Source organism: Corvus cornix, chromosome Z (assembly GCF_000738735.6).
Source record: "Corvus cornix cornix isolate S_Up_H32 chromosome Z, ASM73873v5, whole genome shotgun sequence".
Lineage (NCBI taxonomy): Eukaryota > Metazoa > Chordata > Aves > Passeriformes > Corvidae > Corvus > Corvus cornix.
The window spans coordinates 46,658,123-46,785,273 of NC_046357.1; the positions used below are offsets into that span (position 1 = coordinate 46,658,123).

At 39.6% G+C, this 127,151-nt stretch overlaps 1 protein-coding gene across 1 annotated transcript; it reads left to right on the forward strand.

Annotated features, from left to right (window-relative positions):
- Positions 1-23,938: 23,938 nt before the first annotated feature.
- On the forward strand, positions 23,939-105,195 carry ZNF608 (zinc finger protein 608). Its single transcript, XM_010401297.3, has 9 exons — positions 23,939-24,638; positions 25,738-26,781; positions 60,674-60,929; positions 96,895-96,982; positions 97,448-99,899; positions 101,658-102,075; positions 102,620-102,792; positions 103,719-103,872; positions 105,110-105,195. The coding sequence occupies exons 2-9, from the start codon at positions 25,897-25,899 to the stop codon at positions 105,193-105,195; spliced, it is 4,512 nt and encodes a 1,503-aa protein (XP_010399599.1). The 5' UTR covers positions 23,939-24,638; positions 25,738-25,896.
- Positions 105,196-127,151: the final 21,956 nt, after the last annotated feature.

Consider the following 127,151-nt stretch of genomic DNA (forward strand, 5'->3'; position numbering starts at 1 on the left):
AAGCAAGACTTTGTCTTGGTCCAAAAATGAAAACTGAATAATAGTAAAATTGAAAAGATACAAGCAATTTTCCAGTGTGTGCATGTGTGCGTTTTGATGTAGAGTCTATTTGGAATTATCTTTAAAATTTGGGAGGTTTTTCCTCTTTATTTCTATTGCATTTTTTCTTATCCAGATGACACTTTCTACACTTAAAGCTCAAGAGAAGGAGTGTTAGTGAACCTCATAAAGATGACCAGAGTGAAATCCCTGATAAACACATAAAAATGTTGGTTCTTTTCCTATCCGTCAAACCCTGCAAGGTGCTGGAGTTTTACTGTTGCCATTGAACTGACCTGGGAGAGATGATAAACCCCTGGAAAAATCATGCATTCCTGAGGCCTGAGTGTGTCTATGGGTTCAACAATTAGGCCTGATGCAAACGTGCAATCTAATGCTTGCTCTTTGCTTTATTTTAAAGGTTGAAATGTGGCATTTAAATAACATAATGTCAGATAAGTAATAAGTGTGAATGTTAAGTGTTTACTGAATATCAGATTTCATCCAAGGAGATGAGAGAGACATAATTTCTGCAGTATTTGCTAGATTATGGCTTTTAGTTTCGTAGGAAGGGTGGCTGGCAGCTCCTTGTCAGCAGATGGGTAGGAGTACAAGAAGCTTCCTTGTGTTCAATATCAGCAACTCCTGTTTAATTTGCATTTGCAGGAGTTTTTTCCATAGCGTATTCATTTGCCAGTGAGTTAATATGTCCCTGCATAATCAGATAAGAGTGGAATAGAATTACTAATGGTAAGAGGAGGTGGAATAAGGGCATGCCAGTAGAACAGCCTTTCCTTCACCCACTTAATCTGAGTAGGTCATAATTCAACTATCTCAAGTTTAGGTTGGTCTTATTTCTTTTCCAAAGGTAGGAAGGTTTGTTGTTTGTTGTTTGATGGGTTTTTTTTGTTTTTTCCTCCCTCAAAGCTGAGTTTAGAAAATTAAATGCTCCGGATTGGCTATGACAACTACTTCTTCATTCTCTGAAGCTGAAGAATACAGAACTTATGCTCGCAGCTAGAAAAATACGTCATCTACCTCCTAAACCAAATCAAAGAGCAAACTAATTAAAGCAGAGTAAAAAATATTCTCTGTGAAGCAAGAAGCAAAAATAAAAAAAATTTAAAAACCCATGAAAAATGTTGGTCCCAGTGCAACTAATGTATGCAAGCCAACAGCCATACTTGCATAAGAGTAAATGCAAATGTCATAAGCCTTTAGGGTTGTAATGTGCCATTCATGGGGCAGCCTGCACAGCGAAGGAGGGAGGGCTTCCAAACAGCTTTGTCAGCTGCTATTGTGCCCCTGGGGCTCAGCAACTATGCTGTGAGCAGCAGTGCGTGAGCTGCCCTGCCAGACTCGTTGGTGTTCAAGAGGTGGTGCCTTGACCTCAGCAGGGAGGTCACGGCTGCACTGCAGGGATTTGTGTTGCAGCCAAGGACAATCCTCCAGGCTGCTTAGCAATGCACTTGTGGGCCCTTCTGTAGCCTTTGGAAAGGGGCACATTGACCAGCAAAAGGCTGCAACACGAAGCTGCAGCATGTTAAAACACCCCACAAAACCCCATGAATTTACCACTAGTAAATTCATCTCTTCTAGTGTCTCTTGGACAAAGCAGCAGTACAAACACCCTGGAGTTTTATGTTGCATTATTACTTCTAAGCTTCTGTAACTCAACATAGATTATCCCTTTTAGCTGAAATACTTTGTAATGTAGATGAAGTTACTTTTGAATCAAAGAGACAGGTGTCAATGGCCAAGATGCAGGAGGCCCAATTTTAAACTCGTGTATGATGTAATTTCATTTGGATTAACTCAACTCCTAATTTGGTTTTGTCTGTGCAAATTCTCAGTGAACTCAGTGAGCTACACCATTTAAACACAATAGTTAATGCAGAAAGTGGATACTTCATTCATTTATTAATTCTGCTTTACAAATTTCTTTGTGATTTTAGCATAGAACTGTGAGTATATAAGCCATGATATATTAAAAGTCTTATGAATATCCATAGCAGTATATATGCAGTTTGAAAGAAAAGGAGGGGGGAAGAAGGGGGAGAACAAAGAAAATGGAAAAAAAAAAAAAAAAAAAAAAAAAAAGAAGAGAACTGCAGGGGTCGGGGAAGGGAATGGAAGGGAAAGCAAAGAAAGGCAAAGGAAACAGTCTCTAAACATGTATTATGTGCCAAACCAGTTTCTTTAGCCTAAACAGTTTCTTCAGCCTAAAGCATTCCTGTGGATTTTGCTTGGGGCCCTTAAAAATCTTCTTACACATTTCCTATTTGAATATCATCTGCTCAGCAGGACAGATATGCCAACTATAAACTATTCTGCCTAAGTGACATAAACTACATGACCTTGCACTGGCCTTTGCAAATTATTTGGACCAATGATGTGTTTAATTGGGAATTTAATGAGCAAAATAGATGTTCCTTGTGCTTTTCCAATTCACAATTATGTTCTTCTGCTTTTACTTCCAGATAACTCTACTGACTTTGAGGAAGTTACAGTTAGAACACAATTTAAAAAAAAAAAATTCAGAGCAACAGGCCCATGAGAATTTTGCTACTGAAAACAAGCAGGATTTACACCACCATGGAGCAAGCAAATCTAGATGTAAAACATGGCAAGTAACTATGCTGAAAGAGCCTCTCAAAAACGAACACCCGATCACTGAGAAATGTTTCAGCCACTGTCACTAAAACTAAACTTTGTGATTGCAAAGCCTGTTGAGCATTGAAGAATGCTTGATAATGTCATTGAAATCACAACCATCTCCCTCAAGCAATACATCCCAAGAATCACCTTACAGATTACAATACTATAGTCCTTTCTGAAGAAAGCTTACACTTGAAGCTATCAAGTTCAGCGTTTCTAGTTACTGTTCTTCTAAACTCTTTTTTTTTAGTAGCATAATTGAGAAAAATTTATAGTTATCTCAGCTGAATGGGTTTTTTACACTTTGTCCATCACTGTAGTGCTTGAACATTCAGCACTGTCTTGAGAAATACAGCATACAGAATTATGGGGTTACTAATTCATAAAGAAATCACACTCAGAATTCAGATTATATAAAAAAATTCTAGCTTTGATTACCTTCAAAGTCACCTTATCATTAGCAAACTACAGAGAAGATGCAATATGCAACAGGTGAAGATCTGAGATCCAACATAGAATACAGAGCAAAAGGGCTCATCTTAGACATTATTTAATGAATTAATAATTATATTTAATTATTTAGTTCCAAGCTAAGGACATCTAGCACCTAAGGTAGATACTCATACAGGATGAACAATCCAAGCATGATGCTTATTCTAAAGTCTAAAAAGGGAGATTCAAGGTATGGACAATGTGTTCAGATCACAGGGACATCAGGAGGAAAAAGTTCTACTTCAAGTACAGCCTGCTGTGCAGTTTTTACTTTTCCACTGGCTTCTGCTGGTGCCATTGAACTTCATTGTTAAAAAAAAAGCATGTTCTGGCTGTACCCACACTAGTATGACAATGATTAATTGCTAATTCTTCATTCCCTCATGGAGTTTATTTATGGTAGGCAACTGATAAAGTGACAAGAACTACATGCCTCTGATTTTTAAATATCATTTTGTTCCCTTTGTATTGAAAATTCTTTTCAAGCACAGTACATCATTCAGTGAATGAGTAAACTTACAAGAACCTCGGGTCCACACAAAATTTTCCAAGAACAGGTGCAACTAACTTTTGTACTTCAATCTTCCCTCAATTTTCCCTAAGGGACTGGTGTTGCCCTTCAGGTACCCAGACAATGTCTGGGAATGTCTGTGATCTTTAGAATATAAAATTCCAGCTCCACTGTATTTGTATAAAAGCCAATTCTGCATTTTTCCCTAAGCCATAGAAAATGTCAAAAGTTGTAAGGCATAATGACAAAGTTAGAGTCCCTGCTGCATTATTTATACACATTAAGACGTGTCACAGCAATTGTCCTACATAAAGAAGCCCAAAAAGCTTGTATTTTTAAAGGTCTTCAAGTGGATATTTACATGACAATGCTTGTGAAGACCCAGTAGGTGTGTTCTGCTAGGAAAACCTCTGTGAGTCACTTGTTTCTGCAACTGGCAAGAGGTTATTACAAAATGTTGTAGGAATGTCTACAAAGTTGTTGTCAGGTAGCCAGAAAAAAAACCCAAAACACTACAAGGATTTAAGAAGGATTTATTCATTCACATAACTAGACTTTAAAGCTGTAAGTGGCTCTGCCATGCTGTATGCTTCCATTGCTCCCAAAGCTGCTGCACGTACTTATTGAAGTGGCCTGTTACAGTTTTTAGTGCTGGTCAGACCTGTCTGGCTTTTTAGTGAAAAGAGGAACAGTTAGTTTTGTTTACACAAATCACTAAGCTAGGGTCCCAAGTTCATGCAAGAACAGATCTCTGTTCAGGATCTATATTATCGAGTCTCTTCCCTAAACTCCGTCAACAACATAAAGGCAATGAGACACACAGTCTTCAAGAAAGTTATGCCAAAGGCTCTGAACCACAACGATTTTGATTCAGCAAAGAAGATGAACATTCATTCCTGTCTATTTGTAACCTACCAGAAGGTCTCTAAAACAGTGAACTTGTTTAGAGAAAAGCCACAGACTAAGAGACTGGATCCTCTGTGGAAACAGGATAATCTCAAATAATTGAAAGGCATGGGCTGTGGTTTCTGTGACTGCACAGTAAGGTGGAAGGATCAGACTTCCAGTACGTGGGCAATCCTCTGTTGCTTTGTATCTGATTGTTGTTGCTCAGGCAGCTTCAGGGACCTGCAGGGCTGCTGAGCAGCTCTGTAGAGATTGTACAATATGTCCAACAGTCCTGGGGTTGAGCTTCATGCGCTGTCTATTGGAGCCTCTGAGAATGGAGACCTGCAACTCCATGCTCTCAGGTGGTCATGCATCGGAGCAGTAAGAGTGAGAAGCAGTCAGAAACAAGATTCATTACCCTTTTGTTTTGGTCAATTCTTACTGAGTTGAGAAAAACAGAAGAAGTGATCGCCTTTATGCTTTTGAATTGTATGTGGTGATGAAAGACGTAAATAAATTCTGCCGACAAAGTTAATTTCCCTTTTTCTGCTTGAATGTGTCATGGTGACCCATAAAAACATCCAATGCGCAACAGGGAAAACACTGTGAAAAAGAGGAGATGGTGTTAGCAATCAGGTGTTCAAATATTTGTTCTTTTTTTCTTCAGGTTTTTGTCAAACAACTTCAAATCAGAATTGAATTATTTGATTGGAAAGTCTTGTGTATCATTCTGTACTGCTGGTCCTATTGTATTCCTCCAGCAGAGCACAACACACATCAGTTACTATTTGCAGGTGTGGAGATGTATATATTTATTATATCGTTCCTGAAAGGCTTGAAAATAAAAGCATTTTCATTTAGCTTATTAACATTATGCAAATGACAAAATAACTAGTCTTGATTTGCTGCCACTACCTTGGAAATATTTAAATATTATTATTACTGAGCTCAAGCTTTCAGTTTTATCTCTGAAATTGATGCTTTTAGGCTCAATATATGCTTGTCAACAAATAATGATCATAGATGTGAGCTGGTTCATAATCCAGAGGTACTAGGTTACAATGTGTTGCCATGGAAACTGTGTTTTATTGCATTTTCTCTACTTGATTTAAGACATTTGACAATCACAGCAACTGTTTGCCTGTCTTCCCATATCATAAAATATTCAAAAACACAAACAACCAATAGGAGACATTCACACAGTTCTCAGACCTCACTATAAAAATAAAAAAAAAAGAAATTACAAGCTTATGTTTAATAGGGACCTTTTGTGAATAGTTTATCTCACAGAATGTCAAAGAGTGTTGGAAAATTCAATCAGAGGTTAGTCATCGAATGGACCTGTCTTGCCTGTGGTTCATTTTGTTTATTGCATCATATATCTTTTATGATCACTGGGACTTTAGCCTGAAACAGCATTTTCTTTAACAAGAGCCATGTTTCCTCTAACGTTGTTTATTGCATCTGAAACATTACTCTTTGAAACCACAGTACATTTTCAATTGAGCAAAGGTCTGTAACAGAATACAGCATGTCTGTGTTTATTCAGGATCGTGAGTAAAAAATATCCCAGTTCATGTAACATTAATCACTTTGCCAGTGTTCAGCTGAGGTCATTGCCACATTCCTAGCAGTATTAAGCCAAGTCAAGATTAATCACGTACATTAAACCCTGCAAGGAAAGCACGTGCAGCGGGTCTGAAATTAGACATTTGGTGAAGGACTAAGAGAGCACTGTAACAAAATATGTTAGCAGTGCTGTAGCAAGCTTTCAGAACAATTTGAGATTTTTACCTCCTATGTTCTTGTCAGCTCATCTATATTTAAGGCTTTGTTGCTGTCTCCTTCATTTAGCCCATTTTTAAGATATTCTAAATAAAACCACTAAAATCCTTTCTACATTGTAGGAATTATTTCCCTCCTTTTTTACTCATTCATATATTTTAAAAATGCATTAATGTATTCTTATGTGACTCAAATTTGGCTTCTGAGATTTTAAAAAAACAAGTAGTAGAATTCTAAGATATTTTCAGATAGAGAAGTTAATAATCAAATAGTATTTTATATCAATTATCCTTTCATACTTTCATCTCTTTTTGTATGTGCACATACATTAGTGCCATAAAGCTTCACATTTTGTGCTGATGTTGCTGGAAGTGTAAAAGATGCATTTTACACCATGTCTTTATGTTCTACATGGCAGACAGTTAGAATTCCTTTGTCCATTCTTGTAAACTTCCATTAAACATTTGCTTGGTTTTTTATGGCACACAATCAAAAAAGGATAATTGAAGGACAAATAATTTCCACTGAAAACCCCAAGGAGAAAACCTTGTTGTGACATGAAGTTTACAGCCAGTTATTTCTGTCTTGAGAATATATTGACATGTCAAAAAGACTAGATTCATGTTTTTAAAAAAATTAGGAAACTCGGCAATTCAGCAACATAAATGGGAACTAAACTGCTGAACTATAAAATTAAAGGAAGTAGATTAACATTATTTTGCCATTCTGCAGTGGCTTAGTGATGGCCTTCAATACCAAATGCTTCTTTTTTTCCAAAGATAACAGAAAGTTTTTTCATACAGCAAACATCCAAAATCTGGGCTTGCCATAACTGTAACTATGTACGGTCATGTCCTTATACAGCTGTACAGGGTCACAGAAGTATATAAAACATGATCTCACACCACCAACTCATCCAAACACACAAAATGCTCCTAGCTGGGGATGGATGGACTGCTCACTGAAGGCAATCCTTCTCTGCTTGGGAAGTTCTCTGCTGCCTGCCCGACTTTTGTGACGAGCAGGAGGGATATCCCCACCTCAGGTTCCTCAAGAGAAAGGCTGTGTTCTACAGGAAAGGTAAGTGGCCTCTCATCTTGTGAAAGACTCTCATCTGGAAAAAGACACTTAGCACCAGTTTCTGCAAGGGTTCAGACACTATAGCATTTTTTTATCTCCTTCTTTATGAACTTTCACTCAGCAAGAGTGGGCTTTTTATAGTAGACCAGCACAGAAAACAGTGAGAAAGTTTAATGCTTCCCTGCACTTAGAGAACAACATTCTTCTTGTGGATCATCAGAGGCATCTCCAGCTTAAGGTAGAAGACGCAATGACATTTATGAGATGTTAGTAGCAATGACATTTATGAGACATCTGTGTCATGTGTGTTTGCCACAACTTTATGCTAAACTATGTCTGGAAACAATCCTTATTCAGATCCAATTGGCACGTATTCTTGATTTGCTTCTATAGAATTAATCTTTTTCCAGTGGTTGTGTGCGAGATTCCTCTCTGCTGCAGAGGCTTACAACACTGGATGAAAAGTCTGCTGCCCTCCTGAGACATACTATAGCTGTGTTTTTTTCATGTTTGGCTATAGATCTCACATTTGCTGTAAGACTTGGGAATTATTTCTGTGGCCTATGATATTTCAGTAATATGTAGAATATATTCTGCGAACCTTCTAAAATACTTACTGCAAGGTTTTCTGCAATGGCAGGGATTTGGATTTCTTACGCAGTGTCCTCTCCAAACCCATACTCTTGGGATTCAGTGATTCTGGCTGTTCTGCCAAAGATGTAATGCATGACATTCGAACTTGTTCTTGTCCAAATTACCTGTCTATCCAGCAGTTTGTCTACTAGCTGTCTCCATAATGTTTTGGCTACTGCTTCATATTCTAAAGGAGTATTTATGAGAAATAAACACACCTTCTTGAGGTTTTTTTGAACTCTTTGTGGAAAATAAGAAAATTTTTTCAAAAACCCAAAAGACAACAAAAAAAGAAGTGCTGGTCCTCTCTTTTTTATCTTTTGCTCCCCAAAACTTTATTACTGCAAGTTAAAAGTCAACCAAAAGGATCTTGCATGTCTACAGTTTATAAAACTGCATATGCAACATTTTCCCTGGAAATCAGTTTACCACTGGCTTTATCCAAGACCAAATTCATAGACTCACTGAATACGCTGAGTCGGAAGGAAGCCATGAGGATCACTGAATTCAGCTCCTGGTCTTATGCAAGACACCCCAAGAGTCACACCATGTGCCTGAGAACGTTGTCCAAATGCTTCTTGAACTTGTCAGGCTGCTGCTGTCATCACTGCCCTGGGCAGCCTGTTCCAATGCCCAGCCGTCCTCTTGGTGAAGAATTTTCCTGATATCCAATCTAAACCTCCCCTGACACAACTTCAGGCCATTCCCTTGGGTCCTGTCACTGGTCACCACAGAGGAGAGATCAGTGCCTGCCCCTCCTCTTCCCCTCACAAGGAAGTTGTAACTGCAGTGAGGTCTCCCCTCAGTCTCCTCTTCTCCAGGCTGAACAGACCAAGTGACCTCAGCCACTCCTCACACGCCTTCCCCTCAAGGCCCTTCACCATCCTCGTGCCCTCCTTTGGACACTCTCTAACAGCTCAGTGGCTTTTCTGTGTTGTGGCACCCAGACCTGCCCCCAGCACTCGAGGTGAGGCTGCCCCAGTGCAGAGCAGAGCGGGACAATCCCCTCCCTTGCCTGGCTGGTGATGCTGTGCCTGATGCACCCCAGGACACGGGTGGCTCTCCTGGCTGCCAGGGCACTGCTCACTCATGTTCAACTCACCATCGACCAGGACACCCATTTGCACCAGTACCTGTGCCATTGGCTTTAGGTGATGCCATAGTATTAGGCTGAGGTAAAAGTATTAACACAGCTGAAGTTTCATCACCGTGACAACCTGAAAATATTTTTCTGAGTCTTTTTTCTTTGTTTTGTTTCCTGTTTTTGGGTCTGGTTTTTTTTTTTTTTTTTTGGTCACTATTTTGTGAGAGGGAGGTTGTTTGGCTTTTTTGTTGTTGTTTTTGGCTTGTTTTTGTTGCTGCTGCTGTTGTTTTTGTTGTTGGTTTTTTTTGTGGTTTGGTTGGTTGGTCTTGTTTGTTTGTTTGTTGATTGATTGATTGATTGATTGAAGTACTGATACCCCATTAAAAATTTTGAATGAATAGTAAATCTATGCCAGTCCTGAAAATAGGAATACCTCTTAGAGATATTTGTCCACGCCCGACTTTAGAGCTGAAAAGACAAAATGAATGTGTCAACAATGTCAGTAAATCCTTCTGGGTTTGTTGAATTCATCACAGCAAAAATAAGACTGTTGAAATCTTCTGCAAAAAAAATATGAATCTGTGCCTTCATGTGTATTCAGTGAATGCCAAGGGAGATACCACACAAAATAATCCTCATGATGGAGTCTAATCAACAGATAAATAGCCTGTCCAAAAAAGCCAGTGGGTATAACAAAGCAAGAAATCAGGTCACTTTGTACTGAGCCCATGTATCTGAAAGAAGTCACACAAATCATACAAAGATTTACTTTGGATTTCTAAGATTTCTTACAAATTTGGAAGATCATTTTGTAGTCAATAGCCTGAATATTCTCTGTGACTTTTCCAAATAATTTGTCTGCCAAACCATTTATTGCCTTCAGCTCAGGTCATCTATTGCATATGTTGATCTCACAGCCAAACCGCCTTAGTCTGTTATGAAAGGAGGTTTATTTCTCCCCTTCATTTGCTTGGGATTTCCCAAGATCTCCATTAGCTCCACCTTGATTTCTTTGATATATTCTTTTCACTGAGAAAGTTACTGCAAAGTGTACTGTTGTGAATTTATAGCACAGTCATTCTCCTGCACTTAATCCCTCACAGTGCTGATGCTCTAAGGACAGAGGCAGATAATTTCTTTTTACTCCAGCTGTGCCTAAGGAAGGGGTTTCTATCCCCAGGTACCAAAAGTTTTTAGCTGTTCCTCTGAATGAGGTGCTTTCATGAGTATGTCTTAGCCTGCTCTTGGAAAAACGAATGGGAGTGGGTTATGTCTAAAATGTGGTTGTTTTGGGGGCTTTTTTTTGGAATTCAACCCACAGATCTGGTGATGGTAGGTCTCTGTCCTTATGGTACAATTGTATTAAATGGTATAACCCAATTTCATGGTTTACTGCAATTAAAAGGGGTCATCTTGCACTGTTCAGGTCTCAATTTCCTCTCCCTCACTCCCACCTAAACTTTATGCTACCACTGACCCCCTTAAGAGAAGAGGTGACACATCTGGTCCTCTGACTGTGGAGTGCACTCATTCAGTTCACTGAGCCAGCAGCACAACCCCACAAAACAGTCAACAGTTTTTGTTGGCTTAACAAACTCCACCGACTCACTTAGGGGTCAAATGAGTGCCAGATCTGTGCAATGGAGAGGATGAGACCACACAACTTGAAGGGCTGGAGAAAAAGTGGGAAAACGGGGCCTTAGAGAAACGGACTTCCTCTTTTGGCAGCAGCGAGCTGTTAGAGCAGCTGAACTGTCTGTCTGAACGGCACCCTCACCGTGCACAAAGGATGCCCATACGAGAAAGAATGCAGTAGTGTGCTGTAAAAGTCACACCCCTGTATACTTTGCAGTAACTTCACTTGAGCCATAACTCTTTTGTTCTGTATTTGTTCTCCAAATTCCCTCCCTGCAGGCAGGTAAGGGAAGTAGCTTCAGCTAATCCCCTTAGCATACCTATTGTCTGTCTAAAATACAGTCATTATGTTCAACAAGCCTCCATTGTAACGAGTCTGGAAGAGAGAAGACACAACCCGTGTGAGTTGGATACCCATTTGCCAGGGCATTCAGAAATACAGCAAACCTGCAAGCTCACTGCACCAACCAGAAATCCTAAATCTTACCCATTCACCCCATCGCTGCATTATGTCAGAGTTCAAATTACTAGACATTGATTAGGTGGGAGAAAGGTTTGCCAGAAAACTTTTCTGGCTGAATGCACATACATTGCACAGCAGAACATGTCTGGCCCTTTATCTAATTAATTCTGTAATTAACAGACATTGCCCTGTTTTGGAGAGATCAGCCTTTTTGTGAGCACAAGTAATGCCAGTGACTGGGACAGAAAATGTGGGTTTGAATTAAATTTTCAGTGACCAGTTTTGACCTATTCCCTTCAGTAATTAGCAAGAATATTCTACTAGAATCAATGGCTTAACAACAATAGAGGCAGCTCCAGGATATGACTATTGGGCTGTAAACAACCATTGCAGATGAAATGGAGTTATTTTCTAAGTCTGCTGCAACTTGTTTATCTCTGCACTCCCATGTCTCTTCCCAGAAGTAACTAAATACCATCTCTTCCAGGAAGATCCCCCATCTAAATCACTTCTGCCTAAATTGATTCAACTACTTAAGCAGTGAGGAAAACAGTTTTGCTAATTTGCCTCATTTTTGTTGAAATGATCTAGAGAGTGCTCAGGTGGAGGGAATATGATGTACTGTCCCTAGGCAGATGATGAGTTCTACCTCTTCAGTGGCACAGCTATTTGCAGAGTACATTGTTTACCTCTACTGCTGCAGTCTCCCAGGAAGACAAACCAGGGATATCTTCAGCATAAGAAACTTTTAAGGTGCAATTAGATATATACTGGGTAAGCCATTAAAACATTATTTCATTTTAATGATTTGTACCAGCAAGAGGACATAAATTAGTAATGGCTTATCAAACTTTACAGTTAAAGTTACTTAAAAAGACTTCTGAATAGTAGGTGATAGCAAAATATATGTATACATGTATGTATATATGTATATTCATATACTTATATAACTACAGAAAGAGCTAAAATCACTATTTTTTTGTCTCTCACAAAAGAAATGGTTCACACATGCTGTCCAGCTTGAAAGTTTCCAAGAGAGCTGATTGCCAGCAATTATTTTATGTTTTATGATGCATTCTTTCACTCTATATTTGGTTTTGTTCATATGGAGTGCACAGTGCAATACAAAGGTTTGTAGGGGTTTGGAATTCCTAGATTTCTTCTGAAAGCTTGCTGCTATTAACAGAGGCTGCTTAAAAAAACTTTTCCATGGCTGCTGGCTGCTCCTGAAATGCATAACAAGATTTCAAGGGAAAAAACCCCAACCTGTAAAGAAAAAAAAAAATGAGGACACTAATTTCCCTCACTCTGAGTAGGAGGTATAATGTCTTTATAAAGTAATAATTAAAAAAGTACAAAACAATGACTGGTGCCTTATCTGGACTTTGCAGGTGTACTTCCCTCTTTTGCATTAGCAGTGTGTGTTCTAAGGTTATGAAAAACCATGAAAATTGCATCTTAAGAGGAGTTTTATTCTTTTTCCTAGCATTTGATTGAAACAGACAGCTACATTTTGTGTATATATAATTAGGCAGTAAAATAGGCTTTGAAGGCAGATTTCTGTTTAGTATGTGAGTCACATGCACAACAGTCTTTCATTCACCAACGAAAGACTGATCTTTTTAATGCCTCAACTCGCTCAACATGTTTTCTGAATGCTACATCTTGCAGGAAAGAAAAAAAAAAGGAGAGAAGGGAAAAAAAAAAAAAGACGACACAAGCAGCTTTAAAGCCATATTTCTCTCTTTCTTTCTGGTTTTTTTCCTTGTTTCCCCAAACGAAACACAATCTGAAAAGCCAATCTAGCTAGTCTGTAGTGATTTAACCTTATGACAAACTGATTTTTATCGTCTTTCTTTCCAGATGGTTGTCCAGGGCAGCACTGAATGCTGCACCAGCTCTAGGCGTATCTAATCCCTCTCATAAAAGGCCATTGTGGTAGTAAAACTGAGACCAATGGCTTTTTCATTCTCCACATCTCAGCTCTCCAAAGTAATAGCAATGGGGTCTCCTCTTCATGTTTTTCTTTTCAGATGCATAATTTCTCCTTTTAATAAGGCTAAAATAGAGAGAAATAAAAGGAACACAATCACATTTTCCTCAAAGCTCTTTCTATAAATACCGTCTGGATAACTGAGCTTAGGAACAATTATCTGCATTCTGAGTTGTTGTGACACTGTGAATATAGCAAAGCATTCATGGAAGTTTCTGATCATTATGAAGTATGTGAACATATTCAAATTTTGGGCAGATATCACTTAGGGCTTCATATTTTCTGCTTAAGGTCACACTGGCATTCTTCTTCATCCTAAAGCCTAAGGTTGCAATAAGGGTAGCGCTCAACACCGGGACAGTTCTCATACTTATTCCTTGCAAAGTAATAATGTAAAAGCAATTATCCACTTATTTTGTGCATTTGCAATGCATTATTGCCAACAACATTTTCCTTAAATCATAATCCATATATTTTTACAAAGAACAACTAAGAAGGTCAGACAGCAAATATTCTCTGGGAAAAAAAAAGTGCATTTTCCCTTTTTTTTTTCTCCCCCAAAAAGCCTTGACCTCGGTGCTAAATGTTTTTATTAACAATATGTTAACAGATTATATTTCAGAACGAGTTCACCATTTTGAACAGCAGTACGAGAGAGTTGGCCTGCATTTAATTACAACTTTTTATTTGACCTCAGAGGAATGCTTTTAACCAGCAAAATACAAAGTGCTAGATAAAAAGATTTACAGCCAGAAACAGTTCATATAAACTCATTTCTCCAAATAAAAAACCACTGCATTTTAATACACCTGGTTAATATTGATGTACTTACAGATATCTTTTTATATTACCATTAAAATTAAAACCCAGCAACACTACTTAAACTTTGATTTGGGCAAAATATTAATACAAATTTTTTAGTTCTGAGAGAATTACATTAGTGCCCTTACAATTATAGAAGTGTAAAATGAAAAAGCAAATTTTATAATAAGAAATATACAATTTATTTCTAAATTTCAAATGTGGAGTCAAAAGGAACGAGAGGTATTTACTCTGAAAAATAAAATTCCATAGCATGGAATAATTCGTAAGTATCCTTGTCTTTTAAATACAAGAAATCTTCTGGGCATTCTTGATGAATATGAGCTAAAATACGTTCTGTAGAAGCAGTGATCCTCACAAGATTTCTTCCAGGTTCTTTTATAGTACATCTGTGGGAAGATGGTTGAAGCAGCACTTCTGGCTCCAGGACAGCACAGACAACCTCCAGCCAGAACAATTCCTAAACATCTCTCTTTCAGGAGAATTACAAAAAGTGCACCAGATTTTCTTTTTTTACACATCCCCAGGCCGTTCAGGGAACAAGACAAAAAGTCTGCTTCCATCCTGGCTTAAAAGGTTTGAAAGGACAGAGCATCTTTACATAAGGCAGATAAAACTGAGACCCCTGTGTGACTCTTGGAACTTGTCATTCTTTTCTCTAGTCCCAAAGAAGAGAGCAGTTGCAGTCACTCGAAGGTCTGCTTTAATAGCAGCTATTTGCAATACACGTCTAAATCTAATGCAGATGTTCTTAATTACATTACACTTGATCTCAATATGCTTAACAAACACAGTCCTCAGGGCACCCTGTAAGGTAAGTAATCACTGTTACACAAAATTACAAGTGAGGAAGCAGAAGCTTTGTGATGAGAAGACCTGCAGGTTTCAAAGCCCAGACTGTGCAGAGGCTCACCAGCTAAACAGACCACCTCTGCCTTGTTGTCTGACATGAACAGTGCTATGCTTGAGCACACACCACTGCTTTAAAACAGACAGATGTGAGGTGCTCTGTTTAGCTACAATCACAACTTACTTCCATTAATAAGAAGAATGATCAAGCAGACATGATGATGTTACTTTCTTGTACCACAGCTGCGGCGTGTAACACCAGCTATGTTTCATGGCCCCTGCTGTGGTACAACTCCTCAGTGTTGACCATAACAAGGTGCCTAACAAGACTATTGGAGTATTATAAACATACCACATATTAACAGTAGGAAGTCACTGAAATAATTTTGCATGTTGTATAAAATACTCTAGATTCCCAGGTGTTTTGTTGCCTTTAGCGGGAAATTCTCACTGCAAGTTTTTGGGTTTTTTTACTTGATGTTCCTTACTTCTGGAATGTACTTCTCAGTGCATTCCTTGGAGTTTTTTGATTTTGGTTTGTTGTTGGTTTATTCTTTGGGGTTGTTTTTGGTTTTTTGCATTTTCTCTTTTATTTACCAGGCTTCTTTTTAAATTAAACTTTTGCAATCATACCTCTGCAGAAAATATCTAAAAACTTGATGGGTCTTCTCCTCAACCTTCAGGAATGCAGTTCTGCAATGTTTCAGGTAGCTCCATGGAGAATGTAAACTTTGAAATGAGCAATGTCTCACCTGATCCCATTTCATCATCCACTAAAAAACACAGCTGAGCTACTTTTGGCTAAAGGAATCAATGATATTTTTACATCCACTTATTGCTTTACTTACTATTTCAAGGCAAGATGGCCAAATCACAGCTGTCACAAAATGATTGTGAGACAGCTGAGAACAAACTGCCCCAATTCCCCATCTTCTGTACCAACCTTCCCTTTTTGTGATTACAGTGTCCTCTTTACTGTCTCCCTCTCTTGGTCTCAACCTCCCCCCCCTTTCTCTCCTACTGTCTTGCTCCCTGTTTCCTCATGCTGTTTTTAGAGCAAGTCCGTTCTTGTGTAGTTGAGGGTACAAAGCTCTCTTTGTGTTTCTCTCCAGCCCCAATACAGCAAAGGAAACAACAAAAGAGCAACAAGGACAATCAGGAAAGCAAGAGGGCACAGTTGCCTGCTCTGGTACACATAAAGAAGTTCTTAGGGTTACTCTCTTCACTTGCAGCTCCAGTGGCCAACATATTTAGTTTGTTTAAATGCTTCTCATCCAGATTATCAAAATTTTAGGTATTTGTCTTGCCCCAGAGCATAGGTTTTCTCCTTCCTCTGCAGTTTTTAAACCTACTGGGCTTAAACCTACACCCAAATAGACTCTGATACTTCTCTGGTGGATTTTCAAGGGTCATTCCTCTTTGAGCTCATTTCTGTCAGAAATGTAGCAGCATGTTTTCCTCATTCTTCCCCCAAGGATGATATACCTAACCTTGGTTCTGAAAACTTTCAGTCATTCCTCACTTTACAGACAGTATGCATTCTGACTGTTAGTCACCTTTATCTTATTCCTAGTATATGCTGATTTCATATATGGCCTATTCCTTCTGCTTGTCCAACATCATGCTTCTTGTTCTCCTTTCACATTGGGAAAGCCCCTTGCAACCTGCTTCTGCTGCAGACTCCTTATGCCTAGCTGGCTACTCCTCTGCAAATTCCATTTCAAGACTCATCTTCCCTCTCCCTGGCCTATGACTCCTAGCCTTTCATCTAATAAAGCAATCCAATCCTATTCACTAAGCCTCAGTTTCATTTCCCCATGCTCATTTGTTCTCTCTGAAAATCTGAAGTATGGTACCCAGCCACTGGCCTTTTGTGCATTTTTCACCTTAGCATGATTATAACGTGGACACACTGTCCTACTAAAATACTGAAACTGCATCCATCATTTCTATTACAAATTATAATGGACTGTGAAACATTAAGCTAAGGCTATGACAAGACCATAACAGATTTTAGCATGTATTGCCTGTTTCTCAGAGCACACTCTCTATTATGAAAGAAATAAATGTTTTTAATGTTATCTGAATGTTTACACAAAGCACTACATAAATAAATATGCTGTTTAAATTACTTGAGAAATTTACTACCTATACTGAAGTCTATACTCATGTCTAGGCAAAGGGTTTGCAATACAAATTCTACACTTGAACTTCAGAGAGCTGTTAATTTACAAAACAGAAAAGACTTACTAGGTCATTCAGTCCACTCTGGTGCCGAAATGGAGTAATTCCCCATAGCATTTATTTTCAGTGCTTTTTCCAGCCTAATTTTCAAGTCCTATGCCATGGGACTTAGGAACTTCCTTCTTACTTATTCCTTCCATATTTATTTCACTGATTAGCACATTTCACTGTTAGGATTTTTATGTATTTATTTTCAACTGCTGCTGTTCTCTTTTCCTCTTTCCTTTTTTATTTTCTCCATTTTCTTTTCCTTGTTTTATTTTCTTTTGTTTTCTTATTTTTTATTTTCTCTACTTCCCCTGTGCTCTCAGAAGGATAGTTTCTATCCTCTTTACATTTTACACTCACTCTGTACCCCCAAATAAATACAAATACAGACACAGAGGCTCTTTCATAAATCATTCCCTCTAGTTGTCAGGTCATCTTTGTTGCTCTTCAACAAACAACATAGCAGCACTTTGTTTCCATATAGAACCTATATTTGTGTGCTGAAACATCAGAGACACTGACCTCTAGATTAGGTATCAAACTGAGACTCCTTGTGAATATGCAGATAAATGTAAAAGAGTCTACGGACTGTTCTAAAGAAGAAGGAAACATTGTCAGTATTGCCTCCGAAAAAAAAAAGTATCTAGCAGGAGTATCTGCCAAGTGTATAATGACTCCTCTGTAGTTTGTATCATCAGTTCCCACACTCTGATCTATGGATCACTGGCAGTCAGCAATGCTATAATAAATTACCCACAACTAATCTGCAGACCAGTAGTTTGTGCACATCAATTGAAAGTTCGTCCATAATACTGTGGGATACTCCGAGGGTTCTAAGGACGCGCTAATCCAAAGTTCTTGGGTCAATACAATTTCCAATGTACTGCTTTCAAATCTTGCTACGAGAAAACTTTTATGTGTAAAACCTTGTACAGGAGAGAAACGCCACTCATGGTTTACATAATTAGTCTGACAAATAAGTCCTGATGAGAAATGGATTTTTGTCCTCTCTTTGGTGCGAAGTTGAAGACAAAGAAAACGATGGTTCACTCTTTGCAGACATGCTGTCTATAACAGCGAGATTGGAGGCGCGGACGCGTACCCGTGCTCCTGCAACATGGAACGAGGGAACAAAGGGTGCAGTAGAGAGAGGCTGAATGAGGGGAAGCAATTAAGGCTCTGCTGTAAATGACGGTAGGACTACGTGGCATTACTGCAATTTACCCCATCAAGTTTAACCCCAGTGATGTCAGCAGTCCTCCCTGCTGGCTGTGCGGGCCGGGTCGCGCAGCGGCTCCCTCAGGCCCGGTGCCGCCGCTCCCCAGAGAGCTCGCCCGGGGCCCGCGCGCGGGGGCACTGCGGGCGCGCGGCCGCCGTCCCGCCCCGCCCCGCGCGCCGCCGGCCAATGGCGGGCCGCGAAAGCGATTTCTGGCGCGCTGATTGGGCGCCGCCCGCTCAGCGCCCGGGGGAGCGGGCAGCGCGCGGGGTCCGCGGCCGCGGGAGGGCGGGAAGGAGCCTCTCCTCACGGCACACGCGGGCTGCAGCCGGCCCGGGGGCAGGGATCCCCGCCTCGCGTCCCTCCACTAAACAAAGAGACCTTTGCCGGTGATTTTCCTTAGCGTATGCAATGCGTATGTCTGGAAAGGTTAAAAAAAAAAACCAAAAAACCCAAAACAAACTCCCCAGCAAAACACAAAAACGGGACGGGGGGCAGGGAGGGTGAGTGGTGATCTCTTGGTATTATTAGCGGTCTGCAGCTGCATCAATTAAACCCGGATTTCCTATTGTAGATAAACATCATTAACTTATTTGCCTGTCGTCTGTCGTCTTGTAAAATGCACAGAAATACAAAGTTGTAATTTAATTTGGCAAGCAGGTAGAAATTAAGGCGGAAAAACCCCTAAATCACACAGCGGGCCCTGGCTGCTGACGTTCTGAACCTGACAAGACAATGTGAATTAAGCGGTCCTTTTGCAGCCACTCATGGGAATCGGCTGGTGCAGATGCACCCACGGGCCTGCGAGCAGTCTTGCTGTAATTTCTGCCACAGAAGTGGATAAATAAAACCCTGCTTCGGTAACCATGTGGTACGCTGGGCAGGCTCCTTCCCTGTAGAGTCATGCACAATAGCCAGGAGGGAAAGGGGCGAGAGAGGAGACTCCCCTTCGAATTTTGTGATCTAAGGAGGTTTTTAAGGATGCTTTACCCATCAGGTGGCCTCTGTGGTTGGAGAAATGGCTCTTCCACTGACCGTTGCTTTCAAAAACTAAAATGATGGTGTAAGGCAGATAAAGCAGAGGCATTTTTGCAATCTCTCCCAGTGACTGTTCCTTGGCTAGTTAACAGACCATCTATTCAGAAGCAATTTTCTTTGGGCTGAAATTATGTGCTGACCGTAGCAGATCACTTCCCATAATACCCCTTCCCCCACCCAACGCTAAATACAAACCGTCTCCTACTCACTGTATAATAATGTGAAAATGACTGTAATTTCGCAGACGAGAAGCAGCCCAAAGTTAAACGTGTCTAAACAGTGGTCGATACTGAAAAATCAAGGCCATTACCTAAATCTGAAAAATACATACTGTAAAGAAACAGGAATAGTGATCCACGACTAAGTAGACCAAAAGCTTGGTGTTGCTGATCTTAAAATTTTGCTAACCGCTGAGTGACTCAAGAGCTACCCCGGGGAAACTGTGTTTTTCGGTACCTTGTAATATTATACATGCCCACTCCTCCACGAATTGCAAATGCTGGGCACAAGTGTCCCCTCCCTGGGGGGAGGCTGGCAGCGCCCTCCTTGCGGTTATCCCTGCGTTGTCCAAACGCCCGGGCGGGAGAGTGGGGATGTGTTCACTATTTACACCTCAGCATTTCTTCTTTGTACTACCCACATGCCATGACTTTTTTTTTTTTAGCTTCGTTTCCCCTCTCCCCCCACCCCCGCTTTGTAACGGCTTAAACATTTAATGTGATCAAGGGCCTCCTTGACAATGAACTTATCCCTGCTAATAAACCCTTCATTATCAGCCCCTGAAGGGGAAGTATTTTTGTACAGGAGAAATGGAGCAGTCTCAGACCGGGCAGCCTCAAGGCCTCCCAAAGGAGCGTATGTTGGTGACCCCAATGCCCGCGGCGTGAGGCCGGAGGGGCAATCGGGAGCCGGGGCTCACAGGACCTGGAGGGCAGCCTTTCCTCCCGGGGCCCCTGGTCACGGTGACGTGGTGGCCAAAGCGCGGTCGGCTGCCATGCCACGGGCGGTTTCTAGCCCCACTAGTCTTGTTTCACCTTCCGCAAAGCCTCCTCAGCAAAGCCGGGTCTGGGGGGGCTTTGCTTCTCTGGTACCTCTCCATTAATCGCCCCTTTGAAGGGAAGCGCGCAACGCGGGGACGCTGACGCGCGTGATTTGCTCAGCTGGATGAAATCCAAAGAGGTATTTTGTCACCCTGTCATGGGTGTGCAGGACATCGTAAATGCCACTCTTTGACTTCTTGCCGGAAATTTTGACTTGGGCAATGCGTGCGCTTGGCAAGAAAAACATCCCGTATCGATTTTCACAGGGAGATCAGTCCCAGCGAGATCAAGGGGAAAAGGAAGGGGGGAAAAAAATGTAAAAGAGAAAAACAAACAAAAAAAAGTAGATCGTGCTTAAGGGTATGAAAAGGAACAGGGTGCCTGCGGGGCCAGGGGCAGTGCCCCCCACCTCCCGACCCCCCCCGTACCCGCGGGCGGCGGCGGCCGCCGCCGCCCCCATCCCACCCCCGCCGTCCGCGAAGGGTTAAACGCAATTTAACGCAGTGGTGTAGCATAATGGCTCCCAACGTAAACAAAAGGAATGATTAAGGGGGATATTTTCGAGCTACACAAAGCCCGATAGGGAAGATTTGTGTTACTAATTCCTGTGAAAGGATGTTCACGTGGTAGTTATAGGGTCGCTGGCATTCACACTTCAGTGCGTGCGGCAGTAAATCAGCAGTCTGGAAACAAAAGGGTTATTTTCTGCTCCCCTTCCTTCCGAAAAAGAGGAAGAAAAAAAAAAAAAGAAGAAAGAAAGGAAGAAAGAAAGAATAAAACCCGACCTGCCTAACTTAAGCCATATTGTAAAAACGAACATGTAGTAAAATACATGAGGAGCTGAAAAAGTGAATACAAGAAAGAGGGTTGATCCGAGAGCGGAGCAGCGCCTCGGTGACCCCCAAGCAGAGGTGGAGGTGCTGCCCTACCCTGAGCCTCCCTTCAGCCCCTTCCTCCAGACACTGTTTGCTTTTCTCCTCCACTAAGCACGAAAATAATAGCACATGTGTATCAGCAACCCTCTCTCGCTGGCTTCAAGCTGTTATAATTTTGAATGAGGGGGCATTTAAAAATTATGACTGAGATTCTAAATTGCCTCTTTGAAACCGGCACAGAAAAATCATTCATCATGGCTTCGAAAACTGCCCTGAAATTAAATTAAAACGAAATGAGGGAGTCTTCCTCCCGACGTGTGAGTCTTGGCAGAGCTACACTCCACCTTGGTTTTCTATTTTTTTCCCCTCCTCCCCCTCTCTCTTTTTTTTTTTCCCCCCCTCATTTCTTTTCCTCTCCCTAAGCCCTAAATGCTATGTAGGATAATTGAAATGGGAAACACGATTTGTATCTGGCTGCAGAAAGGAGGCTCGGGGTAGGCTGCGGGATGCAGAGAGAGCGGCTGCGTGCGTGTGAGTGCACAGTGTGTGAGTATACAGTGTGTGGGGGGGGTGTGAGGGCACCGTGTGCGTGAGGGTACAGTGCGGGTGTGTGAGGGAACAGTGTGTGCGGGTGTGAGGGTACAAGGCGTGTGAGCGAGGTACAATACGCGAGCGAGCGCGGGTGCCGGGGGTGCGAGCGGGTGCGTGTTTGTGTCTCTCGCCCTCGCCGGCAGGCAGGAGGAGCGGCGGGCCAATCGCAGCGCCCGGTTTCATAAAAGCTGGGTGCTGATTGGCCGGCAGCGAAAGGGCATCGCGAACAAAGAAAAGTCCCTCTCAGGTACCGCGCGGAGCGAGGCTCCCACTCCCCCGCCTCGGCCGCTGCCGTGGGGGCAGCGCCCCTGTCCCCTGTGCCTGTGTGTCAGCCCGTGAGGGGACAGACACACATGCCGGGTTTTCCTTCTCTGCCCCGTTTTTCTTTTTATTTTATTTTGGTTTCCTTTTTTTTTTTTTTTTCTGGTTGTTTTAATTTTGTTTCTAGAAAGAAAGGAAGGTTCATGATATCTCGTGCTGTCTTCCTCCAAACACAATAAATCTGTTGAAGACATTAGAATTTTTTTTCCTAAAATAAAAAGCGGCTGCAACAAAAACACACTCAATGCAGTTAGAAGGAAAAGGTCAACTCGATCCAATACAGACCGTAAGTACGGTTGCGTGGTGTGTCTATAGCACTTAGAGGGGATTTTTTTTTTTTTTTTACTCTGCAAACGGGAGTGTTGAAGAGTTTTGGGAGTTGAGATAACTAGGGTCCTTGGGGATTGTAAAAGGAGGAAAAAAAACCCCAAAACAATCCCACAAACAGGGTGAGTTATTTGAGGGAATGAAAGCACTGTAGCCACACAAACCATACCTGACGGTGCACTTGGGGGGCGTTAAAGCGTAGTGCCTTTTTTGGGTTTTAACTAACGCAGGGCAGGGGGAAGGGGGGGAATAAAAGTGACACCATTACAGCCAAGCCTGCATTGCTTCCCCGCCCCCCCGGCCCCGAGAGCATGGCGCTCGTTAGCAGGAGCGATGGGGCACCGACAGACCGGGAGGCACCTCGCCTGTCACACCGAGACACCGGAGACGCGAGGTTGGAGCTGGGGGGTGGGAGTGGGATCGTCCGTCGGTGGCTGACGCCTTGGCCGCTTCCACCGCCGTCTCGTTCTCCCGGCCCTGAGGTGCGGGAAAGGGAAAGCCCCGAGGTAAATGCGCCCCCCGGGGAGGCGGCGGGGTTCGGCGAGGTGTTCCTGGGGGGCACCCCGGGGCTCCAGTGCAGGCGGCGGGGCCGCGGGCAGGGCGCGGCGCGGCCCGCCGGGTGCGTTTGGGGCGGGCCGCGGCCCGACCGCGCTCCGCGCCCCGGTCGGCGGCGGCCAATGGTGCCTGGCCGGCGTCACGTGACGCGGGCGGCGGGACCGCCGCACCTCCCCCCGCCCCCGCCCTCCCGCCACCGGCAATTCATTACGGCTTTTAGCTTCCCATCGCCGGCTAATTAAAAATACTAAGCTAAAGCTCCGAGACCGTCTGACTTGGGGAGGGGGGAGGGAGGCCGAGGGAAGGGGAGGGGGTGATAACGGTAGACTGCGAGGTTTGCTGAGACAATAAGGTGGGAGCGATCTGTCCTGACAAAAAGGTCGTCTGCTTTATCTCCTCGGACTCTAATTACTGAATTACTTACCGCATGACTGACTAGCCCAAGCTCACGGGTTTTTTGTTGTTATTATTTTTTTTCCCCCCGAGACAGCAATTCGAAACTGATACGTGCCTATGCTGATTTTTTTTTTTTTATTTTATTTCCTATTTTTAAAAAGCGTTGATCTAAGACTAGAGGGGGGAGGGAGGGACGGAGGGACGGGGACAGGCACCCCCCTCCCCGAAATCTTACCCTTGGGAAAATTTAGTTCTTTTGAGAGCACGCAGTCCTTCCACTCCCACAAAATGTTTTGATAACCGGTTTATCAGATCAGTGATTCCCCCCTCCCGCTCCTCCTCCTCTTCCTCGCCCCCCCTCTTCCCCCTCCCCCGCCTCCTCCGCCCGTTTCCCCTCAAGTTACTTCAAGAAATCAGATCTGTCAGGACGGGCGAAAAAAATGCCACTTCCCAACTAACAGGCGGAATCCAGCCCAGATTTTCAGTCCTTTCTTCTTCTTTTTTTCCTTCCTCCCTTTCACTAATTTATCCCGATGTTAGCACATTCTGTCTTGTAACACCCGGGCGCCTGTAGGTTTGTTTCATGGGATCATTACTTACTGATCGGGATGGCTCCCAGGTCCGGGGCTGAAGACGGAGTGTGAAGTTGGGGAAACATTTCTTTTTTCTTTCTTTCTTTCTTTTTTTTTCTTTTCTTTTTTTTTTTTTTTTTTTTTTCAATATTACTGTGATGATTATTACCTCTCGGTGCTTATCCAGGAAAAGCAAACAAACAAAAATCTGGTCCTTGATGCTCCACTTCTGAATGTGAAATATTACCTCCCAGCTGGTAAAGTTGTGAGGCGCAGCATTTTTTTTTTCCTTTTTTCTTTTTTTTTTTTCTTTAAGCAAGGACGAAAAAAACCTAAACAAACAAACAAAAAAAAGGACTTCTGATCCGTGGGCCAAAGTAGGGGGAGATATGTTATTGACCGATTTATACTGGCTGAGATGATACTTGCTTTCTACTTGATCACTTGCTCTTTAAGTAAAATGAGGCACAGAGTTGTTGCTGAGACGAGTGGGAACAGCATTTTGATTTGCTGGTTTAATTAAAAATGATAAAGGATTTAAAGGTAAGAATTATGCATATATATGTATAAATATTTCGGCAGTCGACTGTAAAAGGGAGAGATCCCTTTAAAAATCGTTTTAACTAAGCTTTGTCAAACACACACTCATTTGCGGTCACTGAGGCCACCTTGGTGCAGATCACTTAAAGTGTATGTCTTAATCAGTTTCCTGTACAGTCAGTAATACTATATTTAACAGACCTAACAATTGTGTGACCTAGGAATACATTAGAGCTGCTTTTAAAACTGTTATGTTAAGAATATTTTCTTAAAGAAAAGAAAATTTTTATTTTTCCTCACCTTTTTTTTCTTTTTATTTTAACCTATGGACTTTAATATTTTGCAGTTAACATTTCTGTTTGTAGGTTGTTGTTTTTAACAGAAGGTGTATTGTGGCAGGGAAAATGAGGTTTCCCACTTCCCTTAGCACTCTCCTCCCCCCACCCCCCCCAAGAGACTAAGTGGAAGGGGGGTGAAAGATAATATAGAAGAGTCACAAAACTTCAAGGGTTTGGTTTAAAGCCACAAAATCCATGGAATGCAGTGAAGAGTGAATCCGTGTCCTTCCTTTTCTCCTTTTCGTGCCTAGGTGGTGGTCCAAAGGGTTAGATTACAACATGTGCTCCAACAGCTTGGCACCGCTTCTATGACTGTATTTCCTGAGCATTGTGGATTTAAATCATGTAGATAATTTTTTTCTTCTTTTTTCTTCTTTTTTCTTCTTTTTTCTTCTTTTTTCTTCTTTTTTCTTCTTTTTTCTTCTTTTTTCTTCTTTTTTCTTCTTTTTTCTTCTTTTTCTTCTTTTCTTCTTTTTTCTTCTTTTTTCTTCTTTTTTCTTCTTTTTTCTTCTTTTTTCTTCTTTTTTCTTCTTTTTTCTTCTTTTTTCTGGACATGGCTTTTTAAGAGAGATTGTGGATATTGGTATAAAATTGGATTAAAGGTGCTTGTTAGAAAAACATCACAGGTACTGCCTCTGGTTTAACGAACTTAAGAACATGGCAATGGTGAATGTTTTCGCTCCCCCCTACCTTGCCCCCTCTTTATTGAGTGACGTTATATCATGGTAACACCCAGACAAATACTTGACTTTCCCTCCTCACAGGACAACGTGGACGTGGACTGCAGGTTGTGAGCCTAGACACACCTAGGGGAGGAAGACAAGAGTTGAACTTAAGAGAGAGCCCAACGGAGATAAACGAATGTCCCCACATCTCCAAAGGAAAGTTCATCGGATTTTTACTCTAGAGATCTCATCTTCAGGATGTCATTGAACACTTCCACTGCAGGAAAAGGTGTGGATCCAAACGCAGTTGACACTTATGACAGTGGCGATGATTGGGAAATTGGTGTTGGGAATTTAATAATCGATTTGGACGCCGATTTGGAGAAGGACAGACAGAAATTTGAGATGAATAATTCTAATACCACCAGCAGCAGCAACGCCAGCTCCAAGGATTGCGGGGGTCTGGCTTCCAGTGGGGCTAATGCTACCTCAGCCTTAGCTGATGGCCTAAAATTTGCTTCTGTTCAGCCCTCTGCTCCCCAGGGGAATTCCTCTCACAAAGAGACTAGCAAATCAAAAGTGAAAAGGAGTAAAACTTCTAAGGATGCTAATAAATCTCTGCCTTCTGCTGCCTTGTATGGGATTCCTGAGATCAGCAGTGCTGGCAAAAGGCAGGAAGTCCAAGGGCGCCCTGGAGAGGCAACTGGCATGAATTCAGCACTGGGTCAAAGCGTGAGCAGTAACCCAAACGGCAATAATAGCAACACCAGCAACACCACCACCATTGCCTCTTGTGGGAAAAACAAAGAGGAGAAACCAGGTAAAGCCCCAGGCAGCAGAGGCTCCAAGCGGGATAAGGATGCAGGAAAATCCAGGAAGGACAAGCAGCATGACCTGCAGCAAGGCCACCCCAACGGCAGTGGGGGTGGCAATAGCCAGCTTCCCTCTGGGCACCTCTATGGCTTTGGGGCCAAGGGAGGCAGTGGTGGAAGCAGCAGCCCCTTCCACTGCACCTCCTCTGCTGTGGGGGAGGTGAGCAAAAGTACCCCGGATTCAGGGTTAATGGGGAACTCTATTTTGGTAAAGAAGGAAGAGGAGGAGGAGGAGAGCCACAGGCGAATCAAGAAATTGAAAACAGAAAAGGTAGGACAAAGCTCCTCTCCACCTCTTCTGTGTTTCCCCATGTCTATAATAAGTGTCCTGTGAGTGTCCCATGACCATATGTCTGGCTCCTCTGTCCTCTGCTGTGTATTTGTGACATGTGTATGTTCTTCCTCTTTCCCTTTCAAAAAAAAAAAAAAACAAAAAAAACCCAAAACAACCCACAGACCTCTTCCTTACGCGGACGACACCACGTTTCCAGTGTGCTGCTGTTCCTTGTGGTTTCCTCTCCCTGTCTTCACCTGGAGAATGTTTCTGTTTTGTCTGTTTGTTTTAATTGCGCTTGCCCAGAAGGAGAAAGGTAGAGAAGACCCTGACTGAGCTGTCCCCAGTTTTAGCAGAGAGCAGCGGTACCAGTGGGATGGCATGTGTTTGCATATGGGGGTGCATAGCTCAGGCTCCAGGTGCAGCAGGTCTTGTATGTGCTGACTCTCTTCCACAACATCAGCAGGCATCTGTGGCCATTCCTCTCCCAAAGTCTAAAGGAACCCCTCTCCTCTCTCTGACCCACTGCCTGGAGCTGAGATTGTGCTTGGGGGAGGAAACAGGAGCTATCGGCAGAGACCCAGGCTCTGCCGTTGCGCTTCGTGGAGACGCAGGATGCTTGTTGTGCTGGGGGGCTCCCGTGGCACTGTAGCCCAGAGGCCCCAGAAGCTGGTGTAGCGGCTGGGAGGAAGGAGCCAGCAGGCAGGCAGTGCCTCTTGTCTTCCTGGAAGGAGGATGCTGGGAGGAGGGAAATGCACCTTGTGTTGAGAAGCGTGTGTGCGAAACAGCTTTTGAAACAGAGGGGAGCAGTTTGTCTCCTGTCTTGGGGAGTTTTCCTCCTCTCTGAGCCAGGCTGCCTCTTGGATTTGAACTACTTGTTTGTTGAGTGGTTGAAATGTATGAAAGAAATCAGATGGGCGTGTGTGATTTTATTCCTTTCTATTACCTTATGAAGGATGCTTTCTGTATGAATAGATGGCCACTACTCTATTCTTCGGGAAGGGTGGAGTGAGACCTTGTTGTCTTGTCAACTGCTGGTTCAAGGATGTTCTGGTGTTGGTGGGAGTTCTGTTCCTAGGGCAGAAGGCATCTCCTGGGGGACCAGAGGGTGAGTGTTGGCCCAGGATTACAAGTATGATAAAATTCTACAGGTTGTTAAACGAAGACAACCTGCTCTGCCTGAAAAATAAAGGAAACCAACACCCTCCAAATGAACAGTCTCAGGGTGTTAGATTGTGACACTATTGTCAGATGTTGGTCTTAAATTACCTGCTTTTACAACTTCCCCCAGTGAACGTTCAGCGATGGGGCAACTTTTGGGTCGGTGTTAACTGTATGGTCTGCAAGTGTCTGGGAGGGCTGAAGGTCTCATGGAGGGGGGAGTTATATCTTTTTAGACTTGTTACCAGCTTTTTGTATTTCAGTCAAGAAGTTTTTGTAATTCTAAGTTGACTGGAGGATTAGATCTGTGTGTTTGTGACATCAGATATTTGTTAGTACTGGAAGACAATTCCAAGGGACTCTGTTAAAGGCAAGGAACAAATTAGATTTCATATTGTATGCATATTATTGCTTTTAAGATAGCATATCTATGGATGAATTTGAATGAGCCTTATGACCTTGTCTAAATGCAGATGAGAAAACCAGATTGCTGTGTAATTCATGTATATATGTTTGCACTTTGATTTATGAAAAGTGCTGTTCGCGGCAGAAGGTGTCTAAAAATCTCATGGTCTCTTTATTAACTTAGTACAGTAGGCATTTACTTCTGTTGCCAATAGTCTTCAAATTGCAGTTCTCTAATCTGTTTTAACTATCTAGATAAATTGCCCTAATCCGGTCTTCACAATGGCTGTGGTTAAAGAGTCAGAGCCATTTGATTGGATTCAGTGGCTGCCTGGAATGTGGGAGGTACTGCCCTTTTGCAACCCCCTTAGCCTTTTAATCTCTCAACCAAATGTTCACATTCAACAATTTTGTTTAGCTGGCAATCTGAACATTTCAGTATCTCAAAGGCTGCTGCCATGGCAACAGAGATTAGAGGGTGGTGTGGTTTCTCCCTTTTTTGTGTTCTTTCAACTCTCTAGTCACACAGGAAATTGTATGAAGAATCCATATACGTACGAGTAATTTTATGTGCAATGTAAATGGGATGGCATGCAAATTCAGAGCAAACGTGTATGGAGGAGTTCAGCGTTAGTGGCACACTCTGTGTGTTATAGATGTCACTCCAGGAGGAGGTCTGGAGCTTGCATTTCCAGCAACAGCCGCTGCTGTTGGCACACACCGACTTTAATACAGGCTTTGCACATCAGAGTCGTGCAGCCTTAGCCATTGTCTGGCACAATGGTGTGCTTGCTTGCTGTCTTAAGTAATGTCCCTTAGCGTTTTTCTTTGCCAAGAATGTTCCCTTTTAGACGAATAATAATAATGTAGCTTGTTGCTGATAATGGTTGATAACTTTAAGTCCAGCCAATGGCAATATTAGTAACACTCGAGTGTTTTGTGTTTGTTGTTCTGTTTTTGGTTTGGTTTGTTGTTTTTTTTTTTCCCCCAAATGATTAACAGTCCTTGGAAAGAATTCTTTAAAGGTTTCAGATTCCTGAAGCGTTATTGCTTTGACTGTTTATACACTAGAATATATATGCCATGCTGACACAAAGCACCTTGTATCTGTAGCTAAATACATAATTTTCAGCCTGCATGTTGAAACCAATGTTCAGTTATCTTACTATTGTGCAAGACATGCCTCATGAATTTGGAAGTTTCCTCTTAGAATCAAATGAGTTCATGACTGCTGATTCAAAATCTACATGTTTTTATGTGTGGCGTGGAATATAATACTGCATTTGTTTACTATTTGTGAAAAGCTTGGAGCAGATTCCCAGGAGTTGTAGTCACTGTTTAGCTTTCACAGCATGCTTCAATTCTATTTTTAGTCTAATTATTATGTTTTCTTGCTGCAGAAAGTCATGTAAAACATGATAAATTGGATCTTATGAAGCCTAATTAAATCAATGACTGTGTTCTGCTGGCTCTTTTATGCAGAAACCACAAATATGTTGTAAAAGTCGCCACTCCCCTAATATGTGGATAAAGTCAAAGTATGCTGTAATTTTAAGATGTTTGAGCTATATTCGTGCAGTCCATTTTGTGGCTAAGCCACCAGTGACATGTCTGAATAAGTAGCTTTGACAGGTAGGCTAACCACTCCTAAGATTTTTGGTGTTAAAACCTGTCTCCATTTTCTGTTTCTCATCCATACTGTTTTTAGCACAGTTAGTGATTGTTTGTCAGCATGAACTTTTCATCTGTTTCAGCTAAGTTTTTTGTATTTTTAACAGCTGTTACATTGAAAATTGTTCAGAATAGCTGCAAAATTTTCTTTGTGTGCATTGTGAGGAGGTTTTGGAATTCAGTCAGTCATAATTTACTCTGAGATATGGGAAAACTGTATTTGGTGTGTGAAAATCAGTATGTTTACATGAAATTAATGCAGAAGATACAAAGTTGTAATCAGAAGGGATAAGTTACAGTTCTAAATGTATCAGTCTAGTGGTACTTCAGGATTGACTTTTTCTCTTTTTTTAGCTTAGTGCTTCTCATTAAGACTTCATTTCACATTTGTAAATTGTCTTCAGCAAATTAACATGTTGGCTGGTATTATTTATTCACTTCTTTTGTTGTGTTTTAGTGTTAGGATTTGAGAGTGTTTTGTACGCCATCAGGACTCTCTGGATGAATTTTACCTATTGATGTAAATCATTTAAGTACATGCTTTGATTAATGATGTTATGGAGATATGCTCTTCATGTACTTTTCTTGCCGGCCTTGTGTGTAGTTTATTCACTGTGAAATAAAAGGGCAGGGAGGTCACTTGCTGTAATTAAAGAACAAAGTCTATTGTTGTTTGACAGCAAACTGTTTTGAAAGCTACATAAGGGATTTAGCTGTTAAAAACATTGATAAGTATGGGTGTCTAACAATAAGCACAACTCAAGGTTCTTAAAGTTCTGTAGTGCTGTCTAGTAGTGTGACGGTGCTTTTCGAGCTGGGTGAAGAGGTGTTGCCCTTTGGCCGAGGAAAGCTTTCTGTGTGAACCTACTGACCTCTGCCAATATGTATGACCAGATCTGCTATTGAATTCCTGTGCAAAGCAAGAGTTAGTGTAGCACAATGGAGGCTGGTCTAGAACATCTATCAAATGAAGTAGGGAAGCTGATAACCATACTCGGAACTACTGGAAAAATATTTCACCTTGGGCATTGGTAATTTTACAATTTTAATAACTTCATAAATACCCAGTAAAAAGGAAAGGATTGATTGTCCAGATGTCATGAGGTTAACCATGTTCTCCATGTTAAAGGGCTTTCCTGCAAGATTGTTTTAATTATAGCTATATAAAGACTTGTTTTTCCAAAGTAGCATTTTATAGTCCAATAAATGAAATGTATGTTAAAAGTGCTAAGCAAAATCTCCCGTAACCATAGAGGTGTTCAATAACCAGATTCAAGTAACATGGAAAGTACCATCTGTTTCTAGTTTTCAGCATAAGCCCAGGAATTGAATAGCTGAGATTTGCTCGTATTTTTCCTACTCTCTTTCTTTTTTTAATTATTATTATCATTATTTTAAAAAGTTCACCTGGCACTTTATAGAAGCTTTCTGAAATGCAATAATACAGGAGAGACTGTGAAAACACATGTTCGTACACACAGTTAACCAGTTCCACTTTCATTTAAAGAGATTTCCAGAAGCTCAGTCATTGAAGAATTTATAATAGTGAATCACCTCCTGCAGGCAAACACAATAAGGGTCAGTTCTTCAAAGGTCTTGCTATTGAGGTAGAACCTGATTTACTCTTTCCTTATGAAGTAAAAGGAAGGGAAAGCCCCCCCCCCCCCAACAATAACAACTAAAAAATCCCACCCCAACCTCTCAAAGGATAACTTTAGCAAGCTCTTATCAGGCACTTAATTGCATATGATAAAACTATTGACTAAAATTTTCCATGCAGACTTTACTGCTGTTCAGGGAAGTGTTCTGGAATTGTTGATAGGGAGAAAATCACTCTTTTAAAGATAACTTGTTCTAAACTGATAGGCAATGAGATTCTTGGCTGTAGCCTATGAGCCCTGGATAAAACGCCATCCGGCCTTTGTTTGAGGTCTTTTACTAAAGCTAATGACTGGTCTTGTGCCGCCCTGAGATAAATGACATTATCTCTGAGTGGTCTGACAGGAAACAGACATGTTAATGGTGAAGCTGCGGGGAGGATCTGCTGTAGTTCTGACAAAAGAGTAAAGCTTGGACCCCTGGTTGTGATCATTAACACAGAATGCATTCCTTCATAATTGGAAGGCTATTTTATCGAACACAACGTAAATCATAAATCTGAAATGTGCAGGGTTTTTTGTGCGCTAAAACTGGTGCCTTCCCCCTCCCCTCCCCGCCGTATAAGAAATGGGTTATCTCCATAGTACTGACATTAGTGGGAGAGCCTGGGGTCTGCTTTCTGTTAACTGGACACATCCTTTGCACGTTGAATGCAGGTTCCCCTTTATGTGCCCTGTGATGTTGGGGAAGATGAAACAGGAAAGCCTTATAAATATGATTGCCTGACAAAAGATTTTGGGAATATGAAAACTATAAGCGACATCGAAATGAAAGCCACCTTTGAATTACCAAGTCTTAGTTACTGAACAACTGGAAAACAATGGTATGGCCAACTGAAGGTAATCCCCTCTTGATTGAACAATACCCTCTGCTTGCAGGCAGGTCCAAGGGTCAGAGCAGACCCTACTAGCTCAGCAGAAGGGGTCCAAAGAGTAGTTTTTAGAAGTTAAGATGTAACACTCTATGGTAATATAAGAACTCTTATAGGCTGTATGTAAATGCTATAGGATTTGTATCTTGTATTAGATTGGTTAGTGACAATTAGAATATTCAGTACAGAAGATGATTTATTGTATTGTAACCAGGACTTCAGACACTCTTACTCTCTCTTACACACTCTTACTACTTCTTCTTCACTCTCATTCCTCTCGCTCTCCCTCTCTCTTTACTTACCCGCTTACTCTCTTGCTCTCTTGGGCCTGCTCCGAGCTGAGTCTGGCAGCTCTAAGCAGTGCCCTGTACCCACGCCCTTTGCAATAAACCGCATGTTCCAAGATCTGACGTCAGAGATCTCTCGTCTCCATCCGTCCCGACCGTCCAACCCACCCAGGCACCCGCATGTGTTATCCATGTGATTTGCATTTCTAAGAGAATAAAATAACACCTGTGTTTCTTCACATCTTATGCTGTTATTGATACACGTGCTACTGAGCACGTTTTACAAGCATCGTCAGGAGTATCATTGCAGAAGTATTAACATTTCAGCTATCTCTTCACCCTTTCACCTTTACTCCCATTTTGGATAAGGACGTATATATCTTTTGGATTTCAGTCACCCACCTTTTTCAAAGCAAATATATTGCTTCTGCATCAGTTTGGGCAACTTTGTGTTATTTCCACATGGTCTGTATTTCTCAAATGTAGAATTCCCATTTTGAGTGGCATGTTCCAGATTTATTCCAGGGTAGACAGTTGAAATTGCTGAATGTAACCATGTTTCAGTCTCTCCTGCGGTCTGAGCTAAGATACTTTGTACAAATGATCCAACAACCAGGTTACTATTTTTATCATATGATTAACACTTTACCAGCTTTATATTGTACCTATATGACGTTCTACTTCACATGGTGATATATTGCTATGTTCTCTGAATGGCTGGAGAGATTGACTTCTTAACTGTGCTTCATTTTTTACAACAGAAATACATCTTCCCCTGAGTCCTCAGATAGGCTCACACCTGTGGATGCAGTGGCTTCAACTGAAGGGCTGGCCATACTTTTTGCTGAAAACTAGCATTTGTTTTAGTGTGTTTACATATCAAGGAATTATTTTTATTTCTTAACAAACAATCACAGAATATATATATATGGATATTTTTTTAAAAATATGGTCTGTACATAACTTTTCCTGTTGGGTGAAAGACAGCAAAGCGGTCTTCCATGAAAATTTCTGATGATGACATAATTGCAAAAAGTAAATACCTTTCTAAAAATCAGAAAAGTTAATTTTATATATATATTTTTTTTCTATTTCATAAACCTTTTTCTTTTTCTGTTTTTGTACCAGTGTTTCTGCCAGTGCAGCTCTTTTTTTCAGTGCAGCCTTTCACCAAAGTGAACAATAACACAATCTATCATTTTATAATTTGCTTAAAAATATGTTTGAAATGTGATAATTTTAATAAAGATAATTGCCAGTTGTTATAGGAGGACTTGAGGGGTTTTCCTAAAGGAGATTTTAAATCATGATTGTTTAAAATTATTATTACATTCTTGATTTAATACCACAATTTACTGAAGGAAATGAGTAGCCATTTGGGCAAAGAAGAAGGTCAGACAATGACTTTTGGTTGTGCTGTAGGATTTCAGTAAGCATTCTCTGTTGCACTTTCTCTTTTAACTCTTACAAAATGGTCTTGGCAATTGGAACAAAGCCTTTACATTTGAATGAAAGGTTGTAAAACTATTCAGAGCGACTTGACTGACAAGCAAGTTCTTTGTAATATTTTTTTTCTGTTTTGAAAAAGCTGAGAGAAATATCAAGCTGTGGGAATAGGTAGTTTGCTCTGGCACCCCATCTACATGTACGCTTCCATAATATATACGCATGTAAATATAAGACTACTTGATTAAACAATTCAAGTGAGCACGTAGGGCAAGTTGCATGCAATGAAGTAGGATTCATGTCTGTATATATAGGTTTTCCAGCCCTAGGGTCACTATGGTGTTGATTAGATTTTCTGAAATCTTAAGCCAGCTCTGCAAGTAAGAAAGGTGCATTTAGTGACAGATTTATAATCTTACTTTTACTGTAAGTTGACAAATACTGCTAAATCTCAAGGTGAAAAAATCAACTTCTCTAGCCTGTAATATCTATTGGGAATTAAATGTGAAGCTCTTTGTTTCACTAATTTTGAAGTGCAATTGTGCCATGTTCAGTTTTATGTCCTTTATGATAAATCTTCATCAACCACCTTCAGAAAAAAATGCCAAACATTTGGTTCCCTTATCTTCTCACAGTTTCTGAGTCTTCCTAGACTAAATCTCACTCTTGTGCACAAACCCAGCTTGGCTGAGGTGTTTGTCTCCAGAGAAACTCCACCAAATAATAATGGATGGAAAATGACCTCATGAGGATGTTTGAAGCATATGCCAATAATGGCATGTGAATGCAGTTTTTGCAGTCAAAAGAGCAAACTAAAATCTATTGATTGTGGTTACTCGGTGTTTTCAAAACACTAGCATTCGAGTTGTTGAATTGTCCTGTCATGTTAGCCAAGAAGCAGATGGCATAACACCACAGAAGTGTATTTTTACTTAAAGAAACTTTAGAGGTTTTGATGTGTTTTCTTTTCCTCTTATTTCCCCGATGGCTTCTTTTTATTGAAGAGTAACATGAGGAGACCTGGTAGCAATTTTATTGCTTTCCCATAACAGTTTAAAATAATAGGTTGGTCTTTGGTTGCCAGTCAAATTTCTACCAGTCAGTTTGATTCTGTTTTTTATCATGTGGCAATGGAATATAAAAAGTGTATGTTTGTAGTTTACCCTCAGAAACTAGCTTTTTTCTCCATGCTTCAATTAGCAACAGAAGACTAAGCTTCAATTGGTCACACTTTCATAAACTCTGAGAGCTTGCTTTCTTCATTCTGATAAAAGAAAGTGCCAAGTTTAGGCTCTGTTTCCCAGGAAATTTTGAGGCACATCTGGCCTCTTTAACTGTGTTCACTAGACAGTTTGATTTTGCACACATTTAGTCATTTGCATTATCCATTGAATTAATTCAGGGGTTTTGTTAAGCCCATCCCCCCTGCAACACAAGTTCATGCTATTCAAATGCCACCTTTACTCATGAATTTCAGTGATGCTGTGCTCAACTGTGGTAGAAAGAGGTCTGTGGGTACCATAGTTGCTTGTTACGTAAGCACAGCTTTCATAATTTTCACCGCTTCCCTCACCCAGTAAGAAGAGTGAAAAGCAAACTGTAATCTCCTTTCTCATAGTGCGCAGGGCCAGACCAAATTATTTTTGGATTTCCTGTCACCTCCTTGGCTGATTTCTGTAGATGGCTTATGTTAAAAGCAACAATAATGTTTGAATTGGAAGGGTTTTGGTCTTTGGGTTTTCATTCTTCATGGAGAACTGTTTATTTGAGTGTGGTTCACCACACTACATGGATAGTACTATCAAATCTGTGCTTTATTATAGGCTTGTAGCAGTGAAGTAATGGCTGTATTTGCATGTTTCAGGGTTTCATGTTCTTGCCAATTCTTTCTTTTTGAAGGAGGGAAATGAAACTAGATCTGTATCTCTTCAACAAAAGGTAATAGTTAGAAGCAAATACAATTAGAAATGGACCACATTACTTCATTGAACTTTGTTTTGCTGGTAGGAGTTTTAAATCTGATTTAGTAAATATTGAGGGATTTGTTTAGTTAGCTTGCACTGACTACAAGGATCTAATATTCCAGGAATATTTATGGGTATAATGAACATATTTGACATTAAGTTTTGATGGTTAATTTTTGCCCTGGGTTTAAGGTTAGGCACTATATGTTGTATTGCACCAGAGTTCTGAAATTTGAAGGAAAAATACTGCTGCATTTTGAGAACAATGAAGGTGGTTGTTCCACACCCAGTTTTACTGAAAACAAAAATTGATGTTCTTGCCCACTTCATCTAATAGTAAGGTGCAATATTATGTAATAGTGTTACTAGTTGCTGTTTAAGGAAATGGTTGTGTACACATATGTGTGCGTATGTATATCAGTACAGATATTCACATATATGCTGGAGGTGTGTGTATATATATGTATACACATACATGGACATACATACGCAAGAAAAAAGAGCTGCTACTGTTTTATAAATACAGCAACTGAGTTTTGACTAATAGTTTTATTTACATTTCATGTCCAGATCTTTTAACAGTCTTTCCTGTGACGCTGCAATGGATGCCAAGCACTGAAGGAGAAAGCTAGCAGCTGTTTCCATTACAGCATTGGTACATTAGCCTCTGCACTTTATTTTCATTTTATGATCTCCTCCAACCTTTCCTAATTACCCCTTAAAAAGGCTTTTCCCCTTCTGCCTCTGATTTATCTGTCTGCAGGGTTCTGTGTTTTTCTTAGCTTTAAAAATGTAAAAATCTGTGTGGGTTGTTTTTTTTTTTTTTCCTAAGAGCTTAATGCTTTGACTCTTACCCACACTGAGCAAGGGCTTATCATCCTTTCTCCATTCAAGTAAGTAGTTCCTTGTGTTATGTCTCTGTAAGCCCTTACTTGAGATGAGTCCAGGTTGCAAAACAGGACCCACTGTGACCAATTTGATTATTCTTGTAACAGCTTGAGCCACTGTATGATTTACAGGTTTTTTTGCATGCCACCTGAATAGTGTTTTGTTCATTCTTGCTCTTTCCTTCGCCATCTCTCTGAAAATAATTGTTTCATGGCTGTATGCTCTTATTGCTGAGATATGACTGAAAACTGCATGAAGTACAGTGAAGCACATTCATTTTCATCTAGTACCCGTTTATTGCCTTGAGCACTGTAAATCTGTCAGCTCTTCACGATGCTTTCACCTCTTTCTTCATTTGCTCCAGCTTCTAGTTTGACAATGTTCCCCTGAGGCAGAATTCTAATCTGCTTCCAATTAGTTGCAAAATGTGACTCAAATTTCCACATTATGGCTGCTGTTTTACTTGCACGAACACATCTAGAAACAAATTAATGCTCTTGAATATTTATTTTTGAGCCTTCAGATTTACTCTAGGTGGAAAAGTTGCCAACTACATTCAAACTACGTCCAAGATTTATATTTTTTTCTCAAACTGAAATATTCCTTAAAGGTTTAAAATGCCTCTTAGTGCTTAATTTTCACAAACCGTTTTCAACTGGTTGGTAATTATTGAGGGTACATTGTATTGTGATAAATTAAACAAGTTTGCAATACACATAATTAGCGTTTAAATATGGATGGGATTGCTGTGTCAGTTTAGGATAAGAGGCATTTCTTTTCTGCAGGGCCAGCACAATCTTTTTCGGAACCTTTAAGTAGTTTTTTAGGACGAACATACATACTTGACACCTGTCTGACTGCCATCTATTATCTGCAACTTCAGAAGTTGTCATTTGGCTGAGGGGGAGGGAAAGAGACTCATTTGATCTCTGGTGAGTCTTAATAGGTACAGCTAATTAAAATCTTTTTGTGCGTCCTTTTGTAAGGATCTGCGCTTGTCTATGCATCCATATAGATGAGTGCATGGGTGTACATTTAAAATACGATCTCTAAATTAAGTTTCCAGGGTTTTCCTGTAGCGTTCATTTTCCTATGAGTAGCTGCAGTAGGAATATGTTGTATTCAATGGGGAAGAAGTCAAATTTTCTGTGGAGAGTGTGGAAATCAGGATTAAAACACCGAGGAGAGGACTGGAATCTAATGGGAGTCTGAAGTTCATTCCTTATTCAGGCAAAACTAGCATGAGAGGCTCCATGACAATTCTGCTCTATTGCCCATCCACCTCTAATGCCTTACATCTGAAGTTGCCTATATAGAGAAACACAGAGTATTTAATTCAAATATACCAGTAGCTGAACTTGTAGGTGAAAATCTTTAGAGGAGATTAGCACTCTAAAGCCTGGCAGATTGATGTCAGCAGTTGTAATAGACTTTAAATAGGCTTGCAGAATTTCATTGGAAGTATATTGCTGAAATTGAAATAGCTAAGTACCTGTCATTTCTAAATGATATTTACACCTGTAAATTTATCTTTCCATTTACAATACTTTACTTATTTAAAGTATTAAGTATTAAAAACATACAGGCATGTTTTTTAAAAAAAAATTTAATTGTCTTTACTGTCCTGCGTTGAGGTGGTAGCATGCTATTCCTGTGTTATATGTAGAAACATGTCCGTGAAAGCATATATACGCATGCTGTGTTCTGGTTTTAATCCCTGAGAACTTATTTTCCAGAAAGAAAAAAACTTAAAAATAGAGATAAAGCAAAATTATCTCAATGTTATTTTATTTTCTCTTGAGTCATGAGTGACTTTTAACTGCAGAGATGAAAAAGCTAACGTTATTTATTTCTCTGAAGGTTTCACTTACTCTAGTAGACTCCTGTGATTCACAATGTCATTCTATAAAGAAACAGTATTTGCAAACATTGTGAAATGCTGCAGCAGCATGGCATTTTTTTTTCTCATACAATATCAAAGTACTTGAGGTTCAGCTTTGTAGCCATGGTGAATCACAGTTCCTGTGATTGTCAGTTGTTGATAAAAAGTACACAGACAATTAAAATTCAAGTGAAATGCATGTATTTGTAGCTTAGAATAACTGACTTAAAGACATGCAGAGTGAATAACCAGGCCAGTACATGAAAAACCTCCTCCACCATATCCACACGTATGTGTACACATATATAAACATGCAATCACACATTATTAATTTTTCAGGCAAAAACCACAGTACTTCAGAGAAGCATTAAATGCTTTTGTTGATAGCTTATAGTTTTATAAACTCTAAATGAGCTTATTGCCTTTTAACCAGCACTAAATAATAGAAGAACCTATGAGCCTCCACATTGGACAGCAGCCAAGCAGCCAAAGAAAGAGAGGGTAAAAAAAAAAAAAAAAAAAAGTGAATGGCTTAATTGTAGAGCAAATCATTTGTTTACAGATTAAGAACTATTTGGTAGCTAAATCCTATGGACAAGGTGGTGAAAGAATGAGGCACTAAGGTACAGGAAATAAGCTTTATATTTTGTGCCCAAGTCCTGCTATTTTTGCCGCCTCCTAAAGTAGAGGAGGCAGGGAAAAAATGAGTTGTTTAACAGCAAAGACTGCTGAACAAACCGTACATATTAAGTAGGAACAAAAGGGTGGGAGAAGGGAAGTGTTGGTGCACTTACGTGCTGACAGGAACCTGACAACTGGAGCTGCTTCCAGCTAATGGGCACCAGTCTGTGGCAAGATGAGCTGCCCTATTTTGTTTTCCTTCTGAATGGGGTGGGGGAGAAATGCTTCTGTTAATTTGAGCAAACATAATACATTTTCTTGAAACTCTCTCCCCAATATGCCGTTTGGCTTGCTCACTAGAACTGCCTACCCCCCCTTTTTTTCCTTCTCGCTTTTTATCCTCTCTTCTTTTTAAGAGCAAGGTTTTTTTAATAGGCCTTTGTTTCAGTATCGTAATTAATTAGTTGACAGTTTCAAATGGTTAAGAATTGCTTGTGGTTCCTGCTTTATTGTTGTACAACTTTTTTTTAAAGACCCACTTACTGGTGGCCTGTAAATTTGAAGATATCATTTTCATGAGTCATTGGTTTAAAGATCAAAGCCAAGAAAGCATTATAGCAGGAATGGAGTAACCTCTGCAGTAAATGTTGTTTAAGTTTCTTCAGTTAAAACTCACTTTTTCAGTAATTCATAATCTTTCAAAATTCTTACCTTCTGACTAGAATTTTCTGTGGCTTCTTCTCTTCATCACTGCTGTGAAAATGAATTTACGAAGTCTGAATAAAGAAATAGGTCCATAGGTCATGGAAAATAAATCATTTTATTTTACAGAACATCCCTGCTGTCAGTATCTTGGTAGGCAAAGCCTTCTGAGAAAATGTGCCATGATTATTTGTGTGGAAATTGGCTTGGATTTGATCAGATTATAAACCATCTGAAGAACATGTTTGGCCTGTGTAAAACAACTATTCCATTTTCCATCTTCAGTGGCTGTACTAATTTACATGGGAAAAAGAGTAGACATAGCTGAGTTCGGTAAATTGTGTCTGGTCATCTGTACTAATACAATACATTTCTAGTTTGATCTCCTTAACTTATAATAAAATGGACATTTTTATCCCTTTGGCTAGTGGCAAGTTTGTGTAAAGAAAAATCAAAATATGCATGAAAAAAAGAACTTGTCAGTTGTTCTTATTGAAATCCAGTATAGGAAAGTTTTTAGTGTACATTATATTGACTAATTTTCATAAGGGGACAAGGAAAAAGTTAATGAGCTTCAGGAGTGACCTTTTAAGTGCTTGGCAATGCTGTGCCTTGTTTCTTTACATATTGCTTGATTGAAGTTCACTGATGTGATATAAAATGTTGTGCTCTTCTTACGTATAAACAAATGTAGAGTGTGTTGCCAGTAGGTTGTTCTATTAAGAATGTATCTCCCTCCAACTAGGAGTCTACTAAGTAGTAACTTCAAGAAAAATATTCTTAATAGCACTTCTTTCTTCAGATTTAGTTTCTTCTGCATTTCCTGATCACAAGAATGAGATATAGTGCATGGAAAAGTGCTCCCAGCTGCATTTCCTAGTCACAGGCCACTTCACCCATTGCATTTAGGCACAGCAGCTGATTGCTTCAAAATGAGCAGCAACATGAGCACTGACATCTCTGCAAGAAGAATGCTGCTGTGAAAGTTACGTAAGAATTGTGTCTTTTATATGCAGTCTAATTATAAACATATTTGTATATGTTCATGCCCCCTTTGTGTTTTCTCTAGGCTCTGAAATGACTGTGTCTGTTGGAACATTAAACCAGGCTGTTATCTGATATCTGTTTGGTAAAATGAGTATTGACATATTTGACGTGATTGAAAGCAGTGTTCTTAGTGGCGATTAAAGAACTTTACATTATGTGCATGGCATTGTGATTTTGTTCACACTGTACTTTAAAATGTGTATAATGTGACTGGCAAAACTATAACACCTGTTTGTAATAAGAAATTTGCAGCAGGAAATTTTAAGGCAAAATGGTAGTAATTTTTGCATCTACTTAGACATATATAATTTCCATGTTATTATTGCTTCTAACAGATACACAGTTGGTCTTCAGACTGCAAGTTAAAAATTATAACATTGAAATAAAAAGTGAAGTTTCATAAATTTTCAAAACAAAATTACTCTTTTTTTTGTGGGTATGCATATGAAGCTTAACTACCAGTAGACAAATTCACTCCAGAATAAGTATTTCTTTTTTGACAAATGTAGTGAAGTAGGACCATATTTTTCTTTATCATTAGTACCTTACCAAATGCTTGATGGACTTAATAGATTTGTTTGTATCCTTGGCAGAGTAAAAACCAATGATTAAGCAATGTTGCCCTGACTGTGGGTCTCAGTAAATTCAAAAGGAAATGTGCATTCTAAATCAACAATTATAAGACAAAGAAATAATTTAATCTCAGGATTTGGGAAAATTTGATTGACTTTTTTTTATTTTTTGTTATTGTTTTTCTTGTACTAGAAGCCAAGGGTCTGGTAAAAGTCTGAGAAAAAGGAAGTTGCTGACATTAGCTCATTAGGATAACAATAGCTCTGGATAATATTTATGGTGTCATAAGAGCTCATCTTTCATATAATTATGTTTATCAACTTTTAATTCTTTCAGGAAGAGCCATGCTCTTTATTTATTTATGTATTTACAATATTACTTTCAGAACTGAACGGGGAATGAGTGGTGTGACTTGCACTAACAAATTTCAGTATTTTGCATGGGACAAGCCTTTGATAAGTTTAAGTATAGAGGTCAGAGCACAATTTTCTCTGTCCTGTTCGGCTTGCCATTGTTGCACAATAAGTCATTGTGTTTGCTTTTGTGAATAAAAATCAGCTCCAAGGATGAGGAGTATGACACTTTCGTGGTTCATTCCTACACTTGTAGTATTTTCAGTGTTTTGACTTGGAGAAGGTCATTTGATCTGGAAGCCTTAAAGCCGGAAGTCAGTATACCAGGTTTGTCAAGTAATTAGGCTAATTTGTTTTAGTTGTTACTGAATTTGTAGAGCATTTGCTGACAGACCAGGCTATGAGCAGTGAGGAACTATTACTTAGAGATCAAGTAAATCTCCTTTTAAATTGTGGCTATATTTAAAATTAAACTTGTAGCCCACTTTAGAGTTGAATTACTGCATTTGTTGGTTTGGGGTTAAAGTTAGGCTGCACTTAGAGGAAACAGCGTCTCCAAGACTAAGTCCTCTTACAGCACTACAGAAATTCTTCAATCTGGCTTTTCCACTGTGGAAGTGGGCTATGGTAAATCTTGTTTTCTTCAGCTCTGGACACAAAAGGTCATATTTTTGCTCAGTTCTCCCACAAAAGGAGCTCATGCAAAATAGTGTCTGCACAGGTCTTGGCTGTACCCTAGTCTTTGCATCTAGATAAGCAGTGAAGCTGTATCTGTGACATGGGTAGGAATGAAGCAGTGCCAGGACAACACTGTAAGCTGATGACCAGAGTATGCCTCAGCCTGCAGGTATCAGTGGAACAGTTTTGTTAGGTTTCTGAAAAAGAAACTTGAGCTGTAATACCATGTTCTAACAGCATCTCCCCAGAATACTATCAATACATATCACTGAGGAGTATTTCTACAAGGTGGGCCATTCTCTAGCCTGCTCCAAAAAGATGTCCAGGTGATCCACAATAGTGTGCTTTTTCTAACCTAGTGTCCAAGTTGACTAGGGTGAAAGGGGAGGGTATACAGACAATGTAAAGGGAAAGGCAGTGATCTTCAGAATAGGTGTGTTTGGGTTGGTGATGAGTACCTAGCTTTGATACCCTCATTTCTATTTACCTCAGCTGTAAAAAGGTATGTGACTGCAGCCTAAATCTGTTGAGTTTATTTGGCCATTTAAACTGATGTTTGGAATCTCCTGAATAAACAGAGCAATTTATTTTAAAAAGTAAGCTTTACATTTTTTCATAAAGGCCATCACGACTCGATGTATCATGCTTTCTCCTTCCCATGAGATGAATGATCATTCAGACTTTTCCTTGAATTTGTGAGATACTAGTTCCTTGCACACTGTAGTGCCTTCTAGTATTTTTCCCATCTTACTCCATATTCAGTGTTAGTAAAAGAGGTGGAATTTAAGAATAGAATTACCTCAAGACTCCCCTGTTCATTTGACAGATTGTGTATGAAGTCAAGTCTCTGGTTCCATGGTGTATTATGTCTGTCTCCCCTGTTGTTTCTGTGAGCTTCCCAGCTGGTTACTGAGGAGAGAAAAGTATTTCCAAATTAATAGGAAAATCTGTTGTGAAACCTCAAAAATGTACAGAAGTCTCGAGGGTAAGCTGTGTATCTGGAGCACTTTGTCAGGGCTTTCCTTTTTTAAAAGCTTTCATTAACCTGAAGGGATAGTGCTTGTAGAAACCTAATTGCTGAAATCCCTGTCTCCGTTTGCTGTCCTGCTTTGGAGCTCTCCATCTCTTTAGCAGCATTTGAAATTCTTATCTGGCTGTCTGGTGGCTAAGTGCTCTGGGTATAACTAGGAAGAATATCACAGGTAGCAAGGAGGACAGATTTTTCAGGCATGATGGTCAGAGTTGGAACTGAGTCACTTGATATAAATGAAGCTCACTTATCTAGGATTAAAATTCATGCTTACGTTCTTCAGGGAAATCTCTTGGAGTGAGGTTGGAGCGGGGGGTGGAGATTGAACATCTGTTATCTGGCCATGAGGAGGGTTTTTTTTGTTTTGTTTTTTTGTTGTTTGTTTGGGGTTTTTTTTTGTTTGGTTTGTGGTTTTTTGTTGGTTTTTTTTTTTGTTTGTTTGGGGTTTTTTGTTTTGGTTTTTTGGGGTTTTTTTTCAGGTTTTGTTGGTTATTTTTGGTGGGGTTTTTTTTGGGCCATAGTTTTCACACTTACCACCAGACTCTGGAAAACATTTTCTGTAGGTGGCACAAGATAGGAACACCCTTGTCTTTATGTTTAACAGTCTTTTGCTTCTTCATTGGTCTGTCGATTGTCTTGTGTATCCAGTGAATTAGTTTATGACAACTTATGGAAATAGGTAAGCATACAATTCCTAGTGTAAGTGATGCAATTTGACAGATTCTGTGTTTATGTGTAAATCTCTGCTGTTTAGGAGACAGGTGTGACATTCTTTTCCTCTGCATTTAATACACATTAACTAGCTTTCTATAAGATATTCAGTGATGAGGAAATTAAAAATCACCTCTTTGTAAAGGAAGAGGAAGCAAGTGAGTGTATGCCTTTGGCAAGGGAAAGGCAGTCTTTCCAATGACTCTGTTGCCCACTTGAAGCTGTAGCACAAAAGTGACTCTTGGCTATTTTGTCCCTCTGTGGCCTGAGCCAGATACTATTGGTGGTGCTGTGTATCTCAGTAACCATTATAAATCAACAAATATTTGGAAGTTCCTTCCTGTTAGATGTGTTTTCACAGTGCAGAGAAGGCTATGGCACTAATTGTTGAAGAGTTAGTTTTTTCTTCAGTATGCCGGTGTTTCCATATAGATGCTTATGTGTGTAGTTACTTGGATTTCAAGCTATTTTCATCGCATCAAGAGAAGCCTAAGAAACATAAGAGATGTATACTGGCTGTGTAAGTACTGAGGGCTGAAATCAAAACACTATCTTTCTTTCCTGGTTACAGCTAACCTCTGGTTGAACTCTTGACAGCTCAAACTGGCACCAGCCCCATTTCTTCCAGAGCTTCCTCATCCAAATTTGTACATGCAGATATGTGGGAGTTACTAGGATGATGACAGGTGCCATTTACAGGACACTGGAGGTGTAGCTTGATTGACCTGACCTGAGAAATGTGCTTTAAGTAGCCGTAGAGACAAAGGTATTTAATGTGTGAGGCAAACAAGCCTAGTAATGACAGTAGTTTCCAGACTGTTTTCCTTTGTCTAGCCTAATTAAATATCCAGAGAGTTGTTTTATAAGCTATGTATTGTTCAGAGAGCCATAGTTACTTCCATAAAAGTAAGCTTAAAGAAATGTGCATAATTGGAGAAAAGATTGTGGTGGCATGGGTGTGGCTGCAAATCTTGAGTTTATAGACAGGGAAGCTGTCTTTGGTTTGCCCGCAAAATCTGTGGTTAATCTAGTGGATAATAACGAAGCTTTTGATTATCAAACAGCTTCAAAGTACGGTGACACAATGTTTGTTTCCAAGCTGTTAACTTTCTGAAAAGTCACTGTATCTCACTTAATTAATAATGTTATAGGGTCAGCATGTTGCTCGATAAGCAAATTCATCTCATTAATTAAAACGTGAGTGTTGTAATCTTAAAATACAGTTATCTGACCTTTTAAAAGAACGGCTTGTGTGCTACTCCGTGCCACTGTTATAATGAATTAGAAATAAAAATCTAATAATGAGTATGTTTTCTTTCTAGTGAAACTAAGTATGGAGATCTTTTCCTTGTGTGTCACTGCTGTTACAGTCAAGGGTGTTGTCAGTATTAAAATTTAAATACCACCTCCTCCTCGGTGTGATGACCCACCCTTAAGGGGAAGGTGGGTCATCACACGCACTCATCACCGCTGAATAAAGTTGGTTTTGATTGTAACTTTACAGATTAGCAGTTCCTTAGTTCCCATATTGCTGTCCAAAGCACAGGGGTAGCCTAAAATGGCTGCAGATTACGATGTATGGCTGCTCTTGTGAAGCTGCAGCTGTGAATCTCAAAGAGGATGTAACCATGCAGAATCGCTCTTTTAGATGGTCATTAGCGCTGCATAAGTACAAGCCTCTTTTTCAGAGAGCATTTATTCTTCACGGTTCTTCTACTAGTATGTGATGGCAATGTCATTTGCCAAGCATTGAATAACAATGAATGTTTTATTGAAGTACAGTATTCTGAACCAGTGCTTTTTTTAAGCTGTTTAAGTGCTTAATTTTCGTTTGACTGCTCCTTTTCATGCAAATGTGAGTGTAGCAGAAAAATCCAATACATCCTTCTCCCTTGTGCTTGTGTGATGTATTGGACTAAGCTGAAGGCTTGTGTGTGGCAGAAGGAAACACAGCATAATTTATCAGTTATCCACTGGCACCCTATCCTATTCCGGTTTTAGTTGTCTTTTCTTCAGTTTGTTTAGAACAAACATGTGCAAAAAACCAAAGCAAACAAAAAAACCCCGAAATTTTTCTGTGTGATACTAAGGTAAAAAGCAAGTCAAGAAACAGTCTCTTCCTTGCCCTTAAAATTCCCGTCAAACAGAGAAAAAATTAAGCACAATATTCCTTTTTTGTGAATGAAAAGTGGAATTAGGTCTAAATATTTCAATGCATGGTTCTTTCACTCTTCTTCCAAGGACCAAGTTGCACGTGGAGGCATTATAACTTCATTTATGAAGGGCAGGTTTTTAATGTTGTTAGCATCTACAGCTTTGGCAAGATTTTTTTGAACAGGCTAGCACCTACTTTTGCCATTATGAGGATCTGAGGCTAAACTCATGCACCCAGTCTGCTTTGTCCTTTTGAGCATCTGGCCCCTTGTTTTGATTTGTGAGCTATATTGAAAATCTGGCATCAGTCCTGGGGTTTAAGTTCTAATTAAATAAAGTACACAGTCTGGCCATAAGCTTTGCAATACACTGAGGAAAGGAAGAAGTGGGAAAAAAGCTATCTTCCTTTTATAGTCAGTGAAATTGAGATGGCGAGACTACAGAGTTATTGAAAATAGACAATATATTTCCATGCTGAATATTTCTTTCAAAAATGGCTTTTAGAGCTTACATACAGACCAAACCAAACGTGTCTGTGTTCTCAGAATTCCTAGGTTTTAATACCACAAAGCAAGTTATGACATTATGGCATGAAAATTAGCCATGCCATGCCATAGTCCAATACATCATTGTATCCATTCCTGTATTATCATCAGACTCCTTACCATGATTTGGGAATGCAAAGTAATTTTCACTTGTTTGGGGGCAGAACAACAGATACTGTGCTTGTTCCGTGGAACAGTAAACAAATACTTGTCAGAATTCAAGTGCTGTGATACCAATTTTAATAAAACATGTGATCTTTCCTTCCTAACTATAAACAGTATCAAAAGCAAGTGGTCAGTCTTCAGGAGATACTCAAATTAATCCAGTCTAATGTCTCTTAAATATGTACTTCTTTGCTATGTAAGAGCAGAGAACTTTCTATATTATGCGTATCGAGATCAAAGAAGCTTGTGTTTATCTGATTCTTTTTGCCATTTTTTTCTCTATAGAAAAGCTAAGTTGAAATGTAAGAATGTGTATGAAGTTCTTTGCTTATGTTCAAAGGTCCACTAGTTCTACCTCTGTATCTTGGGTGTATGATTTTTCCAGAGTCTGTGTGTGTGTGAGCCTTCTTTCTCTATCCTCAAAGAAGCAATGCATCTTCAGGTATCTTTGATCCATTTTCTGGTTGGCCATTAGTCATATTGATTCTCCAGTGATAAAGGAAGCTTTGTTCTCATTGCAGTTTTAACAGTTCAGTGTCAAGGTCTGTCACATAAACACTGTTGACATCAAAGATAATTAGCAAAAATGTATAATTTTGCAAAAATACAAACTCAGTTATATTTCACCTTTTGTATTTGAGATCAGGAAAGGAAAACTGAGCAGGTTGGTTTTAATATCCAAGAGGAGGGAAATTCCAGGAGCAAATGAAAACAAAACAGCTTCCTCAAAATTGAAAAATAAACATGTCCTTAATTTAAGTATCTGAAAGTAGCGATTTGAACTACTTTGTTCACAGGTAGGCTTTGAACTAAAATACTGTTTACATACATATTGAGAACTGTTGTCAACTGGTGCACTTCTTCTATTTTATTGTAGTACAATGCTTGCTTTAATCCATTTAATCCATCCAAGAGTCAGTCCAATGAGAAGGAAGGGAAAGGCAGCAGAGGTGTAATAAACACTGATTTAATTTTTACAGCACAGTACATTATAGAACTATAAAATTGTGTGATTAGCCAACTCATTAACACTGTCTTAAAGCAAATAAGTGTTTAGAGCTTGACACACTTAGTGCTGAAAACCTCTCTAATAGTAAATTTTAAAAGTAACCAGTGTTGCTTGGAATAAAGATTGTGCTGCTGTGCATCATCAGGAGCTCTGTATTAGGGCTCTCATCCAATGATTCCATTTGAATGCATTCCCTGTTTTACAGCACTCCTGTCTGTACTGCTTTGACACTTCCTTGAGAGTGGTGCCATGTAGAACCTGCAGCGCACTTGTACAGGACTGCCACAAAAATAACTTAATAGATTTAAGTACTGCCTTCCACTTTATAAAAGGGTTTCTTTTCACTTGCTCTTTTGTCCTGCATTTATTGGTAGTGACTTAGGAGGCATAGTAACAGCCAATATGAGTCATTGCAGTCACCTAAGTCTGTACCTTTCTGGTAGAATCCCACTGATCTAGTTGCTGAGTTAGTTGTTTATGCCCTTAGCATTTTCAGTGGTGATCTAGGAGAGATCTAATTGCCTGGTATGAGACATCTGAAAATTCCCAGATTTTTGTACATAGACTGCTCATGGAGTGCTTTTTGAAAATGATGTATTTGAGCTGAAAATTTAGAAAGTCGTGACCCCTTTTGGAAGAGTCTAAAATAGATAAACAGTCTCTTTTTAATTTGCTAGATACTGGGAGGCCACTCCTGTCAAACTTAACTCATGTCACTTTGCGAATTAACTCCAACATTTGGTATTAGTTTGTATTAGTTCTTTCAAATTTGAAAACAATGTTAGAGAATGCTTGGAAAACAAATTTACTGTCTCAGCCAGCTTAACAAAGACATATCATCTCAATAAATTTAACTTTTTTTTAATCAGATTTTTTTTTTAAAAGTAATTATTAGCTATACAATGGTGAATCACTTTCTTGTTTTAATCCTGTGCTTACAAAGTTACTGCTTTGGAAGAGATCTGCCTGATGAATGTTTCCCCAGGTTGGCTTTTAAGCAATTGAATTGTAAGATCACTAGTTGTTACAGAATGACAGAAAGAGGGAACACACTGAAATTAACATCTTGAGATGTTTTAGGGTGAGGCTCATAGCACACTGGGTTTTTTTGGGTATATATCAGAGATAATTTTTTAAAACAGATATATTCCAAAAACATGTCTAAGACAAGATAAAATGTATTTCTAAAATTGTGTCAGCCATTGAACCTACAGGTGATCTACCTTTAAGGGCCTGTTGTGTTCCAGGCATTGCTTTTGCTATGGGAAAATAAGTGTAAACCTGAGTGAGCAAGGGACTCTCACACACAGTATTAGGCTATGTGATTTAGCTCAGTGATGCTTAATCACATGAGTTTAGGATGTTACATTTCTCTAGCAGCAGTTGCCATCTGCATGTGCTGACAGAATGATTGTGGGAGAGAGTTCTGTCCCCTTTGGTGCAAAGCACACATGGAGCCTGTGGTTCCACCTCTGGAGAAGCCAATTTCAGACTGAGCTGTCACTGCCACGCTCTCTCATGGACCCTGTATAATGAACTGACATGTCAAGATGAATGCCACCAAAAGTGTGAGACAAGGTGCGGGATTTAGGTCAGATCCAAGTTGTCCACAGGTTTGGATGTTAGAGACACGAGTACTGCTACAAGACTGTACCCTTAGTGAAAGTTGTCATTACAAGTGTCCCTGGAGCAGTAAAGCTGTGGAAGCTAGCAGTGCCATGGCTGCCTGAACAAACAGTCTGGGGCTGATACCTCTTTAGTCCAGCTGTTTACTAAAGGAGGAGTTCCACAATATGAATCTGGTGCTTGACATACTTGGTGCCTTTATGTGCTTCCTTGAGTAGTTAAGACCCTCTTAGCTGTGTCAATTTGACTAACAGTATGCCATCCTGAAGTAGGATATGAGATGTGTGGTACTCTATGTAAGAAAAGTAAAGGGAATGATTGTCTGGAAGACCACAGCAAAGTGGGAACTGTTAAAATTGGTTTATGTCAGAACAGAATATGTACTCTGGAGCTGTGCCTAGAGCTACTGGCTCTGGGACAGCGAAGAGTCTAAAAGGTTCTTGCTTCTTGCTTCCTCTTTGCTCAGAGGTTAATTACTGGCAGTAACCGAGATAGCTTGTATAAAGGTAGCTCTGGAAAATCCCTACAAATAAATTCTCTCTTCCCTTAGATACACAGTATTGGTAGGATTGGATTCAGGTTTTTTGCAGCCATGCTGTGAAACCTCTCTATTTTTAGACCCTCGAGTAGAGTCCAGAGAGAGCAGACAGTGATGGGACTAAACCATCCAGCTGAAAGTGCTGCATTTAAAATGTCAGCAACAAGTCGTTTGAGGTCCATCTTCATAGGCATGTTTACTTTTGTACAGAGGAATAACTGTTCCCGTTGGAGTTACATTCTTGGCTTGTTTCCATACATTTATATGCAAGAAGAGTAAACCTCTAGTCAACTACACTCCATAGAAGTCGTTAAGAAAGGCATAATTGTGGATTTTTTTTCCCCACACACATTTGAAGACCAAAATGAACCTGAAAATGAGTTGGTAGTATTTCTACTTCAGTTTTTCAAAGTCATTAGCAATACAGAGTAAATGGATGCCTTTAAGTCTGGCTAATTTGTATATAATGGTAAATAGATCTGAGGATGAGAAAAGTCATCAAACACTTCAGTGTATGGATATTAATTTCCAAATATCTGAATAATGGTTGCAGGATTGATGCGTTCAGGAAAGGAACACACAGAACTTGTTGCCTTTGTCCACCAGCTAGAGCTTTTCCAGCCTTTCACAACTTCCCATATGTTAATGAAAAACATTTTCCGAGAAATTGGCCGCTTCGTGCTTTGTAACTAATGCCAGCTTTTTCATGGACCAGTTCAAGGCAGAGCAAAGGGAAAAATGCCTTGTTTTAGTGCATGAATTACTCTGACAAGCTTTCACATCACCCCTCCTCTTATTAATATTCTTTTTGATGTGAGCTTGTAAAACAGAGGATTGGCTGTTAATCTCTGGGATCTCAAGGGCTTTTGGCAGTGGCCCATAATTGATGTGTTCACATGGCTGTTGTCTGACTACTAATGATTAGACAGCAGTGTTATCTCCCAGCTAAATCAGTGTTGCTTATAAATCACACTTGATAAAGTGCAGTTTCATTTCTTCAAAGGGTCTGTGCATGTCTATATAGTTTGATGCAACTGCCAGAGCCATTTCATGATTTTGTGACAGCTTAGATTAGGTTTATTTTTATGAGCAAGATATTTGAATTTCTACCAAGCATTCAGAAATGTTTTTGTTTTTTGGGGGCTTTTTCTGTCTTTGTTTTAAGTTTATTGTGCGTGGGTAGAATAGAAAGGATATGCACAGTTAGGGCAGACCATCCTAGAAAGTGCAAGTAACTGGAGAATATAACACATGAAAAGTGGAGTACTTGGACGGTCGAATTCTTTTGCTTTGTTTGAACAGAGAGGGAGCTTCATTTGCAGTAGGTGTTGATCACTCTGTTACACTATAAAAATAGTCTGTGAGAGCATAAGAAAGGACATATGGAAACACAAGGTATTTCAACAATGGTGTCTGGGATTTTCCGGGTGAAACTGGGTCCTTTGCATGCCTTCCTTCTTTTTCAGCAGAACAGGAATGATAAATCCTTTATAAAACTCTTCAAATAAAAACTTCTGTGTTTGGGCTCCTAGAGAGCATGCTAATGAGGATCTTAAGGTACTAAGGCAAAATCAATAGGCAAAAATGTTGAGATAGGGACATGAAAACAGAGATCTCAAGGTGACCTGAATACTCAGCCACTGAAAGGACAAGATTTGTCTGTCTGTTAGGTAACCTGTAATCAGATAACTTGGTGCTGATAGTGAGGATGCTCTCATGAAAAAGAACTAAATCTGGGTTTCTCCTCTCTGCCCAAACTGAATGACCTAAGAATTGAGGCAATTAGGTCAGAAAATTTTGAAAGGTCTTTCTTGCTGACTTTGGTTCTTGTATTTGCCTTCATATTGTAAGATTAATCCTTCAGTCTCATTATTAAGGGTATTGAACACTTTGTGTCAGAAACCGGCGCCAACCCAATAATTTGGAGAGAACAGGTATTAGTGGTTTCCTCCTCTCAAGGATTATTTACCCTTAAAAAAATCTTTACTGTACATGTATTATTTTTGGAATTTTTTTAGAGCTCTTATTTGAAATGCTATCTACTTTTCTCCCTGGTAAAACAACCACTACAGTCCAAGCGCTGCCCACAGTTATGCTTCAGTGGACCTACTCTGGATTTATACCAGTGAAGGTGTACATCAGCTGGGAAAAAAAAGTCTTGTCATGAATTGTCTTTCCTGAAGACACTGTAAATAGATCAAACTGCATTTGAGAATAAAGACTTTAACTAGATATCCAACAGTGGGCAATTTCAAGGAGAGCTAAACAATAACGCTTCAGCTCCTTTTTCAGTTGAACTGTCACAACGAAAAGGAAAGCTGAAGGGTCATTTTAGAAATTTTCCTTTAGTGACTTGCTAAATAATCATGAATGTGTATGTCCCATTCTTGAAAGTAATAATACTGTCTTGTCCTTTAAGTAAAATTATGACACAATATCCTACACTTGGTACTGTTTGTAGCTAATAGTGTGAAGTTAGCCTAAGGAATATAGAAAAAAACCTAACTGATATGGATCCTACGCGCTATCAAAAAGCACAAGGAGACCTCTAGAGCAATAATACAGGAATATATTAGTCAAAGACCCACATGTCTTGCCTAAAAAGTCTAAGGGCTTTTTAAATTAAAAATTTTAGGGTCTGTAGACATCAATAAATATGGGGCCATTAAGTCAAATGCTTAATTTTCAGAACATGCTGAAAATGGCATCCCTAAGAATGTAGTCAGGCACGTTAAAGCTTTTGGTATGCATAGGCCATCAACAAAGTTCAGTTCTGCTTGTGAGGATTATAGAAGGTCTTTGACAACCTTTTGGAAGAGAAATTAGTTTAGACAATTTTTCTTAACAAAAATGTACTGAATTCAGGGAGCAACAGCCTGAATCATAATGTGTGCAACTTTGCACTCGCAAAGTGAGTGTTCAGCAAGTGGGTAAAAGGCAGCAGTGCGCCGTTGACATGCAGAAAGTCAAAAAAGTACAATGAAGCCATTTCTCTTCTGAGTTTTGTTTGCCACTTTATTATACATTGTCCTGGAGTCCTGGAAAAACTCCAGAAGTTTTATTGAATGTCTTCTGTTCCTGTACTCCGGAACGGCTGAAATGGCAGCTCTTCCACGAGGCTGTGGTTGCATCATCAAGTAACTGAAACCATCTTTTGGTAGTGGAGAAATTCTGCTATGGAGTCATAGAGTCATGATTTGGTTGGACATTAAGAATGAAAATTTGCAGTGGAGCAGTGAAATGATGATGCAATCAAATTAAATATTATCTTCCTATATACAATTAAAAATGAGAAAATTTTCCTTAGTCTGTTGGAGTCTTGATCTGTCATAGAGCAACCATGCCTTCTTTCTCGGGTTGAAGTCTTATATGTGTTAGAAATAAACATTTGAAAACTGAGGGTAATATTTATTTATAGTGCTATGAGATTTATGTAAGCAAATAACATATCTATTTTCAGGCTCAGAACCCTGGAAGGTTGACTGTGGCAGAAACTTTGGAATAAAAAGAACTGATTGCCATTGTTAAAATGAAAAGTTTTTTTCTTTAAAATGAAAAGCTTCTAAAGGGTCATATAACTTCATAACCCTCATAACATTCATAACCCTAGGAACCTAGCCATCACCAGTAGGTGGACATGCCTTGGTTTTTGCCATATTCAGTTGCATGACACTGACAGATACTGGACATCATTCCGCAGTTTCTATCTAGCCCCAGACAATCCAGAGAAATAGCTTTCTTGACTATTCAGAATAATTCCTTTCTTAATTGTGGACTACAGTGTACCTCTCTACACAGGATAGATATCTTGAGTGAATTTCAGTACCTTGTTTATTTTGTATTAAAGCTTAGCAAAGCATAATGGCTGACTGAAGAAAAGTTTGGAAGTGCAGACTGAAGAGCTGACCAGGAGAAATCAAGACTCAATGCAGAAAGGTGTTCTAGAAACAATTATCTCAATCAATGTGATTTACTTAGGCTGAATGAGGAGAAATGTCTCTACGAGAAATTTGCAGGTGGTGATCTGGGCATCCTCCCAGGACTCTGCCAAGTGTTAGAGTTGACATACAATTTTTCACAGACACAGCCTTGGCAAAAGGATATCACTGGCAGCTGTCAAATGCTAATCTTTCTCACAGTAAAATATGTGAATGGCTTGGGAAATCCCAATCATCTGAGCTAGAATGGGAGATCCAAGAGAGGACAAGGAAGTTTCCTTGCCTTTTGTTCAGCACTGTTGTCCTGCATTAGACCCTACTCAGAACTTTGGCTTTTCATCATAGGCTTCATTAATGCTGTTCTAAAAATAAAATACAAGCATTATCATGTCTTTGGAGGTGCTGCAGATACATAATGTCACATAGTCACATAAGGTCTGAGGAGGTCTGGAGGTCACCCTGTAAAAAGAACATGCAACTGTGAAAAGATGAGTTTGCAGAACTCTGTGTGCTGGTCAACGTGGCTGATGTGGGTGGCAAAGAATATTTTGGGTACAAGGGGGACTTTTTTTCCTTGTTCCCCATATTGAAAGTTTAGTAGCAGAGTAAGAGTTATAAGTGGATATTTTTTTAGCTTAATAGCAACTGTTCAGAATACTGAAATCATTCCAGATGTGAGTGATTTGCTGCTTTACTAGGGAAAAAAGTGTCAGTTCTGTTAATGCCTTTTTGCTCTCTCCAGCTACTCAGTTGATTGAAGTGGAGAAGTTAATTTTAAGAGTAGGAAATACTTGGAAACTGCAAGTAGACGCTACTTGTGTTACTCAGTTCAACAAAATTACGCATCGCGTTTCTTGTTCATAATACAATATTTGTAAAGTATAAGCATTTAAAAAAATATTCCCAAACAGAGGTTTCAAAGTGTGAAACTTGGCTGAAATTTATCAGTTTGAATCATCTTTGTTGTTCTTTTATGTTTAAGCTCTTGTGATTCTCAACTGGGTTCACCAAAATAACTAATTTTCGTAGTATCTCTGATCTTCCTGAGTTTTGAATGTAAAGCTTGTAATAGATATGTCTGTCCTATGGCAGAAATTCCCTTCTACATCCATGTCTTACAGTATTTCTTTTTTTCTATGCTGTCATTTATGGCATTGACTTTTTTCCCCCCTCAACAATTTGATGTAGAACATTTGAAGAAAACAAAATATCATTTCTGTTAAGCATGATATCACAATGCTTCTGAGTTGGCCTCTGATATGATTTATAGGCAAGAAATACTGAACTGAGATTAAAATGGGATCTTTCAGACAAAATGGAGATTTTTCATAGTGGTAATTCCTGTCACATGGTAGAATATGAAGGAGTAGCTTTAGGTTTTGGATATGTAAATTCTCTGTAGGGCAAGGTGTGTAGCAAGAGGAGAGTTGAAGATCAGTGGGATGTTTGGAAGTGCAGACATGCTTCTGAGCACACAGGCATTTTTCTCATGTCACATTCTCCCATATTTGTTTTCTTCCAAAGGAGTTACATTAATTTCATTAAAATTACTTCTGATTTATGATGTTGTGCATGAGATTACAGTGAGGTCTTCTGGGGTCACTGTTGCTTTAGAAAATCAAGATGGAGGCAGGTATACCTTATGTAAAAAAAGGCTAGTCTCCTTTTCACTGTAAAATCTAGAGAAAGCAATTTTTAGGACTCAAAACTCCCAGATAGGGCTGAATTCCTTTATTTCCTGTTTTCCTTTCCAGACACAGTGATTCTGTGAAGTATTAATTCAAAACTATAAAGAAATTCTCAATGTAATTTTCAGAGTTGGAAGTTTCTTAGTCCTTTCTGTCTTCGTGGTGTTGTCTTTGAGAGGGAAGATTTAGGTTTGCAAAGGGCCAGGCTTTGGTTTTTAGTTAGACTCTATAATAGGATTCAGATCTTCTTTTCACATTCTTTCTATTAGTGCAAACATTCCCACTGGGAATGCTTTCAGTATTTTTCTTTTTTTTTCCATTTAAAAATAAGTGCTTTCTGGGAAGGGCTTGTACTCAGACTGAAACCTTCTCCTCTGCCTTTCTTCTGGCTGTGTTGGTAGATGGATTAAATGGCTTTTGGCATATACATTTCAAAATCACCTGGTGTATGACACTGCAGTAGTGTATGACCCACTTTGGCCTTAGATTGGTAGACCACGTTATCGTTGATATATATCTTCAAAGATACACCTTCATGAAATCAGGAAGGTGAGTTTTGATACACAGAACTTGATTCCAGCATGTAAAGTGCCTGAGTAACTGAATGGCAACCTTGCTTATTAGAAAGTCTTGTCTATTTCTTGTTAGTGCGATATTTCCTTTCTTTTCCATGTGTGCTTCCTCCTACTGACAAATGTTATGCAGCCACCAAAATAGACTTTTTTTTTTTTTTTTTTCTTGTGGTAAATGTTCAGATAAAGGATTGCTCCATGGAGCAGTGACTAGATTGTTTGGCAGGCAGTCTTCATTTTCTGTGAGCTTTCTGCTACTAAGCATCATAGCTCTCTGATACGATCAAACACTTGGCAGTGGAAAACTGCCATGAATAACACTGCAGCTTTGTAGCCTTTGTCACCAATCAGCTCTCAAAAGCTCTTGGAACTAGGTGAAGAAAATATTGCTTGAATATTTCTGTCTTTTTGTACTCCTTTGATTATGTGTCTAAAGAGAGCATCTATGTAAATAACCTTCTTCAGATTCAGATTTTCAATCTCATATTGGAATCTCTTGTGTGATAAACAGCAAGGCTACTGTTCAGTATGCGCCAACACCTGGGAATAATAATGAAAAAATAACAGTGAGAAACTGCAGAGCATCTGTTCTTGACATTAACTTTCCTCAGTTTGACAGACTGCCACCACCAGATGTTAGTCTTATGTGCCTTTTTTTCCACTGGAGATGGCGGCCTTCCTGCCTCTCTTTGCCTCTAATAGCTTACATCAGTGCCCTTTGGAGAATTCATGAAAACGATTGTGTCACCACAATGATCTCTAAGAACCACCACTTTGCAGTGCTGTTACGATTATCAAACAAGATGGGATAATTTTAAAACATGGAAATCTGGAGCAATGTTTAAGCTTAGTATATTTTTTTCTTTTGAGTAAGGTCATATATGTGCAATGAACAGGTACCTCAGGGACAGTAAATGTCCACTTATTTCTCAGCCAAAGGTTTAGTGTTTTAATTCACAGAGAAACAGCCCCGTTTAGTGCAAGCGCTCCTATTTGGCCTTGTCGTGGGTGAACATTTCTAGTGGAAAACACGAACGTTTATTAATGGCTCTAAATAAACCAGACCTGAGTACAAATATTTGTTACAAAGAACTTAATAGGATACACTGTCAGATCCATGCTTTCGTTAGCTCCCCCTCACTGTTTATAATACTCAAAAATGGAAAACACATCTGTCAGTTTAGTCTACATTCACTTAAAACATTGGCTAGTTTAGTATGACCACAGAAAACACTTTGGATTTTTTTCCTCTGGTTTTGTGATGAGTATATTTTACGGAAAAATGATGTTGCATTTGTAGTAGGAGGTTTTGCACAGCTTTACAAAACACCATGTAAACTGTCAAACAGGCTATTCATCAGCATTTTTTGGGTTTATAATGGGATGTGGCTTAGCTTTTCTTAAGTGCTAGGCTCCATTTACCTGCCAGTTACTGATCCCAGTTCTCTTCTGGCTTGAAGTAAGGTATGTTAAGAACTCCTAAATTATGCCTGGGGTACAGATTGACCCCGTTTCACTGACAGAGCACCATTACACAGCCAGTGCCAGGGAGCAGGGCTCTGTGCCATCCAACCGTGTGCCTCCACTTGGCAGCAGACAGCAGGAGCTGTAGAGCGTAGAATCAGTGTCTCCCCACGCACGGCATACACAGTTATGGTTTTGTGTGATGTGTGCTATTAGATACTGCAAGAAACAGCTGCTGCTGGGGGTCAGCTGATATTTGACTTTCCTGTGTGCATTCATGTCTGCTCTGCAAAGCATTCTGCCTGTGCTTTAACTGTGCAGCTCTGTTGGCATAAAGAGAAGAATAAAGACATCATTGCTTGAGTGCATTGTTCCTATGCCACAGGAGCTCTGCTTTAACCAGTAGAATGTTGCCAGTATTAGTAGATTTTTACCCCTTAGGGACGCTTTTAGTATTTATGTTTTGCTTTGGGTTTGGTGTTGTGTTGTTGGTGTTTTTTGTTGTTGTTTGTTTGTGGTTTTTTGTTTGGTTGGTTTTGGTTGTTTTGTTTGTTTGTTCTGGTTTTTTGGTTGGGTTTGTTTGTTTGGGTTTTTTTACTTACCTTGAACCTGAAGATTTCATTCTAAATAAAAAGAATCCCCTCTAAATGAGGAATACTTTGGAGAAGACTGTGATTATGGGTCCTTCCCCTCTCCTGCCTAGTTCTAATGTAATTGAGATCAGAATCCAGGCTGGTCATACTAAGATCATACAAAACATTTTTACAACATTTATTGAGAAGTGTTCAGCACACATAAGGCTTGCATACACAATTAAAAGCCTTGACTCTCAGTTTGAGTCAATGAATAATGCTAAAAGCAACAGAATTGTTACAAAGGCCAATAGTAACAATTGTTACAATTTTTAAAAAGGTCTTCCTAATTTGTCATTTTATTTTCTCATTATGAAAAGTGTCCATTTGATGAAGTGAGCTGATCTATGATACATGTATAATACCTATTAGTTTGTCCTTTTCTTTGTATCCCCATGTTGCTTTACAAGAAGGCAAAATGAACTTTGATCTACATTAAGATACATTTCAGCAAAACCTAGATGATGTATGGTGAGTCATTATGTCTTTTCTGTTGAGTCTTCTTACAAGGTCCAAAATTAAAAACATAGTCTTGAAGACATCTGATCATCTATTTTGATGCAGCTAAAAAGCAGCTGTTTTTAAAAAAAATTATTATGCTGAAGAGTGGTTTCTTCAGGTGATATCTGTGATTCAGTGGGCCAAATGAACATGAGTTCCAGGTGGTTTAGGTAGTTGAATGGGCACACTCACATCCTTATCTAGCTGTCTTTTATGTGACAAGGGATGTTAGAGCCCAAGTGACATATCGAAAACCTTCAGCCATATCTTTACACAGAAAATCTGCTATTGAGGAGATTGGAAGTTATACGGGAGAGATGATGATGATGATGAACGTCTTCAGTTCATATGCAGATATTGTCTCTGTGAATTGTCTTGTGCATAGACTGATTGTCTGGTGGGATGTATTCTTCTAAATATGCATTTTGGAAACCCTGAGAAATTAGATGGTTTGGCTAGATTCTTACAAAAGTCCTCATCTGTTATTCCAAGCAGAAAGATCTAAATGTTGTCTGTAAGGTATTAGGTGGGTCATCCTAATGTATTTTAAATGATTGGATGACAAGAGATTGTATTTGCTGCTGTATGGATATTAGAATTGTTCCAACTACTAATTTCTCTATGATACACATGAAAGAATGGCACTTGTGTCTTTGTACTGTCTTTATAAATGTTTTTCTTTAAATAGAAAATGAAGTTCCTAGTTCGCAAAATTAATTTCCATCCACAAATCAGTCTCTGTCAGTGCCAAGAAAAAAGTAAACTTAATCCTTGCTTTAAAAACTTATTATTTCATACTAACAGTCTATGACAACAGGGAATAGTCTAGTAGAAACTTAGCAAGTTGCCTTGTTTAGCGTGTATGATAGATATTTTTGTACTTAATTTTTCATGTGCAGCATTTGGGCTAATGTCAAAAGATTGGAACTCATAAGACTGAAATTACCTGTGATACACCAAATCCCTACATAAAGAAATGCAGTCTTGGCAAACTGGGCTTCTTATACTTTTTAAAAAATTTATTTATGTATTTTATTTTTATTTTATTTTACTTTTATTTTTTTAACTCTCACAGCACCATTATAGTAAGTTTGTCTGTTGTTTTCAGGTTGATCCCCTGTTTACAGTGCCTGCACCTCCACCTCCGATTTCCAGCAGTATCACACCTCAGATTCTGCCTTCCTACTTTTCCCCATCTTCATCCAATATTGCAGCACCAGTCGAGCAGCTTTTGGTACGGACACGTTCAGTGGGTGTAAATACTTGCGAGGTTGGAGTAGTTACAGAACCCGAATGCCTTGGACCCTGTGAGCCTGGGACCAGCGTGAACTTGGAAGGAATTGTGTGGCATGAAACTGAAGAAGGTAAACTGTTTTTTCCATTAGGTTTTTCTGTGAGATTTGTTGACAAGGATACATGCTGTATCGGCCTGGGTGCTAACTAAAGGCTTGCTCATCTGTTGGGACACCATTATATACAATGACAGTCACAGCTTTACAGCTCAGCTAGTGAGTTTTTATTTTGAAAACAAATGGCAGGCCTTTCTATTGTTTAAAGCAACTGTGTTTTCCAAATGACCTACCCTGTAACCCCATCTAATAATAGAATTGTCTCCTCTTGCTATATTAAGAAAAGCATATGAAGAAATTGCTAGTAGAATAGCATAAATGTGCTAATTAAATGTACATCATGAAGAGGTGTTTATGTGATGGGAGTTGATATTTGAATAGTTTAGATGAAAACTTAGCTGAATATTTCAGCTGATAAGAAATGCCACCATTATGTAACAATAGAGGCCCCAGAGATCCTGCAAATTGATGTGACTATTTTTGCATTTTGGTTATCTGAAATATGCTTTAAGAGGAAAGCTTTCTTGGTTGAAGAAAAGTGTTCATGTGGTGAAGAAGTGCTATCAAAACCAGACTGATTTCTTTAATATCCTTTGAAGACATTTGTCCGAGTAGGAGTGCTGGAAAGCTTTGGGGAACACTAAACATTGATTTGCTATGATTTAGAACAAAGTAAGTAGGAAGAGGATTATGCTGTGATATGCAGATTTTTCGATTTTGGTTTTCAAAAGCTTATTATTAAAATACCAGCTTTCTCCTGCTAAATGTACTGCACGTGTACACTAAACTTCTGCAATTTTTCATTTAATAAAAGCAGATGTTTTCATTTATACCTGTGTGAAAATCTTCCTGTGATAGTTCTTATATTTCTTTTGAGGATTATTTAATTTTTAGTGGTCTACCTTCCTCAACAGTGAAAACAAGATTATTTACAAAATGATATAATGACAGAATACAGCAGTGCATCGCTTCATCATAAATCCTGACATGTTTCAGACCGTATGCACAATGGCATTTCGTCCTTTGCAGTGATATATAAGACCTCACCAAAGTGCTCTACACTGTCCTCTCAAAAATCAATAGAGAGAGTCAGATTTACTTGCTTTTATATGCTTTCATCCATCCATCTTTCTCTCTGTGTATGTCTGCAGCAGATTCATAAGGTAGATTGATCCTTTTAGATTGTTTTTAAAGCACAGTATAAATTCTGTTTTAAAATATCCCTGCAGAGATGACTGCCCTTAGCAACTCCAATCTTTCTTGACTGGCCTATATTAACCAGAGTTGGAATGTGTGGGTGTTAACTGTGTTGACATGAAAGAGCAGTAGCTGTTAATGGTGTTATTCTTGCTGAATAAACTAAACTTCTGACCCCCACTGAATTTAAGAGGCCTTCCTTGCGAAAGGTTTGGCACCAGAAATGAAGTATTAAAAAAAGTGCATTCTGTTTACCAGTATCTCAGCACTCTAATGGTTTAAAAACCCTTGTTAGTTAATGGAAATTAACTCCCTTAGCCTTTTCCTAGTTTGTTTAAAACAATTTTCTGAAACAACTCAATTCAGTGATGGCATGTTTGAGCAAAACTGTTTTGAGTGTGCCTGTTTTCATAGCTTTACAAACACTCTTTGGGAACACTACAGCTATGAATGACTACAAATACAGATAAAATGGGATTGTAAAATACTCTAGAAATTTAACTAGAGTGTAAATTAAGAGACTGAAGATAGTTGATATGATTTCTTATTGTGTGGTTTGTACCATGCTTTTTGTGTTTGAGGGTTTCAGACCCTTCTGACTGAAGAAAATAATAAAAATTTGACTGTTTTGTCCCAGAGTTCACAATCAACACTGTATTAAGAAAAAGGAGTTCCTAATGATGATTTTTTGCATTTAATTAAGTTTTGATGTTTGGAGCACTCATATAAGTATATATTTAGGTGTTTTCAAATTTTCTGACATGTTCATGAAAGCAGCTATATAGATGCTTGCATGGAGCCATTTCTGTCAAATTCTAGGGAACAGCATGCAGATGGGTCTTCTATTTATCTTTAACAGAACAAAAAATATTACCAGATACTAATTTTCTCCAGTTATGATTTTGACTTTAGGGTAGAACACAACCTTTCCTAAACTGGTGTAAATCCAGCTTACTCTAAGTGAAGTCTTTGTAACTAGGTACATCTAAAACCATCTTGATGTTCATGATGACGTACAAATTTCGTTTGTGATGTTCATATGTTTCTTTAATATTCACTCCCTTTACTGCTTTCCAAAACTTAATAAAAATACACATACAAACAGACATTTCTTTAGCTGTCTGGATATCCTATAGCTTCTTAACATAAAACAATCCTAAGAAGCTAAGGTATGAAAATTTCTAATCTTGGGTTGTGTTTTGAGATATTTGAATTATTTTATATCTAGTTTAGCCATTCTGTGAAATTAGTTGTGAGGTGATAAGAATAGGCTTGTAGGATGTCTGCATACTGTATTGCATATGAACCAAATATGCTGCTGAGCAGCCTTCATGTCCTGCAGCAAGTAGCTGTGGGAATGCAAATACAGAAAGGATGTGGTGAATCACAGTTATTACAACAAGAATAGTAGTGTGAGTGGGGAAAGATAAAATCAAATCGTTTATGTAGAACTCGTTATTAGCAAAAATGTAATACATGATCTATAAAAAAGAAGGCATATACTGAGAATTCCTGTTATGAAGGTATCTGAAATAACCAGTTTTATGTATGTTAAACAAGTTGTCACATTCTGTTGCATTTGTTCTTTGAGGTCAGGAAAAGGATGATGTTCAGGTTTATGAGTCATATTTTTAAGATAATCACTCCAGGGGTGGGGGGCAGGGGAAGAAAACAACACTGGATTTCAGACAAAATTCTGAAAGACCAAAAAGGGCATTGGTACACAGCTCTTTTCATTACTTCTACACCACTCTATTTAGTTGACTTGATGTAATAAATCAGACCATTTTTCCCAGAGTGTTTTAATCCTAAGAGGTGTAGAGGGAAGCTGGCATCTGAAGTCTGTGACATTTAATTACAGGGGGTGGTAACTAACCATAGCTGGTTACTCCTACAGTTGACTGAGACTGCTGGTTATCACGTGGGAATTTCTCAGTTGCTCCACTAAGCAGTGTAGTGCTTAATTTCTAGGTATGTGTGCCAGAGGCATTGTCATCTGCATGACAACCTTGTTTGGATGTAACTTGGTAGTGTGGCCAAAGTGGTGGTAATGTCTGTGAAACAGAGCATTGAAGGAACTATCTGAGGCTACCCTGTAGAAGAACAAAGAGAAAGGATTATGTGGGCAAGTCAACATGAAACTGGCAGTTGATGTGGATATTTGACATCAGAATCTATCTTCAGTAAAAGTCCTTCACAGAAACAAGCTTGGTAGTGTTAACTGGAGTGTATATTCTGGTTTGGTTGGTTATTCTGATGTTCTGGGAAATAGCTGCTAAAAGTCTCTATTGCTATACTGAGAAAAAAGCTTATCTAGAATCAGGTACTTGCTAAAATGTGTCATTATCTTCTGGGAAAACAATTTCGAAGCAAGTAATAATTGTTTCTTATTGCCTGGAGGAAACATAAATGACCCAGAAGAAAGGGAAAACACCAACCAACTTTCTAAATTGCTTAGAGCTTGCGTTTTTGTTTTGCTTCTCACACGCAGTTGACCCAGTTGCCCTGGGTCGTGTCCTGGTTTTGTTTCTGCATCTAATAGTAGTGTCTGCCTTTAGATGGCAAGCAGTAGTTCTGATGATGTCTTGTTTTCTTGAAAACTGCATAGGAGACAGTCCTTGCTGCCTTTGTGTGCAGAATGAGCTGTCTGTATGAGGTGACATTCTTCCTCTTTGTGCAGCTCGGGTGCAACCTGCTGTTGTTCAGTAACAAATAATGGGGAAATGAGTTGTGTTTTTCAATCAGGGTTAGCTTGTTGGTCTTTATAACTTGAGACTGGTTGTCAAATAAAAGAAACAGGAATCTGCGTGATCTCAGAAACCTGATGGGATAATTTCTAGGGTATTCCTAATTTATCATAGCATCAGTTCTGACACTATTTTGCAGCATTTTTAGAGAAATTTAGTAGAAAGGAGAAGGCTTAGAAGACAAAGAGGTATGCTGGTATTTGTTGTGTATAGGGTTTCCCAGCCTGCCACTTTTGCAACTAATACGCATAGTTTGTTTTGAAAACATTATCTGTTGCACAGAGCTAATGTGGATTCTTCTCTGCCTTACTATGTGGTCTTAGTTTTGCAAAGAATACTTTAAAAGAACAGTCTGTTTTAAATATCTTTGGTTAGATGTGTTTGTACATGTGTGTGTAAATAAGGGTGTGTATGTGTCAACAGAAATAGAAGAATGAGTAGACTGGCTGCCTGTTATTCCTGTTAGCAATTTTTGTAGTTTAACAACCACATTTTCTTACTTTCACAAATACAAAGGCATGATGAAACAATGAAACTTGTAATGGAGAAAGCCATGTCAAATATGTAAGGAAACAAATGTAGGCATTAGGGACTTTTATCAAAGAACATTACAACAATTCGTATAAATTTAGAGAAACATGTTAAATCACACTGTTGTCTTGAGTTCAAGCAAGGTTTATTGAGAGGGGCAATATGTTTTATTAAACCTAGAGGTACATTTGTAAACAACAGGTTCGCTTTTAGACTGGATGCATTTATTTTGCTGTGTGATGTAGACTATTGACTTGCTGGGTAGAGGGAGTGGTGGTTGGGTATTGGTAACCACCATATTTAGTTCAGAATTGTGTATTTATATGACAGAAGCATAAAGATAACTACTGCTCAAAAATCAGGCTTTGTTATGTCCACATTACAGAGAAGTGGAGATAGTAGGGTTTTTTGGCTAGTTATATTAACAAAACAGCTAAAATCCAGCTGATCTCTACTGGTGCATGGGTCATCTGCTGACCCAGTATGATCATCACCCACTATCAAAATGCCATCAGTTAAGAAAAAGCCTTTACATGTATTTATATTTTTACATGTTATGTTTAATTTCTGCTCTTTCTACTGTATGTGATACCAGACTCAGTAAATCAGTGGATTTATGGAATCCTTGAATATGTGATTTTTTAATAAACCTCAGCTGTCTCATTGTATTATCTCAGGCACTTGGAGTCTGGCACCTAGTACGTGTTACATAGAAACTTGAAGCAGAAGAGATATGCTCTGCATGTCACAATGGAAAGCCACAGTCTTGTGTAAAAATGTTTGTGGTTTGTGGGAGGTCAACCTACTTTACAGAAAGAATCTGGGATGTCCACAGACTATCTTAAAAAACCTTTAAGAGTTTAATGTTACAGGATTCATTCTGCAAGATGGATTTAGCTGTAGTTAAACCAAGGTTTGTCGTGTCTGAAGGTGCCATTTTGATCATCTCAGCTGTTTGCCTGACCTTATCAGAGTATGCACTTGTTTAGGGACATAAATTCTGGCATCGTCCTCTAACTGGCTTCTGCACACTGTTTCTTGTGAATTTCCTTGAAACATGAAGTGCTGGCCAGTGTTAGAGCCAAGGAGTGCCTACCACTTGTAGCCTGTTTTATACAGGTTTCATCTAAAATCAGTGAAGCAAACAGTAATTTTAGGGTATCCACAGGCACCCCTCAACAGGTTTTAAGCCATTGGGACTGACTCTATGAACCAGGTGCGCATGGTTGTGATGTGGCTTCAGTGAGTTGCCCTGAATCAGCTGGGTCACGATAACCAAACCTTTTCAGGCTCTTTGTTCTCAGCAAACAGTACATAAATCATGTCAGTATAAACATCAGTGAAGCAGAAATTAAAAATAGGCTGTGGATGGTCCCTGCTGGCAGAGGAAGGGATTCAGGAGATATTTTGACTTTCCTGAGTTTAATTCTGTTGCAAAGAACTCCTTTTCCCAAAAATGTTCAATTAGTCATTCATATAAACATAAATTAAAGTTTGAACTTCTTTGTCTAGGTGATGTAAAGCACCACAGATTAGTGAAGATCTGTAAAGGAAAAAAAATGAGGTGAAAATAGAACCACTGTTAATTTCCAGGCTTTCTAAGTGCAGCAGAGAAGTTAAGCTAGATCATCACCTTTTCCATTTCATCTCAATACCATTGCTTCAGATTTTTGAAGACTGCAGACCAACACTGGAAGAAAAGCACTTAGGAAATTTGTGCTGTTAAATGTTAAATTTGGTATTTAAAAGTCAGCGTTCCTCCTTGAACATAAGCAGCCCACAGGGTCTAGCCAGCTAGTCCTACAGATTTGTTTAGAGAGGCTGTACGCCTCTTATTGCATGGAGGAATGTGCGATTTCTGTACCTCCTAGTGCTTCTCTTGTTGGTTCACCCTTACTATACTGATGTAATGCTAAGCAAAGTGTAGTCCCAGTACAGTCATGATAACTGACCAAAAATATGAAAAGTGTCTTATTTACCCTGGATAGCAACAGGCAACTTATCTAAAGGGACCTGGCAAATGCCACATTTTCCAGCTGAGTGAGAACCTGGGTGTAATTCTCTTGGTATAACCCAAAGCAGAGAATGAAAAAACTTAACAAATTCCAGACTGTGCTTACATAAAACTCTGCATATTGCCAGATTCCTACAGAGGAAGACTCCCTGTGCTGCTTGTACATACACAGAAAATTATCCCTTTTACAAACAAGCATATGGGGGCAGGGAGGGTGCCTAGAAAAAGGAAGGAGGATAATTGAGATTGGAAACATTTGCTTGGAGCTATTTGAATGTGAAACTGAGCCTGCTCAAGCAGTGAGGTTATGAGCACCGAAGGAGTTTCTTCAAGAAAAGCAACAGTTTTGAGCATTTATTGCTCAGAAAGCAAAGTCTCAGTAGCTGCAGATTGCTTAGAAGTGAGACTGTTCCAGTACAAAATACTTGGAACATGCGATGTTTGGATTTGTAGATAGCAGGGGGAGAGATGACTGCTAATGAAGTGTGTGTACATCCAAGTGTTTCCTTACTAAATAAATACCATTGGAGTAAGGAATGAAAGCACAACTGAAATGGCATGTTTAGTTGCTGTGCTTCAGGGATTAATCCACTTATTTAAAGATGTTCTCTTGGTCACTCTTAATTTTGTACATAGTTTAAATACTTAGGACAAGCTGTTGTATTCCAGTGTTGCTGCACTCCTAATCAGTGCCAACCTTGCGCAGTGGTGAATGAGAGGTTCTCTTGGTTGATAAGACCAAGAGAATTTAGATAATTTAAAAAATAATAATTTTTTCCACTGTTTCGGGCTACATCATAAAAAGCTGCTTTTAGCATCGGGACTAACCTTCCAATGTAAGATCAGTGGCTGGGCTAACAAGCATTTCATTTTTTTAGAAATAGTAGACACTTATATTTTGTCATCCTGAGGCGTATTTGTAATTCTTCCCAGTTATTACTGTTATTGTAGTAACTAGATACTAATATGGAATTTTTGGTGACAAGTAGCAATCCAAAAAGCAGAAGGAAAAACTCAATTAAAATATTTTGAACAGTGAAGAGATCTTTGACCTTCAGGGCTAATAAAAATTACTGCTTATGTTTTTGTTCTAAAAGAGGGAGGCAGGAAACACAGAGGTTGAAAAGGTAGAGGTTGAGGGTGAAGAAAAAGAATATATATAAAAAAGAGAATATATATAAAAAAGAGAAGCTCAAGGGAAATATCTTTCTTGATTTAGTCTGAAAAAGTAGGTCTAGATTTACAAAAGCTAGTGTTACAATGGAAAACACAATTGAAGTTCATCAGTTTTATATCCCCAAGTGCCATGAAATTTAGGGTAATAAAACCCTCTAGAAACATCTGGGATGAAAAACAAAAGGCCAGTATTAGAGCACTCTGCTTTAATTTGGGTTTGTTGTTTGGTTTTTTTGGTGTTTTGTTTTTTAAGGAGTATCAACTAAAGCAAAACATTTACATGTCCATCAAAATTAGCACTGGTTTGTGTTTACTAGCTGTAAATTTAAAGCTTAATAGAATTTAAAGGGGATATAGCTATGGAAATAAAATTTATAGAATTATAGATTTAATTTTTAAGGGCAGATTTTTACCATCCTTGTTAAAGATTTAAGCAGAATAAAGAAGAATATTTAAGAAAATCCTTCTTTTGCCCTACTTTTTTTCTTTTCCCTGTTTTAAGATGTCAGTTAAGCTTATTTGGGATGTTTACTAGGCCTTCAGTTGGGTTAGTACTTAGTGTATTTAAGTGATTTTTTTTTTTTGTTTGAGTTTTGCTGTTGTTTCTGTTTCAGTGTTTAGGGGCAGATCAGGCCATGCTATTTCTGTAGTAATTTAGCTAATAGTGTAACGATCTCCAGTAATGAAATGGGACTGACACTAGTTGTCAGGAGATGGCAATTCTGTAGCCAGATCCTAACACTAAAGATAAGTGTTGTGGAAAACCAGTTTCAAGTGGGGGTAGTTCCCAATCAATCTTCAATTAATCTAGAGGTGGTTTGTTGATTTTTTGCTTTTTTTCCCGGTCACTTAAAACTTCTTCATTTAAGTAGGTTGAAGCAAGTAAATATGTTTTACTGGCTGTTTACTTTCCCCTGCAGTGACTGAACCTGTACTTCTTAACCTTGCATTCATATAGAGCTGGCTTTAGTGGATCTTTGAAAGCCCTGAGGCTATGTGACCCGCTCAAGCTGGGATTTAGAAACAGTAAGAAGAGTCTCAGGTTGCACTAAAGGAGCTGTTTTCCTTAGGGAAGAGAGAAACTGACGTCAACTTTTAACAGAGTATGACTTCTAGTGTGTTACAGGTTTTAAGAAGAAGCTTACTTTATAGGTTTTTCTCTACAATTTTCTGAAAGTCCTAAAAGTTAAGACTCTAGATTCTGTGGAGTAAGTTTTACAATAAACTAATACTGCTTCTTGAGAAATTTTGTTCAAACACCACCTGTGACAGTGAAGGCAGTAAAAGTTTGTCTGCATCCAGGCCAGTTTCATCCAGAAGAATCACTCGCTGTTGGTAGACTTCATATAGTTCCAGACTAGGAAGAATCACTGGTTACAAGACTGAGCAATTTAAGAAAGTAAAAAAAAAAACAACAAACTCCCGTGTTCCAGAAATTTCCAGACAGACACTTTTATTTAGACATGATACAACCTGAAGGAACGCCAATAGATGCTGGTAATGTTCATTATCTTAATGAAGATCAGATTATTTTTGCTGAATGTTGAAACGAGAGTGGCATCTCTACATAGTCTGTGAACTTTTGAGAAAGCCTTTCATTTTTCTGTTACTGTGTGAAAGAAAGAAAAAAATTTCCTTGATAGTCTTCTAAAAATTTAAATTCAGGATTTTTAAGCACATGCAACTCCCAAGTGGCAAATAATTTAGTCCTTTGACAGTATCCCATTTCTGAGCTTTTTCAACTTCATCAGTTTTTTTGCAAACCCCATCTGGGCCCCATTTCTTTCAGGGTGCGGCCTACTTAAGATAGGAGTGAAAGATCTGGGGTTTGAAACATAATGACACAGTAGTTTATATTTCATTAAACTGCATAGTCAGGGTTGGTTAAAAACAGATTTATCTGGGAAAATGTCCGAACGTACTTCAGGGGTGGGAGAAAAGGCTGCAGCAATGTTGGTGGTGGAAGTGTTGCTGGAGAGATCTCCACAGCGCTTGGGCTTTCTCCGGCCAGTGTGGACATCTTGTTTGAGAGCAGTCTCCTAGATCTCTCTTTTTTGTTTTTTTTTGGGTTTTTTGGGGGTTTTTTGTTTGGTTTTTTGGTTGTTGTTTTCGTGGGGTTTTTTTGTTTGTTTGTTTGTTTTTGTTGTTGTTGTTGTTGTTGTTTTGGTTTTGGGGGGGTTTTTTTGTTGTGTGTGTATCCCAAAAGCTGGACAGACTGGTTTCCTTCCAGCACCTACACTTCTGTGGGCCTCAGCCGCTGTGCTGTTGTGCCAAGGCACTCCCACTTGCTGAACAGGGAAGCTGTGGGTGCCAGCTGACTTGAGGTGGATTTTGAATGACTGCATCTCCCCTGCAAACACCTTCCTGTTGACAGTGGGGATGAAGTTGTATAACATTTTAGTAATTTATTCCTGATACTCACTGAAGGTTGTTTTGCAGGAACTGACAGTTTCTCCCTCGGATAAAGATTAAAGGCAGCACAGAGGTCCAGATTTATTAACTGGTGCATTTTTATGAAATATGAATGGATAGGCTAATGCCATTTCTTCTTACTCTGATTATGCCCACACAAGTGGAACATGAAATTAGTGAAAATGAGGGGGAAGAGGGACTCTTGAGGGGCAGGAGTAAATCTGTACTTGGTTTTGCTTCAAGGCAGTAGGTGGTGATTGCATTACAAATTATTCTGTTGGTCTAGACAAGCAAGTGACAGGAAATAGCTTAGAGAAAATGTTTTTGTATCCCCAAAGCATTATCTATAAGAAGCACAGTTAGTAATGCAGTTGTGAAAAGAAACCTCCATTTGGACAGACAGCTTGATGTGGGCAAAGCTGCTAATTTGTTTTCAGCTTCAAGGAGATTTAGAGTCTTTGCATCTTTGGCAGTAATACACAACATAATTGTCTCCTTTCCCCTTAATCTTCAGTCTAGATGCATTGGCTTAATGTGGCTAGGAGAGGCTGGAATGTTGACTGAATTAGCTGCACCAGATAGCTTACCCTAACAGGCGAGGAGAAGTTATTCCAGCACTCTTGACTTTGTAGTATGAGAGGAGAACACTGGCTGTTCTTTTCATCATTACATCTAGTGGCAGAAACCCTTTTAAGCAGAATGGAAAATAAATTGCGGGGTATGAAAAGGAGGTAACAGAACTAATGTTCTTGCACTGGCAACATTACTCAGCTATTAGGGGCTCTCTGTAAGTAACGGCTTTGCTTTCATCTATTTTCTGCCTCTTTCTTTCACAGAAGTAATTTCATAACACTACAATTTTTAAGTACTGCAAAAAAAGCTAACTGTGCACCGGGAGATTTGTTTGCATTCCTATTATTCAGTTTGGCATTGTTGGTGGGCAGCAGCTGCTTACACTTTTGGAATATGTGCCATTAATATGCCACTGGTTTAAAACTAGCTCAATTCACCAAAACTACAATCTTCAGTAAAGGGATATAGCACATCATTGAGCAATTACATTATTTAGTCAATCCAGTGGTTAAGCTTGGGTCAGCTTTGAAGGGTAAATTTCATTGCTGGGATACATTCTTGGCTATGAATGAATGCATGAATAATCTGTCTTTGAACCCTAAGATGCACAATAGACACAATAACTCTAGAGTTGAACTCTTGAGAGTGGGCTGATTTATGGGCAGCTGTTGAAAGTGCTCCTAGTCAAATTATTTTTTAATCTGTGAAGTAGAAACCTGAAGTATATTAATTAATGTATACCATTCCAATGGTAGACAGAAAAAAGCTGTGCAAGTTTTTGTGACAGGTTTTTAATTTATAAATTAAAGATTAAAAGGAAAAAGTAATGATTTTGGCATGGTACATTGCCATAAACTGAAAATCACTTGTCAGGGCTCCAGCAGACAAATAGCTGAAGGCGTTGTTGACCTCAACTGCTCAGCCAGTTGATCTGACTAAGTTGCCTCCCATTTACCAGAGGCAGCAGTGGGGACTGTGCATTCTCCCAATGCCAGCAGGTTCACAGACCTGCACAAGCCAGTTCTACTTTCATTTACATTAATGGTGTGATTGCAGGTGACCAAGGACCTGACACACATTTATTTCTACCTTCCTTGTTCCAAGGTCCGTAGCCTCAAGCAGAAGGCAGGGGCTGACGTACAGGTGAGGGTGTAACATTCACTACACCAAGATTTGGCCAAGATGGTCTGCTGGAGGGCATCAAGAGGTCTCTTTTGTGATCAGCAATAGTGGCACAGCACGTTTTCAGTGCTGGGGAGGAGGGAATTCTTCTTGTCTCAGTATCCCTTTCTGAGCTATTGTGTCTACATTACATGGTGTTAACACGGTTTGCTGATTGTTGTAAGGCATTCTGAGATATTAAAATGTGTCATGGAAGTTGGGGGTTTTTTGGGAGTTCTGAGAATTAGTTACCGAAGGAGCAATTTGATTTTATTTTCTTTCAGCTAACAGGCCAAACAGATGGGGAAACAGACCTGGAGTAGTTTTGCTGGCTGGCTGCCACGATTCTGTAAATTTTGATTTGTATGGATATGTAACAGTTTTATTTTTCCCTTTTTAGAAATGTATGCCTTTAAGTCTTTGGGAAATTAATCACTGGTTTCCTGTGAAACGTGCACTTGTAAAACAAATGTTGTAGCAGTGTGCCATGCAGACCCTGTGTTATGTCAATTAGGAAATGTGACATCAGCAAACTCCGTAGACTGTCAAGGGCTAAAGAACTTTTCAAAGCATTGTTCATTCACAGCTCTCCAGAGAAAGAATTAAAAAAACAACAGAAATTTGAGCTGCAGTTCAGTACAATTTTATTGTTTTTCTTCGCCACTCAAAAGGCACAGCGCTTGTAATTCTACCTAAATGAGATTTTTAGTACCATTTGACCTTGCACTATTTTGTATTTGAAATTAACAAAACATTCATATTTTCAAAATCTGTAGTAATAACCAAGCGTGAGTTCATCAAAATGTGGAAATCCTAAATTTAAAGTTCCAAGGGAGAAAGAAGAAAAATAAAACCCATGTTTCACCTTTGGTCTGTCTCCCACCACTTCATGCTACTCTTGGCACCTCCACAACAGAACAACCTTCAAGAAAAAGTTACTAAAGCATTTATTTTAACTGTGGTATCGATGATGACATAGCCACTAATTACACACCAAGAGAGCTACATTTAACAGTAAAAAATGCTAGAAATTTAGGCACATGACTGACAGCCGGGGTCAGAGTTCTTTTTTTGTAGCTTTTCCCCTGGAAATTTAAAGAACTGAGTTTCTTACTGCTCACTCAGCATTTGGATCTTTGAGATCTAAAGGCCTTTCCTTCAAAGAGTTTCATGTTGTTATTTAAATGGTAATTGGATCTATCCTCAGTTTGACTGTGAGCATTTTAACTTCAGTAGACTTGGGATTTTCATTATTTTCAGTTCTGCGCTTCTAATGGAGGAAGTGATTTGGGCAATGACAAAGATTAATTGCAAATTTGGAAGCTAGTTACTAGTGACAAGAGTTTAGGAAGTCACATAGGCTATTTGAGCAACATGTGCTCCATAATGAATGATTTTGCTGCTCTAATAATTTGTCCCTTCTTTAGTGGTGACTTTTGCAGCTAGAGTAGTTCTTTACTGACAGGTTCATATTTCTGTGTAGTGTGGACTGTGAAATATACATAAATTATGAGATTTGTTACACTATTTGCCTGAAAACTTTTGGTTTGATACAGTACTCTCTCAAGAGAAGACCATGGCCATGAAATGCTGATCTTCAGGGGGACAGTGCTTGAAGACTACTTAACTTTGGCATATACCTTCTACTATAATCTTCACTGCTTTCTGGTGAAGAAAAAATGAATGTTGCATCAGTCATCATAGGAGACAGAGCCAACATTCTGCTTTAATTCCTACTCTTTGCTGGACTGGACTTCAGTTCCTCTCTTGTGAAGTCTATTATCTTCAGCTGTCAGTGTGATGAAGCAGCATGAAAATTGCTATCCTTGTTATCCAGGAAAGACGCTTTCCCAAGGAGATGTATTGCTATATGATATCACTATCACTGTAGTAAGTAAAGTACTACTGAAGAACATGACGAGACACAACTGTATTTCCTGTTCTTGGTGACTTGGTTTTCATTTTACTCTGGGGAGACCCCAAAACACCCTCAGGTATAAATACCATTAAAGTGGCTAAACCGTATTCAGGATTAAAATGTCCTTGTGCTAAGCATTACACAAGAACCTGCAGACCTGAGTCAGAGAAACAAGTAGTTGAGTGTGACAGTTTTCAGAACACAACAGTACAACTTCCATGTGTAAAGGAAAGAGGCATCTGCAGAGTCAACAGTGGGGTCTTTGTATTGGTGGTATAGCACCACGGACTGCATTAAAAATCTCTGGTGTTTTCTAATAATATTAGATGTACCTTCCGATTGATAAGCTCATTTTCTTTAGACCACCCAACATCACATCTAACCTGCAGCCTTTTTTCCCCCGCAGTCTCCTTCCTACCCTCCCCCAAATGTATGGTGCATGTGTATTCATGTTTTTGCTTTCTGTTCACGGAGATATCCAGCTGGGAAAATATAGTGTGTACAATAGTTTCTGCCTTCAACTGACATTTCTCATAAATTGCAACAGAAACACTGCTATCAGCAGCTAAATAGCAGGTAGAATACAGCTCTACATAGCAAGTCTCAGCAGGACACAGAAACTATGGTTACCAAATTTCCAAAGAGAAAAGGTTGGGAGGGAGAGTTTTTATATAAGAATAACTGGGGAAGGGGGATGAGAAACATTTAAAATGGATTCATTGAAAGCTGCCTTTTTTTAAAAAAAGGCTTATAGGGGCTGACTCAGTGGCTTCACATTCACTTTTTGCTGAATTGTTGTTTTAGAAGACCTCACAAGAGGTTTCTATTATAAGCAATGCAAAACAGTCTTTCCTAGTTGGTTCTTAAAAACACCCCTACCCTCCACACACATTCCTTGAAATACTTTTTGGAAAATATGTAATACTTAACTGCTGCTGTAGTATAAAGTGTTTATGACAGAAAGCCTGTGTCAGCCACAGTGCATTTACGGTTTGGTGGAAATAGACTAGTAAATATCATTATGCTCCTAATCACAGGATTTAATAAGTTTCATTTGCCCTCAGCTCTACTCAAACTCAAATCTTGACTCGAAAAGCTAAAAAATAACCTCACAGCATAGTTTAGAAAATATAACACAGTATTTATGGACTTAGGATTTTGTAGGTTTTTTTTCCATGTCTGGGCTTTTGCTGTTTCTTGGGGTTTTGCTGTTTTGGGAGTTTTTTTAGTTGGTTTGGAGAGGATATTAAGTTGGATGAGATCTCATTTATAACAGGTTGGTGTGTTCTTTGTGACCATGGCAGAACGGGCAGGAAACAATGATCTTAGGCTGTGGCCAGAGAGATTCAAGTGATATATTAGAAAAGCATTTCTAACAGCAAGGATAATGAGGCTGTGGAGTAGGTTGTCTAGCAGCTTGTAGAGTCTGCCATTAGAGAAAAACCTGTATAAACGTTTTTTAGGATAGATGCTGACACTGCATCAGAAGTAGGAGGGGTGGACTGGGCAGCTCTGGAAGTCTTCTTTACTCTGTAGTCCAGTTCAGTGAGCAGTATAGTTCATAATTGAGTCTAGTTTTCATTTTGGAGTTTGGTTTTGTTGGTTTGGTTTGGTTTTTTTACTTCCCACATGGAGATTTCCTAGGAAATTAGGACATGGTGTGTCACCTTCTTCCTTTTTTTTTCCCTTAGATTAAAAATTAGGTGAACAGCACTAGTGAAATATTTTTAAATGGCCATAAAAAAGAAATTGTTCTGCCTAAACCAGGGCTATATATAAATTATAGCAGACAGCTATTAATCAAGGGCTCATTGGAACCAAATATGGAACAGAGAATAACTCTCTTATGGACAGCTTAGTAATGAAGACCAACTGTTGAATCCATACAGCTAAAGGAAGAATAAGGAGAGAGTGAAGGTACTCTTTGCTGGAAAGTTACCCCTGTGCTTGGTTTAAGCTTTAATTTTTCATACCAGTACCTAGCTAGTAAATACCTCAACATTTTGAAGGATGCCTCTCCAGTAACCTTTGCGTTTGTGCAACATAATCTTTTAAAGCTGTCTTATGAGGAATGAGGGAAGGCAGTGTTATAAACATAGTACAGCATACCAAGATCCAAGAATGCCATCAAGTCTGAGTGAGGCACATAAATAACACTAATCTTCCTTCTGTGAGGACAGCTATTGGTTTCAGTTTGGAGGGTAATGAGGATATACTGCTCTTCTTCAGTTTATTAAACTATTTTCAATGGAATGTTTTTCTAGCAGTAAATCTTCATTAGCATTTTTGTTTGTTTCTTCGAGTGGTATTGGTTGTATGCTGAGTTTTGCTTGGAGAGAACTGAAAAAAAACAACTCTTCAAGGTCTCAAAGATGTGGCCAGGTCTATTTTATTTATGCCATCCATAAGACAGTTGGCAGACAGCCTTCAAGAGACAGTTTCGCTCTCAGTCTTCCCACTTTTCTCATTCTCCCTACCATCCAGTGGTAATAGTATTGAAGGTTTTCCTAGTTATGTGTTGTTTTCCCTGTAGCTTATTTCCCCGTGACAGATAAAGAGTAAAAGTGAGCTTTACCACTAATGTTCTTTTTGATTCATCCTTCATTTGGTTTCTTTCCACAATCTTCCGTTGCACTCCTGAAGTTTTATGAAGTCTAATATCTCATATGAATTTCTCAGTTAGTCAGCCATATAGTTCTGTCAAAGAGCAGTCATTATCCATCTGGTTGTCTAACCATGAATCTCCTTGGCAGTGAGCAACTAGCTTACAAATGCATTACACTTCTGTCTGTACAGACTCTCTAAAAGAAAGAGGATGTTTTCTCATGGACATCAAGAGAAAGCCCCATATTTCTCTAATTGTGTAGGCAGATAGTTTACTAATCTCCCATTGGGAAGACCTTTAAGAAAAAGACCTTTAACCAATAACCACACAGCTTTTGATTGTGGCTGCTACATTCTCTAGGCAGGACAGGTGAGATGAGGAGTCAGAAAAGTAAGTTTAAAGTTTAGAATCTAGACACCATTTCATACTTTACATCTGCATTGATTATAATTGTGAATCTCTGAAATCCAGATAAATTTGGAAGGTTCTTTATGAAATGCCTTTGCTCTCAAAAACAAAGACCAAAATTGGCTTAAATCTTATTGGAAGCGTTCTTCCTTGACTGTCTTGTGACTGTTAAATATTGGAGAGAAAAATTATCTTTCTACTCTCTGAATGTTTCTGACAGCCTTCGATCTCTAGGGTACAGCCTCCTGTCCATGGAGGTCATTTTCAGCAATTCCCAAATATACTGGGAGTGGGCATATTAAACCCCTAAAGATATATATATCAGAGAAAAAATAGGTCTTAATTTTTCTAAAACACTGGCTGTTGGCTTGTGAAATTTAAAAGTACTTGAAATAAACTCATATGGATGTAATTTTATGTGGAATTATTTCTGAACTGCCTTAGTCTAGCTACTGAAAGAATCACTTTACGGTCTTTTAGTTTAAGGATGTTTTACTTCCAGTTGCCAGTTTTTCAAGTTTACCAGATTTGCCTTTTGTCATTTTTTGTCTCAAGTCTTTGAACTAGTCTACTGGTGATTAAAAATAATTTAAAAAATCAGAAAAAAAAGGAAACTTTTTGAAAGGAATAGTTGTTAAATTCATATTTAGGAAATACAGATTTTTTCATGACCGTGCTTATATCTTCAGGATCTTCTCAGTGTAAACAACGTACTTATAGTCCTTGTGAACTCTTTGGTCAAGTTTGCATTTCTAATGGAACAAATGCAAATTTTCATGTTCTTAGAAATAGGTCTTAGTCACCCAGCAGTCTTATCAAGAAAGGGGAAAAAAAGCCTTTTCAGAGGACAGAAGCTAAAAGTAATATAAGCTTGCAAATCTTACAGGAAAGTTAGAATACATCTGTTGGGCAACAGGGAATCTTTGCCCAAGAGGTTTTTCGATAGAATCCTGCTGTTTTCAAAACATTCAAACGAAGGGTAAAGGTAGCAGCTTTCTGCCAGCCTACCAATCCTATCAGCTGGAAAGAGATCGTGAAAACTTGATGTGGATTTCTTTTGGTGTAGCTCTTGTGTATCCTGCAGCCTTCTTCCTTGGAAGCTGATTCATTTCACCAAGCAGCATTTTTATCTCTCTGTCCCCAAAAGGTTTCCTACTAAAAAGCAAATGTTTCTGATTGTGCGTGGGCCTATGCAAAATAAAATAAGGCTTCTAGAAAGTACAATGCTAACTAGGTTTGGGCTGTCTCTAGTATGGTGAAGGGAAAAAGACAAATCCTCTACAAATCTTTTCCATGGACATTGGATAAAATCCTAGTGTACTTTCCTTCTCTTTTGAGTAGTCTGGTAGCCATTTTAGATAGCTTCAGATCTCTGTTAACAAGAATATATCAGTTCCTGTTATTAAATCTTCAGTCTTCAAATCTCCACTGGTGTTTCTTGTTTCAAAGGCAAGTCCCTTCTGTAGAGTTTTCATAGGTAATTGTAATTTTCTTTCTCAAAATGACATTTGCAGAAGATTTTCAACCAGAACTAGAAAGGTGTTCCAGGAGAAAACATCCACTTACCAGTCCTGCTTTTGTTCAGTTCCCAAAAGGGGCAGAAAGACCTCTATGTTCTTGTGTCCCTTAACAGATGTAACAAACGTATGGTCTTACTTTGATCTCTAGTACTCTGTCTCTGTCACAGAGGACAGGCTATGAGAAGAAACCCAGCCTCTGTAATCTAAACAATTATTTGAATAAAGCACTCAAAGATCATTGGGAAGACCTCTGAACACAGTGAAACTGTGAGGAAAAGGTGCCACAGCCTTGGCTGCCTTCTGGGTGAGGAGAGAGGCTTCTGCCGGAGATTTGAAAAAGGCAGCCAACTGTCATTCCTTTCACACCTTCCCAAAGTGTTACAAACTTCTTGTTGTGGCATCTGTTGTTACTGCATTTGGTTGTCTACTGCTCAGAGATGCAGTTCATCAACAGGAGCCCATGGGTGGAGACATATGGAGGTCTGACTTTTATTCCTCATTGCCACCCTTCCTTTGTCAGTGCTGCTTTTTTTTACCTGATGAAATGAAAGTAGAGATTCTACTTTATCCTTCTTTTTAAGCGGCCTTAATCTTCTGGTGAATATTGCACAGGAAGCATAAGAGAACAAAAAACAAGTACAGTATCACTTTTTGCTAGTACAGTATCACTTTTTGCTGATCACTTTTTTTTTCAAATCACTTTTTTCAAATGGTCATCTTCATAAAATCATAGAATATGCTGAATTGGAAAGGACCCACAAGGATCATGAAGTCTAATTCCTGGCCTTATGCAGGACACCCCAAGAGTCACACCATGTGCCTGAGAGCATTGTCCAAATATTTCTTGAACTCTGTCAGGTTGGCGCTGTCATCACTGCCCTGGGCAGCCCAGTGCCCATTCACCCTCTGGGTGAAAAACCTCATCCTGATGTACAACCTAAACTTCCCCTGGCACATTCCCTTGGGTCCTGTCACTGTCACCACAGAGGAGAGATCAGTGCCTGCCCCTCCTCTTCCCCTCACAAGGAAGTTGTAACTGCAGTGAGGTCTCCCCTCAGTCTCCTCTTCTCCAGGCTGAACAGACCAAGTGACCTCAGCCACTCCTCACACGGCTTCCCCTCAAGGCCCTTCACCATCCTCGTGCCCTCCTTTGGACACTCTCTAACAGCTCAGTGGCTTTTCTGTGTTGTGGCACCCAGACCTGCCCCCAGCACTCGAGGTGAGGCTGCCCCAGTGCAGAGCAGAGCGGGACAATCCCCTCCCTTGCCCGGCTGGTGATGCTGTGCCTGATGCACCCCAGGACACGGGTGGCTCTCCTGCCTGCCAGGGACACTGCTGATTCCTATTCATGCTGTCATTGACAGGACTCCCAGGTCCTTTTCTGTGGCTCTGCTCTCCCGCCTCTCATTCCTCAGTCTGTCCGTACATCCAGGGTTGCCATGTCCCAGTTGCAGGATCTGGCACTTTCCCTTGTTAAACTTTATATGGTGGGTGATTACCCATCTCTTCAGGCAACCTTGTCTCCTGAAACACAAGACTCCTCTTTATAAGGCAGGTTAGGTGAGTTAAAAGATTCTAACCATATAAATAATGTGGAGAGCCAAGAGCAGGAGAGCAGTCTTACCATGCAGTTGTCTCTCAGCCAGTAGGAGGGTGAATATCCACCCCAGTGAACCCCACAATCTCTAGGGCTATACGAAAAAGTGCATTGGTTAAATATATTTATGAAACCACATTCACAGGCTAGGACTGAGGGAGCTAGATTTTATAAGGGTTTGATACATCACCACTGGCATTTCATGAAAGGGGAGGTCCATTTGAGATATGCAGATTATTCCATGTAGTAAATGATGGCATCATTTCCCTTGCTTCCATCCTGACAGAAACCATTAGCTGTAGTGGATTAGCTGATGTCTGAGTGGAAGTTGTTCTGACAAAGATGATCATGTAAGCAGCGAGCTGTAGTTTTATATTAGGAGAGAGATCAGAAAACTAATGCATCAGAGGATTTGAAGAGAAAGAACAAAACACTCTCACAAGCCTTGCTTTTGTGGTCTGTCAGAAGCAGCTTTCTTCGTGTGGCCAGAAAGAACATAAATGACAATAAAACATGGAGTGAGGAATTGTATTTAATCTGACTTAATGCTGTATATAAAATCTTTATCAGTCTTTTCTGCTCCTGCTGTTACAGGCATATATTTTCAGGCATTCAGTTCATTGCCCCTTCCCTCTTGCTCCTGGTCAGGGGTTGCAAAAATTCAAATTTGTTGGTATTTTCAGTATCATAAATAGAGAGTGAAGGGTAATACTAGTGTGACCCTAGTTCAGACATGACATTTCTTTCCTTCCACCCCCCCACATCAGTTATACTGCATTACTAAGCACAATCGACAGTGTAGTGGTGATCGAGTTTACAAGCACTGTCATCACAAAGATGGGAAATGAAAATGTTTCTTGCCAAAATTTATGAAGAAGTAGCAGGTGAGGCGTGGAAATCAGAATTAGGCCCTTGGGGCTTTTGGTCAGTGTATGTTGTACTCTCCAGCACAAATCTGCATAACAGAATGAAGGGAAGGGTTTTCCTCATTAATTCATGTGACAAGGAAGTGAAACAAACCACACAGCTTGTACTACAAAGTTTTTATTGCTTCATAAATTTTATTGAGATAGAAATTAACCAGTTTCCTCTGTGTTTTAAACAGAATCAGTTTGTGTTTATTGACACAGGGGAAGCTCATCTGTGTTCAAGAATAGATCTGTTTTCTGTTAGAAAAGGCTGCAGAGAATTTTTTAATGGTATAATGTATTAACTTGACACACCATGCTTAAGAATCTGTGGTTTGGGATTTTTAATTTAACAACAGCAGTTTTTTCTACCTGATTGGTTTTACGATAAGCAGTGAAGTATCATGAAAGAGGTATTGAATTATAAGAAAACCACTCTGAGCTGCAACAGATGTGCCAAAGTCAAGAAATACTTATATGCATTTCCAAAAATTTTTCAGCACTGCATCCACACTAAGTCTGCTGCCATGTTTATTGAACCATTTGAACTTTTTCTGCTCATTTTGGGAGGACTGTTTAGGCATGGGCATTTTATGTTGTGGCAAACATATTCACGATTTAAGCTTTCATTTAAGCTGTATTATTCATTAAGCGTTTTAAGCTGCCCTAATACATGCAGAACTTACACAGATTTATTTGGGTGCTTCAATGCAGGCATGTCCATATTTGAAATGGAAGCTTAATGATCTGTGACTATCTGAAAAATGAAAACATATAGGCAGAGCCCTTGAAACGTCACCCATCTTTTTTCTCTTATTTTTACAATAATGATTGTACAGGATGGGATTTGCATCTCTGAGCAATGAGTTAAATACTTCCAAATCTCCTTGAAATCAATCTTGTGTGTTCATGCATACAGACTGAAAACCATGACTTTGAGATTTACGTTCTGTGAATAAAATTTACGTTCCCTGAAAAGCAAAGAAGGCTGTCATTTCATGCTTCCTAACCTTCATTGTCTATTTCACTTCAGCAGAAGCCCCGTGCGCCTGCGCACAGTCTTGAGGAGCAGCTTTCTGCTCTGTCGATTTTTTGTTTCATAAAAGCCCTGTTTTCTTTATTGGATTTACCTATTACATCTGTAAAATTTATTAAAGCTGTGACAAATTTCTTTTTGGGCCTGGAGTCCTAAGGAACAGCAACCATCGGGCTGTTGGTAAAAGATTTGTTGGCTGTGACTGTTCATTAAATGGTAAGAGTCTGTGGGTGAGGCTAGCTGTCTAAAGCTGCTCTGAGTAGGTGGGTTATGGGCTGTACTTAGTGAATATACATCATCAGAGAGATAAATGTGCTTCAGCAGCCTTTTGTTTTGTTCAACTAAAACGTGTGTTGATTTTGGAAAGCTCAGCAAAATCACTGTCATTTTTCTAAATTAGATATCATTCAGAGCACCCATGAAAAACAGCTTCTAGGTTAAATATAGCAGCATTACTTGCCGGTTTGTAAGTTGACAAGAATAGTATTACATTTATTTCCCTTAAAAAAAACGCTCAAGCTGAACACAGTGCCTGTGAGTGAGAGCTAATTGGCAGCACTGTAAACAGGAACCCTTGCACACTACAAGCCCTGTACAGTCCCAGGTGCTGCAGTGCTTACCTTTTCACACTGCTTGGCTGGTTTTTCTCAGTCACATTTTATGTCCCTGTAGGGAAAAGAAATTTAATGTTGGTACTATTTAAAAGGAAGGAAATAAAAGAATATTCATAAGGATAAAAACTTGAGTTACTAATACTGTGACTGTTTGATCTACAGTGTCTACATAAATAAATTGAAATTTTTACTTTTTATTATGCTATTCCAGCACTACCAGTGCTTACTGCTCTGTTTATTCAGATGTCCACCAAAGTAACTGTGAAACTTAAGCACAATCTGAAAATAAGATATTTGATGGACTACAAATTATGAGTTCTTCTCATTCTTCAGGGTGTAAATATGCTTTCAGCTGAAATCCAGGGAGGGAGGGGAATCCTTCATTTGAAACAAGCTTTTAATCTGCACTTGATCTCCTCTGGTTTTGTATGAAAAGCCACATTGGACTGAATGACAGCTGAAAAGGCAAGCTGCTGTGTCAGAGGATTTAGCAGAAGGAAACTGCTGTTCTTTCAGCTAGCACATTCCCAGAAAGCTCTCTGCATCTTATACCAGTTCAGTGCACTTGTGAAGTTGGAGCACTAAAAATATGTGGATGAAACAGTTTAATTGAAAATATATCTTGCTGCCTTAGTACTGAGATTCAGGTTTAAGAAAGTAAATAAGCCTTCACTTATGGCTGCCAATTTCTTGTCTGTAATTTAAAATGAAATGATCCTTTCCTAAAAGCTGAAGTTACAATGGCAGAATCATCTAAGGCTACAGCTAAGTTAATTTAAAAAAACCCACCACTACCACCCCCCCCAAAAAAACCCCAACCAAACAAACAACAAAACAAAAAAAAAGCCCAAAAAGACAAGGACATCTTTGTCAACTGCAAAATCTAGTCATGTTACACAATGTTGAAATTCTTACACAAAAAAGGTTTTTGTGTATGTGGTGACAGCACCTGTTGGTGGTATTAAGATTTATGCATGCAGCTGAAATCATACAGTGTCTAATATTAGTAGTAATAATGAAGGGCGAATGTTTTCAAAGATAAGTCAGTGTTCTTTCTTCCCTGTCACACATGTAGAAATCCCACTTAAATGATCTTCAGACCTCAGAACAAAACTAGGAAAAAATAATGACATCATGATTAGTTCTGAAAGTCTTTTCATTTTGAGCACAATGTGATACTGATCTTGAAATACTATAGGGTGACTAAAGAAGAAAATATTCATTTGTCCACAGTTAGCATAGCACAATTCCACTAGGGATATTTTTAATCAAATCTGTTATGGTCACTGGTTCTCTAATACACAAGCTATGTGTATGTTATGGTACATGGCAACATTTGTATGACAGTTCTGTGTGACTGAAAGGTTATCCTTCTTGGTGTGCATAAAATTATCTTCAAAAATCTTTCTTAGTATGTAAAGATGACAATTCTATCTATGTCAGTGTTGTACCTTTCTTTCACATAAGTCTAAGGACTGATCTTTGTTGCCTATGATTATTAGCAATTAGGAATGTGTTACTTTCAAGAAAAAGGCTTTGGGGCCATTGTTGTACAGCTCAGAGTCAATAAAATCTGAGCTGCTCATAATAGCCTTTCTTTCTCATTGAAGCCTTGGACTTGCTCTAACTTCATCAGAGCAGAGGAAGAAAAGAATAATGTGAACAATAGGAGCCCTGGAGTTTGACTTAGGCCTAATGTGAGGAGGCTGTAAAAGCTGTCAGGGAGCTTGATTGATTGGCTCTCGGGCTGCAGTCCTCAGTGCAAAGCAATAATGTTCCTGCCTCTTGTGAGAGGGCTGGATGTGTCACCTGGGGTCAGAGCTTATCAGCCTCAGGGGCCAACATTTCAGATGAGGCCAAAGTGCAGTCAATAATTTATACAGAAATTTGTGTGTAGATTCTGGAGTAAAGCAAGCTTTATCTTGAAACTGTTTGTCTGACCAAGGAAATAATTAAGTAATGTCTGAAAGTCCAGTCTTCCTCCCCCCTTTAGTGACATGGGAAAACAGTCTCCCAGTATAGAAATATGTGTTTCTGTCATCATGGTGGTTGTACTTTTGATGAGGGAGGGCATGCCTATGATAATCCTTTTAGGGATGTCACACTGCCAAAAGAAACAGAGATTTTCAGCTGAGTATATTAGATTTCTTAGCATCCTAAGTTTTTGCCTACCTTTTATGCAATCTTCAGGGCTGTCTTCAGGGTCTAAATAGTTTTGTTTCTAAACCTATGAGGGTCAAAAGTTGATCAGCTCCAGTGCATGAAAAAGCCAAGAGAAGCTGTAGTAGAGGCATAGATCACAGCAGGCCTCGGTAAACTAGCCAGGCTGCTGTTAATAGGTGGAGAAATTGGGACAGCATGTGCAAAGGATACTTACAGGAAAGTTGTTCAACCAGTTGCTGGCAAGAGAAGGAAAGTCTCACAGAAAGTATAGTCGTCTCTAGTGGGATATCATTTTGCCGGTAGTCTGCCTTTGCATTGCATCAGTATTGTCAAGCAGCTGGAGTAAGCCAGCTGGTTAACTAGATGTTTTACTAGTTTACCCACTTGGAAGATAATTTAAAACATAGGAAAGAAAATCACGGTGAACTTCTCTGCAGAATTTTGACACCTATTGAAGTAGGCTAGCTAACAAGTAGCTCACTTTTGTTCTGTCCCAGCAAAATGAGTACTTTGCTTCAGCAAATGCTAACAAAAGCCCTTTTACCTTACTTCTGCTCAAGGAGAACAGTATTAGTCACAGTTCATTAGGCTTGTTTACAAAACTGAACTGGTATCTTAAGTGTATAACTGAAACACTTTTGACTGCCAGCGGCATCTCTTCCACTACAAAAATGCAAGAATTTTATAATGGGAAGGATAACACTGCCTACTATTTTTCAAAGAAAATAACTAGTTTGTAGTATAAGAACTGTAAAAATTATGTAGCATATAGCTTTGGCAATGCATAATATTTGTTTTGTGGTTTTCAAATCTAGAAGGTGAAGTTTCAAGCATAGTTTGGCTTACAATCTGTTAGCTATAGTAACAAAAGACCTTAAAATAAGGTTACACCAAATCCTAAACTGAAGCAATTGTGTAGGAAGAAGAGCCCCCAATTTATAAGGTGTTTGATCTGCTTTTTCTACATAGAGGAAAATTAGAAATGCTGAGCCTGGCCACACCAAATTGATTCCTTTTTGGTGCATGAGTGGGAAAAAGGTAGAAGAAAGAGAATTCATCATTTACACTTGCAGTTTTCATAGGACTCTTATGTACACCCAATGCTTGCCTATAGACCACTTTCATTTTTATGTATTTTGCTGTGAGGTTTCATGGTGGCATACTACTGTATTCAGATCTTAATAGAGTTTATATCCACAAACATAAATGATGTGTCTGTGCAAGTCCCATAAACTAAATGAAAGAAGAGTTATTTGTCTCTTGTTAGCTGTAGCAAGAAAACCTGAGGGAGTTCTGCAAAAGAAATCCCAAATGTTTTTATTTCCCTCCCCTTTGTCTTGGATGTGTCTGTCTTAGGTGTTTACTTACCCTTTTCCCAGGCAGAAGACAATGAAGTCTTCATGAAATCAGTGAAGCTTAATGCAAAGAGAGAAAGATGTAAAATGCAGTTCAGTAGATTTCAATGTTTTCAGCCACAGATTTAAATTGCTATTTTAAATTCTAGTGAGTGGAATAATAGAGAAGTTGTCATGTCTACTAACTGCAGTTGGCCTTTGTAAAGAATGGCTTGTTAGGAGGCTTTATGATTTACTGAGGCCACAGCTGGCTGCCAGCAGAGCTACAGGAGTGTGTTCTCTCTTGGGCCTGGAAGCTAGAGATGAAAAGGATCCAAAGCTGGCACAAAAGCAAATAAATGCTTTGACTTTAAATAAAGCATCATAATTTATAAGGGGCTCTGCTTCTCAGTCCCAATGAGGTACATGGATCAGCAGCAGCGCTTTGAGTTTGAGCAGAATTGTCTGGCTGGCTCGACTGCAATTCTGGTATCTGCAGTCTACAGATTTGGAAGAATTTTCATGGTTCAGGACTGGAATTGTTTCTTTATTCGTGCTGTTTCTTTTCCATAAATTCGCTCTCTTCTGTCTTCCATTCCTTTATGTTTCATTAGTTACTCTACTGTTTGATAAATAATTGTACCAGTGTTTGCACCTGGCAGCACTTTATCATGATGTACAGCACTGGGAAACTAATCACCAAAGACACCTGAAGGTTTATAGGTACGTTTTGTCATCTGTTATTTGCTTGGGTTTTACTCAAGTTCCCACAGTAGCAGAGTTCAGAGCTGGGACAAAAACTTCTATTGAGATATCCTAATACTCGCCTTAGGAAGAAAAAAAGTGTATGAGCTCCTTACGAGGTTTTGGGGTTTTTGTCGGGTTTTTTTTATACATTTACACACACGCATACTGACATAAATTTATACCAGCTTCCCCATTTCTGCAGCTGTTTCTCAACAGTCTGCTGATGAAAACAGTATTTCTGTGGTCTGATGTCTGAGAAGAAGAATAGAAATGAGGCAGATAATTCTTAAAAGGAACTCCTGAATGCTTGTCTGAGTGAGAAAAAAATGGTTTTGGTTTTCCCTTTTTTGGCCCTACTTCTTGTGTTGAAACAATAGCTCTTTCCCCCATGCTCCAGGCTTGTTTTGCTTTGCTATTTACTTGCTTTTAAGGGAGAAACAGTTTGGGAGAGAAGTAAGTAGCTGAAGAGTTCCTGTAATTAATATAGAGTGCAGGAAGCAAGTGTGACAGATTAGTTGAAAAGCCCTGTGTTCTGTTGCTTATCTCAAGTGACATATGGTCCTGGAGTACAAGCAAAGGCAGTGGATTGTGGGGCTTCTTTTCCTTTTGCTCTACAAGAAGTCAGAAGAGTGTCCATGTGTTCAACAGGCCAGCAACAGAGGAGCTGAAATAACACTCCTTGAGAAGTGAATGGGAAACTCAGGGGATTACAGAACAGCATTTACTTCTTCTAAAATTGAGACTCTGACACTTCTCAGTGTCAGGCTATGTGAATCACAGTTATGATTACTGAAGTAAAAAAGAAAAAAATCTGCTAGAAACAAAATACTTTATTTCTGAAACAGATATGCTTTTCTTCAGAACACACAGATGTTAAATGATTTTCAACTCGCATTTTTAGTATCAGCTGAAATAAAGTAAGACTGCAGTTTTATTCTCAAGCTGTGGTGAAACATTGAAGCTGTTCAGTTACTCTGGCCAAAGAAAAGGTAAGGGCTGCACAAAAACTAACTCTTTAGTTGTACTCCAGAGGTCAGAAGCCTATGGTTAGTTTATAATAACATTAATTGCACATTTTCCTGTAAACACTGCAGTCATGTGGTCTGACATTCAAGAGATGTAACAGCAATTTATCCAAAAGTTTTCCTGGTCCTGCCAAATTCTAATCACTTTTATATAAATCTGGCAGGAAAAAATTATGTGGGTTGCTGTGGCTTCATAGATTTCAAAATCACCACTCTAAGTAGCTCATATTTTAGTAGAAATATTTAGTTGTGGATAAATCAACAAGCCATTTTGGACCCAATCTGATGTAATTTCTGGTGTACTACCCAGTTTTCATTGAGTCTTTTATTGGTCTTCTAATGACTGTGAATTTTAGCCTTGGATTTGATTAGGACCATTCATATTTCTTTCAGCTCTCCATTTGCATCTAGATCTTGGTCACTGGTTATTTGTTAGGCAGGCCATCTTTAGAAGAAATATATACACTGGAAAAAATACAACTATCATTATAATGAATAAGGGACACGAGCTCTTTAATTAGATGCTGCCCTGTTTTCCAGAGCCAGCCTGACCCCAGCATTTCAGTCATAGCTTTGTCCAAAGAAACTACCATTTCAGCTTACCCTCAGCTACATGTCTTCCTAACATGCTGGGGTTTTTTTATACTAAATCTGGAAGAGGATAATGTTGCTAGGGAGGCAGGAAAAAGAAATGAAACCAGAGCTTCTTTTAGCTGACCATTCAACTGAATATTGACCACCTGTCTTCCTGAGAAAGAAATAGATGGTGGTGAATAAGCTAGAGTCTAGTTTTCCAAGAAGTTCAATGATTTTCCCAAATCAATACAGCCCATCAGGCTTCAGAACAAAGGATGTGGGAGACATGACAGTGATGGAAGTGGCTTGTGTTCTTTTGTGTATCAAGCACATGGGCTCATGGGGAAACAGGATTTCTTCAGTTATTTCAGCGTTTATTCTTTTATATGCACTGGGATAAACTTCTAGATTAAGAAAATCTATTACAGTAATTATTAGGTGGGATTAAAAAGTTGTCTGCTTGATGGCCCAGATCCATGTTTCCAAGAGCTATTCCTCACTGTATATTTGCTGCTTCTTGTTTGAATGTAAATTGGAATATGTAATGCATGTTGAGGGAATAGGTTCTATATAACAGCTACTTTCAAACCAGGGTGGTAGTTCCCCCTTTCAATATGACCTTAATTTTACCAATAACTTCATAATGAAACGAAAAGAAAGGGTATGACATTCAAATAAACTATCCATGAAATTTAGGTTGTCATTACTCAGAATTTACTGGAAATCACACAGATCTAATCTTACTCTGTTACGCCATTGCAGAAACTACTGTAGTTTGTAGCCCAGCTTTAGCCACCAGCAGGGCAACATTAACTAAAATAGCAGGGTTTAGGCTCTCAGCCCTATAACCTTTAAACTTCCTATGCTTTCATAAAGTACAGAATGCAGAATTAACACCACAGCTAAGTGCCTCAGCAGTTTATGACTATACCAGACGTGTTTCATTACTCTTCTTTTCCTTGATGCTATCCAATCTTCTCATCTTCATTGCTGTACAGTATTTGTTCAGATAAAGTCCAGTGCCCAGGATGACTAATTGCAGATCTGTGCTCCAGATGGTCTGATTACAGGATGTGGTTAAAGTGACTTTTCAAACATTCACTGCAGCAATAGGGTTCTCAAAAAAGCCCCCCAAAAATCCCACCAACAAAACAGAACAAAAAAAGCCAACCCGACAGTCTTGCATTTTCAGGCCACCTGACAATAATTACATTCTCAGGCTGACTGATGTTGATGCCTGTTACATGTGCACCTGCTGTAGATGTAGTTAAGTTCTTGTGCCATGCTAGACAGAGAGTGTGATTAAAGTAGTAAATAAACTGTACGTCTCCCAGATCAGCATTCAGTGTATAAGATGTGGCTTCATACGTAGAATGTTTGCTGTTAATTTTAGATTACTTTCTGGATGGAAGCAATCAAGGAGAAATAAGCCATTTGCATTGCAAGTCTAATATAAACATTGTACTGTGTTTTTTCTGCTTGGATGAATTGCAGGTGTATATGTGGATGTGGGATTGATGATGATGTGGCGGATATGTTGGTTGTGAGGCAAATGAGTTACACTGCTTTTACTAAACCAGTGGCAACAAAAAAGTTGAGATAATCCTAAGAATATAGATTTTCATCTTGCAGCTTTTTGCACTTCATATCCTTTTAGTATTGTTAGAAAATGATGTCAAATATGTGGGACCAAAAAAATTGCAATGCCACATGCAGAATAACACATGTTTAATCAATGGTGGTGGTGTACTCACTGATGACAAATATGCCATGGTTTGGCTATCCCAGGCATGTTGCAGAGCCGCACAGGCATGTCTGTGTTATTTGTACTTGGCATGGCTGGGACAAAAGGAAAATCAAATTTGACTTGCAAACAAATCTGTAGATTCACTAGTCACAAAGATACAAGGAATTGATTTTACTTAATTTTACATCAAGTAATGATATGATGCTTCTCTATACCAGGGATTGCATCTCAGCCTTGAAGAACTGCTATGCCACAGAGATTTTTGCCACAAGGATTTATTTATCATATTAACCTTTTAAAGAAGTAATCTTATTAAAAAATTCTGCAAAGGGTGGTATACTTTGGAGATCTTCCTGTGGCATCAGCAAAAGTTGTTTTAAAATATACTCAGGATAGTAAAGGTGTAGTAGGCAGAACTGTTAATTTCGGAATTTTGACCACAGAGGAATCCATTTATGTTAAAGTGTAAGTGACTTATGTGAATTTTAAAATATACATGACTTTTTAAACATACATGACTTTTGATGACTGAAAAGCAGACAAATCATTCCTAGTTTTGAGAGATCATTTAAATATTCTTCAACAAGTCAGTTACAAAAGTGTTCAGAAAGAGTTTGAGCAGATCTGCTTTCTCCAGAATTTTGCAGATACTTATGGCCAGATTCTTTACTAAGAGCAGAGGGAGCAGCTCCTTTTACAAAAATGAAGGCTTACCCATTCTGTCTTCTGAGTTTCCTGATAAAATAATCAGCTTGAACTAAACCAGGATTTTGTAGCATTTGCTGTGGGTCTGAACACAAAAGCAGTCTATGCTGTAAAAATTAAGTCAGGCTTTCCAGTCTGATATAGTTGAGTAGCGTCTACTTGTATTGGAATTTGAACATGTTTGTTTTCTTAAGCCAGTGTTTTTAAAAGCTGGGGCCTGCATTTAGGATAGTAATGTGATAATTTGATTCCTCACCACATGATCTCATTTTCAAAGTTTTGAATACAAACATAAAAATTCTTGGCTTATGTTCATTGCAGAAAAGAGAGTCAAGAAATCAAAGAGATTAGTATCTGTTTTAGACTAGATACTTCAGGGGTTTTTTGTCTTTAAATGAAGGAACATCTGCAAGAGTGTAAATGTGTCTGCTAAAAGTGTGGGGCCAGAGCAGTCCATATGAACAGTACCCTTGCCTGGTACTGAAAATGCCTTTGATTGTGATGTTTTTATGTCAAATAGCACATCTGCATTTCTTAGCAACAAGTTTAGTTACTTCATTTCCAATTTGTGATGACATAGTTCATTCTATGACATATAGTTAATACTAAATAGCAAATTTTGATTCCAGTCTTTGTTATGCAGTCACTGAAAAGGAGGAAGTGGGGGGGGGGAAGAAGAGATACATTATATACACAGAACTCATTAAAAGTGTTTTTTTCTATAGGTTTCTGAAATTATTTTCTTACATACCGCTTTTGTGGCACACGACCTTTAATCCCATAATAAAATTCAAGTACAAATTGTCACAGTTGTTTTGTACATTTTATCTATCACAAGTGCTTACGTAAAATGGCTTTGTGCTCCTACAGGCATGGGTTAGTTCTTCCTGTCTGGGAAATTTTTTGCCATAAACATTGTGGTTATGATTATGATGAGTAAAGAAAAAGAGCTCATAATGGTACCTGTACTGTGAAGGAAAAAAGCAAAATACAGCATCTCTTCTTACTCCTAAAAGGCTAATGACATCACCTTTGATGTTAAAGGAGGAGCTTCTATGGACAGTGGTGGGCACCAGGTGACATCCTGGGTGTACCACTGTCATGCCTTAATGCTTTTGTGTATGAGCATGCCTTGGCTAGTAATGGATTTTGGCAGAAAAACTACAGTAGGTGAACTGTAAAACTTCTGGGTAACGTGACCCCATTTTCTTACATTATAACACCATGTTTTAATTCCCACACATAAAATATTCATTACTTACTATGTCTACTCTTTAATGATAAAGGGTAGCCTGGGTAGTAACTTCAGAACTTCTAATTCTAATATTCTATTTTGCTTTCATTTAGGACACATGACACTGAAGACTGCAGAAATTATTGCTAATTTTGGATATACTGTAACTGTGAATAGTTACATAGTTTGCAAACGGAATGATAATCCAAATTAAACCAAAAAATGTATACCCTTATTTTGGGAACATAAGTTTTTCTCTATTACACCTAATTCTTGTGAACTGTGCTCTGGTAATTGGTTAAACTCTTTGAGTTGACACCCTTACTTGCTCAAAGAAACATTGGCATGTAGTATATAGTCACTGTTGTTTGATCCAACCTCACAAGAACAGAATTAGATATTTGGCTAGGTTTCCTCCTAAATTAGAATCTTAGAGAGTCCAAATACCCTTAGGTACATTTCATTACAAACATCTGAATTTTTTCCCATTCTTCAGTAATAACTATTTTAAAAAGTTTAGCCTCTTGAGCTTGTCTTAAGGTGAAAATTCATCTTTGCATTCAGACAATATGAAACCTGTGGCCTCCTCAGACTGCACGTTCTCTCTTGTTCAGGAAATGTTAAATAAATTATTGCTACATGATGGGTAGTCTAATGTAATAGGAAGTCCCATTATAGTGACTTTTTATGACTTGACACAGCCCTGGAGAGGATTGGTCCTGTATGTGATATGTTCCTTCACAAGGTTGGAGGGGGTGCGTGGGCACACACATGCACAGAGGAGCTGGAACGACCCGGAGAAGGGTTGGTGCATCTCTGAGTGCATGGCCATCGTACTCATGGGTGATCCTTGGAGCTGAGCTGGACACTGCTCTAGCTCTGCCTCTGGGACAGCTCAGGCTCAGCAGAGGTTCTTGGTTTGAGCTTGAAGTCCTTGCCAGGACAAACAGTACACCCTGACTTAGAAGAATAATCCTTTCTCTTCAGCACTGCATCAAGGACTTTGTGTGGATTACCAACTCGGTCATCTCCACTTTAATTTTCCGGTGCCTTGGTCTAATAAGCCTCCACCAGTTGCACGTTTCCTTAGATCAGTCCTACCTCCCATGTTACTTATATTCTCCTCACCCATTTCTACGATAATCTTAGAGGAGTAAATGAGCTACCTTCCCTGCCAGTTCTGTGGAATCTTACTTGGAGCTGAGCAATGTGCTGTCCATTAGGGAAAGGAAATGTATTCCTTGCCACAGCTTCTCTAACACAGCGTGGAGATTAATATTCTCTCCTACTTGCACGGGATCTTTGCTAAGTGTAACAAATTTAACGAGAGTTAAATTGTATATATATGTACATATAGTATGTATATGTAAGTATATATATGTATTCATGCTATACGTAGCAGACTTTAAGGAAGGAACTTGTGTTTGCTTTTGAAACACTGACTTTCTTACACTGGAAGGTCATTTAACTGCCTTCTTAGAATTACTGAAATATGTATTGATTTCAGGGGCTTTTATTATTTTCACTATTCTGTGCCTTCTACCTTGCCCTCTTTTCTATCAATAGGTAACAGACTATCCCTAGGTCTGGTATATAAATTAATAAATGAATAAAGTACATGTAGAGATCAGCAAGATTACAAATATCAAGAAAGATGGATGCTTAGGTCAGAATAAACCTTCACTAACACTGCCCCCCCCGCCCCCAAACAAATGAAAAGAAAAGAAACAAACCCCAACTCAAAAAATCCCCACAAAAATAACAATTACTTTTTTAAAAATGGATAAAGGTGAACTAGCTAGGGAAGAATAAATGGCACAGACAGCTCATCAGTATTACTCTGTGGGATGTCAGAGAGCTCTCCTTGCTTGGTACATTAAGGAGACTGGACAAACATTGGTATGTGGGCTGGAGGGAACAACTGTGTTGCTGCAGATAGATGGGCTGCATGCCATAACAGAATTTACCGGTGGAAAATACTCATGATTTTCACTTGAAGCCTTACAGAGTCACAGATGACAAGCTGTTGTAGTGGAAGGAAGGCATCAAGGCTGCCAGAGAAACACCTTTATAATCTCTCCTCTCGAGGGTGTGAATGGCAAGTGGGAACATAGCTTGGAGTTGCTCATTGTAAGAAATCCCATTTCCACTGACAGCCATTTCCTCTTGGATGTACTGGATTGTTCTCCTCTTCCTCCTCCTCCTCCTCCCTGAACCCCAGCACCCCCTGGCTGCCTTCATGCCTACACAGGGGGCAAGATAAAGCAGCCTTGGTGTCTTTGCAGGCTGCCTAGTTTGCCTAAGTCATAAAAATACAGCATGGCATTTTAACCCTGATCACAGAATCACAGAGTCAGTTACGCTGGGAAGGACATCTGAGACCATGGAGTCCAACCTATGACCCAACACCCCCCTGTCGAGTAGACCATGGGACTGAGTGCCACATCCAGTCTCTCCTTAAACACCTCCACCATGATCCTTCTAGGTACTCAAAGCCTGGCTCTGACACTGGCTGGAAGTGCTATTTGTCTTTCATGCTTCAGACCAATTCACCCCAGTGTACAAAATTCCAGTTGCGTAATCACAATGAAAAACCATATGGGGGATAAATTTTAAATCTGCTACAGAGAATTTTCAAGGAAATCCCTTCTTCCCTGGTACCTCTGCTAAGAACATTTAAAATACTTCCCTGCTGCTAAAAGAACCCTGAGGAAATGAGCAGCTGGTTGTGTGTTAACTTCACCTCACTTCAGCAGAGAGCGATGATTTTAGTGCAAAATTAGAAATTGCGCTGGTAAGACAAAGAGAAAAGATGGGCTGGAAACATTCTGGCACAATGCCATCTTCGTATCTGTTACAGACGCTGCAGATAGAATAAGGGAAGTGCAGAGGAAAAGCAAGGCTGTCAGCTGCAAGTTGGTGTCTTCACGCCTCTCATATATTTGGAACATTTTGTATTGTGCCTTCCTTTGTTAGATGACATGTATTTTTTATTTCAGTGTGTTTTCTAATGAGAAGAGATGTCTGGTTCAATAATACTACCTTGTGTTTATCTACGGCAGTTAATGAATTAAAGGGGTCATTATGCTGGCTAGTCCATAAATATGATGGCAAATTATGTGAAGAAGCATTTGAGGGCAACCTGAAAACATTTGAATGGCACCCCCTGCATTTATTTTCCTGTTACTTACAATAACCTTACCATTTACAAATTTTACAGGGATAATTCAAATAAAACAAAATTAGAATTCTGCTTTAGGCAGGCAAATTTGCATTTAATAAAAGTCATAAGTGGAAAAGCAATTAAATTACAGTAGGTTTTTTAAAGGATCCCTCTTCCTATATAAATATGTATCGCAATTACTCTTAACCTTCACTGCTGTATGGTTGAAGTTTCATGTCTAGTCCCTCACTTCCCTCTCAGAAGCAAAGGCAAGGCAAATAATACATTTTTCCAGATATATCTACTGAACAAAACTTGCAGTGCATACATGTGTGTGTTTGTATGTTTGGATATGAGTAATTTCAAGTAAATAGAAGCATCATTATCATATTGTTCAAAGCAAAGCAGATTATTCTTCTCAGTCACCTTCTGATTTAAACACTGTAACTGGTGCTTAGTTTATGCTGGCTGGCTGCCAAGTGAAAGCAATTATGTGCAATAACAGCAAAATTAAGAGGTGAGTGTTGCTGTTTTACAGCAGGACATGGCAAAACCCATTTCCTTCTGTCATCTGTATCTTGATTACACACACACAGTCACACAGGCAAGCTGTCTTACACACACATGCGTGCACACATTCTTGTTCTTTGTCGTTTGCTGTCTTTCCTGTGGGTTTTAACTTGAGGTCACTGAAACCAGAAAAGAGGAAGAATACAGACCAGAGTGTTTGAAAGCAAATGAGAATAAATATCTTACTTTGTGGGGGAAGGACAGAAAAAAAAAAAAAAAGAAGAAAATAAAAGAGCAAAACAAAAAGCCTATCCCAGTTATTGTTCTAACTGTGATAATTGTTTTTTGGTCACTGACAGGTGTCCTAGTGGTAAACGTTACATGGAGGAACAAGACTTACGTGGGAACACTGTTGGACTGCACAAAGCATGACTGGGCCCCTCCTAGGTAGGCAAACATTCTGAGTCTGTTTTTTCTCTGCTGTATTTTAACCCCTAATCTCAGGCAAGAGACGGTACAGAGATTAATAAAACACAACTGGTTATAATTGAAAACATGCACCAGCGAAACGAATAGTTCTCTGTTCCAGGGTGAAATGTGGGGTGGAAGTTCTTTTTTATTTTACTTTTGTGTTTTTGAGAGGGGAGGGGAAATACATGGGATTCAGTCAGAGAGCAGTTAATTTCAAAATACATTTCTTAAGTTAACAAAATTTTTTGCTCCATTGTTCTAATTAGCCGTCCTTGCCATTTTTGTCCTTTTTTCATGTCTTTGCCTTTGACACTGTAATATTCTCATTTGTCAGAAGAACATCTTTCCTTTAACATGTGACGGTCCTCTTATGAGACGTGGTGGTGGTGGTTTTTTTTTTTAGTTCACGGCTCCTGCTGATGAAATCTATTGTTTGCACAGGTTTTGTGAATCGCCAACGAGCGACCTGGAAATGCGTGGAGGACGGGGCAGGGGGAAGCGGGCAAGGTCCGCTGCAGCTGCGGCTGTACCTGGGAATGATGCGAGTTTTGCAGAGTCCAGAGGACTTCAGAATAAAAATCGAGGTGGTGCCAATGGGAAGGGGAGGAGGGGCAGCCTTAACGCAAGTGGGCGCAGAACACCCCCAAACTGCGCCATGGACGAAGTCAAAGCCAGCCCCTCGTCCACAAACAAGAGGAAATCTAAGCCTCCTATGGAGCTAGATTTGAACTCCAGTTCAGAGGACAATAAGTCTGGAAAACGCATTCGTACTAACTCTAGAAGCACTCCTACCACCCCACAGGGGAAACCTGAGGCTACTTTTTTGGACCAAGGCTGCTCTTCCCCAGTGTTGATTGACTGTCCTCACCCCAACTGCAACAAGAAGTACAAGCACATTAATGGATTGCGTTACCATCAGGCTCATGCACACTTAGACCCAGAAAACAAACTGGAGTTTGAGCCTGACAGTGAAGACAAAATTTCAGACTGCGAGGAAGCACTGAGTAATGTGGCACTTGAATGCAGTGAGCAAAGCACAAATTTGCCAGGCTTTGATCCGCTAAAAGCACCGACATCTCCTTCCTCCATTGCTACCCCAGGGACCCCCAAGGGAAAAAGGGAACTGACCAGCAATGGCCCTGGTTCAGTTATCAGTTCCAAAACTGGCAAGAATTCTGGCAAAAAGAAGGGTCTGAACAGTGAATTGAACAGCCTTCCGGTAATTTCTAACATGGCAGCCACACTGGATAATTGCTCAGTAGCAGATGGCAATTTGCAAACCGAAATGCCGAAATTGGAGGCTGAAGGGTTAATTGACAAGAAGAGTTCGGGTGATAAAGGGAAGAAATCGAACAATTGCAAAGTGGATAAAAACCTTTCCAAACTGAAAACAGCCAGGCCCATTGCCCCAGCGCCAGCACCAACTCCTCCCCAGTTAATAGCTATACCTACTACAGCCTTTACAACCACCACTACAGGGACAATACCAGGACTGCCCTCTCTAACAACTACTATTGTTCAGGCTACACCAAAGAGCCCTCCACTGAAACCTATTCAACCAAAGCCCACAATTATGGGAGAGCCAAGCACTGTAAACCCAGCTCTCACATCACTCAAAGACAAGAAGAAAAAGGAGAAGCGAAAGCTGAAGGACAAAGAAAGCAAAGAGACGGGCAGCCCCAAGATGGATTCTAAGCTGGGGAAGCTGGAGGATTCAAAAGGGTCTGGAAAAGACTTATCTGGACATTTTTTAAAGGACCATCTCAACAAGAATGAAGTGCTAGCTAATGGACTGTCAGAGTCTCAAGAGAGCAGGATGGCAAGTATTAAGGCTGAAGCTGATAAAGTTTACACATTCACAGACAATGCGCCCAGCCCTTCCATAGGGAGTGCCTCCAGGATGGAATGCAGCACTTTGGTGAATGGACAATCTGCCATGGCCCCACTGCACGTGTTGACACAGAATGGTGCAGACAGCACGGCCGCTAAAACCAACAGCCCTGCTTACTCAGATATTTCTGATGCAGCTGATGATGGTGGCTCTGACAGCAGGTCAGAGGGCATGAGGTCAAAGGCCAGCTCTCCATCAGATATTATTTCTAATAAAGATGGTGTTGTAAAAGGACATTCTTCAACCACAGCACAATCAGCTCAAGCAAAAGAGTCTCATTCTCCCTATTACCATGGCTACGATCCTTATTATTCCCCAAGTTACTTGCACTCTGGACAGGTCAGTGCCCCAGCAGCTGGGAACAACAGTACCCCACAGGGGCTGAAGATTAAAAAAGAGGCTGAGGAAGAGGCTGAAAAGAAAGAGAAGGCAGAATCGTCAGATGCCAAGAAAAGCGAAAGCACTTCCTCTAATTTGCAGCCACAACACCAGTCAGTAATAACTCAAAGACACCCTGCACTTGCTCAGTCACTTTATTATGGACAGTATGCCTATGGGCTCTATATGGACCAAAAGTCCTTAATGGCCTCCAACCCTGCTTACAGGCAGCAGTATGAAAAATATTATGAGGACCAGAGACTAGCAGAACAGAAAATAGCACAAAGTGGGAGGGACTGTGAAAGGAAGAATGACCCCCCCTTGAAGGAGATTGGGAAGGATGACAACAAGCAAAAAAATATTCCATCTGCTACTATTTCAAAGGCCCCTTCAACTCCAGAGTCCAGCAAAAATAACACTAAAATAGGGTCTTCAGTTCCTAACAAAGGTGAGGAGACAAGCAAATCACAGATCCTTTCCAATCACCAGCAGCAGCTTCAGTCTGACACTTTCAAAGCCAAACAAATGGAAAACCACCAGCTTATAAAGGAGGCTGTGGAGATGAAATCTGTTATGGACTCCATGAAGCAAACAGGAGTAGATCCAACCACAAGATTTAAACAGGTAAGATCACAGGAAATGGAACAAGAGTGTCTTGGTTTATCTTTTAAGTCATGTGAGATTTTCTCCCTGATTCTGCTATGTTCTTCTGCCTCTGCAGCCAAACAAACTCCACCATCCTTTTTTCATGCTGGATGGTATTGTAGTCTGTGAATAAACCTTCCAGATGAGCTGTTTGAAAAGAACAAAAAAATAAATTAAAAAGTCTAGTGAGGTGGTGACAGAACCCAGGCTTAAGACCTGAATAGACTATTTTAAATTATATGCATGAATAAAATAGAATTAGATTTCTCTTTTAGATGTAAATTCTAAGCATTTTGCTTAGTTCAGAAATGAGAAATTTCAAGCAAAATAAGCAGCTTTCATTGTAAGAGGACTTAAAGTAGATTTGAAACATGGTTTGAAGTGTTTCTTTTTCTTGTTAAATGACAGTTGGCATTTACTAAAGATGGGTGAGCTGGTTCTTTGAAGAGTTGGCTTAAAGCACAGCTCTTTATCTTAACCCAAGGTGACCTTTCTGAAGCAGTTAAGTTCCCCTTCTCTCCTCAACCAACCTCAAGCCCCTACAGACCTACACAATGGATGAAATCCTCTCTCCATTGAAGTCAGCTATAGTTTTGCCATTGACTTCAGTGTAACCAGAATTTTATCCAGTGGCTTCATGCTGACCTTCGTAGATGTCACATTGCCTTCATTTGAGGCAATGCCACTGTCTCCGTGCTCTGAACTGGAGCCTCAATGCTCGGTGCTTTCATGTTCTGGTCTATGGTACATCCCAGACTTCACCCTTACGGGCTGTCTTTCAAGGTACAGTGGGGTCAGGGGAGTGGGAGTAGCAAGCTCTAAAGGAAGTGGGATGGTACAGCCCTAAGCAGGAGAAGATTTCTGCTGATTCAAGTGAGTATTTGAACCAGACTGTCCAAGTGTTTAGTTGTGTGCTTATATTTCTGTGGCATGTGCCATAACTGTCTGTCAGTCGGAGAAAATGTTTACAGTTAGCTCTTCCGTATACTGTATTAGAAAAAGAAGTCTTTCTGTTACTTCTCCATACCAATTTGCTGTGGTGCTGTAAAGAACTCACATACCTAATTCTATCACGTTTATAAACTAGTCTGTGTAATATATTACATAAAAAAGTATTTACAGTGCCCAGTACATGTTCATTAAACCATGTGATCCTGATCCAGTAAATACTTCCCCATCTGTAACTTTACGAACTTGTCAGCTGAAAAAGTCTGCTTTAATGTCTGACTTCCACTGATTCCTGGATGTTTGTAATGTCAGAGGCAGTATTAGGATCTTTCCAGCTAGATCAGCTTTTCATGTGCATTGTTCCAGGTATTCTAAGTGCTCTGGCATATCATTAGCCAGCTCTAATTTTGTGGTTCACAGATACTTTTTCCTCTCTAGTGGGAAAAATCTCTCCGTGGGCTTTAATTAAAATGTTTTATGAATAACATGGTCTCAGAACTTTATTACATTGCATATGTATTTCATTATTAAACTAGTTAAAGGCATGAAGGAGGATATAAGATGAAGCAATTGAATTAAATTTTGATAATAGACTCTTGCTCCTTCATGGGAATATTGGTTTGACTTTGAGCTCGAGGCACTCTGTAGCAAGCAATCCTCTCCTCTATGTAATAGGGATATGGTATTAAAGCAGCTATTAAAAATACATTAACTGAAATATGGGAAATATCAATAACAAACTTAGTTCTACGTCCAAGTTCAGAACAATCTTTTTCTCCTCTGTATTAGGATCCAGATTCACGAACATGGCATCATTATGTCTATCAGCCCAAATACCTTGATCAGCAAAAATCAGAAGAACTTGATCGTGAGAAAAAGTTAAAAGAAGACAGCCCTAGAAAAACACCTAACAAGGAAAGTTCCCTGCCTAACCTTCCTGTCTCATTAGCAAGCATTAAAGAGGAGCCTAAAGAGGTCAAGCGTTCTGATTCTCAATCAGTGGATGAGAGCAAGATAAAAAACGATGATCAAAAGACTCCTGTAAATTGGAAGGACTCTCGGGGTGCTAGAGTAGCAGTTTCCTCACCAATGAGTCAGCATCAGTCATACATCCAGTACTTGCATGCTTATCCGTATCCACAGATGTACGATCCCAACCATCCAGCCTATCGCGCAGTCTCTCCTGTCCTAATGCACAGCTATCCTGGTATGTATTCTGAAATTCGTCTTGCGCTCTAGTTAAGATTTGCATCCTCACGTTCGCAAAATCTGCATTTTAATATTTCTGTTAGTAGCTAGGGTAAATTAGAAATTTCATGGGTGACGTTGTGTTGCTTGTGCTTCCACTAGGGAAAGTTCTGTAGATGAAACTGATTTAATACAAGATGTTCCTTTTATGAACTCTCAAGTTTCTCAACACTTGACAGTCTGCTGTTGCTGTTAGACTGACAGGTAGTTTATTGCCTATAAAAATATTCTAAGCACTTACTGTCAGAACCATTATAGTTACTATTCCTTTTACTTAAAGAGGACCCATAAATGTCTGAAATGGCTATCAACTCAACCCTCTTTATAACCTCCATTCATCAGGGTAAATTAGGTAATATGAAATTGAAGAGCAGCGGTGCCATTTGGTAGTCATGTGATCTACTTTTGATGTTATTCTCAGTTCTGACATTGTGTCCTCCTACCCTGATAAAATAAAAATGTAAAAACAGTAACTTGATGTGGTATTTATTGTTTACCTGCAGGGGCCTATCTCTCTCCAGGATTTCATTATCCAGTTTATGGGAAGATGTCAGGGAGAGAAGAGGCAGAGAAGGTCAATACCAGCCCAAGCATCAATGCAAAATCAACCACTGAGTCCAAAGCACTGGATTTGCTCCAGCAGCATGCCAACCAGTATCGCAGCAAGTCACCTGTTGTAAGGCTTCGTCCATTCTTACTGAAGAGTTTTACGTACAGGGAGGGGTAGAGCAGGAACGTAATCATAGGAAGCACACAATCTGTCATCAAGCTGTGAATGCATGATTCTTCTTTATAGTACTGCTTACAGTAAAAGCAATTTATAGTCAGGATGCTTCTGTGGCATGAACGGGTAGTGACACACACATCTAACACAGTTCTGTGCTGAGTTTTCCTATCTTGAATGGACTCATACAGAAATACAGATTCAGAGAGACCTCCTGGTGCACAGATTTTTGCAGTTAAACAGGAAACTCCTGCCTGGAAACAGATAATGAAATGAAAAGTTGGGCTATGGGATTTGATAATATCCCCTCCTTGTATTTGCCAAGAATTCACATTTTCCAAGTAGCTGATTACCAGCCCCATTTCTGAAGATTTACAAACAAGATTTACAAAGTTGGAACAAATACTATTATCTCACTTTCAGATAAGTTGGTGCTGGTTTTAATTGTGAACAAATCACTGACTTTCATTCTATTTTTAAAAAGGTTTTTCTACTATTCAGTCAAACTTGATCCCCAGAACGTTTTAGAAGATTGAGGATTTATTAACATCCCTTTTCAGCAGCTCACCTAGGTTGCTCAGGCATTGGCAAGCCAGCCGAGCTTCAGGGAGCCCAAAACTAGAAATCACTGTGGTGTCTTCAAGATGCAGTGTGTTGCCCCAAAATCTCTGTGCATTGGGAAATCTTCCATTAGCCAGAAAGGCTAGCATTAGACTAGAATCAAGTGCAAATACTCCAGTAGAGATACTTCTTCAGAAAAAAATTAGCTTAATCATTTGGATTCAAAAGGTTTTTGACAGGTACTAGCACATGGTTTTGTTGTGATTTCATCCCTTCTAAAATTCTCACATCAGTTTTATTTCAATTTCTATTACTAGCCTGTGGAAAAATCACCAGCTGAGCGTGAACGGGAAGCAGAAAGGGAGCGAGACCGCCATTCTCCTTTCAGCCAGCGGCATCTCCACACACACCACCATACACATGTTGGAATGGGCTACCCCCTTATACCTGGACAGTATGACCCATTTCAAGGTGAGCAGAAAATTTTCAGTGGATGGGATTGGTTTGCCTCATGGAATTGTTGCCTTGACATTGGAAATCATGCCTACATTAAGCATTTTGAATGGAGATCCTGTTGTTAAATCAGAAGTGCTTTACACTTAGGAAGGGTTAAAAATTCACGGCATGTGCTAGCAATAAATTAATAGCTTCATGCCTGAGAAATACCAAGTTTTGTTTCCAAAACTGAGTGTCAGAGCATTATTAAAGATGTATGAGTTAGGCTGTCATCCACATGAATGTTTTGATTCCTCCCACAAACTGACATTAACTGGCTGAAACACAGTAAAAAATCCAAACCAAACAACCTCCTTTTTGTATAATTAGGATTGTGTAAGCAATGGAGGAAGTGTAGCAAAGACAAAAGCTTTTTATACTGAACATATTTTATGTACAAGGCATTGCAGTCACAAGGGTTTGTGCTTGTTATAATTTGACTGTTTGAAAGAGGAGTCTTTGTATTTTGGCAAATGCCATGCACAAAGTTCAGTCAGGGAAAAAGCAGCACAGTGAGATACGATTTATTCTCCCTAGGTTTTATACCAGTCTTTGAATGTTTTTTCTCTAACCGTGGACTCTAGCTGAATTAAAAGGAGGTTTCCTCCCATGCAGCAAAGTATGTGCTACCACAATTGGTGGCTAAATGACATTTCTTCTTTACATTCACTTGGTGCCTCAGTACTTATTTTTCCTGTGTAAAAATCTTGACATTTCTCAGTGTGATTCAATGATTCCATATGCCTTTTGGGATGCATTATGCTTGTTCAGTAGCAAAACTGTAAAAATGGTAAGTTATTATGAATGTATTGTATCCTGAGCAGCTGGCATGTCGTTTCTGTAATTCACTGTGACTTTTGATTCTTGTTGTTTCCTGGTACCTATTATTTCTACTGAGCTTCCTATTCATGAACTCATACAAACCACTTAGCATCATGCAGTGCAGTATTTGGAACGAAGTAAGTCAAAATGCTGTAATTTCTTCTAGAATATCTATCAAAGACAATTCACTTTATTACAGAAAGGTATATTGATCATACTGGGCAGGCTGTCTTAACAATGTTCCCTGCAATATTTGCCATTTATGTAGTGTTAACCCCCGCCACATTTTCTGGCTGTTTGCTTTAGAGATCCTTCCTACCATTTCTCTGAGCACAAAAATCCATTAAAACCAGACGTACATCAGCATTCCTTTGTTTTTTCTTTCCCTCAGGATTGACCTCTGCTGCCCTTGTTGCCACTCAGCAGGTGGCTGCACAGGCATCTGCATCTGGTATGTTTCCTGCACAAAGAAGGTAAATAGACAATAAATTATATATCGTAACATAGACAGGAGAAAGCAAATCATAGAGTTTTTAGCCTGATAGTGTGCATTTCCTTGTACAACACAGTTTTTAAGGTTGAGGAAAAGCTTGGTACTTTGGGTTAATTGCAGTTTTGTTCTCCTTAGAATGACATTTTGTCCTTCCTTAGTTGTGTTCTTTAACTGTAACATAGGTCATTAAGAAAGAACAAGTAGTCTGTCTTCTGACATTTTCCACAGAGTGTGTTTTAAGGATTGGTATTAAGAGAAAACAAGAGATTATGAAATACTATATAAGATCCAAATTTTTAATGAAATTATTTTAAAATTAATGTTCAGTTGACTACATGAATGACCAGAATAACTTAGTATTTTATCTATTCTGCAAGTTGGCCTGGTTTGCTGATCTTGCTTTCAGGGAGGTTTGTTTGGGAGCCTGTTAGAAATGGCTTCATATTTAAGTTACACACCCATTTCACACATTTGCCTCTCAGTTATTTACTAGGTTGTCAAGAGGAAAACTTCTGTATCATGATAATCCCATATCCAGTGAAAATCCCAAAGCATCTTTTAACATTAGGGTTTTGTTCATAGCTGCCATATTAAACCTCAGAGTTTAATGTATTAAATAGAACTGTGAAGGTCCCTGTTACAGGTGTCTGTCTGCAAGCTGATGCTGAAACAAGCAACCATTAGCTGGAATTATTTGAGTAAGAAAGGTTTGTAGCCCTGAAAGAGCTGATGGATGATAGGGTATCAGAACAGAGGATAAATCCTGGCACAGGTTACTTCTTAGGATGTGGTTCCTGGTAGGGGAGGGATGAGGACACAGCTTGGTGTCTTTTCTTCTTGGGTTTGAGAATACTTGTACAGATTTCATTTCATGATGCATTCAAAGTGCAGGACAAAAAGTGTGAGGAAAGGATGCTGCTTACTAAAACCTTTTTCCTTCTCTTTTCAGAGAATGATGAATTTGGGGATGAACATTGTCATGTGACTGGATCACATGAGGAAGCGCTTTATTACAGACATCAGTTCCATGGTGTTAATTTGAAATGCCTTAATGGCAGGCAAAAACCAGTCATTTCATTTTTGTAAATTGCAGATTTTATCACAGAGTAACAAATGTTGCTGTAATTAGACTTCTGTTTTTATATATATATATATATGCGTATATATATATATACATATATATATAAAAATATATATATATTCTTTACTTTTTTTGTATCAGTACCAAGGCTCGCACACAGGGTCTGCTGCTAAGTTGCGAACCACACACTAAATGGAGATATGTATTTGTCATGTTTAGAAGGCGTTAACTGCAAAAGGCTGTTTGTTTCTTTTCTCTTCTTCTTCCCTTTCTTTTTCTTCTCTCTTTTTTCCTTTCCAATTGTAAATAAATAATGTTATGTATCAGTGTGCCTGAACCTTGCATACCCTTCTGGTATTTCCCACAAGCTCTCAGAGAGGCTAACTGTGATGACACTTTGGTACAATGTAGATGTCTATTTGGTGGTTCCTATTAAGATGCATCAGTGTAAAATGTTACTGTATTCACTGTTTCATTGTAATTGTGTATTGTGAAAAATATACCTTTGGAAGGCATGGGGATTCTAGTACCACAAAAACTGTGTTGTATATAATGTATAGATTTTAAATGGAGATAATGAGCATCTGTGAATAATGAAATGTCTTTTTTGATAATCTTGAATGGCAGATAACCTAATAGCCTGCATACGAGAAGACATCTGTGATTGTTCTATTACTTGAATAGTCCTGCAGTCTTTTTTTTAATGTTTACAATTACCCAGATTTAGAGGAGAGACTTTAATGCCATTACCTGTTTACTTGTTTTATGCTGTAACCTAGTTTATTTTATGTAAAACCTATATCAAATGCTTTCATTTTTTTACTTGCCTTAAATAATTTGGCAATCAGAATAATGAAAAAAAAAATTGATTTTTTAAAAAATTTTATTTTATTTTTCTTTTTTGATTTCTGGGTGTCTATGAGCCACTTTGAAAGATGTGTCATAGCTGTAGATAGCAGAGGCTGCAGCAATGGCACAGCTCCTAGTCGTGCTCCTGCTGGGCCTGTGCCATTGTCCTCTCCCAGCGGGCAATGCAGGGTCCAAGCCAGATGGCAGATGGACCTCTTTCAGTTGACCCTGATAGGCTCAAAAAAGGCCCATGGTAACACTTTGGATGGTATTAGTGGAACTGAAGTCTCTAATACCTGTTTTAGAGCAGCTCTGTATGCTACAAATTATAGGCAATTTTTTTCCTATTATATCTGTATTGCCCTTCCCCCCAAAAATGAGTAGATGCCTAAAAACAGAGGACCTGTCAATTAAAAAAAAAATAAAATTCCTTTGCTGTGTTTAACCAGCATTACCACAAAATAAATGTTTTATGTGGCTATACCACCTGTTTTGTTACAATGCAGTTAACACAGTACACAGTAACATGAAATCACTAATCATGATGTGAAAAAAAATGAGATTTACTGGACAGGTTTTTGAGGCTTTAACTTTTTTCCTTTTTTGCATATCCCAGTTACATTGATTGTCAAAACGGCTTTTTAAAGTTTTACTGGGCTTTTTTGTTTTGTGTTTGTTGGGGTTTTTTTGACAGGGTGAATTACTGCAAGTTAAAGGTTGTTCTTGAAGTTGGTTCCGTTTCTTCTACCTTGTGAATACTTAATACAGAAGGATGAATTAAAGATTCCCAACAGACAAGCACACTTGGACTTTTATATTACTATGATGAATCTGCCATTAATATTGCTATAATTGTTTTATTTTTATAGGCATAAAATCAGTTCCCTTAGTGAATAGTTATAAGGTTTATTGATTTTTACTACACATCATTCATCTGTGGCTTACTATTATTGTCTTGTTCTGAACACATTCAGAAGTCTCACAGTGGTGACATACTACAAGTTAGCCTCAAAAATGGGAAGGAAGGGTTGTTTTCTTTGAAAAAGGGGATATTGTGAATGCAGGGCTCTTGAAATAATAAATGCCTTATTACTTCTATAGTAAAGGCTCAGATGGCTTTTGTGTTGAAATGTACCATTGACTTTTGTTTTTTTCCACCTAAACCATTAATGCTACCACAGCAAAACAGATCTTATAAATTCACACTACTGGTGATTTTGAATTAGTGTGGTTTGAGTGTCAAAAGTAACTGGAATGAATTACTCTTATTGATACAGAGTAAGCAACGGTTAAAATTACAATAATGTTATAGCTTTATTGTATCTTTGAAGTCTGTAAGAGTGGCTAACATCTATTGCCGTTTATTGTCTTCTTCCACTTAAGATTATTTTGTCTTTCATCTAGCTTCATAGCTTTCTTTTTGGTTTAACACTCTCCATACTGACCTCCCTAAAGGCTGTGATACAGTGTCACACTCTCTGGTTCAGCATGGTCTGAAGCCAAAGGGTATCCCCCCATGTCTGAGCACTGACGTGCAGCTGCCAAGGTCATCTCACCACTTGTATGAGCATCCAAAGGCAGAGCAAACTGAAGCAGTAATACAAGGACGGCAATTTATACACCAGGGAACTAAGAGCTGCAGAGTCTGGTCACTGAAAAGGGGTAGCAGAAGCATTACAATGCAGATACATTTGCACTCTGTTTACCACAGGATGGAATTACACTTTTTGCTACCTCTAGCTGACCTCTACCACCCTGTCGTTCCAGCAGCAGCTAACAGTGACCTTGCTTCTGTCTTTCACCCAGATGCTGCTGGATGTCTTGCAAAGGTGAAGTAGGGCTTATGCAGTACACTCATTTGAGTTTCTAGTCTGTCCATGTAAATGCAGCTAGAGAAATGAAAGGTTTGTCAGTGCAAGCCCATCACCCAGACTCAAAAACCCAGCCAGGGAGCTACTGCCTTGGATAGTTGCAGTGGCAGAAAAATGGATGTGAACAGCAAAGGGGTGTGGGGTGCTTTTTGAGCTACCATGTAGCTCTAGGGGCTGAAACAGGACTGGGATCTAACCAACTGAGCTGGCTGGCTACCAGGGCTAACCTAGAGCTGGTGAAAATGGGGGCTAGAAGAAACAAAACTTCAGTTCTGTAATTTTGGATTGCCTGGTGGCCTTGAGGAACACCTGAGAAGTCACAGAGCTAATTCTGTGCCATGCATCCCCTCCTTTCTTCTGATAGATGCACTGGTTGGGTTTAACCACTTGGTCACTTGTCACACTTGTCACTCTGCTGTCAGAACAAGGACCTCCAAAGGACATGAATTTAGAGCATCCCTGAATCCATTCTAAAATGCACACGAGGGATTGTTGACAGCAAAAAAAATTGGCATAAACAAAGGACACTACAGTGCCTTTCTACAACTCTCCACCCTGGCTCTTCTCAGGGAACCAGTGAGAGTCAGGCAGGGAGTCTAATTCATATTTCCTTCTGGCATCAGAGTCTTGCCACTATCACAACTGACAAAGGTACTGTCCTCATGTTTCTTTCTCAGAACCTCACTCCAGTGTTTGCTTGCCACACACTCTCTCCTCTTTTCTCCTCTCCCCTCTCCCCTCTCTGTGTCACTTGCTAGCTTAATGAGCCCTCCCTCTTACATCCATCTGATATCATCAAAACTCTATTTTCACATCTAAAAGCTTTCTGCATACATTTGTGAGCTTGACCCTTGATTAGTTCTCTCTCTTTTTATCACAATTTGTCCATTGACCTGTGCCTTTTTTTCTATCTTAGACTGTGTTAATGTATCCTGCCTCTCTTTAGCCTACAGTGTTTGGGACACAGAACATGTCTCACTTCAAATTCATATAGCATAGCTCATATTTATAGCTACCTCTTAGTAATAGCTACAGCACCTCGTAGATGATAGCACAAGATGCCATGAGTAGCTAGGAGAGACCTCTGTTAACAAGGAGCTTAAGGTAAATGACAAAAAAATCACAGTTTTCAAAGGTATTTTGAAACCATCCAATGACTCAAAATTGTGAATGATACGAAGCCCACATAGGAAGTCTGAGCCTTTATCTCCCTGCATCAGAGAGAACTGGAGACATACAGTCATTACTTAATGTGCCAGCTTTGTTCTGCTTTAGAAAGAGAGCGCTGATTTCAGCTTTAGCACTTAGCTCTCTGTACTAAACACCCTATAGCATTGCTGTGAACTACAGCTCTCTCTCGGGAATTTTTTTTTTTCCTAGGTCAGTATTTCCTACATTCTCATGGCTTCAGCCTTTTTTGCAAGGTTGGCTGTTTTTTCTTTCTTTTTTCTTTCTTTTCTTTTTTCTTATCTTTGGAGGGTGTGAGTCTTACTGTTACCAAGAAATGCAAAAGGGTTTTCATTCAGGAGAGGAGACATCAGCTGAAGTTGTGCATGTTCCAGTGGTGGGGTGATAGACACCAGTAAAATTCTTACACTGGCTGTTAGTAATTTTTGTGCAACATATGCTAAATAGGGCTTTGAACCTCAGTAGCAACTCTGAAATTTCTCATCTGGACTGATAAACTACCAAACTGAAGGACTGAGCAAAGGTAATTATTACTTGCAGCCTAGAAATATTTGTCATGAAGAAAACTTAATCTCCACAATAACATGATAGAGAAATGTTCTGGGGACTATGAAAGCAGATTTTACTATAAACATATGAACTCCTGCAGAGCCAGCTGATACTGTAGTTCAGTCCCAGTAGCCTCACAGATGTTTTAGCAGCATTCTGTGGTCATTTTGAATGGCATAATGATGTATGTTAATTAATTACATGATATCTATCATTTGAGTTTGCTGATGGTAGGATGGTGCTTGCTTACTGCTTTGAACACAATGCTACAGGATTTCCTCATGAAACAGCGCAGCAATGCCTTATAAAAAGTAGAATTAGATCAGTAGGCAAAGGCCCTCTGAAAGCCTGCTTAAACCCTCAATACGGGGGACTAATTTCAAGCCATCCATCTTCACAAGTAAATTACTTCTGCTCTTTTAATTGTTTCCACGGCCCTGAGGGTATTACCAAGCCTTGCTCGCCCCGCCCAGCCACCCACGGAGCTTGCTCTCCCCACCCCTTCTCGGTGACCCAGGACTCCTATTTCAGTCCAAGCTGTTCGTCCCTGGCTCAGGGACACGGATGCCTTGGGCTAGTGCTGTACCCTGGTTGTCTTTCCCTTGGCTGGGGGCAGTGGGGTGGGACCTGCCAGCCTCCAGAAGGCCCCAGCCCTGGCTACACCTTCAGAACGAACAAGAATGTGCAGTTTCTGCTCTTAAGGGATTTGTGTTTACGCTGTTTCTTACAGAACATTATGCAGGGAAAGGGCTTCAGTAAGACCCCTGCTAATATTTTCTTAAATAGACAAATGTAAGGTTAAAGAGGAATTTTGTCTTTATATGTTTCAAATCAAACATTGGAAATGAGGTGTGGAATAAAAAGCCCCAGACTGAAGAACCCCCTACATAGTTAACAACCGCCATGAAAAAAACAGACCTTTTTCCCTTAGTTTTTAACCCTTCTTTCCTCAATAGTATAAACTTGTGTTTGAGAGTCCAAGTGACACTAGAAATAGGGTACAGGAGCATTTTTTTCCTCTCTCCTTTCAGTGAGAGTGACTGAAAGGGACAATTAGCTGTAAAAGGAGCTGGCTCTTAATACATGTACTCAAACTAGACACCTTCTGTATACAGAACGTGTTTCTTATTAACGAATTCCCTATTCAGCAGCGGTCAGCTCTGCTGGCTGCTTCAGCAAGCTAACTGGCTCCTTCCTTTGGGTCTCTCTGTTCCCCAGAAGAGAGTGGGAGGCACCACATCAAGGGCTACATGGACTGCAAAAACAGCTGAAATTTCTGCTCTTCCTTTGCTTATAAAAGCCAGAGCAAGGCTTTTTATAATTTCCTTTTGTCCATACCTTTCCCCACTCTGTCACTAAGTCAGTTTAAGTATTTGCAGTGATGAGCCTCATCAAGCCACTGATTTTCAAGTAGAGCCCCAGACAGAAAAGGTCATTAAAATGTCAATGACAACATGTTCCATGCCGTGCATTGGAACATAACAATTTAATACCAAGCTTTGCCACAAGTATCTGCAGTCAGTCATGATCTTCCTGCTTGAAAAGAAGCTGATTTCCTTGAATAGAGAAATTGCCAAATCCTCAGACTCTAAATGACTTGTGGCTTTCCTGAAACCACTTTCCCTTTGATCTGTCAGGAGTCTGTCCCCATGTTTGGATTTATTTTCCCAAAGAAAGCGTAGAGAAACTGCTACAGAAAGAAAATACTAAAAATAGCAAGACAGAGTCCAGTTCTTTGTGCTAGAACACCTCTCATTGGGCTTAGGCAGGCTCTTCTGCAACTCAGATAAGGATTTGGTCCCTTGACGCAGAGCAAGTAATTGCTATTTGGTATAGCTCCTTCCTTCTTGCTTGAGTACAGGCACATGTACTCTCTCAGATGCTCATGTACTCACTCTCCCCTTTGTTACAGGGTCACACATAAATGCTATATGCATGATTTGATACCAGTTTCCTTAGAGGTTTCTTTTGTAGCCCAGTGGCAATAAAATAGCAATGACTGCTCAGCTTTGGAGTTTCATATCTGCCCTTCACACGAGATCACAAGCTTTTAAAACCTGTCCCACTTGTAAAAGGGTTGGTGAACATACACTAAAATTCATTTCTCTTAAGGAGAGATGTACATCAGTGTGTTGGCCTAACAAATCATTCAAGATGCACACAGAAAGGGGAGGGAACAATTAAAGCTGGCCCTGATACATAGGCAGGACAGGAGGCACTGACAAAAAAGTGACCGGGCAGAAAACTTCTGAGTCTGCTCTAAGGACTTCGGTGCTCGCTCTGTAATGAAATACAGGACTTTGGAGATTTGTGGGTCCAGCAAGGTCACCCAAGCAGCACAAGGAGTAGTGGTGTCACATAAGTCACTGAGCAGGCGCAGGTGAGTGCCCAGACACTGACACTAAAAACTGCAGTGAGTCCCCATAAAGAAAGCTCTGGCACTGGACAGGCAGACCCTTCACTGTGGAGTTAAGATGGGGCAAATGTCCTTGGGGCAGATCTGACTCTTCTGAAGCTGTTTAGTGCTTGCTACAGACTCACATGCCACTGCCTTATGAACTGCCCTCTCAGAGTGCTCTGCTTTCCTCAGTGGCACAGGCCTGCAGCATCAAGGGACAGGGTGTTTACAGTCCAGAGAGAGGTGAGAGTTACCCTAATACATCTGAGCAACTTATAGAGGATAAGACAGGATAAAGCATGGGTCAGTCTTAAAGTTCAAGCATGGCCTGACAAAAAGTTTTCTTTAGAGAGCACTACACCTGTCACATTACTGAAATGCAACTCCCCTCCCAGAGGACATATTTCTCCTGCTCCTGGCTGCTATACAGCAAAAATACACCTTCTCTGTCTGCCCTCTGAAGGCAGGAGTAAATTGTAGAGAAAGACAACTATTGCAGGGTACAGAATTATCAGTTAAGGGACTGTATGTGGCAAACCAGAAGTGTATGTCTCCAGTTACACTTCCTCTCATGGCAGTAAGTTGAAACCTTCGGTACTGTTCTCTTTCATTGTTTGTTATCATTATCAATTCTTACATTCTTTTGGGCCCCATTAAATGGCCGTATTAGATTACTTTTCACCGGTGTAAAGGGCCCATATCTCTTCATTAATAGGCTGATGTGTGTTTGAGAAGCCATTTTGACTATTTTTCGCTGTAAGAAGGATATTTCTATCATGGGATGTGATCATTTTGTACTTGCTTTTGTTTTGGCTGCTCTGTTTTTAAACATTAGCACTTCAGTGTTCAGCTTAGATGAGCTCAGCTGAATCTTCAGGTTGCAGTATTTCATGTGTTCCTAAAGTCAAAATCAGTACTATACTTTCATATTAAGTGCCCCATATATTTAGTAATGTGTTATAGACTTGTGGGTTTGTTCCTTGTTGTGGTTTTGCTTGTTTGTTTGTTTGTTTGTTTGTTTTAAGCCTTGTTCAATTGAAAGTGAAAAATAAGCTTGCAGTAATTCAATTTTGATAGTTTGGGGTTTTTTTCCACATTTTTTTAAAAGGACAAAATTAATTCACAAGTCATTCAGATTCTTGTCAGGATCTGGTAGCTGGTAGGGAAAACAAATTTCAAAACAAGTCATTGATTTAATGAAGACAACATTTATCAATAATATGATTACCCCTCTGGCTCATGCTAAGACTCATTTGACTAGTATATAATGATCACTAGGATGAAAATCTACTCAATTTTGACTCTGTAAGGCAAACATAGGAAAGTTTTCAGGAGGTTTTATCAGGGTGGCTAAGAGCAGTTAGGGATGCAGACCAGACCGACACCTCCCTTTCACAACCCTGCACCCCTTTTAGATTATGCTTTGCCCCTGAGTTGCTACTTGAATTTGTTATCCATTAGTCCCTAGTGATAACATCAAGGTCGGATGCTGTACTCGAATCAACATCTGAATCACCCCTATCTTCTGACACCATCAAAAGCAAATTGCTAGCTAATGACTAAGGAAAGGAGACAACAACAAATAGTTTTGTGACCAGTGAAGCTAATAAAGACCAGTTTTCAGTGGATCTCTTTTGTATTTAGACCCTCAGATGTTCAATAAAGTGTGAACTTCTTAAATTTTTCCTACATGAGGCCACTAACAGGCCATCTCTGCTTTGCCTTTTTAGCGATACTTGTGAAAGTAGAGACTGTCTTTGGAGCATCTAGTTTATTTGCAACTGGTCAATAGGCTCAAATGTTTTGTGCTAGGGAGAGGCTGTAGGCTTGGTATGGTCACAGGAACTGTAAATGAGAGCTTTGCAAGGGTCTCCTCTGCATGGTCTTGTTATGTGTGTCTCCTGGGCAGTTGAAAAGCTGAAAGGTGCCAATGTGTTTAAGAGCATCTTTTTGCCTCACAGAGATGAGGCGTGTTCAGGGCCAGGCCATGGACCGTTTCTGTGAAATCACTCCACTCCACTCCACTCCACTCCACTCCACTCCACTCCACTCCACTCCACTCCACTCCACTCCACTCCACTGTCTTTCACCATTCTCTGCACCACAAGTAAGGTGCAGAACATCTCTGGCATAACAGCTGTGAGAAACTGGCTCACAGTTTAATATTTAGACTTAGGGTAAAGTTATGAACGAGGGAAACTGAAAAAAAAACTAGGTCATGGCTTTGAATCCTAAATCCATCAATAATCATGAGAATGTATAACTTGGAAGTAGTCTATTATATTTATGTATTTAGCTGTAGGCTTTATGTGTCATTATTATATACACATAGGCAAAAAGGGAGCCTGGATTTAAGAAAAGCTGTAGGCTCTTTTAAATGCTTTTGGGTGCCAGCAAACAACAATGAATTTTTCTAGGTTAATAATAAGCTAGTTAAGATACAAAAAAAGAACAAAGTTATTTTTGAAAGCGCTGGGTAATAAGAACATAATGGTTTCATTATCTAAAGTTCAGTCACAACACGGACAAAAAAAATCCCTCTTATGTATGCTGAAGAGCTTTTCAGTTTTGAAAAAAAAATCAATACTATATTCACACTAATGTTGACTTGCATAAAATATTGACTGTAGTCACACTGGTGGTTTTACATAAAGACTTAAAAGCAATTTTGGTTGTCTGAAAGATTCTAATTGTTTTTTCCCTTTCCCAAAAGAGTAATGAAAGGGCAACTAAAAAGCAGAACTATATAGTTATTTTATAACTGGCACTAACAAATTTCACCAATTATAGAGTCCATTCTGTAAGCAATGAATGTGTGGCTCCCAATTAATCTAGTGTACCTCCAGGCAAGGTCTAAATCAGCTGGATACAGCTAAAGCAATTTGCACACAGCTAAAAGCAAATTGGAAAATAAGTGTTCCACGCTACTGCCTATCTTTTCAAGCCAAATACACAATCAGTATTCTGGCAGCAGCACTCTGTCATGTTATTTGCAACTATCAATTTTAATTATAACAATTATTGATTAGTTGGGAAAGTGAATAATCTAATGTTCAAATGAGGTTGGCGCGGCTGCTGGGGATCGTTTTTTGCTTTCATGCACGTGTACATTCACTGTTAGGAAATACCACACAAAGAATATACCTGCAGCACAGTGATGAGCTCAGATAACTACCTTTGAAGGTGCAGCTGTGATTTTTTCTTTTTTATTTTTTCAATTTGTTTACAACAAGCATCCAGTTTTAGGATTCAGCACTCTGCTGTACAGAAAGATATGAATTCTCTTTCTCTATAAGATATGAATTGAATTAGGGTGTGGGAGGACCACTGAGGAATATAGGCAAATACTTTCAAACTTGGGCACCTAAAATCAAACTCCAATTTTCTTACTTAACCACCCAGAGTGCTCTTGTTGCCCACTGGCACAGGCTATTTTGCTAACCTATTTGCTTTTAGACTCAAGCTGTTCCTTTGTAGAACAATGCTTCTCTTGGAACAGAGAAAAAAGAAATATCCAGCCCTAGCTGAACTAACAAGAACATTATGTGTTTCAGCTAAATAAATAGCTGGGGGAAGAGGGCACCCTGACTTGAGCAGAGTTACAGCCACAAAGGCTGAACATGAATTCTCTGAATCCGAGTTCCTGGTACAGGTTCATCTCCACTGCTAATCAAATGCCCTGTGTAGTGTTTCTGAAGACATTCTGTTTCCATTTGAAGTGACCCAGTAAACATTCCACTAATAATTACTGTGCTCCAGAGAAGCCTTTCGAGTGCCCTGCAGACTGCCTCTGCCAAGGCTGGGAGAGAGCAGGAGAGTGTTCCCGTCACACGTGCTCCTCTTGCCTCGTGGCTGAACGTGTCCGCTGTGCTGGGGACACGTCCTGCTGCACGGCCCAGAGCTGGAGCCCGGCACTCCTGCGGGGCAGGCTGGACACAGCCACTCCACCTGGCTGGCTGCTGCTCACACAGGCATGGCTTCTGTGATTTAAAAACGTTACGAGGGTAGCTGGTGGTAGCAATATCCCAAAGCTCAGGGCTATCACTGAGGGCAGATGAGCGGGATCAGATCCAGGATCACAACACTGCCCATTCACCTGCTTTTGAATTTAAAGCAGTGTACTAAGTAAACTTTTTTGTGCAGTTTTGCACAAAATGGCCAGTGGATAACTGGCATAGTAGGTGGTGCATTGCACTGTTGCTGGGAAACTGTGGATGGATGTGAAACTGAGAAGGTCAGCTCCTGCAATTAGTTATCAAGAGAGAATAATTTCAAAGACCTGCACAAGGATTTAGGTATGCAACGCCCACTGTCTTGGCAGAGCCTAGTACAGCTAATCATCTGCTTTGAAAATGCGAGGGAATGCGTCCTTGAGTTGGACAAGAAGATCTCTCTGCCTATTCACCAGCCGAAAAAATGTGCTTACAGTGTCTTATACTGAAATGGAAAATAAGAAAGGAAAAAAAATAGCAAAGGCATGGAAACGAACCCTGAGTGTGCCAAACATGGGAATGCCAGTGTCTAATAACAAAAGTGCTCTCTGAGAAAAAAAAAAAAGTGAGATGCCTAGATAAGTATGCATACATATGAGATAATCTGGTAATCAGGTACAGCTTTGGCACACGTGCACACACAGTGAATGTAATACTGTTGTCTGACACGCCTCCTGCTCAGTCTTTTGTCTTTCTGCACTCTTTTGTTTGGAGTTTAAATTATTTTATCCTGCCCACCAAAGCTTCCAACCTGCGCAGCGTGGTTCTGCACAAATGCACTTGCAGGGAGAGGCCTATCCCCAACATATTCATTCTTCTTTTCTTTCTCTTTTGTTTTGTTGAGGGGAAAAAAACCCCACATATGGCAATTTCCTGTCTATTAGTATTTACCACTACAAGTATTTTTGTAATAGAGAATCACAAAAATTTATAGACTGCAGTCCTTTAACCTGGTGTAAAACAGTGTGATTTGTATTTTTTTAAGCCATAAATTGATAATGTCACACCTTCTCTATTATTTAAAATGTAGTATTTATATAATATAATATTAAAATTGCCATGCCTGCCCTTAACTTTGGGATCAGATATGTATCTCAAGGGATCTGCCTCCATCTGCAATAAGTGCTTTTCACTTCAGATTAATATATTTTCATTGCCCTGTCAGCCTATGCAGATGGAGCAGGCCTCAAACCACACGGGGTCAAGTAGGAGCCCAATTAGTCAGAGTTATTTTTAAGTTCTGGAGGGCACAGGGTCAGCACACTGGAGAGATTTAAGCACCTAAAGATGTACATAGGTGCCTCATGTATTTTCAGAAGTGCTATCACTCTGCAGTCAAGGGGAGCTAGGCATCTGGTAGCTATCTTGAAAAACACATTCTGAGATTCCTGCAAAGAGTTTGAATCCTTTTGGAAATTCAGGTTTTTCAGGCCACGTAGCTGAGGCCACCAGTGGTTTCACTTTCCCAGTCTCATTGTCTCAGGTCTGCTGAGATTTATCCTCACGGCCAAGATTCCTGCAGCAGCCCCTGGACATGCTTGCATTGGTCAGGGGGTCACATGTGCATCGGCCATCCCAGGAGTCCAGAGCATTGGGTGGGGAATCCATCAGGAAAAGAGGGAAGCCAGCAGCCATGGGTGAGCCGGCTGCATGCAGGCACGGCATGGGCATCTCTGGTGGATGTCTTGCCTGGCTAAAGGAAGGTCAGAGAACATAAACTCAACTATTTTCCAGCTAGCTCTGTCATCAGTCATGGCCATGATTAAATGCCTAGAGAAGAGCAAGAGCAGGGAATGTATCAATGCTGATGCTCCTCTATCTTCTGACGATTTTCAGGGGGGTTTCTAGTGCAGTTTCTCTATAAAATGACTTGCAAACTTTTTTTTTTCTTTTAGAAAAGCTAATAGGTTTTTTCAGTCTCCCCTTGAATTCGGTATGAGCTTTTTGTATCCACAATGTTCCCCCTTTGCCAAGGAGTTTCCCACATGCATCGCCAGTTACACAAAGACCCTCTCTGTGTCGTGGATACAGTCCTTCTTACCATTGTTTGCTGACCAAGGATTCTTGTACGGGAAGTAACAGCAATACAATGTCTTTCCTAGTCATCCCTCTATACCTATCATGATTTTATAGTCGTCAACATATTTCACCTTTAGTCATTTCTGTTCCACACTGAAGACTCCCAGCCTAATTTTTTTTCTCTTTTTCCTATGTGGAAGTTATTAACCATCCTTGCCATTCTTTGAAACTTCTGTATTTATAATATATCCTCTGTAGATGTAGGGACTCATATCTGTCTTTCTGCTGTAGAACAGCCCGTTTCTTCCTACCTTTAACTTCCTGATTTTGGCCAGTTAATCTTTCCTATGTGTGTTTTTATACTTCTTTAGAAGGCGTGGGGAAGGTCCCTGTCAGAAGCTTTATGGAAAGACAAATAGGGGCAATCTGCTTGAACCACCCTTTTTCATATGTACATGAGTCCCCTGACTGTCAACAGGTTTGTGAGGCAGGACTTCCCTTGCCAGAAATGGTATACAGGAACCAAGCTTAAAATGTTTCCAGCATGAAAGAGAAGTAATGTCACTTAGAGCCAGAGGCACTTTGACATTTTAATCTTACGCTGTGAATTGTCTTGGGATTTTAGACACACTTGAAATACAGCAGGTGAGACACAGTCCTTTGGAGTCTTTTCAGGAAACAGCTTAGGAAAATGAGAAACGTGCACCCTCAGCCATATTATATTAAATCTACCTCATTTTCCTCTTAGAATCACGGAATAATTTCTCCTGGAAGACACCTGTAAAGGTGTGTAGTCCAGCATCTAGCTCAAAAAAGTTTTGATTAGAAGAGGTTGTTCATGGCTGAAGAAATTTATTTTAAAGGATGGAAATCCCACACCTCTCTAGGCTTCTGTTCCAGTATTTCACCACCTTCACGGTGAAAATTTCTTCTGCCATGCCTAGTTGAAATTTCCCATGTTCCATCTTGTATCTTTTGTCTTTTCTCCTATCCCTGTCTAGCTTTGGGTGGGGTCTGGCTACACTTTCCCTTCAGCCTTCCACCAGCCAGCAGTCAAATCTCCCTTCCTCCTTCCTTTCTCAGGGCAGAACAAACTCAGTGCTTTTTAGCCACTAAGAGGTGATGCATTGGTTTGACAGCACCAGCATGTTTCAGTTCTTGTTCCTAATAATGAATGGGACAGGACCAGGATGCAAATGTTGCCCACACAGAGTTGGAATAAATCCTTAGCAGGTTTTTTAATTAGGTTCTTAAAAAACAGGGAGTTAGATCTAAAGAATTTCACTGGAAGTCAGCAACTAATTAATTTCTGAAGCATTGGCTGAATGAAGTAACATGTATAGTACATACCAGGGCAGAGAGCATGTGCACTACAAAGTTAAATCCGAACAGAGGGGGTCATCAAAAGCCAGTAGAAATTAAGGCAATGCAGGATGCTCCAGCTTAGACTAAAGTGATTTCCATCAGAGTGGATCTGCAAAGACCAGATGAGGTTTTAACTGCTAGTTTGCATATTTGAGGTCTTACAATATCCAGCAGCTGTATGTGTTGCTCTTGATGTTCCTGTGGTTCCCAGAAGAAGGGATGGAGGGGAGGCAGAGAGAGCCTTCACCACAGTGCTGGGAGTTTCTGTGTTAGGTACTATCTCACTCAGTTGTCTGCCATTCCGTTTTTATCAGCCTACCAGAGAGTGAAGTGGGTAGGTGAGTCTTTTCAGTCTGCTGGTGATACAGATTCATATCTCAGTTGCTCTACAGAGCACACTGAAGTACATTTCCCAGAGTCTGAGTATGGTATGGGGTATGTAAAGCCAAATCAGCTGAAATCAGCTGGAGGATGGCAAAAAACCCTTTTCAGAACAGCTGCTTTCATAAAATTCCTGATATTTTTGTAGGAAATACAACTGGCAGCTCAAGAGACATTGACCACAGCAAATCCAGCCTTGACTGTCTGCTTAGATTGGAATCCAGATCTGAAATTTAAAATATTCAGGGACAATTATTTCAATCCAGCTGTGTGTCCTTGCATCTGCAGTTCTGAAATTTCTTGCAAATCTTTACCATTTCCAGTAAAGTGTATTTGGTGAGTGTCAAAAGAGGAACAATGCTGTAGATCACAAACCAAGCTCCAGTTTCAGGTTTGTTTGGCAGTCAGATACATGACAGCGGGTCAGACCCTGGTGCTTGCTCCAGACAAGAAGGTTTGTCTAAATATGTATTGATAGCTACGGCAGGAAAAGTGGGCAAGTGTTCATGGTATACAGTTTTGTAATCTTGACACCTGTATGTGCTACCATCCTGTTCTGGTTTCTTCTCAAGTTCATTTTAGCCTTGATAGAAGTTTTGTGAGGCTCGTGGGCACACAAGTACAGAGACCTCGGTACCCACAAATCTCCTTTAAGAGAATATTAGTATTAGTTGCATATGTGTGTGTATGTGTGCAGAAAAAACAGTTCTGCCTAAAGGGACCAAAGAGAATCTGATCCATTAAATATTTCCAGTGTCAAATATGGCATGTTTTCCAAACAGCTTGCACTTCACACTTTTCTTTGTTCATATTTATTTCAGAGATGATAAGATGAACCTGGTATAGCGGTTCTTCATCTTGGTTTTCAGAGATAACAAGTGCTAAAAATGCAAAACAATATCAAGCAAATCTGGACAATGTGAAAAACAAATAATAAAAAAAAGAGCAGCCAAGGCTGACCTTGACCACATTTCTGCTGAATGTGACCCAATCTGAATGATGCATTTATCCAACCCAAGAATTTAAGTCTCTTACAAGTGGGTTTGTAATATGACAGAGTATGGGTAAGATCTTTTGAAAAAGAGGAGAAAATGGGCTCTGGTGCAAAGTTTAAATGACAAAAGGCTCATTAAAAAGCTTGTACTTAGACCAAATTTCACAGTCAAGTGTATTTCTTTCTGTTTCTAATATTATATGTAAGTACACATATTATATGTAAGTCTACTTTTAAAACTTTGTATGTATAGATATTTATTTAAGTATGTATACATGCATGTAAATGTGTAAAACTACAACTGATTTTCAGATGTTTAAGCATAAGTGAACTAAGTGCAGAAGCTTTAAGGGCTATTTTTGAAATAAGCCAGTTACTTTTGAATTAAACAGAGAAAGAATATGGATGTAGAAGTGGTGAGCTTCTGTTGACCACTAGCCCAGGGTGCATCCCAGCCCTGGCTGATATCTGTGGCAGGTTTCCCTCCATGCTCCAGGAGCAGTGAATGCCACCACTGTCGTCACTGCAGTGAGGATGGCACTCTGCCTGTGCCCTTCCTGGCACACCAGACACAGTGATCCACTGGGAAGGGCATCAGACAGCACGTGCTTGTGGAGGGCTGTTAGGTGAGTCTTTACTTGGTTGAAGGACATTTTTTAGGTTTTGGGAGCTGTGTTGGGTTCTCCTCATTCATCACTATTTCTAATTTGTTTTAGAGGACTTCAATTCGTGTAAGATAACATACTACATTCCAGCATATGTTTAGCCTATACTCCAGAAAGGTGCTGCCGTTTTTCTTCCCCCAGGAGCATCACTCAGTCTGGGGAACAGTGCCAGTCAAGGGCAGGCTTTGGAGTAGCAGGAATGACATTTTCTTTGTATCCACAGCAGCCTTCTTTTGGGTACTTTATGTCCTACCTCCCAGCCATCTGCTCATCAAGTCCTTGAATGTTTGGATCTGTTAATGCAGTGCACATTTTGAGTAGGTAGAAGCTGCCACCACCAGCGAGGTTCAAAGCGATGATGAAAATGTTATGGTGGCCAAGTTTATTTTCTTATACTGACTCTTTCATTTTGCTACTTCAGCTCCACTCCACTCTCAGCAGGTAAATCATACAGATTTATATTCACGGTGCCGGAGATGCTGACCTCCCCAATAAATTCAAATTCATAGCAATGTCAAAGGTATAGAGGCAACTTGGCCTGGTGGATAAAGTGAAGAGTAAAAAATATTCTATTCCCATAGAAATTAATGGAATTTGTTTTCACTTAAAGCAGGGCTGACTGTGGTTCAATGACACTGAATTTCACAGATTTGCATTGATTTGCTAATGAGAAATTTACACCACAGTTTTCTTGCCTTTAAATTTGACCCTTTCACTTCAGCTTGAATTGATGATTACTGTGGGAACAGAAGGAACTGGATCCACTTCTCTGGAGTGAACATAATTCAGTGAGCAAACTATAAAAGAGTTTGAGGGTAAAGTAATCCAAGGATTAAAAAAAGTCACCAAAGAAGCAGCAGAAGAAAGAGTGTTTAGTGGATTGTCACTGTGACTAGGATGAGATCCGTGGCACCCCTAAATGTTGGGGCAATGCACCTTGTCCAAAATGAATGCTGTGGAAGAGGGCAGGTGTACACAAATGTGATTTTAATAAACTCCTGAAAGGTGGTCTGCCTGGGTCCCGTGGTCGTGCGGGCTGCCAGGGGCCTGTCTGCAGGGATCTTGCTGGGAGCGGGGTGGTGGGTTCCAGGGTGCAGAACCCTCTGAGAGTGGCTGCAGGGTGGGCCGAGCCCAAGTCACGGCCTCAGAGCTGAGCAAGCAGCGCGGGCACCGGCGCTTTGGAAGCGGCTCACAATGCGGCCCTGAACCGCGCATGGCTCACCTGCTTCGGCTGAAAGGAAGAAAAACCCACATTAGCACGTAAGCAAAGGAAGTCAAAATGATCTCATTCATAAGAGCTTTCTCCCATCCATGTCAGGGGAGTTTGTCCCCACAGAATAGCGTGTCTTTCTCTGGGCCACACAGGGCTGTCTGCCTAATTTTCCTCATTCTTAACCTTTGCCTCTCCATGGGACTGAAGTGCAAGACAATGCCAGGGTGCTTCATTCTTCCCTTATACCTTAGCTACAATGCTGAGGGGTTGGCAGGGCTAAAAATGTTTGCACACCCATGGGACAGCTTGAATTCAGGGAGCTGTTCTGGCATTGCTTTTCTGAGCTGCAAGGACTCACCAACTTGAGTACCTGCATCTCCTCCACAGAGATGAGTGTGGAGCAGGCAGCTGCAGCCATCTAAGCTTAACTGTAAGCTATCGAGTTTCAACTGATGGTAAAAAATAGCTCCTAAATAATAAAAGTCCCCAAAGCAAAACTTTCATCTAATACTACTAATTGCCTTTGAATTAGTTCTTCTCTATAATGCCACGTTAGCACAGCAGCACATTTATTATTAAGCAATATTTAAATCACTCTGAACTAAGTAATGCATTAATTTACCACCTCTTTTCGATGGGAAATACTTTTTGCAGTATGTTACATTTTTAAAATCTATTATTTAAAATAACATTTTTTGTTTGTCTTTCCACCTTACATAGTTGGGAATTTTTGTGAAGACAATGCTGCAATTGAACTGCAGGTACAGGAGAAAAGTATTTATCATATTTTTAATCTAATAACTAATATTTTTTTTTTAAATTATGCCTCTTAGCAAAATATTTTTTTGCTGTATTGTTGGACAGCTTAGCAAATTGCTTTCTAAAAGAGTCTCTACCTTGATTTAATTAATTATATATGACACTAATAAACTAAGTATTCATAAACCACATTGATTGTGCCAACACAGACATTGAATCCATCTCACAATTGAATAGCTAATATTTACATTCCTCTGGAAAAGAATGTAGCCTTTCTGTGACTTTATGGGCTAACTGTACAGTGTAAAAGGTGGAATAACCGTCCCTAAAAGTAAAGGCAGGAACATAACACAGTAGAAATATACTAGCTAGAACTTCATTCCTTTACTGCTATATTATTCTACAAAATCTTTCTTCTTTTAGCATATATTCAAAATATGGTTTTGTTATTTTGTAAGACGTCTTTTTTGTTGTCCTATAAAAAATACACCTAGGTATCTGTTCTATTGCATTTATCAAACAAATGCTTTTCCCTGGGTTTTTGAGGTGCTCAGACAAGAGATTCAGCTCCTGAGCAGAGACATCTGAAGATGCAGGTCAATACATCCTGGCCCATGTAAATAGACCCTCCAGAGAGCCTAACCCCCCAAGAGATATGAGTATGTTCTCATGGAGGGCAGGCCTGTGAGGATGCTGACTTTACAGGCACGCAGGACTATGCAGCGGGCAACACAGTATTGCACGTGTATGGAGTTGCTGGGAAAAGGGGAGAGGCACAACCATCGGTGCTTGTCCTGACACATGTGATGAAGACATTCTTCACAGTTCAGACAAGATTTTTCTTTTCCCTCTCCAGCTCTCCATGAGCTCATCTATAGAATGCTGTAAGACCCAAATGAACCTCTAAAGAGTTTCATAGGCGTTACAGGAGCATCTACCTTTGCTGTGCCAATTTGCATGACCTGCCCTCAAGTGCTACACACAAAATTTGGAGGCACCTCCTTTATGTCCTTCCACTACATGTGGTGTTAAACTGAAAACAGTCATAGGAAATCACAATTAGATCAAAGCAGGTGCAGATCCAGGCTTTGCTACTGTCCCTGAGAAAATTATGGTACATGTCCTGTTGTAAGCTATTTTATCCAGGCATGTGGAGGGCAAAAATGTGACTGGGAAAACCAGTACAGATTTACTAAAGATAAATGGTGCCTGACCTATTTTGTCACCACCTGTGGTGAAACAACTTGCTTGGTGGTGAGCAGAAAGCTGAGGATATCAGTTACCTTGATTTTAGCAGGATGCTTGATGCAATTGTGCCGTTATGTCCTGGCTGGCAACCCATTATGTTAAGGGCCACAAAGAGTATGAAAAACTGTCTGACTGGCTGGTGGTAGTCAATGGCTCAAAGTCAAACTGTTTGCCACTCATAAAGAGCTCCTCAGGGTGAAAGCTGGGACCAGCAGTGCTCAGCATCCTTGTAACTGGCCCAGATGATAGCACTGAGTGCATCCGCTGCTCCAGGTTCATGTGTGACACAGCAGGAAGAGCTGTGCATACTCAGGAAAGAACAGCCACTCTGTAGAGAGATGAGATTGGGTTGTAAAGAGATGTACAAGGTCCAACAAAGGGAAATGTGAATTCCTGCTCCTGGGACACAGTGATCAAAAGCAAAAGCACAGGCTGAGGTCTGCCCAGAGGGGCCCTGAGGTTCCTGGTGGGCAACAAGTCAGCATGAGCTCGGGGTATGTCTTCGCAGCAAGGCAGGCTAGTCCTGGGCCACATCAAGACAAATTCTACACTTGCTGTCACACCAGTTTGAAATATGCATAGTCAGACTCATATACCATGTCTGACAGGGCCCTATTTCTTCATTCTCAGATTTCTCCTTTTTACTCACTTGTTCCATACTGGTGCTTCTGATGTTTATATTCCAATTTTGGGCTCTTGCAGGACTCTACTGTCTTCCTCTGGATTTCTTACTTCATGCCATTTGCATCTAGTTCTATGAAAAGCTCATTTTTTTTTCACTGAGGTGGTATTTTCCCCTCATATACTTCTGACATTTAAATCTTCCAGACAATATCCCCTTTGGGAGAAAATCCTTTAACTTCATAACCTCAGCCTTCACCAATATTTGCATTCATGTTGGAACTACGCCCTTTCCCCCAAGCTGTACATTTCCCCAGGTGACTAATAACTGCAGAATGTTCAAGTGTTTGATGGATTATAAAATTGTTTAGATGACCCACTTGTAGGGCAGGATTGGAAGGAATATATGGAAGGATATCTGAATGTTGTGTCTCCAGTTTGTGATCCTTCCAGTCTTATCAGAACTAATGGAAGGGATCATGATAATGCATAAACATAAAAGCCTTCAGCAGAACTTTGCAACACTAAGTGGGAGACTCTACACAGCAGTGATATGTAGTTTTGATGGATGACCTCAACACAGTAGACAGAAGAAATCTTCTAAAACAGGCCTTATAAATATGAAGCATGAAATTTTTCACAATATCAAAATGGTATCATCTAAAGAAGGTCCAAAGATGGATATGTCTTTGTAAGCACAGAGGATTGCAATACAATTTTAGAAATGTGTAGAATCTATCTTTAAAT

What these genes read in the sequence shown, in the direction of transcription:
- ZNF608 (XM_010401297.3), top strand. Translation starts at nt 25,897, where the DNA reads ATGTCATTGAACACTTCCACTGCAGGAAAAGGTGTGGATCCAAACGCA. An exon ending in CCTAATGCACAGCTATCCTG is followed by an intron (nt 102,076 to 102,619) that starts GTATGTATTCTG and finishes GTTTACCTGCAG; the next exon opens with GGGCCTATCTCTCTCCAGGA. An exon ending in ATCGCAGCAAGTCACCTGTT is followed by an intron (nt 102,793 to 103,718) that starts GTAAGGCTTCGT and finishes TTCTATTACTAG; the next exon opens with CCTGTGGAAAAATCACCAGC.